The sequence below is a fragment of the Engystomops pustulosus genome, chromosome 4, assembly GCF_040894005.1.
Source record: "Engystomops pustulosus chromosome 4, aEngPut4.maternal, whole genome shotgun sequence".
Taxonomy (NCBI): domain Eukaryota; kingdom Metazoa; phylum Chordata; class Amphibia; order Anura; family Leptodactylidae; genus Engystomops; species Engystomops pustulosus.
The window spans coordinates 170,181,853-170,326,031 of NC_092414.1; the positions used below are offsets into that span (position 1 = coordinate 170,181,853).

Here is a 144,179-nt window from a genome sequence, read left to right on the forward strand (position 1 = left end):
GTTTGTTCATCAGACTTTTATGATATTTCCATTAAAAGTTATATTTTAGTTGATCTACCAGTTGTACTCTCTCTCTCTAGTTTTACTAGGTGGATGTGGCAGGGAACATATGTTACCCTCCTGTTTGTACTGTTGTTCTAAGTAGCTATACCACACACAGCTATGGCACTAATTCAAATGGTGAGGGCCCATCCACTATTACCTCATCGGAAATATACCCTAGCAACCTATCTTCCACTAATTAGGATGGATGATGGTGCTGGACCCCCACCATTCTGATTATCTCTCCCTGGTGTGCGAGGTACTAGGTTTGCTATTTGCTTTGGATTAGAAAATGCCTCAGTCTCACTGTTGGAGTTTGAACACAGGTGACAGAGATGCAATTGTTCTCCTGTTTGCAGTATGGACCTCCGGAATATGTCTCGGCAGGTCGTAATTCTGGTGGGCATTTCAGATCACCCACATTATAATTCCCCATTGGCCCTATAGCCGTATAGATATACAGTATGAACTCTTGGCATTTATGTGCTGTGGTGCAAGGCATGATTGGGGACTTTTTTTTTGTTTCTGCCTTGCTAATCCCACTTATTTATGAAGTCTGCACCACAATATTTCCTACCCTCATCTCATTTTTTTTGGGTGCACAATTTGGAAGTACGCACACTTTTCCTACGCTTCTAGTATGCCATCACTTTTCTTGCACAATTTTTGTTGCACTCTTAAAGCTGCTAAAAGCTGGTCTACATATCTATCTATCTATCTATCTATCTATCTATCTATCTATCTATCTATCTATCTATCTATCTATCTATCTATCTACTTAAAGAAAGTCCAAGCAGCACATATGAAGAAAATGATGAAGGGGTGCACGCCTATTAGGGCCGGGCGTCAGGTCCTTTAAAGGTATCCAAATAGAAAAAAGGCAGCACTCCAAATGGAAAGTGAAAAAACGTGAGTTCCTCTTTATTGCATATCCCAAAACAGCAGCAACGTTTCGGCTCAGTGCAAGCCTTTTTCAAGTGGCACTTGCCACTTAGCTTGATAAAGGCTTGCACTGAGCCGAAACGTTGCTGCTGTTTTGGGATATGCAATAAAGAGGAACTCACGTTTTTTCACTTTCCATTTGGAGTGCTGCCTTTTTTCTATTTGGATATCTATCTATCTATCTATGTCGTTCACTATCTACCTGCTTATATTATTCTAATCTTTATACATATTTTATGTTTCCATCTATCTCTATATCAATATAGCTAGATTTTGGTCCACCAATCTATATATCCATCATCTTTCTATCTAGAAAAAAAAGAGAAAATAGAAAGTCCAGAGAAGCACAACTACAAAAATATAGAAAGTGGCAGCATTCCAAGGCTCCAAATTCAAAAAAAGTTGATCTTTATTGAACAAGTGGCGACATTTCGGTGACAAAAAGCTGTCTATTATCTATCTGTTCATTTATCTATCTATTATTTATCTGTTCATTTATCTATCCATTATCTATCTATCTATCTATCTATCTATCTATCTATCTATCTATCTATCTATCTATCTATGTCTCTCTCTACCTACCTATATTATTCTAATCTATACATATATTTTATGATTCCATCTATCTCTATATCAGTATAGCTATATTTTGGTCCACCAATCTCTGTATCTATATATCCATTTCATCGTCAGTCTATCTATTCATCTATGTCTCCACTGTATCTGACTAAGCCTCTCGGCTGTTCTCCTCCGCTCATTTCCTCTCCTCTGCTGCTTCCTTTAATCTGTCGAGCTCCTTTCTCTCGGTGTGGAGGCGGTGATGCTATAGGCTGACATATGGTCCTGTTCTGTTTTTGCAGGGCTCCCCTCCAGTACATCATTAGCATGCTTTACTAGGCAGGTCTGCATCACTGGAAAGGAAGGAGATTCTGGATGAAGACACAGCTCTGTGAGAAGCGCTCATACAGCTCTGTTACAACTCCAGGTGACAGGTAAGGCAGACTTATTTATAGGCTTCGCCTCATTGCTATTACTAGGCAGTCAGCTCTTGGACTTGATGGCACATTCAGATTGGCTCATTAGTCGCTCATCACATAAGTCGGCACATGTCTGAATGCTCCTTCATTACCCGTTTCTTCTCCTGTGCAGTTAGAGTAAATCCAATATTGTGGATACAACTCAAGGTGACATCAAGGGCATTAGAGTTTCACTTCTTGGGTATAAATCATTGATACACAAGGATAACGGATATCAGAATAGTTTGGATCTGGTAGAATCTGTGCAAGCGACCTTATGTGTTGTAGTGTTGAGTTCCTATTCAGATCAATCTACTGTTTTGTGTAATGAGGAATAGAAACATATAGCGCTACTTGTGGCACTAGTTGTTTATTGGCGTTAATCCCTCAAGTTATTGTTAAAAGTTATATCTATGGTTGTTCTAATGGAGTATTTAGAAATCTCCCAAATTAAAAGTAAACCGGATAATTTATGGAGTATACAGAAGTATTCTGCAAATCTGGAGTGATAGATGTATAGATGCAACTCCTGCCAGACGTATGATCCTCATCTGTTGCTGATCAGGGAAATGGAAGAGAGTACAGCACAGAGAAGATTAGTGTTAAATTTGACTCGAGACATGGTACCACTCACTGGTATGATGGAAGGTATGAATCAGCAATTCTAATTTGTGTGGAATGTATCTTTAGTAGTATTAGGTATCTACCATTAGCTTTACCAAGATCCCCAGAACCATTTCACTAACCGGTAATGGGTCGAGGTTAGCGAGTTAACTTTTGGACTGTAAAACCCAGGTGTATAAAGCCACACTGTTTGGTAGTCCCAAAAACTTTCACAGTTTGCAGTTAATAAATTTAACAGAAAATGGGGCTCATTTACTAAGGGTCCGAATGCCGCACTTTAGTGGGGTTTCCTGAATATTTCCATTTTGCGCGAATTGCCCTGGGTTTTTTGGGCACGCGATCGGATTTTGGTGCCGGCTTGCACGAGACAGAAATCGGGGGCTTGGCCGTCGGACAACCCAACGGATTCGGATAAACCACAGAATTTAAAAAAGGTTTTGTGTTGCAAGATCAGCACTCACATGCACCAGGAAGAAGCAGGTGAACTCCGGCAGACCTCGGCGCAGCAGCTACACAGGAAGGAACTCAAACGCACAATCTTAGTGACCCGAATCCGGACAACGCACCCATGGATCGCTGCGGGACCGGGTAAGTAAATCTGCCCTAATGTTTTTTGAAATAGTGATTTTGTATTAAACTGTCTTGCATTTATATACAACAAAAATACTCTTGCATCTAAATATTGCTGTTACATATACTTTTTACAGAACCGCCTCCTGTTGTCTTGATAAAAAGAAGATGCTTTGTTTATTCTCATTCTAATTGACTGGCCTGAACAATAATAAGAGTCATTAAACTGTGTATGTAGTGAGTCTGAGATACTGAGCATGTGCGACCACCAGCACTACACAAAATGGGGGATATGCATTGATGTGTTGATGTATTGATGTGACTCATGAAATGTGGCGCACATTCTTTAAGAATTTGGCGCTCTCTGCACTTCTCCGACACAGTGCGCCAACTTATTTTGGCGCAACTTTAACATAGAGCATGCAATACAATTCTGTCAAGTCATAATAATAAATATGGATGACGTTCTGACTGTGGACTGCAACGCCCCTTTATGTACAGAATTTGTGTTGTGTCTGCACTGTGCAGCCGCGGCACAAATGTGTCACATGCGTTCATAAATTCATGTACAAGCAGTTTTCATGTTCTTTCTCATGCAAAGTCAGAAAACTGGCGCAAACACTTTAATAAATGTGGCCCACTATGTCAGATGCTGTATTATTAATCCGGCGCAGTATAATACTGGTGACTCGTACTTTGAACCTTTGAATTAGTTGGTCTAGTTTGTTGTACCGGAATATTGAATTTCCTGGCACACAGGCTATTTCCACATCCCTTTTAAACCCTTTTTGGAAAACTGCAGCAAAATGATATAAAATCTTCATAAAAGTGTCACACTGCATTTCTGATGCAAATGATTGCAGCTTTGTGGTGTAGATAGATTGATACATCTCCCCCTATGGGTGGGCAGTCTGAAATGAAATGAATAATAAATATTCTATTTTATTATTTGACATCTAACATTACCCTGAAAAGAGCAGATGTGTTACTGGCTAATTATATTGTTCTTCTGGCTTAAGGGTGAGGGGTGTTTCTAGTGACAGGCCAACTTTATACTCTCTTGTTGAATGCCAGCTGTGTGCCCCAGAAATAGGTGATACTGCTGCTTTGTGTGGCGTAGGGCTTTGCCCAAGGGTTGTTTTTTTCTGTTTTAGTCTCTCTCCGTGTCATTGTGAAGTGGTAGATGATTTGGTTTCTTTGCAGATGTACTAGAAGCAGCTAGGCCACGGTTGTTAGATTTACTGTACATTATATATGACTATATGTAGCACAATATAATACTATCCTAAATCCCACCTAATGTGACTAGAGAACATTGGTAGAGAATTATTAAGATAGGGGATTCCTATGCAGGTTTTGAAGTCCCCAGCACTAGAGTAAGATTTGTGAATGCCTCTTTATGAATTAGTTTCATCTTCTCTGACAGAAACACAAATCTATGCTAGATAGAAGGTGATAGGCCATGTGAGGCCACACCCTCCTGCTAAGCCCTGCCTCATGTGAGGCCACACCCTCCTGCTAAGCCCTTCCTCATGAGAGGCCACACCCTCATGCTAAGCCCTGTCTCATGAGAGGCCACACCCTCCTGCTAAGCCCTGACTGATGTGAGGCCATTCCCTCATGATACGCCCTTCCTCATGAGAGGCCACACCCTCCTGCCAAGCCCAGCCTCATGTGAGGCCATACCCTCCTGCTAAGCCTTGCCTCATGTGAGGCCACACTCTCCCACTAAGCCCTGCCTCATGAGAGGCCACACCCTCCTGCTAAGCCTTGCCTCATGTGAGGCCACACTCTCCCACTAAGCCCTGCCTCATGAGAGGCCACACCCTCCTGCTAAGCCTTGCCTCATGTGAAGCCACACTCTCCTGCTAAGCCTTGCCTCATGTGAGGCCACACTCTCCCACTAAGCCCTGCCTCATGAGAGGCCACACCCTCCTGCTAAGCCTTGCCTCATGTGAGGCCACACTCTCCCACTAAGCCCTGCCTCATGAGAGGCCACACCCTCCTGCTAAGCCTTGCCTCATGTGAGGCCACACTCTCCTGCTAAGCCTTGCCTCATGTGAGGCCACACTCTCCCACTAAGCCCTGCCTCATGAGAGGCAACATCCTCCTGCTAAGCCTCAAGTGGCAAATATAGTGGAGCGCCAAAATTTGTGACTTTAATCATATATTTAATGTTAGTAACTATAATAGATACATTATACGTGAAGAAGCAAATCAGTGAAATCATAGGGGTTAAATATGTTTATACAGCAAACATAAAGGTTTCCTGGCACAGGCGGTAATGTGTAATAAATTACAGGCTACTGGCTCTGCCCGCACGCTACTAAAGTTCAATACAGGACAGGAAGCAAAAAATCTATGAACCAAACACCAAATGCAAACAGAGGGAAACCAGACATTATTTTTCCAGCTACTGGAATATTGCTCCAGCAATAAAAGGTTTAGGTACCTAAGTACTAGCGACAGCTTCAATCTATACAAATAAAGTAACAGACATCTATTTCCAGATATTCTCAAATCTAATAGGATTCAACATTAACAATGGGGGTATTATAAGCCCTGAAATGATCACAAATGCCAGCATATTGCTAGGACTTGCGTCCCCCCCCCTTTCTGCTACCTCCCATGCTAGGAGGGCATGGATGGACGTGAAGGAAAAGGGTGGCTGCCGGAAAGAAAATAGGCGTGGACAGCGGGGAAGTGGAAGTGGGAGGGGTTTGAGCGATACACGCACTTACTGCAGCCAGTGACTTCTCAAATGGGAGGAGGCGCCAGCTGTGCTTATTTCTACGCCAGGCAGGCAGGGGTCATTGGGGTGGAGGTCTACATCTACTCCCTTAAACATATAGGAACCATGCACACAACTTATGCTTTCCCTTTATATGATCCTGACCACTCTTGCTATATCGAAGATCCCTACACTTAGCATATACCTATGTCTATATAGAGCTTCCCTGGCTTTAGTTCATGTAAGCTAACAGTAGAGTAAGTCATATTACTTATAAATGTTGCTTATAGGGGACGCTAAGAAAGCTTTTCTGCACAGTTGCTTCACAGACTGTTACACTGTGAAGAAGCACTTGCCCCCTCTGACTGTGCAATTACAGCAGGCGGAGGAATGGGGCGAGGTGCTGAATGAGAAAGGAGGAGGGTAGAGAGTGTAGCAGCCTGTGAAGCTATAGCTCCCCCAGAGCCCTTCTGGCTCATTAGCATAATATAAATGTTGATTTAAAAGGAAGGAGGGCATGGATAATAAATATAAGCAGATTACAACAGACACAATGGGGGATATTTATCAGGACCTCTGCGCACCGCCAGTGGCGCAGAGGCCCTGAAATAATCGCAAGTGCTAGCTTATTGCTAGCTTTTGCGATTATTTTTCACAATCCGCCACCTTCACGCCAGTGGGGCGTGAAGGGGGGGGCGTGGCCGGCCGAGCGGAGGGCGTGGCCGGACTGGAGTGGGCCGGCGTGGGGCGTTACTGTCCCCGCGTCTGTGCACTCGCTGCTGCCGGCGACTTTTCATACGTGAAAAGTCGCCGGTTGCGTCTTTTTCTACACCAGGCCCTGCCTGGCGTAGGAAAAACGCTGCGCAGCTGGCAGCCCGATACATCAAGAGGCAGAAGCCTCTTGATGTATCGGGCTGCGAATTTGCAGCGGCGGGGCTATCATACGCTGGCGCACGAGCGCCAGTGTATGATAAATATCCCCCAGTGCCTGGATCTATGAGTAAGTGTCCATGGTTATCATGATGGATTTTGATAGTAGGTTTACTTCAATAATAAGAAATGAGGATCTCAATCCTTAATTTATAATCTAAATTTCTAGACATCTATCTGAGGGATAAGATTTTATTGGCCAATATCTCACTTATTTAAATGTAGCCTGTGTGTATGTTTATATGCTTCTTATCCAACATAAGACTTTCCATCACTGGAAATCTAGCAATATATTATTCCTAAGATTGGGAGGATTCAAAACCTAGTTACAATGGGAACTCATTTCCTATGTATTAGACTGCTGTGTCTCCTATGTTGGCATACTATGGAAAAATCGGCCAGCATAAGAGCAACGGAAAAAGAAACACATGACATAAGATTATACAATAATTTTGACATATGGCAATATCTTCTGTACACAAATGTTTCTATATATTCACTGTCCTAGTTTATAAAATGATGTAGCAGTTTCATTATGTTCTCATTTGTTTATATACTGAATGGGGGTTATTTATTATGGGTTTTTGACACTTTTCACAGCTAAAAAGTCTCACAGGACTACTTCCATCTCTTCCTCAATCTAGAGTAAACATACAACTACTGCTTGTGCAACGCCGTGCAAAGCCAGATTCATGACTTGAGACTTTTCCAAAAAGTCCCAAAAAAAGTCTCTTAGTTACTCCAGTCCCCTGGTGTATGTGATTGGATATTTTATGCATTTTGAGACTTTTTGGGGACTTCTAGAGAAAAAATCCCAGGCAGAAAGTAGACTATAAGAACATTTATTAACTCCTTACCGAATTGCGCCGTAATAGTACAGCGCGCGTCAGGTGCAGGTACATGGAGCGGGCTCACGGGCTGAGCCCTCTCCATAGCTGGTAAGCTGGTAAATATTTCAGCAAAGGCTTACTGGTAACACCCTCGGTTGGTGTTAACCCCAGCTATTGCCGCCAGCAAAGCTGCTGGTGGCTTCAGTAAGATGGCGGCGCATGGGGAGCGGCGATCGGTCGCCATTACAGCCTTGAGTCTTCCGTCTCATTTTAACCCATTCATTACAACAATTTGCTCATTTTAATGATTGAGGTAGAAAATCCCCATATACTGCCATACTGTAGTATGGCAGTATATGGTACACTCGATCAGACAACCTAGGGTTAAAGTACCCTCGGGAGTCCGAAAAATAGTAAAAAAAGTAAAAAAAAAAAAATTATAAAAAATCACCTAAACACATTAGGTATCGCCACGTCTAAAAATGCCCATTGTAACAAAATATAATAACGGTTTTCACTATGTTTAACCCCGTAACGGAAAATCGTGCCCAAAGTCGAAAATGGCACTTTTTTGATATTTTGAAAAATATAAAAAATTCAATAAAAAGTGTTCAAAAGGTCGTACAGTCCCAAAAATGGTAGCATTGAAAACGGCATCAAAAGTTGCACAAAATAACACCACCCACAGCTCCATACACTGAAGTATGAAAAATTTATTAGCGCCAGAAGATGGCAAAATAAAAAAAAAAAATTGTACAGGAGGTTTTAATTTTTGTAAATGTATGAAAACATTATAAAACTTATACAAATTTGGTATCCCCGTGATCGTACGGACCCGAAGAATAATGTAGACATGTCATTTGGGGCACACAGTGAAAGCCGTAAAATCCAAGCCCACAAGAATACGGCGCAAATGCTTTTTTTCATCATTTTCACTGCATTTGGATTTTTTCCCTGCTTCCCAGTAAACGTCATGGAATATTCAATACCATTACTGTGAAGTGCAATTTGTTCCACAGAAAACAAGCCATCACAGAGCTCTTTATGTGTAAAAATAAAAAAGTTATACGTTTTTGAAGGTGAGGAGTGAAAAATGTACCGTATACACTCGTGTATAAGCCGAGTTTTTCAGCACAAAAAATGTGCTGAAAAACCTCACTTCGGCTTATACACGAGTCAATTAAAAAAAAAATTTTAATACTCACCCTCCGGTGCCCGGATCCACCGGCGGCGGCTCCCGATACCCGGCGGCGGCTCCCGAAGTTCAGCACATTAAATAAATAAACTTAGTTCTCACCTTCCGGCGATACTCACCCCCGATCCACGGCGCCGGCTTCCGATCCTCGTCGGTGGCTCTCGATCCCCGGCTGCGGATGTCTTCTTTCTTCTTTTGCCGGCGGAGTCGCGTCCATGCGATCTCCCCGCCGGCGCTTACTATGATGCAGCGGTGTGATGTCATCAGCCGCATCATAGTGAACGCCGCCGGGGAGATCGCATGGACGCGCCTCCGCCGGCAAGAGAAGACAGAAGACGCTGCCGGGGATCGAGAGCCACCGCAGAGGATCGGGGGTGAGTATCGCCGGAAGGTGAGAATTAAGTTTATTTTTTTAAATGTGCTCAACATATATGGGGGCAGGCTGTATACATGAGGGGGCAGGCTGGCAGGCTGTATACATGAGGGGGCAGGCTGGCAGGCTGTATACATGAGGGGGCAGGCTGTATACATGAGGGGGCAGGCTGGCAGGCTGTATACATGAGGGGGCAGGCTGTATACATGAGGGGGCAGGCTGGCAGGCTGTATACATGAGGGGGCAGGCTGGCAGGCTGTATACATGAGGGGGCAGGCTGGCTGTATACATGAGGGGGCAGGCTGGCTGTCTACATTAGGGGGGCACGCTGTATACCACTTGGGGCTGGCTGTATACTACAACCTCGGCTTATACTCGAGTCTATAGGTTTTCCGAGTTTTTGGTGGTAAAATTAGGGGTCTCGGCTTATACTCGGATCGGCTTATACTCGAGTATATACGGTAAATGAAAAAACAAAAAAGGGCCAGGTCGTTAAAGGGTTAAAAGGCCAAAGCCACTTTAAAGAAACTGATGTGCAGCGATGCTCCAATTATAGACATAGAACTGTCCCTAAGGATCCGCCTAATTATAAATGACCCCCTATATATCTATAGTCTGTGATAGATTCAGTGTGGATGGTACCAGCAGAAGGTATATTGCCTTGTACATGTCAATCAAGAACGTATGTGACTCTATGGCATATGTAGTTTTGCATTTACATTGTTGAGGATAGTTTTCAGAAAATACTGTAGTAAAGGCACAACCAATTTCTACCATGGGGTGAAATCTGCCATAAAACTCATGACATTTTAGTGTTTACCCATCTCCATGACCAGCTCTGGTATGAGACACCTGGGGCCTGCCTCGGCCATGGCACGCGGGGATGGTTTATCCGCAGACATTGCCAGACTCCCTCGGCCACGAGAGGCTACAGAGGAGGAGGATAATCACATTTTCTTATTTGCTTCTGCTGAATAACGTCATTAGGCTGAGTGCTGTTTGTTGATCTTTTATCTTTCAGGTCTGAAAACACAATTATTTCAGACTGAATGTGTAGGGGAGTTTCCATTAAAGATATAGTTCATACAGTTTGTATTGTCAATGACTTTCCAAACTATGAGTGTAATAATCAACACGTTGAGATGTTTTTTCTCAAAAATCTTTTTTTCTCAAGGCATTTTTTTTCCAAAGTGGGATGTGTTGCCTAGATGAACGTGTTTTAGGGCTGTGTGGTAGCCTTTTTTGCAGCAGCTAAAACATGTCCCCAAAAACTTGCATGTCAATTTTCCAGTGTGTCAAGGCTCGGGGTCAGTGAACCCCCTGGACCATCGTGGATGATGACACAAGCCGACACAAGCCGACTGGAATCTAAGTGGCACCCAGTCTTCACCATAGCCCTCCGCAAAGAAGGTTGGTCTTACTGCTGCGTGGAACCACCAGGTCGTTCCACAGGCGCGACTTGTCCGCTGTGGCAGCCAAGGTGGAGGTACACAATCAGCAGACAATCTTGTGGTCGGGGACAGGCAAAAGGTTGATGCAGGAGGCAGAGGTTCAAGGTCAGAGATGAAGCAAGAGGTCAGGGCAGGCAGCGGAGGATCGTAATCAGTAACAGATCCGAGATCACAATGGGAGGTCAATACACGGAAATAACTTGCAGGAAACAGCTTTCTCTTAGGCATTGAGCACAAAGATCTGACAGGGTGTGCAGGGAGAGGCAGGTTGTAATAGATTTCTGGGAAATGGGCAGCGCCAATTAACGGTGCCCTTTAAAGTTCCTGAAGCTGGGCCGCGGACAAGAATCAGGAGCAGGGAGAGGTGAGCAGCGTGAGCCCGTGACCCGCTATATGGATTGCGAGAGCACCCGCAACCCCCGTGACACTATCGTTTCTGACAGGTGTGCTGCTGTTAAATCCACCAAGTTGCAGCTTTCCCTGGTGGAAATTTGGCAACCTGTCTAATATTTGTAACCCCATCCCTAAACTTTATCTATTTTAGACCCAGGGTAATTAAGGGTTAGCAATAGGGGCACTATTGGGGGGGGGAGGCACGTAGAAAGTATCAGATTTGATTACAAAAGGAGGGATGGAGGCATGTGTGAGGACATTACTGGGGGCAACTGTGTGGGGGACATTACTGGGGGGCTGTGTGAGGGACATTACAGGGGGACTGTGTAGGGGACACTATTGGGGGCTGTGTGGGGGACACTACTGGTGGGCATGTGTGTGAATATTACTGTGGGCATGTGTGAGGACATTACTGGGTGCTGTGTGGGGCACATTACTGGGGGCTGTGTGGGATACATTATTGGGAGGCTGTGTGAGTACAACACAGGGGGTATGTGTGAGGACATTACCGGGGGGGGGGGGGGCATGTGGGGGACATTATTGGGAGGCTGTATGAGCACAATACTGGGGGAGCTGTGATAGGACATTACTGGGGACTGTGTGGGGACATTGCTGGGGGACTGTGTGGGGGACATTACTGTGGTGCTGTGATAGGACATTACTGGGGACTGTGTGGGGGAATCTACTGGGGGCTATGTGAGGACATTACTGGGGGACTGTGTGGGGCACATTACTGGGGGCTGTGTGGGGGACATTATTGGGAGGCTGTGTGAGCACAATACTGGAGGGATGTGTGAGGACATTACCGGGGAGCTGTGTGGGGGACATTATTGGGAGGCTGTATGAGCACAATACTGTGGGAGCTGTGTGAGGACATTACTGGGGGACTGTGTGGGGGACATTACTGGGGGGCTGTGTGGGTTAATTACTGGGGGGCTGTGTAGGCACATTACCGGGGGGCTGTGTGTGGGACATTACTGGGGGAGGGCTGTGTGAGGACATTACTGGGGGGCTGTATGAGGACATTACTGGAGGGCTGTGTGGGGGACATTACTGGGGGGCTGTTTGAGGACATCACTGGAGGGCTGTGTGGGGGACATTACTGGGGGGCTGTGTGAGGACATTACTGGGGGGCTGTGTGAGGACATTACTGGGGGGCTGTGTGAGGACATTACTGGGGCGCTGTGTGGGGCACATTACTGGGGGCTGTGTGGGGGACATTACTGGGGGCTGTGTGAGGACATTACTGGGACGCTGTGTGGGGCACAATCCTGCGGGCTGTGGATGGACATTACAGGATAACACTGTCAGAGAACCAAGATTTCAGGCCAATGCCAGACCCTTCTATATGATACCCAGCAGCCAGCCCCCCTTCTATATGATATCCAGCAGCCTGCCCCCCTCCATATGATATCCAGAAGCCACTCCCTTCAATATGATGTCCAGAAGCCAGCCCCCCTTTCTATATGATTTCCAGCAGCCAGACCCCTTCTATATGATGTCCAGCAGCCAGCCCCCTTCTATATGATGTACAGCAGCCAGCCCCCCTTCTATATGATATCCAGCAGCCTGCCCCCCTCCATATGATATCCAGAAGCCACCCCCTTCAATATGATGTCCGGAAGCCAATCCCCCTTTCTATATGATGTCCAGCAGTCAGTCTCTCCTTCTATATGATGTCCAGCAGCCAGCCCCCCTCCTATATGATGTCCAGCAGCTAGCCCCCCTTCTATATGATGTCCAGAAGCTAGCCCCCCCTTCTATATGATGTCCAGCAGCCACCCCCCTTCTATATGTTATCCAGCAGCCAGACCCACTTCTATATGATGTCCAGCAGCTAGCCCCCCTTCTATATGATGTCCAGAAGCTAGCCCCCCCTTCTATATGATGTCCAGCAGCCACCCCCCTTCTATATGTTATCCAGCAGCCAGACCCCCTTCTATATGATGTCCAGCAGCCAGCCCCCCTTCTATAAAATGCCCAGCAGCATCCCCTTCTATATAATGTCCAGCAGCCAGCCCCCCTTCTATTTGATATCCATCAGCCAGCCCCGATTCTATATAATGTCCAGCAGCTAGCCTCTACTGCTATATGATGTCCACCAGCCAGACCCCCTTCTATATGATATCCAGCAGCCAGACCCCATTCTATATGATGTCCAGCAGCCATCCCCACATTTAATAAATGTTGCCCATTATGATGAGGGGGCCCTATAAATGCTGGTGAAAGGAAACGGCCATTTCACAATGTGGGGCCACTAAATGGGGCAATATACTTTGTGAGCACCCGAATTTTATTTGTTAGTCGAGGTGGCTGGTGAATTCACTCATCACAACTTACGTTTGTATTATGAATAAAAGTAGGTATTTTTAACCAGATCACCTCAAAAATTAAGATTCCAAAAACTTCATGTGAACCTGGTCTTATAGGGATTTTTTTAAGAAGGGGAACATTTGTTTTTTTTTGGACTTTCTTGAGAAGCCTATACTTTGTAAATGGTTATACTTTTTCTTATTTTATTTCTTATATTAGGTTTGGATACATATATTCTAGTTTCTCTGGGTTACTCCTGATTTGTAATAATGTATTTTATGTCCTTTAAAGAACATATCCAATCATCGTAGTAGAGACACTATCGACACCTGTGCTTATACGTGGCATTAAGCCAAGTCTAATCTATCCTGTCATTATGCTAGAATGGGGAGCACCTAGTGAATGGCTGTCTGGAGACACAAAACCTGTGTGATGGGTGATGATGATCACAGAGATCTGGATAAACACAAAGAAGAGGTAGTCTATATTTAGGCTATGGCCGGGCTCCAGGGACTAATCCTCTTTCACTGAATTATCCATCCTACAGATTACACTGTTGTTACTCCTCCCATAGCAGGAAGCCGAGCAATGCTCAAGTGGACCAGCTGTTCAAATATTAAAGGAAAAACGTGAAAAGCTAAAGCTCGGCTAATACCTTCTAGATTGTATACTATTTGTAAAATATGCAACAATTCATAGAAAACACTTGTTACTACATCCTGTTTTGATTAAACACCATGTGTGGACTATCCAACCCAGTGCCGGTAGTAAGTAGTGGTGTAAAGTTTTAATAATAGAAAAAGACAAGCTGCTTTTATCTATTCATAGTAAGGTACTAAAGAGGGTGGGCAGATCATCATCAGTGCACTGGCCCAACACATATACTCTGTAATGCTTCTTCATTCACCCTTCAATGGTGTCAATAGCATTTTATGCCTTTTTTACTGCTTTGATGGCAGGAAAAAATAGAGCAAAGAGAGATTTACTTTCCATAAATATAAGAAACTGTAATGACCTTTTCTAATACCACTAAATAAATAACTTCTGCTGTGAGGTCGGATGGCTTTATGACCATCAGTAGTTCATATCTAGATAACATCTTAATACTTAGGGCACTTGACTATCTTGTTGCAAACTTGCAATGTAGGCAATTGCTATATCTCTGACTTGTGTAATGTTAGCTATTAGAAATAAAATCACTAACTTTAGTACAAGTGAAATCTTTTAATATATCTTACAAAGAAGAAATCGGTGCTCAAATTCCATTAAATCAATGACAAGGCAAAAAAACAGCAAAGCATAGATCTGCCACGGGTGGTCCCGCAATCCATGTTGTGGATCACGGGTACACACGTGCTCCGCTGCATGCCTATCCCCGCCCCCCTGCCCGCACTTACCTCTCCTGGCTCTTGGCTGTGCTCCGGGTGTAGGCGTGTAGACTTCTCAAGATTTAAAGGGCCAGCGTCCTCCTGATTGGCGCTGGCTGATCCGGCTCACCCCTTATAATCCAGCACCTTCCTTCCTTCCTGGCTGGATCTTCAGCATTCTAATGGAACTTCCAAGGTTTCCACACCTCGCTTCCCACAGCGGTTTCTGTTGAAATGATTGCCCACCAATTTCATGAGACTTACTGTACATTAGAAAACCTTTTCACTTCTTTGTCAAGTCCTTGCTTCTTCTTGCTACCTTTTTTTAGTCATTGGGGCACATTTACTTACCTGTCCCATTGGCGCCGCCGATCCGGAATGTCCGACGAGGATTCGGAGCAATTTACTAAGATTGTGCATCCTATTTCCTGCATGTGTCGCTTCCCCGCTGAGGTCCACCAGAGTTCACCTTCTTCTTCCCGGTGCATGTGAGTGCTGATCTTGTGACACAATTTGATTTTTAAATTCGTTGTCTGATGGCCACCCCCCCGATTTGCGCCGCATGAAGGCCGGCGCCGATGCACCACAATCCGATCGCGTGTGCCATAAACCCATGGCAATTCAGCGCAAAACAAAAAAATTTTACAGAAATGCGTCTGACGGACCCTTAGTAAATGTGCCACATTGTTTTCCAAAATTGTTAAGAAAAACTGTTCTGCCCGGAAGTATCCCCAAGTTCATGTAAGCTCTCCTCTCCTGTAAGCAAATCTCTGCAGGTAATGGGCACATTTGTGGATGAACTGCTTCCAGACACTGTAAAATGACCACTGGGTATGAGAAAATCCATTTAGACAGTAAGTGTAAGTGATCAGATAATGGAATATATGCCTGAAATTGCTGCATGTCAGGAGGAAGCATCTGTCAGTTGTGATATTATTTTTCAAGGGTGATTCAGTTTCTAGAAGAGCCCAGTGAATCCTGAGAGACATGTTGATAATGTTTGCTGTACACGATGTAATATATAATGTTTCATAATTGTCACGGCTTCATTGTCACTCATTCCCTGTGATTGCCCCTGGCTCTAATACTGAACCATCTGTAACCATAAAAAACTTCTTCACTTTTGATGATTCCCACGAACTGTATTAACATAGGGGGAGATTTATCCGCACTTCTATGCCATTTTCTGGCACAATCACAATCCATTAATCACCAGCAACCATTCAAGCTTGGACATTCGCAGGTTATAGTGAGCGCCCACTTAGTGTGTAGGTGAAATGATAATAATTATTTCAGGGCCTGTACACCAGAAAACTGGCGTTTACGCCCTACTAAGTGTCCCCCATTGAGTTGGTTGTCTATCCTTCAGTCCCTGCACTAGGCATAACAATGTGCACATTTTTATTAGTCTTTTTACATTTATGACTTTATAATGTTCAATCTTGCGTAAAAAAACAACAATTTTTTCAGTCTTGTTAAAGTGAAATGGAAAAAGCACAGAGCATTCAGCAGGCAGCTCCATGATTGATCACACCGACTACATATGCATTCATGCTTTAATTATACAACACTTCCTTATTGACTGTCCACCCATTGCCTCATTGATCCCATTTACACTATTTGCCTCATCATTATCCCGACATACCCCCAATGTAACCATATACATATCTTACACTGTGGCTATTATATACAAGGGTCACACGTTCTCCGATTCTTACCAGTTTTTCCTATGGTTTTCTCATAGTGTTTCTTGGATTTACAGTAACATTGTTATGCTCATCTTCAAAACGATTCTCCCTTCAGATCTCTTAGTCTTATTTCTGTCTTGCTGCTTTAATCTGAGTTAGAACATAAATTGTAACCTTCTATTTCTATACACGGCTCATTCCCCTGCCAGATATAACAATAACTTTAGATAATACTACTGTTTCCACGATTCCCCATGGTCAATGCTAAGCAGTTTGTCTTTTATTTCTAGCTTGTTGTTTATTAGTTATTGTACTGCCTATTGCTTTATGTCATATCTGGGCTCCTAAATATTACTGCAACATAGTAAGTAATGCATTAATGTCGAGTTAAGCTTTGCCACATCTGTACATCAATATAAACTAACAGTAGGATTACTTTAGTATATAATGTATAGTTACAAGTATCAGTGAGCCAACCTCAGCTTTTATAAGGGAGTTATAAGGAAGAAGCAAATCCCATCTTTCGTTATTTTTGCCTAATAATCCTTGCAGGTTCCTATAACATTTACATGTAATTTATTGCTTTAATTTGTCACAGTGACACCGCACCCATTACGCTGTGATCAATGACAGCCTGTTTTGGGTAATGGTACTGCAATTGGTGGCAGTGATTTATATGCAGTAAACTATCTTTGAGAAACTAACCTGAAAATAGGTCAAGGATGATATTATCAAGAATGTTACTAGGTTTCATTATATACTGTATCGTGGATGTGAAAATCTGCCAAATTCATGAGGTCTTTTGAAGAGATTTTACTTTATGTTGGCAGGATGAAAGGGTTAATAGATGGATAAAATTATTTTATTTATTGCTTAATTTGAGAGTTGACCTTGTGCATTATGGTGTCGGAAAGATAAGTCCTCATGCACAAGGATTTATTTTTGTTCTATGTTTTGTATACCATGAGTGTAATACAGAGGTGCCATAATAAGGGAGTAATATAGCCTGTGATATCTCCTAAAATCGGGAGAACCCCCTTATAGAGGTTTATGGTACAATAGATAGGAAGTGTTATTATGTAATCTTACTGTTATAGTCAACCACTGAAGGGCAATTGTGCAGCTCCTAATGAGTGTTAATAATAATAATAATAGTAATAATCTTTATTTATATATGGCGTCATCAAATTCTGTGGCGCTTTATAAATCATAGGGGACACATACAAAGTAATATATTATTATAATAATACAAACATTCATATAAAACAATAGGAGTGAGGGCCCTGCTCACAAGAGCTTACAGTCTATGAGGATGAGGGGGTGACACAAGAGCTTACAGTCTATGAGGATAAGGGGGTGACACAAGAGCTTACAGTCTATGAGGATGAGGGGGTGACACAAGAGCTTACAGTCTATGAGGATGAGGGGGAAACACAAGAGCTTACAGTCTATGAGGATGAGGGGGTGACACAAGAGCTTACAGTCTATGAGGATGAGGGGGTGACACAAGAGCTTACAGTCTATGAGGATGAGGGGCTGACACAAGAGCTTACAGTCTATGAGGATGAGGGGGTGACACAAGAGCTTACAGTCTATGAGGATGAGGGGGAAACACAAGAGCTTACAGTCTATGAGGATGAGGGGGTGACACAAGAGCTTACAGTCTATGAGGATGAGGGGGTGACACAAGAGCTTACAGTCTATGAGGATGAGGGGGTGACACAAGAGGTAAAAGAGGTTGTATAATGGTCCAGTCAATTTTTATAAGGGAACAATCAAAAAATAATTTAATAATAATAAATAATTTAAAAAATAAAAATTATGCTGCTTGAACCAGCCATCAGCCGCCATCTTATTTAAGGTCAAATGTGAATGTGACTGCAGAGAAGCCTGGAAATTTGTATATATCTGGTGTTTGCCGGATAACAGACAGAAGATAGGACATAGGATGGATTAGTAAGGGGAAAGTTGACATTTCATGCAGTTAGCGAGTATGATAAGCCTGCCTAAAGAGATGGTCTTTAAGAGTATGTTTGAAGCTTTGGAGGGTGGGTATTAGGGTCTGAGGGTCCAGGAAGGGCATTCCAGAGAATTGGTGCAACATGAGAGAAGACATGCATGAGAGGTTCAAATTAAGGTAAAGATTAATCTAAATTACTGTCAGATCGAAGAGCATAAGAAGTGCGAGAGACTGAGATGAGAGAAGAGAGTTAGGGATGTGCAGCATTATGCAGAGATTTGTGGATGAGGGTTATTATTTTAAAGTGAATACGGAAAGAGACAGGCAGCCAGTGCAATGATTGGCACAAACTGGAGGCATCCGTGTAGTGGTTGGTCTGAAAGACCAGCCTGGCTGCTGCATTAAGAATAGACTGTAGAGGAGAGAGTTTAGTGAGTAGAAGACCGATTAGTAGGGAGTTATAGTAGTCTAGTCCAGAGTAAATAATCGCAACAATTAGCATTTTAGAAGTTTCAATTGTCAGAAATGGGCGGATTCTGGAGATGTTTCTGAGATGCATACGGCAAGATCCAGCAAGAGATTGAATATATGGTGAAAAGGAGAGGTCAGAGTCCAGCACAGCCCCTAGAAAGCGGGCCTGCTGCCTCGGTGCTATAGTTATCCCACAGACCAAGATGGAGAAATCATGGTTGGGTCGGTTAGTAGATGGTGGAAAGACAAGAAGTTCAGTCTTAGAAAGATTAAGTTTCAAGAAGAATAGTGGCATATGCCAGAGACTGTGAGGCCAAGGACTGTGTCTCAGACGTTGACTGAGAACTTTAGAGAGTGAAGAAAAGAGCAAGTTAAGTACAGAGAAGTTACTGCCAGTCCATTGCTCCCAAGCAGAGGGGACGAGACAAGCATTACCGGACACTGTTATGACTGACCTGCATTGGGGTGGTTTTCAAGAGCAAATGCCATTACTGTGATGCAAATGCCAGTGTTGCCAATGTTGGCCAAATGTCACTAGTTATTGTTGTTTTTCTGAAAGCAGCATTATAGATTGTTGGCTCTTCCTATTCTGTCTTAAAGGACATCTATAGAGATGAGCGAACATACGCGTCCGAGCTTGATGCTCGTTCGAGCATTAGCGTACTCGAAACTGCTCGTTGCTCTGACGAGTATTTCGCCAGCTCGAGAAAATGGCATCTCCCGCCGTTGTGATTTTTGGCAGTGGTTGGCTGGCCTGATCAGGTGACCCTGGAATAGACTAGCCCCTGCCTGCGCTGCTCGCATCATTCTCTGTCTGGATGCCGCTAGGGAGAGAGCTGCTGCTGGTCAGGGAAAGCGTTAGGCTGTTCTATTAGAATAGTGTTAGGCAGAAGTGATTCTACAAGAACCCAACAGCCCTTCTTAGGGCTACAATAACGTTATATTTTACTTTTTTTTGGTTTGCTTGTGGCTGGGCTTGCTGCCACTAGTAGTGCAGCTAGTACCATATTGTGAGGAATTTGCTGGGAGACTTGCGACCATTATGTTTAGCTCTTAGGGACACACATATCCACCTTAAACACCGAAGTGGGACAATTTATTAGGGGTTTGATTTGAATTAGGCACAGTCTGCTGATTTATTTTTTTTTTACGGTTATTTCTTTTTATAACTCAAAGTAATCTGGCAAAGCAGTGTGCTTTCAGTGTAGGCTAGAAAATAGCCATAGGAGAACCCCAACGGCTTATTTAGGCCTACAATAGCGTTATATTTTACTATTTTTTGGTGTGCTTGTGGCTGGGCTTGCTGCCACTAGTAGTGCAGCTAATACCATATTGTGAGGAATTTGCTGGGAGACTTGCGACCGTTGTGTTTATCTCTTAGTGACACACATATCCACCTCAAACACCGAAGTGGGACAATTTATTAGGGGTTTGATTTGAATTAGGCACAGTCTGCTGATTTATTTTTTTTTACGTTTATTTCTTTTTATAACTCAAAGTCTTCAGGCACAGCACAAAATCCAGTTGTGTGCTGTCAGTGTAGGTTAGAAACTAGCCATAGCAATAGGATAGCATCGTTTTGTTTAAAAAAAAATAAAAATTTAAGTTTACAATTTAATTTTGAAAATGTTTAACCCGAGGGCTAGGGGTAGAGGACGAGGGCGTGGACGTGGGCGTCCAACTACTGCAGGGGTCAGAGGCCGTGGTCCTGGGCGGGGTGAGATACCACCTGCTGATGAGGGAGCAGGGGAACGCCACAGAGCTACACTCCCTAGGTTCATCATGTCTCAAGTTAGTGGGACTCGTGGTAGAGCACTGTTGAGGCCAGAACAGTGCGAAGAGGTGATGTCGTGGATTGCGGACAATGCTTCTAGCCATTTGTCCACCAGTCAGTCTTCCACGCAGTCCACCCATGTCACCGACATACTCTGAGGAACTGTTTTTTGGACCCTTCCCACAGTCACAAACCACTTGTCCGGTTGCTGCTGAGCTATTTTCCGATGCCCAGGTTTTCTACCGGTCGCAGTCTGTGGGTGATGATGACATTATTGACGTAGTGAAAGAAGTGTGTAAAGAGGTGTCGGACGATGAGGAGAAACGGTTGTCAGACAGTTGTGAAGTTGTTGTCAGGGCAGGAAGTCCGAGGGGGGAGCAGACAGAGGGATCGGAGTATGATGAGGTGACAGACCCAATCTGGGTTGATAGGCCGGGTGAACACAGTGCTTCTGAGACGGAGGCGAGTCCTATACCAGAACAGGTTGGAAGAGGCAGTGGTGGGGCCAGACGGAGAGGCAGGGCCGCAGAGTTGGTGCATCAGCGCCAAATGTTTCACGTAGTCAAGCTCCCGTGGCGAGGGCTAGATTTTCAGAAGTCTGGAGGTTCTTTAAAGAAACACCGGATGACCGACGGACTGTGGTGTGCAACCTGTGCCAAACCAGGATCAGCAGGGGTTCCACCACTACTAGCTTAACTACCACCAGTATGCGCAGGCATATGAATGCTAAACACCCCACTCAATGGCACCAAGCCCGTTCACCTCTGGCCGGGCGCACCACTGCTCCTTCCCCTGTGTCATCTGCTAGTCAGCCCCCTGCCCAGGACCCCGGCCCAAACACCTCCCGTGCGAAAACCCTATCTTCGCCTCCACGATCCTCCACAGCATCCACCAGCGTTCAGCTCTCCATACCCCAGACGCTGGAGCGCAAAAGGAAGTATAGTGCAACCCACCCACACGCCCAAGCCCTCAACATCCACATCTCCAAACTGCTTAGCCTGGAGATGCTGCCCTATAGGCTGGTAGAGACCGAGGCCTTTCGAAACCTCATGGCGGCGGCCGCCCCTTGGTATTCGGTCCCCAGCCGCCACTACTTTTCCCAATGTGCCGTCTCAGACAACATCATCCGTGCCCTGAACAACGCCGTTTCTGACAAGGTCCACCTGACCACGGACACGTGGACGAGTGCTGCCTGGCAGGGCCACTATATCTCGCTGACGGCACATTGGGTTAACTTGGTGGAGGCTGGGACCGAGTCTGACCCTGGGGCTCGTCATATACTGCCGACGCCGAGGATTGCGGGGCCTACCTCGGTCCAGGTCTCAAAGGCCTACTATGCCTCCTCCTCCTCCCACCCATCCTCCACCTCCTCCTCCGAATTACCATCCGTGGGCATGGGGCCATCAGTCGGTAGCTCTAGGCACAGAAGCAGTGCCATCGCTTAGCGACAGCAGGCGTTGCTCAAACTGCTGAGCCTAGGCGATAAAAGGCACACCGCCCAAGAGCTATTACAGGGCATCACGGCGCAGACTGATCTGTGGCTGGCACCGCTGAACCTGAAGCCAGGCATGGTTGTGTGTGACAACGGCCGTAACCTGGTGGCGGCTCTGCAACTTGGCAGACTGACACATGTGCCATGCCTGGCCCATGTGTTAAATCTCATAGTTTAGCGTTTCCTCAAGACATACCCCAATCTGTCTGATTTGTTCACGAAGGTGCACCGCATCTGTGCGCAATTTAGGAAGTCCAGCACAGATGCTGCCACTCTCAGGGCAGCGCAGCGCCGCCTCCAACTGCCCGCTCACCGACTGTTGTGCGACGTACCCACGAGGTGGAATTCAACATTAACCATGTTATCCAGAGTTTACCAGCAGCGCAGAGCGATTGTAGACTGCCAGATGTCAACTTCCACCAGAACTGGTAGTCAGGTCAGTCAGCTTCCTCAAGTCTTCAATGAGGAGTGGACGTGGATGTCTGATATCTGTCAGGTGCTGAGTAACTTGAGGAGTCAACACAGATGGTCAGTGGCGATGCCACCATCTTCAGCCTCACCATCCCGCTTCTTGGCCTGTTGAAAGACTCTCTGGTCAGCATGAAGTCGGAAGCTTTGCGCTCGTCACAAGAGACGGGGGAAGAAGATTTCCTTGTTGATAGCCAAAGCACCCTCAGGTCTATTTCTCAGCGCATATCGGAGGAGGTGGAGGAGGATGAGGAGGAAGAGGAGGAGAATGTTGGCGAGACAGAAGAGGGGACCATTGTTCAGTCCTTCACTGTTCAGCGTGTATGGGCAGAAGAAGAGGAGTTGGAGGAGGAGGAAATGGACAGTCAGGCCAGTGAGGGGAGTGAATTCTTGCGCGTTGGGACTCTGGCGCATATGGCAGATTTCATGCTACGCTGCCTATCCCGTGACCCTCGCGTTCAAAGAATTTATTCCAGCACCAATTACTGGGTATTCACTCTCCTGGACCCACGGTAGAAGCAAAATCTTTCCACTCTCATCCCTGGAGAGGAAAGCAGTGTGAGAATGCATGAATACCAGCAGGCCCTGGTGCACAAGCTGAAACAGTATTTCCCTTCTGACAGCGCTAGCGGCAGAGGGCGTACTTGTGCGGGACAAGTAGCGAGGGAGAGTAGGCGAGCAGGCAGCTTGTCCAGCACTGGCAGGGATACGCTTTACAAGGCCTTTGCCAGTTTTATGTCACCCCAGCAAGACACTGTCACCTGTCCCCAGTCTCGGCAGAGTAGGGCTGATCTTTACAGAAAGATGGTGAGGGAGTACGTAGCTGACCATACCATCGTCCTAAATGATCACACAGCTCCCTACAACTACTGGGTTTCAAAGCTGGACATGTGGCACGAACTGGCGCTGTACGCCTTGGAGGTTCTTGCCTGCCCTGCCGCTAGCGTGTTGTCCGAGCGGGTTTTCAGTGCAGCTGGTGGCATCATCACCGATAAGCCTACAAGCTTGTCAACTGACAGCGCTGACAGCGCTGACAGGCTGACGCTTATCAAGATGAATAAAGGCTGGATTTCTCAGGATTTTCATACTCCACCAGGTGAAAGAAGCTCAACCTGAATAATATATGCACTCCTCCTCCTCATTGTCCTCCTTCTCCTCCTCTTTGTACACTAAAGCAGAGGAAACTGGCTATTTTATGCCAGGGCCAACTAGCTCTAGCTATAGTACTCTATGTATTTAATTTTTCTGGAGGGCCACCTACCCGGTCCTCTGTTTTAAACATTTTTTTGGACTGCCACATACAGGCACTCAATTTATTTAATTTTTCTGGAGGACCACCAACCTGCTCCTCTGGTTTGAAAACTTTTTTGGACTGCCACATACAGGCTCTCAATCTATTTAATTTTTCTGGTGGACCACCTACCTGCTCCTCTGGTTTGAAAACTTTTTTGGACTGCCACATACAGGGCACTATCCAAATTAAATTGTCTCCATAGCAACCTCCACACGTCGTCTTTTTAGCTGCCTCCACACGTTGTCTCAATTACTACCTCCACACGTCATCGCCATAGCTGCCTCCAAAAGTTGTCCATATAGCTGCCTCCATACATGGTCCCCTTATCAAACGAGCTGTGTCAGGCAGAATTTTGGGTTGTTATCATGGCTTCCACATCAGACTTGTTAACTTTGTCGCCACCCTACTGTGTAATCCACAAAATATACTGGCAAACTTTTACCGATATTATTTCAGCGCTTCTTGCGCATCTGTTTACATTCCCTTCACCCGCCATAACCCAAACTTATAAGAACACTACTACACTTGATCTTATACAAAAGGTTCTTAGAAGTGCTGTTTGGGGCGTAGCCGAGAGACAGGGGCTTGGATTGGCGAAAGCTCGCCTGGCAGCGGAGCGCCAGCTCCATCCCAAGATCCAACTAACATAGTTTTAACTGCAGCACCTTTAATCTACTACTAGTTCACTGCCTCCATACATGGTCCCCTTATCAAACGAGCTGTGTCAGGCAGAATTTTGGGTTGTTTTCATGGCTTCCACATCAAACTTGTTAACTTTGTCGCCACCCTGCTGTGTAATCCACAAAATATACTGGCAAACTTTTATCATTTACCAATATTATTTCAGCGCTTCTTGCGCATCTGTTTACATTCCCCTCACCCGCCATAACCCAAACTTATAAGAACATTACTACACTTGATCTTATACAAAATGTTCTTAGAAGTGCTGTTTGGGAAGTAGCCGAGAGACAGGGGCTTGGATAGGCGAAAGCTCGTCTGGCTGCAGAGCGCCAGCTCCATCCCAAGATCCAACTAACATAGTTTTAACTGCAGCACCTTTAATCTACTACTACTTCACTGCCTCCATACATCGTCCCCTTATCAAACGAGCTGTGTGAGGCAGAATTTTCAGGTGTTTCACCAGATACATAGTGGAACTCGGCCCATCTGTCGCCGCCATGCTGGAGACCTGAAGTTGCAATCATAGCAGCGCAATATGGATGCCCCATACCGTCGCTCTTAATCATGGAACCATTTCCGAAAAAACAATTAAAAATAGAACCACTATGCTATTCCATTATTTCTAGGTGAAATATTCAAACGACCCGGCCTGCTTTGAAAATTATAATTTTTTCAAAGTAAACGCTTCTGGCCCCAGGCCCATTTTGGGTGGGGAAGAGCCGAGAGACAGGGGCTTCGACAAGCGAAAGCTCGCCTGGCAGCGGACCGCCAGCTCCATCCCAAGATTAGGCAGCCTCAGAGGCATCCATGCAAACTGCCCCTGCTGTTTTCTGTCCATTTTGCCTCCATGATCCTCCACAGCGTACACCAATGTCTCTATGTGCAACTTTCAACTCTCTATACCCCAAACGCTGGAGCACGAGAGGATATGCAGCACATCATCCCCTTATCAAACGAGCTGTGTCAGGCAGAATTTTCAGGTGTTTCACCAGATACATAGTGGAACTCGGCCCATCTGTCGCCGTCATGCTGGAGACCTGAAGTTGCAATCATAGCAGCGCAATATGAATGCTCCATACTGTCGCTCTTAATCATGGAAGTCGTCTCCATGGCTGCCTCCACATGTCATCCCCTTATCAAAAGAGCTGTGTCAGGCTCATTTTTCGGGTGTTTCACCAGATACGTTATGGAACTTGGTCACTATGTCGCCACCATGCTGTGTTATCGACTAAATATACCGTCAACCTTTTGTTCACATAGGAAATCATTTCAGCGCTTCTTGCTCACCTCCTTTGGTGAAGCCTGAGTCCATTTAGGGTATGTCGCCATGACACTGTCTAGCCTGCCACTGCTGCCGCTGCCTCTGCATGCCATCCCCTATAGTGTCAGGGTCAATTATTGCATGTTTTAGATGCTATCTAGCCTCATTCGGTCACTCTGTCATGGCCATGCTGCTGCCCATAATTTTGGCATAATGGTGCGATTAAGCAGCCTCAGAGGCATCCATGCATGCTGCCCCTGCTGTTTTCTGTCCATTTCCGTGGTGTTTCCATCCTTTTCTGAGGTTCCCAGGTGTTTGGCCAAGGTTCCCTGTGCAGAGCCTTGGTACCCTTGAAAAATGCTCGAGTCTCCCATTGACTTCAATGGGGCTCGTTATTCGAGACGAGCACTCGAGCATCGGGAAAAGTTTGTCTCGAATAACGAGTACCCGAGCATTTTAGTGCTCGCTCATCTCTAGACATCTACCACCAGATTACTGGTGGTAGAGTGTCCTAAATTGGCTGCTCATTACATCTAAGGGATGGGGGAGCGTGCTTTACATGTATTTCGGCTTCTTTATTCCCGAATAAATAAGTTTGTAAAAGTGGCGGAGGTGCGCAGGCTGACAACGCCTGAGTGCCTCTTGGCTTCCACTGACTTTCATTAATGCACGCCCCCGCTGTAAGCCTCTTCCTACTGCCCGACGGGGAACTAGCATCCGGCCGTGATGTCAGAGCCGGGGAATGAAGAGAGTGGGGCATGTGCTCTCTCCTAGTTCCGTGGCCAACAGCAGCAGGAGGAGGCTTGCAGCGGGGTAGGGGGGTGAATATATTAAAGTCTGTGGAAGCTGAGAGGTGCTCGGGCACCTTCAGCCTCAGTGCTTCCCCCATGCCCTGGATGTAATGAGCAGCTTATTTCTGGTGGTAAGTTGAGTTTGTATGTAAGCCAGAACTATATTTTACAATTGTAGCTCCAGACAATTTTTTTTGTCCCAGTGACAATTGGGTTTTCAAAGTTTATGCTGTCATGGGAACAAGGCTTATCATGTTTTCTGAGTAAAATTAGACTGTTTTTCAGTTACACCTGTGTCTAACTGAGATGGGAGACCACTTCAAAGCCCAAGACTCTTAGATCCCATGGGATCATTTATAAGGACTTAAATAATGCCAGGACCCTATTATTTTTTAACTTTACACCACCTCCATGGCAATTGAGCATGAAGGGGTGTAAAAGGGGCGCGGCCGGTGACGGAGTGGGGCAGCACTGAGTGTTCCTGTCCCACGGATGTGCACTTGCTATAGCCAGCGACTGTTAGCACAATTCAACGCTTGGCAGGGTGTTGAAGGGAACTTCAGTGCACCAAGGTGCTGGAGTCTCTGCATGTGTTTGGCAGCACCCAGGGCTTTCACCAAACGGTGGTGTACAATAAATTTCCTCCCTTATTAAATTGGTAACAGTACCCCATTGGCCCAACAGCATGGCCCCATCTCATATGGGAGTGTTTCTACGTCAGTTTATTCTCAAAGGCAATAGCTAGAAAACAGTTTCGGCAGACCACCATATAATTGGGGCACATTTACTTACCCTTCTGAGGAGTTTACCAAAAGTACATTGTTTGACGAGAATGCACCCGATATCGTGCATATGTCGCTTCCCCGCTTAGGTCCGCCGAAGTTCACCTTCTTCTCCGTGGTGTATGGCATTTGAATTTGACTGTTTAATCCCACGTTCAGTCCGAATCAGTCGGATCATCCGATGCAGCTGCTCCAAAATTCGATCACGTGCGACACAATCTCCTACTAAATACCTGTCACAGCCGTGCAACCCCCGAAATTGTCGGAAAATCTGACTAAAGTTCGGCCACGGACCTTTAGTAGATAAGCCCCATTATGTCTATGGTGGTTTTTTATTACAGTTAATAACCAGAAAATGTATTCTTCATTCCTGGACGACATCGCTGTATATTGATTTCATTGCACTACTTAATTATCATTAAGCCTTTATCTATCATGTGATTCTAAATGTCTATTACCTATATGACTGCCAGACTATCAATACATACAATAAAGTCAATTTAGTATACACAATCTTTAACAGGGATTGTTAATTTTCCCCGTAACTCGCATGACCGTGTCCTGCCTAGTGTACTGTACATTATCAGTTCTCTCTTTAACTTAAAAGTCATCACATCTGTCATGTTAGCAATCCTCCTCCCCCTCCCTCCATCTGCTGCTCCAGTCCCTGCCTCCCCTGAGCCTCACTGCTTGTTTTATGTGTGTGTGTGCTATCCAGGCTGATGGACTCTTCCATTGCTCGTATCCCGGTGATGCTTGGATATGCTATTACACTGGGATGATCGGCTTGCTTCTCAAGAGCTGTACACTTAATCTTATGTGTGAGATTCGCCCGGGGCACAGCAGCCTCTGAAGGACCTCTCTCAATGCTACCTCTACAAGAAAAAGGTGGATTTTCCTGAATTGTGGAATTCATTATTCCTTAGATCCGGTAGGAATCACACCCTCTCTCTATCATATTTCTCTATTCATTCAGGTAATTTTTCTAAATAGGCTTGGCCTGGCTGAATAATCCTCCTTTGCTGTTCCAGGTAGTTTGGTGATTTGTTTGTCAGTCTTCTATAGATGATACATTGTTCTGATAGTAGAAGGATGGATAAGTAGCTGCAATGTTTTATGATGCGGAGAAGAATGTTTCATGTATTACTGTACTTTAACCTTGTGAGAACCCACCATGCCTTGCCTATTTATCATCACCTATAACATAAAGTTAGTGCTAATATAAAACCCGATCTGTTATGATAGGTGTATATATACAAAATCTGGTAGTTTTATTTTTAGGTCACTGGTATAAAATATTAAAATCAATTCTCTGTTATAATGTGTGGGATGCTGAACTGTGTCTAGGATACATTGTACATTCACTTTAAAGGTCATTGGTGTTGACTGGTACAGGATATAGAACATAATAGAATAAAGAACATAATAGAATATAAAATATAAAACATTTTTTATGTTTGTAATATATGTGGGGGTGGTCTTCTGAAATAGAACTGACATTATTATATTCATGAATTATATTAATTAGATCTGGATAAAAAGAAAGGGTCTCAAATGGATGTCTCCTGGATGGATATATATGTGTATAAGGATGTATTTAGTATACATTAAACATAAGTCAGTTTATACGAGAAGATAGATTTTATTTTAAACCTATAGTTATATTTCGTCCACCTGCATTGTGAAATGACCCCCCTCTCCTGTTCCAGCAACTAGAATATCCAAGACTCACAATATCCTATAGATTGTATCTTCCCGCAGCTTTGGTTTACTAATATTACCTGGCATTCACTTATCTCAGAGATTCTGCCTGTTCATAATCTGATATTGAAATGCTGTCTGGCTGTGCTATTGACTAGACCGATGAGAATCACTTCTTTTTTTTGCCCTTTGTGGATCAAACTTTAACCCCCTTCGAAACAGATTTGAATTAAATCTTTGTATCTTGTTAAATAAATGAACTAATGGCTCATAGTACAGTGTTTAGGAAGCAGTATGATTGTGCGAGTAATCATGTCATTATTAATACTGTTTATACCCATTTTCTCTCTATGTGATCTGATACATAGCCTTATATTATATTACATTTAAATATTTGCTTGGTAAGGGAACCACGGTGACGTAAAAATGATGACCTATGGAAAACCTTTGTTTGTCTCTTTTCTAATGTGTTCTACTTTTTAGTAGCATCTTGATCATTATCAGATGGAGTAACGCAGCAGCATACTTTGTGCCCGTTGTAATTGAATGGGGCAGTGACGTTTAAGTCTTGCTATTTATACATCGGCCCACATTTACTAAAAACAGTGCAGTCTGTACTATGTGCAGTTTGCCCGTGTAGTGTGCAGAGGGCGCTAGATTCAGGATTTCTGACGCATGTTATTCATGAATCTGGCGTGCTCTACACTGCCCCGACAGAATGCACCACTTTATTTCGGTGCCCCTTTAACGTAGAGCGTACGACAATTCTGTCGTACTTTGCATTAGGCGCACGGTCCGACTGAGCACCGGATCACCCCTAATTGGTGTTGCATGATGCCTATTGCAGCTGTCCCACAAAAGGGTTGCGTGCAACACAAAAGTGGTACAGTCACTTATTAAATACATGTGTGAGCAGTGTCACTAATTGATCCAACTTTTAGATTAATATAGTGGGGCACATTTACTTACCCATCCAACGGAGTTCACCAAAGGTGCATGGTCCGACGATAATGCACTCTGCTGCGATTCACTAAGATCGCCCAATATCGTGCATGTGTCGCTTCCCCGCTCAGGTCTGACAGAGTTCACCTTATTTTAAGTGGTGCATGTAAGTACTTGGGCTTGTGACACATTTTAAAAGTAAAATTCCGTGCTCAGTCCGAATGAGTCGGATCGCCCGATGACACCCCCAATTAGTGTTGCATGAAAGCCAGCACCGCTGCACCAAAAACCAATCACTTGCGACACAATCCCAGTCCAGACACCTGTTAAATACCTGTCCAAGCCGTGCATTCCCCGAAAAAGCTGAACAGTCTGACGAAAGTGCGATCCGCGACCCTTAGTATATAATCCCCAATAAGTGTCCAATCACATTTTATTTATTATTATTACTTTTGGTTTGCTGTTTATATAGGGATTCATAACATTCTCATCATAGATCATGCCATAAATTTTGGAGGTCAGACAATGCAGCGCCCTGGTTGTACAACAAAATATTGAAAAGAATATCTGCACTTTACTAGGGCTGTGGCCACCTTAGAGGCTTTCATATAGCGAAATTGATTTTGGTTCATATTCTGCTGCAGTCGCGCAACTTGCGTCCCATTGATTTTAACAGGATTGATATGCGGTGGTTGCATTTTTCTTCTGAATGTTTCAAATTCATGTTACAAAAAAGGCGTGATAAGTCACTTCTTGCTACTGACTTTGTGTGGAGACTAAGTCAGCTGGCCACACATGGATTAGCGTCATTGGACAGGACTGTAGAAATCTACGGCAAAAGTATCAGTCTCAGATTTGCGCTGTAAATTCCCATGGTGTGAACATGCCCTAGATATTACTGAGCAACCTTTATCTGATTTCCCACAATATTTGCTTTTTAGTAACAGAGGAACAGAATCTATTTAAAAGGTAGGGGTCTGATATTGCTGTTCGTTGAAAGGGGCTACAAGTTCAATGTTTACCTTGTACACTGTCCCTATATCTTCAACTTACACTTCTGTACAGTATTTAAATAAGGAGAAAGTATCCTAGGGCCCTGCTGTCTGTCATGATGTCATAATCATTGGGGCTCATTTACTTACCTGGTCCTGTCGTGATCCAGCGGCGCGTTCTCCGATGAGGATTCGGAGCTTGCCGGGATTCACTAAGGTCGTGCGCCCGATATCCACTAGGTGTCACTACCGCGCCGAGGTCCTCCGGAGTTCACCATCCTGGTGCATGTAAGTGCGTGTCAAGCGACACTTTTTTTTTCTTAAATAGCTAAATTTTTCCGAATCCGTCGGGTTTTCCGACAGCCACGCCCCCGGTTTTTCGTTGCACGCAAGCCGGCGCCAATGCGACACAATCCGATTGCGTGCGCCAAAAACCTGGGGCATTTCGTCGCAAAACGGCAAAATTTGGAAAACCCAACGGAAAAACGTGATTTGAAACCTTAGTAAATGTGCCCCATTGTGAGTGTTATATCTGTCCCAACCTATTGCCTTAAATATGACTTCTGAGAGGAGGGATTATCCCAGACTAAAGATGTGACATCATCATAGTGGGCCTGTCGGGAGTGGACTCACTGGGGAGCCCATGGTTCCTACAAGAGCCAGGGATGACCTCCTGAGGGGTTAAAATATCTTTTTATTTAATTTCCTCCCAATTCTTCACTGTATCAGGTTTTCTGTACAATTGGAAAACCCCTTCAAGTGATTTGAACAAATATGAAAATGACTACCTATCCTAAGCATTGATCATTGACATCTTGATCTCTCGAAAAAAGCTTAAAGGACACCTGTCATCAGGTCTGTGTCACTTGTCCTGTCACCTCTACCTGTTGGAGCAGCTCACAAGGATCCCATTTCAGCCTTTATCTAGTTATTTCATACATTAATCATTGTAAAATCATCTATTTTTTATCATGTAAATGAGGCTGGTCACATGGTCAGAGGCAGTGATGTCACCCCTGTTACCCCTCCTCCCCCTGCTCATGTCTGTGTGTAATGTATAGTAAAGTATTGCTGGTATCTGTGCTGCATCTGCTGACATGCTGCATCCTCCTAATATACAGGTGAGAGACACAGACATCAGCTACACATGAATCTGACATGTTCTGCTGTAACATGGCTGCATGGAGCTGCTGTATCTCTCCTATACACACACACAGGCTGCAGGGGGCGTGGCCACCAGCACCAGGAAGCACATCATTATACAGCCTCACATCATTATACAGGCTGTCAGTCAAGCACTAGGGGTGTGGCTGTGCCTCCCACTCATGAATAGAGTGGACAGCTTGAATATGCTAATGCTTCATTGGACATTTCACAGGTCATTTGCATACAGCTTTAGGACCTCATTGCTTAGGTTTACAGGCATGTAGAGGGACAATAAAGGCATAGAGGCAATGCTCTCTAATGGCAATTTATGAAAATATATTTAGTTTAGGGGGGTTATTTTGCATGACGGGTTCTCTTTAATGCAAAAAGTAAAATGCAACAAAATTTTGGTGTAAACTAAAATGTAAGTTTCAAAAATCTGTACTATGCTATGGATTAATGGCCACCGATAAGGGTTGTATACAATAAATGACAGAATAATCCCTATTCAGCCATAGTCAATGTTGACACATCATGTGACCACAGTATAATATAATATCATCGGGAGCATTGGTGACCTCAGTGGTGCCCACTCATCACTGTTACTGATTTTCTGTAGTAGTCACATGTATAAACACCATTCACAGCGGTCTAGTAATATGCAGTACTTTGTATTCTCCATGGGGGTCCACCAAGGACTTCACACCCTCCAGAAGGAAATTACAAGGCATTTCCACTATTCTTCCATTGTTTACTTACAACCTAAAAAATTCTGAGCATGCATCAATTAAGGGTTGAAATTTACGAACATGACAGACCAGTAGAACTTTCTACATTGACTAAAAGAAAATGTAATAATATAGTTTTGTGTAGAATGAGGGAAAATAGAACATGGGGTTGTCCAGGATTAGAAAATCATTGCAATTCCAGAAACAGCACCGATCATTTCCCATTCACTTAAAGGGGTTGGCCACTTTACCTCATGTTTTTTTTATAATGTGTGTGTAAGTGTGGGGGGCAGTGAAGTGAAAATGTGAAGTGAAGCCTCCTCTCTTTTACCCCATCAGCCAGACATTCCTGACCATAAAATGTCCGCAGGTGGAGGGTCATGTGATCTCCTTGAACAATTAGAGATCAGATGACAGTTAGCGATCACATGACCTCAATTAAAGGAGTTGGCAACTTTACCTCATGTTGTTTGTAATTTGTGTGTAAGTGTGTGTGTGTGTGGGGGGGGCAGGATATTTGGTAATTCAGCAATATACATCTAGTAATAGTTCTGCTCTGCTTTCTTGATATGTAAAATGGCCGCAGATGGAGGGTCATGTGATCTCAAACTGTAATCTGATCTCTAATTGTTCATGGAGATCACATGACCCTCCATCTGCAGAGCAGAACTATGAATAGATGTATATTGGTAATTACTAGAGATGAGCGAGTATACTCGTCCGAGCTTGATGCTCGTTCGAGTATTAAGGTACTCGAAACGGCTCGTTGCTCGGACGAGTATTTCCCCTGCTCGAGATCGAGCATTTAATTAAAAAAACACAGTGAAGAACAATGAAGAATAGAATAAAAACAGTGAACACAGGATCATTTAAGTGAAAAACACAGTGAAAAACACAGTGAAGAATAGATTACAGATGTTCGGCACATCTGCTTACTTGTCGGAAGATATGCGCGGAACAAAATAGTATGTGAAGAACAATATATATGTGTGAAGAACACATTAAAGAACACGGGGAGCAGGACAGAGACAACGGGGAGCAGCACGGAGACACCGGGGAGCAGCACAGAGACACCGGGGAGCAGCACGGAGACATGGGGCAGCGGCAGCACGGAGACTTGGGGGAGCGGCAGCACGGAGACATGGGGCAGCAGCAACACGGAGACATGGGGCAGCGGCAGCACGGAGACATGGGGCAGCGGCAGCACGGAGACATCGGGCAGCGGCACGGAGCGGCACGGAGACATCGGGGAGCGGCACAGAGACATCGGGGCACGGAGACATCGGGGAGCGGCACGGAGACATCGGGGAGCGGCACGGAGACATTGGGGCACGGAGACATCGGGGAGCGGCACGGAGACATCGGGGCACGGAGACATCGGGGAGCGGCACGGAGACATCGGGGAGCGGCACGGAGACATCGGGGAGCGGCACGGAGACATCGGGCAGCGGCACGGAGACATCGGGCAGCGGCACGGAGCGGCACAGAGACATCGGGGAGCGGCACGGAGACATCGGGGCACGGAGACATCGGGGAGCGGCACGGAGACATCGGGCAGCAGCACGGAGACATCTGGGAGACTTCAGTGGAAGAAGAGCAGCGGATCCCGGGACAGCGTATCTCCCGACAAGTAAGCAGATGTGCCGAACATCTGCAATCTATTCTTCACTGTGTTTTTCACTTAAATGATCCTGTGTTCACTGTTTTTATTCTATTCTTCACTGTTCTTCACATCTGCTAACTTGTCGGGAGATAATATACGCGCGGAACAGTGAAGAATAGATTGCAGATGTTAGTATACATCTGCTAACTTATCAGAAGACATTCTTTTTCAATTAAATAACACATTTTATTCCCGAACCATGGTCCCTTTGAAAAATGCTCGAGTCTCCCATCGACTTCAATGGGGCTCGTTATTCGAGACGAGCACTCGAGCATCAGGAAAAGTTCGTCTCGAATAACGAGCACTCGAGCATTTTAGTGCTCGCTCATCTCTAGTAATTACCTAATATCCTGCTGCCCCACGCTTACACACACATTAAAAAAAACATGGAGGTAAAGATGTCAACCCCTTTAATTGGAACTGAGCTGCAGTGCTAGACATGACCTCAGGACAGGCTTGGTGCTGTTTTTGGACAGTAATGTATCAGTCCTACATATGCCATGATGTGACACTTCCTATGATAATTCAGACACTATTTAGTAACGTATCAATGAAAATGATGATCTTACATCTGCTTCTAAAAATGCGACTATAAGATGAGATTCCCTCATTTCTGTGCGGCTCATTGTGAAGTCAACTCTCACTGATGGATGTTTCAAATTATATTACAACATTATGCAACAACTGTGAAAAACACAGGGTCAGAATACAGATGAGGATGCTAATTAAAACGATAAAATACCCAAGAATAGATTATACTGTCTAACCTGTTTTTCATCTGCAGTATTGTGGTGAAACGTCTTGCATACCATATTATCTCCTGTACATGCACCTACATCACTGGTTTATTTAAGTTCCAAATTATGGCAGGGTATACAATGGGGGGAATTCAATGATGTGTTGCAGTCCAGTGCTGCACCAGATTCATCATTGGAATAATAAATTTGTCGCAATATAGGACTGTCATGTTCTACTTTTAGACTTGCTTTTAGCAGGTCTAAACAGTGCGCCACAATTTGGCGTACCTTACTTAATTTTGTGGCACACGGATTAAATAAAATATTTCCACACCTCCTATCACGAGGCCATGCTTCCTTTGTCAGACGAGTCGAAAAATGGCCAAAAGATGGGCTCAAACCCTTTATAAATGTGTCAGAAGCCATTTTAGTCTGTTTCTTGGCACAAATCTGTCATTTTCTGGTGCAGCAGCGATAATGAACTCCCCCAATGCATTTTGGAAATTATAGATTTTTCCCGTAGAAGTACTATGGGGGTCATTTATGTTATTTCCCCCTTCTCTGAGCTCTTATTGCGCCTTTTGTGAGTCTATTTTTTACACCTCATTTGTATTTGTCTTTGTCAAATAAAGCTTTTTTGTGCCTCATTAGGCAGAATTTTTTTAAAAAGGTGCAATTCTGTTTCGCAAATCATGCCATTGCCTTTTCTAAGCATGGTCAGGACTGGCATGTCATTGCCCAATTATTTGTGCTCATACAGGCAATGTCAAATAAGGCGCAAACATCTGTAAAAAGGCGCAACGTAATGACAAATAGGGCACAACAACACACAATGGTTACACGGCGAACTAAGGCGAAACATTCCAAAAAAACATTTTGTTTGTTTAAAAAAAGAAATATTCCTTAGTTACAAGGGGATGCTGACTTGGTAAACACTTGGTTAGTTGCTTACAACCCCTAAGATAGCAGAAAGATGCAACAAACAATGAAGGTGAACTGCAGCTCCCAGGCTCCACAAGACCAGTCACCTCAAAAGAGGGGCTGGTAAAATTTAGTAAAAACAGGGGTATATGGGCACTAGAGGGGCGCTATTTACACCTAATGGGAGTATCAACATCTGATGGTAAACAGATTCAACTACAAGTGACTATTAACAATTAATTCCAAATAAGCCATTAAAAAGAAATGATCAGCAGATATAGAAAAATATAAGTATAGATTGTCCGCCGTGACACGTTTAGGTCCTTCCGACCCTTCCTCAGATAGTAGACAGAGGCAAACGAAACGTCCTATAGCACAAGTATATAAAGATTTATGGGCACACATAATAGCCAATTGATTTGTCATTGCACTGATTGGCTATTATGTTGTAATGTGTGTGCCTGTAAATATTTATTTTTTAATGTTTCATTTGCCTTTGTCCATTATCTGAGCATTATATAGGACAATCTATATGTAGATTTTTATATATATGCCGATTATTTATTTTTAACGCCCCTCTAGTGCCCATATACCTTTGTAACAGGTCATTCATCCATTGGCTGATGGATAGTATCCCATATGTGGGTCTAATACTTTAAACCATTATGTACCCTATGTTTATGTGCCAGAAGGCATCATGTACTACACCAATTGTACTCTGCATGTGCCCCCTTGCTTTATTAAATTATTCCAAACCTTATTATAACCAATAGTGATAGTATCATAGTCTCAGTAATTCATTCAAAATGCTTTGTTATCACTTTCCTGAAATAAGACTTTTGCCAATACAGCACATTAATGTAAGCCGATAGACAGGCCAGGCATTGCATTTGCACAAGAGCAATCAATGGCGTCCTAAACATTGCATCATAATGCAGCTCCGCTATACTGAATTATTCATCCAGCCTGAGACAAATAGGTCGCTACTTCTCTTGTGGTTGTACAAGTACATCTAGGTCAGATGAGTAGAAGAGCAATCATATGGCAGGGCTTCACCCAGAGATATCTTATTGGGTATAACAAACCATTGTCCTGATTCCTGAATTAACAATAGTTAATATATTTATTGGTTTGCACAGAGGATGTGATGAAAAAATCAATGATTTTAGTGCTAAAAAATAAAAAGCCATTACTAAGCAGTAAGTTCTGCAGTTTGTCCTTGAGCAGAGGAGAGGCTGATGGATACTCTCGGACACAAGGGAATTTACAAAAACATTTCCGGACAATAAAGGTCAAGTAGAAAAAGTAGTGTTGTGTAAAGTTCTAGAACATAAAAAAGGGAGGTGCAAATTTGGTTAAAGGTAACGTTACAGACTTTATTAAAATTCCTTTAGAAAATGGCACTTGTCTCGTATTTATTCAACTTTACATTCTTCTATATTCTATTTATTTTTATGGTATAGGGAAAACTCGATTGCTCTCGATACATTTTTCAAATTCCCCAAAAATAAAAAAATTAGGCACGTAAGTAGCCAAGTACTGCAAAAAAATGTATCATAAGCACCAGTATCCACCACTTTGCTGCTGTACTGTAAATTTTTCATGATGAAACTACACTTACCAAAAAACCTTGCACTGCTTTTCATTACTGGCATTAAAGTCCAAATATTGAGCCCGCTTTATATGTGCTGGATGAGATTTCAGCATTGAGTACTTGTACATGTTCCTCATTCAGAATAGCATAACTTAAATACAGGAAGTCATACGAGTTGTTCTCTGTACTAGACTATGACTTATCAGCTACTAATCCATGCAATTGTACATGACATTGATTGTGCCAGAGGAAGCAGGAAGGGCATAGGTTACACAGCATTACACAAAAAACAGGCGCAGTTTTTGCCTGGGCTCATACCTTTTTTTTTTTCCATATGTTGTCCAGTGCCTCCTCCTCTCCTTGAGTGTGGGAAGAGGAGTGAACAATTGCAACAGCCAGTTATTGTCTGTTGCTGATGTTTGGGGGGGCTCTGAGTGAAGTCACTGACATTTTATGGACAGTGACATTACTGGGGTCCTCCCACTTGCTGAGTGATGTGTGCGCTTAGCGGAGGCCGAGATGTGATGCAGCACTGCATCCGTTCCCGCAAAGACTTCAATGACCTCTGCTGAACATACAGGTCGCTGAGCAGGTGACAGCATGATAGATAGATGCTACGTCTTTCCATCCTGCTTTTTGCACATTATACAACATATATTGGCCAGATGTAAGAAAAAATATCCTGTCATATATGCCGAGCGTACACATTAAACAAGATGGGAAGCTAGTCTAATAGTTATCAGATAATTCTGTTATAAATAACAAAGGTTTTGTGTCAGAACCCTCTGAAGCCTTCGGTGCTTGAAAACCACTTCCAGAGCTACTAGGATCTGTTCCTTGGGAAAGCTGGTTGTGTCAATTTCAGTTCAGTTTCTGTTCAGCTGTGGATTGAGTGATGAACAGCCAAATCAGTCTGCTGCTGGGGGAGGCATCCAGGAACTCCTTTATATATCTACCCAGTTCTAATTACGGGTTTCTGGTTATTTCAGTCCTCTGACACTTGTTGTCCATTTCCCTTCCTACTGCTATTCTGTGTATCTGACTTCTGCTGCATTTACTTAGCCATTTCTTGCCTTTACATTTTGCATCTTGCTGACATCTGTTTTCGACCTGATTCTGCCTAACTTTCCTTGTCTGTCTTTTCTGTTGTTTGTCCCTCTATGTTTTTCTATTTCTCCTGTGTAATTCAGTGTAGTGATTCATAACCAGAAGTCCCTGACCATTAGGGTTTGTAAAGTTTTTTAGGCAGGTAAAAGGGGTTGTTGATAAGGTTAGTGCCTGCACCTTATTTTCTACCATTACATCTTGACTTAATAGCTCATCATATTCTCATAAATTTGTTTCCCTCTAAATATCTGGCACATACTGCTATGAAGTCTGCTACCAGCTGTGACTTGTCTCTACAGAGTTCAGTGCCCAGACATGCCCAGACAATGCCACTGTCAATGCTGTACCTGTTGTTGATCGATTTCAACAGACCTTGCATTAGAATTAAATAAGAAATCCCACATTCACACACGGATCCTTACTCATCTTAATAATACAGTACAATCATTTATTTTCTAACCAATAAAGACCCATGTCCACATAGTGTACATGTAATCCACCTGTACAATACCCTGATGACACACCTATATTATTCTCCGTAAGTCCCATCATGCATTTCACTATACAATGTTCACACAATATAATTATACTCTTCTGAAATACTAACGTAATACAGTTCTTACATAATGCTTTAATAATACATTACAGTTAACATATCCTCCTCTTCCAGGAAAAACAATAACAGCTAAAATAGTATGACCAAGCATTACGGACAGAATCATTATATTCACTGAATAAAATTCATTAATACTTCCAGTTAGTACAGTGATTGATGGCTCTTTGTGAATTTTAATCCTATGTCAGTAAAATTGATGATTTTATCCCTATTTTCCGTTCAGCAATACAACATTGACTGAATAATATTGTCTCAACTGAAAAATACTGGAGTAGTAATATTGAAAATATGACAAAAGGAAAGGCCAATAAATAAATAATAAATGGCCATAAAAATATATATTAACTTCAAATCAAAACATGAATTTAACCCCTTAAGGACGGAGGGTTTTTCGGCTAATTTCTCGCTCTCCAACTTCAAAAATCCATAACTTTTTCATTTTTACGTGCACAGACCTGTGTGAGGGCTTATTTTGTGCGTAACAAATTCTACTTTCCCGTAATGTTATTTATTTTAACATGCCGTGTACTGCGAAGCTGAAAAAAAATTCCAAATGTGGAAAAATTTAAAAAAAACCGCACGTGCGTCACGTTCTTGTGGGCTCAGTTTTTACGACTTTCACTCTTCGCTCCAAATAACATGCCTACTTTATTCTCTGGTTCGGTGCGATCGCGGTGATACCAAATTTATATAGGTTTTATTGTGTTTTAATACATTTTCAAAAATTAAACGAATGTGTACAAAAAAGAAAAAATTTTTTTTGCCATCTTCTGACGCTAATAACTTTTTCATACTTTAGCGCACGGAGCTGTGTGCAGTGTTATTTTTTGCGAAATGAGGCGAAGTTTTCATTGCTACCATTTTGAGGTCTGTGCGACATTTTGATCATTTTTTATTTCATTTTTTATGTTATGTAAAAAGGTGTAAAAGTCGCATTTCGGACATTTGGGCGCCATTTCCCGCCTCGGAGGTCACCGCCGGCCGTAACCGTTTTTATATTTTGATAGATCGGGCATTTTGGGACGCGGCGATACCTAATATGTCTGTGATTTTTACTGTTTGTTATGTTTTATATCCGTTCTAGGGAAAGGGGGGTGATTTGAACTTTTAATATTTTATTAATTTTTTTTATTTTTTAAACTTTTTTTTTTCTTTTTTTTTTCACTATTTTTTAGACCATCTAGGGTACATTAACCCTAGATGGTCAGATCGCTCCTACCATATACTGCAATACTACAGTATTGCAATATATGGCATTTTTGCAGGTCATACATTACAATGAGCCACTGGCTCATTGTAACGAACCTGCATAAACCATGTAGCCTCGTGTCAAAAGAAGACCCGAGGCTACCATGGTAACCGATCGCCGCCCCCCGATGACGTTCGGGGGCGTGGCGATCGAAAAAAAGATGGCGGCGCCCGCGCGCCGCCGTCTTTTAAACGCCGCCCGCGACTTTGCGGGCGGCGTTTAGAGGGTTAATAGCCGCGATCGGTGCAAGCACCGACCGCGGTTATTAGCGGTGGGGGTTTTGTGCAAAATGCAAAAACCCCCACCTCTGTATGAAGAGGACTCAGCCCGTGAGCCCTCTTCATACATCCCTTATACCTCTGCGCCGTAGAGCTACGGCGCAGAGCGTTAAGGGGTTAAACAAGATGCTGCTTGCTATGCATACATTCATTTCATTAAAATCATTTGTTTCCATGTGTAACTAATTAATTATTCTATGAATAATATATTATACTAATCTAACAAGAAGAAGTGTAAATTGAAGAAAAGTACCCTTCAGAGAAACCACGAGGTACCCTGCTCAAAACTACCCCAGCTAGCAGTTGGTATAGTTTTAGCTGCCAATGCAGCCACCCATTGGATATATCAGGAGGCTTAAGCCTTTTGATGTATCTGATGGTGCCGGGGGAAGAGGACTTCCATCATACTCTAGTGCATGAGCATATATATATAATATATATATATATATATATACACACACACATTTATGTACTTACATATACAGCATAAACATACATACAGTATATACTCACCATACATACATACAGCATATACACATGTACATACACTACCATATACACCCATGCAGCTTATACACATCAAATATGCACACATAGAGAACATATACACATTGCATATACACACACATGCATACAATGCCATACTCAGACGTACAGTATATACACTCCACACATAGAGCATACACACACCCAATTCCCCAGATGCCTGGGTCCCCTGATACTGTGGGCCCCAAAGCAGCTGCTATGTCTGAAACCCCAATAGTTAATCCCCTGTTTGCAGTCCTGGCTCAAAATCTCTTACAATCAGGAAAGGTGTAATTGATGTACTATGGGTTTTAGTCACAATATATTAATGGGATTTGTTTCCAGCTAGAGCAACTTGGCAATTCTGGTTAGGACTCAAGTAACGTGACCACAGATCGCTGTTGCTCTAATGTACAGTATTTTCAACCTAGTCAATCTGCCAATTTTTTACAAATGAAACCTCTAAAATGCTAATTGTTGTTCACTCTCATCTAGACTACTGTAACTCCCTGCTAATTGATCAAACGATGCAAAGATGCTTCCAGTTTGTGTCGATCACTGCACTGGTTGTGTGTTTCAGTCCGAATAAAGTTTAAAATAATCAAAGCTATGTGTAACGCTGCACCTCCCTACCTCTCCTCCCTTATCTCAGCCTACAGCCTAACCCATGTTCTTCTATCTGCCAGTGACCTTAGATTGATCTATAGCTTAATTCAAACTTTTCACTTCTCCCGAGGTGCACCAAGTATCTGGAATGCGCTGCCACGGACTCTCAGACTAATACCCAACCTCCAAAGTTCCTAAGTGCTCTTAAAACCCATCTCTTTAGGCAAGCCTGTCACACTGCATGAAACTTCAACTCTCTTTGCTGTCCTTCCGTTCGGTATCTGGCAAACATCTGATACCAAGCTCCAGGCTTCTCTACTGTCACATTGTACTTGGACTTTGTTTATAAGATGGCGGCTGATGACTGGTTCAAGCAGCAGCATTTTTTTTTATTACATTATTTTATTCTGTTCCCTTATAAAGAATGGCTGGACCATTATACAAGCTCTTATACCTCATTCTTATAAACTGTAAGCTCTTGTGTCAACCCCTCATCCTCATAGACTGTAAGCTCTTGTGTCACCCCCTCATCCTCATAGACTGTAAGCTCTTGTGTCACCCCCTCATCCTCATAGACTGTAAGCTCTTGTGTCACCCCCTCATTCTCATAAACTGTAAGCTCTTGTGTCACCCCCTCATCCTCATAGACTGTAAGCTCTTGTGTCACACCCTCATCCTCATAGACTGTAAGCTCTTGTGTCACCCCCTCATCCTCATAGACTGTAAGCTCTTGTGTCACCCCCTCATCCTCATAGACTGTAAGCTCTTGTGTCACCCCTCATCCTCATAGACTGTAAGCTCTTGTGTCACCCCCTCATCCTCATAGACTGTAAGCTCTTGTGTCACACCCTCATCCTCATAGACTGTAAGCTCTTGTGTCACCCCCTCATTCTCATAAACTGTAAGCTCTTGTGTCACCCCCTCATTCTCATAGACTGTAAGCTCTTGTGTCACCCCCTCATCGTCATAGACTGTAAGCTCTTGTGTCACCCCCTCATCCTCATAGACTGTAAGCTCTTGTGTCACCCCCTCATCCTCATAGACTGTAAGCTCTTGTGTCACCCCCTCATCCTCATAGACTGTAAGCTCTTGTGTCACCCCCTCATCCTCATAGACTAAGCTCTTGTGTCACCCCCTCATCCTCATAGACTGTAAGCTCTTGTGTCACCCCCTCATCCTCATAGACTGTAAGCTCTTGTGTCACCCCCTCATCCTCATAGACTGTAAGCTCTTGTGTCACCCCCTCATCCTCATAGACTAAGCTCTTGTGTCACCCCCTCATCCTCATAGACTGTAAGCTCTTGTGTCACCCCCTCATCCTCATAGACTGTAAGCTCTTGTGTCACCCCCTCATCCTCATAGACTGTAAGCTCTTGTGTCACCCCCTCATCCTCATAGACTGTAAGCTCTTGTCAGCAGGGCTCTCACTCCTATTGTTCCATATGTACGGGTTGTATTATTCAATGTCAGTTATAAGGCCACGGCAAGACAACAACAGATGTCACATTGTAAAACATTACATTACCATGCTGCCTTTGTGGCAAGTTATAATAGTAAATGCAGTTACCTTGCAATGAGTAGATTTCTTGGAAATGAAACATGACATTGGAAGGAAACCAAGTTTGCATTTATTGTGACATTTGTCTTATAACTATGGTGAATTGTGAGTTGAAATTAGCCCCCTGTGGCATGGATTGCTGATTGTCCATCCATCAACTTTGACACTATCTGGAATAAGTAAATACTAGTTTAATTCAGACATAATACTGAGACTGTCATCCACCCTTGTTATTGAGTCAGAAGAGCAGCAGTATGATCTTTGTAGACCTTTGTAGACCTATCCCAAATCTGTAAGCAGCAGTGTCTAGCCAGTGCGAGATGCAGCCAAACAGAATTTTATCATTTATATGTTAGAATAAGCAGGAGGTTTGAGACTCTACAACAGATATACAGAGCTCAGAAATGTTATACCTTGATTATATTAATGCTATATCCATAAGATAACATCAATATCAGATCTTGGAGATCCACACCGGCGCTTGAATAAACATATACACTCACCGGCCACTTTATTAGGTACACCTGTCCAACTGCTCGTTAACACTTAATTTCTAATCAGCCAATCACATGGCGGCAACTCAGTGCATTTAGGCATGTAGACATGGTCAAGACAATCTCCTGCAGTTCAAACCGAGCATCAGTATGGGGAAGAAAGGTGATTTGAGTGCCTTTGAACGTGGCATGGTTGTTGGTGCCAGAAGGGCTGGTCTGAGTATTTCAGAAACTGCTGATCTACTGGGACTTACCCCTTAAAAAATATACATATTTATATGCTCACAAATGTGAGTTACAGTTGCACGGTATACACAGTACATATATAGAGCATAATGCAGTATATATGCACATCATACATTGTGTAGACATACAATATATACACATCACAGATACAGCATATATACATCACAGATATAGCTTATATACATCACATATATGTTATAAACATATTGGGGGTCATTTACTAAGGGCCCGAATCGCGTTTTTCCGGCGGGTTACGCGTTTTTTTCCGTTTTGCGCCGATTTTCCCTGTACTTCCCTGGGATTTTGGCGCACGCCATCGTATTGTGGCGCATAGGCGCCGGTGTGCACGGAAATGGGGGGGGGGCATGGCCGTGCGAAAACCTGACGGATTCGGAAAAACCGACGCATTTAAAAAAAGGGTCACTGGACACGCGCTTACCTGCACCCAGCCCGGTTTGGTGAAGTTCAGTGCATTTCAAGGAACTTCAGCGCAGCAGCGACAACTGGTGGACGTCGTGGGAACTACCTTAGTGAATCTCCGGAAGACCCGAATCCTCCGCACAGAACGTGCTGCTGGATAACGAATGGACCGGGTAAGTAAATCTGCCCCATTATGTTGTACAATCCATATGTATATAATGGTGTACATAATGGTGTCCATTCTTTTGTCAGGTTGAATGATGGGGCCCCCTAACACTGTGGGCCCCATAGCAGCTGCTATGGCTGCTACCACTGTAGTTACGCCCCTGTATAATTGTTATAACCTGTTCCAATCCCTGTGTATGATCTGTCTTCATGTTTGCAACTCCCTTTCAAATTAATGGGTGCTGAGCTGCAGAATCATAGCTCAGACGTGTACAGGGTTATGGAAACATGGCTGATTTAATTATTTTATAATAAAATGGCTACAATACTACACCAAACCTGTGATTCAATGAATCCAAACTTCTATTTTAGATACAACCTATAGATAGTTTGGTGCTGTCTGGACGAAAGAAGCCAAGTCTTATAATCCTGTATAAAGCCTATAAATATCTTTGACGTCATAGCTTAATACCTCATGCAACATTTCCAAGTCAGGTATAAACCAAATTTAATGGGTAAGAAATACACAGAGGACATGAAATATTTATGTCGAAGAGAACGAAGATGGACCCTAATTCTCTACTGCTCCCATTTTAGACTCATTACTGCTGACAAATCACCTTCTGCTTAAATTATCTTCCCAGGCTCCGGCCACATGTAACATTTAATTTGCCAAATGTTTCTGATCTTACAAGTCATTAATCACTTTCAGATCATGAAAGCTACACATATTATACATTCAGGCAGGCGCCTTGACTGTCATAGACTATTCAGAGGTGTTATTCTCAGCTCTAGGTCTTGGATATACATAGATATGCCATGTACATACATTGCAACCATTAGTCACTGGTTAGGGGGTGGGTGGAAATCTCTTATGAATAAAGCGGATTATTGAGATGCTGCAGATTTTTAGTCCTGTTTTTACAACAGATTCTTGCTCATATTAGGTGATTGCCAATATTTTCATTGTTTAAATTAGGACACTTTGGTCTCTCCAACTGTACTGCCTCAAACTATCCAGGAACTTTGGGGTGAGGTTATAAAACCAGTTCCTTTACAGGACAAACATGAGTAGATAATGACTGCCAAGGGTCCACTGCTGTATAAAAATTAGGGGGCAAACAGACCATATTGTGGATGATTTGATACTAACCTTCTACAGGGGGGGATGAGGTAGGAGGAACCGTTCTATTGGGCTTTATTCATTTTTTTCTTTTTTTGTGACTTTTTTTGTATTATTAATTTTTTTGTGTATTTTAAACTTTTCTGTTCATGATACAACAGCAAAGTCAAAAGGAAATAGTTGCTCCTGATAACGTCTTTCAGGAGCGATGATTCTCCCCAAAATTGCGGCACCCTGCGTTGCCGGCATGCTAGTGCTGGTGCACGTGGTTTAGCCATTTAAATGCCACAGCCGAACCTGCAAAATGTGGTAGGATGTATTATTATTAAGCAGAACCAGTGATTGTGTGGTAGAGGGTATCCACATTGTATCTTAGTTATTGGGCAGCTCGCCTGTATGTATACAACTGGTGGAGGAGAATTGTAGCCTTGAGCTGTGATTGTAAGGATGTGTAATCCTCCTTCCTTTAAGATGAAAGATTGTTCCCTCTTGTAGCTCAGAGAAAGCTGTGTCACATAGTGAATAGAAAATATCATTGCCTTTGAAATCTGCCACCAGGTAGTTGGGGTGTCATCAGAAAATAGACTGAGTCATCAAGTGGAGAGCAGGTTCATTATAAATCAGGCTCGGAGCTTGTGTTCAGCATCTGGCGCCAGCACTCTGCTCTGTTCATTAATATTTTACTGAATAAATATTTTTTCTTGCTGATTCCTCCTTCATCTCCAGATGCAGCGGAAGGTGAAGTATTTATGATCTCCTAATCCTTATGATCTAGACATGGATACAAGCATCCTACAAAACTACAAAAATGCTCAACAAAAACCTTTTACCTTCTTTATTTTTGAAGACTGTTTCCAAAACTCATGTCCCGGATCACAGCAGGGGGGGGGGTGGGGCTGGTTTACAAATGGCTTAGATGAGGGGTTCTAACATAGAGAGTGGAACATACCTTCTCCATTCCATTTGCTGTAGCAGATAACTCATTTCAAGAACAAAAAATGCATTATAAGTATTGTCATGTCAAAAGATTTTTATTAAGAACTATGCAAATTCCTTATTAAAATATCTACCTTGAAGGTGTTGTGCCCAATGCAAAATCTGTACTATGATGAATCCTGACTGCCCTACGGGGATGTCTGGAATTTTTTCTTCTATGGGATAATTGACATGAATTTTGTAGGGTTTTTGCCTGCCTCTAAATCAGCACCATAGGATTACAGATTGGACTTTTCTTTTTTCAAACAGTAATGGCCTCTTCACAAGATATTCTGTATGGGAACCTACGTCTTCTGGAGCCGGGTCCAACTACAGCCTCTTTACTTCCACGTTGCGCCCCTGTCCTTATCCATATCTACTACTTCCTCAGAGTTAATGCAAATAGCTTCTCCCTGCTAATAGAAGCTCCATAAAGCTGAGGACACCGGGGGAGATATGCTAACTGAGTGCCTAGTACAGTAAATCCTGCACCACTAATTGAAAATTGCAGTACCCCTACAGTGACTGTACACAAAACTTCCAAAATAGTGTGTTTTTTGTGTGGTCAACCTAAAAGAAGGCTTGTACCTCTGAATACCTTTGGGTTCCTCTGGAAGACTTTTGTTAGGGGAATTTATCAAAGTTTGTGAACTTGTATTCTGGCACAGAAAAGTTGCAAAAGTTTCTTGCACAAAAATGAGATGTTTTACCCTTTTCATTACTTTTTTAAATGCTAGCGGGGATAAGTGCGAGGAATAGGGGTCACCAGAGACAGATTATGGCTAGAGCTTCAAGGGCAGTTGACCAAGGGCCCCTACCACTTTATTGCCCATGCAGCTCATATCTCATTCTGCATGCAGTGTACTTTTTGGGAGCAGCACTTCATGCAGAATGACACCTACCTAACCCCTTCCTCCTCTGGTTGGTGGGACTGGTTGCCAGCCAAATCCTAGCCAATCAGTATTGAGAGTAGGAGAGAGAACTCTCACAGAACCAGTTGCATGTGGGACTGGTGTGGCAGCTGGGACTAGTAGTCAGTACTGTTGCCACTGTGCCGGCCTGGCCAGCAGCTAAGCCAACACCACTGCCACTTTGCCAGCAGCTAGGCTAACATGTAAGAAGGAGAAAAAGTTTATTATATTTCTGATAATTTAGAAATGTAATGTGTACCACTGTCTGGGCCCCCACCAGATTTTGTGCCTCCACAAACCTTCATCTGGCCCTAAGGGTCACTGCCAGGCCCCCAGAAAAATGGCATAAAGTGCAAATCTGTGCCAATTCACAGCTAAGAAATACCAAACCTGGGTATTTCAGCTATTTTGTGTACTTCTAAGATAGTAAACCTCCATTTTAAGGTACAGTACAAAGTGTTAGGACCTCTGTGTGCCCCCGCAAGGTTCTCTGCCTTATATATAACCCTCAATATTATTTGTCTGTGGTTTAGCATTCGAAAGGCAAACACATCCAGGTCATTTAGCCTGAGGCTTGTTTTGTCCAAATCTTTTGGATTATTTGTATTGCGCTCCAGATTGGTCTCTATGTGACGCATGAAGTCTCTCCAGGATGAGTCACAATCGTTCACTAAAGAGCACATAAAATCTGATGTTTATCAGTGCACTAGGCTGCATCTGGTGCAAATGTGAATCTAATTGCTTAATGGCCCAGCAATATCTCAGCAGCAATATTGTGAATCTTTGAGGCCTCATTGACTGCCAGAGACAAAAATTAATTTCAGCTCTAGATGAGCCATAGTATCTTAATATCTATCATTATAGTAGATTTACTACACTTAGGAGTCTCAGCTTTCTGTAAATTAAAGCGATTGGGACCTATTTATCATCGCATTTAAAATGCCCACCTGTGGTAAGGTCCAACCACATGTGCCTAAGCACTACTTGTACTTCCTATTTATTTCAGATAGCAAGTACATGTGTGGTTTTGTGCTTTTACAGTATATACCAATAAATATGAAAACATGAGCTCACTCTTCTCACTTCTCTGGGACTGTGGAAGGCGGACATCCTGGAAGTCCCATATATTGAATGGAGTGCTGGCCACTCGACTTGGTGAATTGTGAATTTCAGTGGAATCGTTTGATGCCCATTGTGCATTGTACTAATTTGATATTAGTTTGTGACAAATGTGACAGATTTTTGTCATGTCGGTGAATACATTCAACAAAAATTGTAGCTTCCTCTCTTTATTAATTCTGTATAACCACTCTGCACTGTGTATATGAATACTTGCAGTCATTACTCTGTTCTGTGTTCAGTCTACAAAATTTTGGAAACTCTTTTGGCGATGAATGTGCCAAATAAACCCATACACATAAGGGGGGTTATTTATCATTAGGAGGCTCCTTCGGAAAGTTCTGTATCTATTTTTGGAGTTCCACTGCCCATCAGATTTATTAAAGTGGCTTTGGCCCTTTAATAAAACTTCTTATGGTCTATTTTCTGTCTGATTTTTAAAGTCCCAAAAAAGTCTCAAAATTTAAAAAAATGTCTCAGAACTTACACCAGCAGGGGACTGGAGTAACTATGAGACTTTTTATGAGACTTTTTGCAAAAGTCCCAAGTCATGAATCTGGCTTTGCACGGTATTGCACTAGCAGTAATTCTATGTTTACGCCCGATTAATGAAGAGGTGTAAATAGCCCTGTGAGATTTGATGGCAGTGAAAAAAAAAAAGCCCATGAAAACCAATGATAAACATCCCCCATAAAGTCCATTAAATTAAGGCTACAAAAAAATCTTGAGCGAAACTATAGACTATAGACGCCTAAGTGTGTACACAAAAGGTTTTCAAATGGTTATAGGTAAGAGAAAGTTTCAGCGTCTTCCCCAGTCTGGCTAGGTACACAATAGAATTGATACAATTGATTAGGTGAAAAATGGGGTAAGCAGATAGACTGGCTACATCTGTAATAGAGACAGCCAGATAGAGATAAGCTCCTTAAATTATATGATATTAATTCCATCCCCTAAAGTTATTAATAATATCCCCTCAATATGAATCAAGAAGTATTTTAGGGGAGTTCACACTAGGTTAGGTCGGACTACTTATCAATATACAATTTTGTTACTAAATATCACATATTGGTCTTGTTCTGCGCTCTCATTACCATTAGTAAATAATACATCAGATTTATCAGTACAACCAATCAACACTTTAGTATGGCAGGACAGAGGAGTAATTAGTAGGCGCTGGCTGGAATGATTATGGTAACCGTTACGGCAATCACTGCTTACCCCGCTCATCTCTGGAGCATGGGAGCGGAGAGTGGGTTGTATTCTTCAATTAACTCACATCAAATGGATTCAACCAAATGTATTCGCTAATGATGATTATTGGGATAAGAGAACAGCTGCTCTAATTAGCTGACAATGCCAGTTCCAGACTAGAAGATCTCTCTTCAGGAACACCATGTAGCACTAATTAAAATGAAACACTTGCTCGAGGCATTCTCCAAGACTGAGCACCATTATCACAAACATCACATTGATCTGGATCCTACCTTCTTATGGCCTTAATTCGTGGAAAAACCTTTTATTTCCTCTTCAGTGCCTGTTATACTGTAGTTCTACAATTTGGCAGATCTTGATGTTAAATAATTTACCGCTACCCGGAGCCTTTGTATTTGACAGCTCATATTCCTGTCTGCAGATGGATGTATAACTCATCGTAGAGTTCTTCACTTAATTAAAGGCAAGAAGTCTATATACATCCACCTTCTTCACTTTCTGAACTCATTTAGTGCTATTATTGTTATTTAGTCAGAAGCCAGCAGAGAGACGCCTACCTAAAGATACACATTTTTATCAATGTTGGCTGTAACATTCATTCAGAGTGGTCTTACATTGTTTAATGATATCTGGTGAAAGAAAAAAATCCTTCAAGGAAGGGTTCCTCAAGGAAAAATAATGAAATAAATTATATATTCATATGAGAAACAATATTTTTTTCAGACTATGCTGATTTATTATTGATCAGCTGTAACAATTCTTAAATTTCATTTTGGTCGAAGTAGTCAATTTTCATAATTTACATGGAACTTGTCTACAGGATATACTATAAATGACTGATAGATTAGGCTCCTACATTTGAGACCTAGATCTAGATCTAGCCCTAACCCCCAGAATGAATCTTTCTGTTTCCTATCCCAGTCTCACATTATGGAAAAAGCTAAATGTAAGTAGCTACTGTATGCTGTGTCCATAGGAACCCTCCTTCTCAATTTGAGAGCAGCATGACAGGATTTGGTGTAGGCGGGGTTCCTTTTAGGTCTCGAGAATCTCTGAGTTTCCTCAGAGTTTGATCATTTAAAAACTGACATTTTCCATCAAGTCTCAATCTTTTTTTTTTTTGTCACAATTTGTTCAGTTTGTCACTTTTTCCATGATCAATTTTACTGTGTTTTTCATATACACGCAACATGTGAAAAGAAACTGATGACTGTGGTCTATCTTTTCTATGACAATGGTTCAGTGAAAAAAGCATTGCCAGTCTGTAAGTCATTTTAAAAGGTGCTGAAAAAAATCTGATTAAATGTGATCAAAAATACATATATAAAGTGAATGACTTTGTATGGAAATGTATCCTTTCAAATGTATCAGTATTGTAAGCTTTAGCTACTTGTGTAATATTTTACTCCTGAAACATTGTTGATAAATAATGTGATAATGAGGCCATTTTAAGACTCCTTCGCTCTTTACTGCGCTCCAGTATTATCGTCTCGGGAGCTGAATATCAAGTGTTTAAGCAGTTGGATGAGTCGTGTTGTATTCTGAGCACGTAACTTGCAAGAGTGTACAAATCCAAATTTGCTTAGAGAATTCCCAATTCCCATTAAGTACCTGGGTATAAAGTCGGAGTTTGCCGCTTCATTTCATCATTGCATCCAACAGGATTTTATTATTTATGTAGTCTTGGCGATCTGTGAGCTCATTCCTTGCCTTAAGAATCATAGATCACTGTAATGAGAGCTGTGAAACTCATAGATAACTGTATACTTCTTCTTTATATACTACATCGTTGGACTATGTGCTTGTAGATGATTCTTGTAAGGTAATGAAAGCTATACATGACAAATAATGGTGGAAGAAAGATGAATAGTAATTGTAACTTCTATTACAACTGAAAAATTGTATGTTTTTGTATGAAATTTAATGTAAGGGCGCATACTCATAAAGTCTTCTAATGTGTATATACCTACAAGGTTATAGAAACACTTATCGAAAGGATGTCCTTAAAGTGACTCTATGGGGGGCATTTATTATCGACTTTCAAACTGAATATTGGCATAATTTTTTTCCCTTTCTGTGCCTCTTGCACCTTATTAATGAAGAGGCAGGGCCACAATATTAGTGCTTTCCGATACTCACAACTTGTACTGGTCTAGGGAGTTCTAAACCTTTCAGTCTGTGAGCCAATTCATTACTCCCTTGCGCCACAAACTTACACCCACTGAAAAATATAGCAAGGTTCTAGAGACAAAATGTTGCTGCTAATATGGAATAATCCACCTAAATTCTTTTCCAATTGATTTTTGGAGTGCTATTTTTCCTTCTTGGATACTATTATTGGAGGGACATATACCTGGCGAATGGCACCCGCCATTATCCATTGTGCTACTTGAATTTTTGTTATCTATTAGAGATGAGCGAGCACTAAAATGCTCGGGTACTCGTTATTCGAGACGAACTTTTCCCGATGCTCGAGTGCTCGTTTCGAGTAACGAGCCCCATTGAAGTCAATGGGAGACTCGAGCATTTTTCAAGGGGACCAAGGCTCTGCACAGGGAAGCTTGGCCAAACACCTGGGAACCTCAGAAAAGGATGGAAACACCACGGAAATGGACAGGAAACAGCAGGGGCAGCATGCATGGATGCCTCTGAGGCTGCTTAATCGCACCATTATGCCAAAATTATGGGCAACAGCATGGCCATGACAGAGTGACCGAATGAGGCTAGATAGCATCTAAAACATCCAATAATTGACCCTGACACTATAGGGGACGGCATGCAGAGGCAGCGGCAGCAGCGGCAGGCTAGAGAGTGGCATGGCAACATACCCTAAATGGACTCAGGCTTCAAACCAATGGGTGGCAGAGAGGAACCAAAGGAGGTGAGCAAGAAGCGCTCAAATAATACCGGTACATGATAAAAGTTTGCCAGTATATTTTGTGGATTACACAGCAGGGTGGCGACAAAGTTAACATGGAAGCCATGAAAACAATCCAAAATTCTGCCTGACACAGCTCGTTTGATAAGGGGACCATGTATGGAGGCAGTGAACTAGTAGTAGATTAAAGGTGCTGCAGTTAAAACTATGTTAGTTGGATCTTGGCATGGAGCTGGCGCTCCGCTGCCAGGCGAGCTTTTGCCAATCCAAGCCCCTGTCTCTAGGCTACTCCCCAAACAGCACTTCTAAGAACCTTTTGTATAAGATCAAGTGTAGTAGCGTTCTTATAAGTTTGGGATATGGCGGGTGAGGGGAATGTAAACATCTGCGCAAGAAGCGCTGAAATAATATCCGTAAATGAAAAAAGTTTTCCAGTATATTTTGTGGCTTACACAGCACGGTGGCGACAAAGTTAACAAGTTTGATGCGGAATGCCCTGTAATAGCTCTTGGGCGGTGTGCCTTTTATCACCTAGGCTCAGCAGTTTGAGCACCGCCTGCTGTCGCTTAGCGACGGCACTGCTGCTGTGCCTAGAGCTACCGACTGATGGCGCCATGCCCACGGATGGTAATTCGGAGGAGGAGGAGGAGGTGGAGGAGGGGTGGGAGGAGGAGGAGGCATAGTAGGCCTGAAACACCTGGACCGAGGTAGGCCCCGCAATCCTCTGCGTCGGCAGTATATGACCAGCCCCAGGGTCAGACTCGGTCCCAGCCTGCACCAAGTTAAGTGTAGTAGCGTTCTTATAAGTTTGGAATATGGCGGGTGAGGGGAATGTAAACTGATGCGCAAGAAGCGCTGAAATAATATCCGTAAATGGTAAAAGTTTGCCAGTATATTTTGAGGATTACACAGCAGGGTGGCGACAAAGTTAACAAGTTTGTTGTGGAAGCCATGAAAACAACCCAAAATTCTGCCTGACACAGCACGTTTGATAAGGCGGCCATGTATGGAGGCAGTGAACTAGTAGTAGATTAAAGGTGCTGCAGTTAAAACTATGTTAGTTGGTTCTTGGCATGGAGCTGGCGCTCCGCTGCCAGACGAGCTTTCGCCAATCCAAGCCCCTGTCTCTAGGCTACTCCCCAAACAGCACTTCTAAGAACCTTTTGTATAAGATTGAGGATTACACAGCAGGGTGGCGACAAAGTTAACAACTTTGATGTGGAATCCATGAAAACAACCCAAATTTCGGCCTGACACACCTCGTTTGATAAAGGGACGATGTATGGAGGCAGCAATATGGACGACTTTTGGAGGTAGCAATGGAGACAACGTGTGGAGGCTGCTATGGAGACAATTCAATTTGGATAGTGCCTGTATGTGGCAGTCCAAAAAAGTTTTCAAACCAGAGGAGCCGGTAGGTGGCCCTCCAGAAAAATGGAATAGATTGAGTGCCTGTATGTGGCAGTCCAAAAAAGTTTTCAAACCAGAGGAGCAGGTAGGTGGCCCTCCATAAAAATGGAATAGATTGAGTGCCTGTATGTGGCAGTCCAAAAAAGTTTTCAAACCAGAGGAGCAGGTAGGTGGCCCTCCATAAAAATGGAATAGATTGAGTGCCTGTATGTGGCAGTCCAAAAAAGTTTTCAAGCCAGAGGAGCAGGTAGGTGGCCCTCCATAAAAATGGAATAGATTGAGTGCCTGTATGTGGCAGTCCAAAAAAGTTTTAAAACCAGAGGAGCAGGTAGGTGGCCCTCCATAAAAATGGAATAGATTGAGTGCCTGTATGTGGCAGTCCAAAAAAGTTTTCAAACCAGAGGAGCAGGTAGGTGGCCCTCCATAAAAATGGAATAGATTGAGTGCCTGTATGTGGCAGTCCAAAAAAGTTTTCAAACCAGAGGAGCAGGTAGGTGGCCCTCCATAAAAATGGAATAGAGTGCCTGTATGTGGCAGTCCAAAAAAGTTTTCAAACCAGAGGAGCAGGTAGGTGGCCCTCCAGAAAAATGGAATAGATTGAGTGCCTGTATGTGGCAGTCCAAAAAAGTTTTCAAACCAGAGGAGCAGGTAGGTGGCCCTCCAGTAAAATGGAATAGATTGAGTGCCTGTATGTGGCACTCCCAAAAATTGTTTAAAACAGAGGACCGGGTCGGTGGCCCTCCATAAAAATTAAATGCATAAAGTACTATAGCTAGAGCCAGTGGGCCCTGTCAAAAAATAGCCAGTTTCCTCTGCTTTACTGTACAAAGAGGAGGAGAAGGAGGAAAATGAGGAGGAGGAGGAGTGGATAAATTATTCAGGTTGAGCTTCCTTCACCTGGTGGAGATTGGAAATTAGGAGAAATCCAGGCTTTATTCATCTTGATAAGCGTCAGCCTGTCAGCGCTGTCAGTCGACAGGCATGTACGCTTATCGGTGATGATGCCACCAGCTGCACTGAAAACCCGCTCGGACAAGACGCTAGCGGCAGGGCAGGCAAGAACCTCCAAGGCGTACAGCGCCAGTTCGTGCCACATGTCCAGCTTTGAAACCCAGTAGTTGTAGGGAGCTGTGTGATCATTTAGGACGATGGTATGGTCAGCTACGTACTCCCTCACCATCTTTCTGTAAAGATCAGCCCTACTCTGCCGAGACTGGGGACAGGTGACAGTGTCTTGCTGGGGTGACATAAAGCTGGCAAAAGCCTTGTAAAGCGTACCCTTGCCAGTGCTGGACAAGCTGCCTGCTCGCCTACTCTCCCTCGCTACTTGTCCCGCAGAACTACGCACTCTGCCGCTAGCGCTGTCAGAAGGGAAATACTGTTTCAGCTTTTGCACCAGGGCCTGCTGGTATTCATGCATTCTCACACTCCTTTCCTCTCCAGGGATGAGAGTGGAAAGATTTTGCTTGTACCGTGGGTCCAGGAGAGTGAACACCCAGTAATCGGTGCTGGAATAAATTCTTTGAACGCGAGGGTCACGGGATAGGCAGCCTAGCATGAAATCTGCCATATGCGCCAGAGTACCAACGCGTAAGAATTCACTCCCCTCACTGGCCTGACTGTCCATTTCCTCCTCCTCCAACTCCTCCAACTCCTCTTCTTCTGCCCATACACGCTGAACAGTGAAGGACTCAACAATGGTCCCCTCTTGTGTCTCGCCAACATTCTCCTCCTCTTCCTCCTCATCCTCCTCCACCTCCTCCGATATGCGCTGAGAAACAGACCTAAGGGTGCTTTGGCTATCAACAAGGGAATCTTCTTCCCCCGTCTCTTGTGAGGAGCGCAAAGCTTCCGACTTCATGCTGACCAGAGAGTTTTTCAACAGGCCAAGCAGCGGGATGGTGAGGCTGATGATGGCGGCATCGCCACTGACCATCTGTGTTGACTCCTCAAAGTTACTCAGCACCTGACAGATATCAGACATCCACGTCCACTCCTCATTGTAGACTTGAGGAAGCTGACTGACCTGACTACCAGTTCTGGTGGAAGTTGACATCTGGCAGTCTACAATCGCTCGGCGCTGCTGGTAAACTCTGGATAACATGGTCAGTGTTGAATTCCACCTCGTGGGCACGTCGCACAACAGTCGGTGAGCGGGCAGTTGGAGGCGGCGCTGCGCTGCCCTGAGAGTGGCAGCATCTGTGCTGGACTTCCTGAAATGCGCACAGATGCGGCGCACCTTCGTGAGCAAATCAGACAGATTGGGGTATGTCTTGAGGAAACGCTGAACTATCAGATTTAACACATGGGCCAGGCATGGCACATGTGTCAGTCTGCCGAGTTGCAGAGCCGCCACCAGGTTACGGCCGTTGTCACACACAACCATGCCTGGCTTCAGGTTCAGCGGTGCCAGCCACAGATCAGTCTGCGCCGTGATGCCCTGTAATAGTTCTTGGGCGGTGTGCCTTTTATCGCCTAGGCTCAGCAGTTTCAGCACCGCCTGCTGTCGCTTAGCGACGGCACTGCTGCTGTGCCTAGAGCTACCGACTGATGGCGCCATGCCCACGGATGGTCGTTCGGAGGAGGAGGTGGAGGAGGGGTGGGAGAAGGAGGAGGCATAGTAGGCCTGAAACACCTGGACCAAGGTAGGCCCCGCAATCCTCGGCGTCGGCAGTATATGACCAGCCGCAGGGTCATACTCGGTCCCAGCCTCCACCAAGTTAACCCAATGTGCCGTCAGCGATATATAGTGGCCCTGCCCGGCAGCACTCGTCCACGTGTCCGTGGTCAGGTGCACCTTGTCAGAAACGGCGTTGGTCAGGGCACGGATTATGTTGTCTGACACGTGCTGGTGCAGGGCTGGGACGGCACATCGGGAAAAGTAGTGGCGGCTGGGGACCGAATACCGAGGGGCAGCCGCTGCCATGAGGCTGCGAAAGGCCTCGGTCTCTACTAGCCTATAGGGCAGCATCTCCAGGCTTAGCAATCTGGAGATGTGCACATTAAGGGCTTGGGCCTGCGGGTGGGTTGCACTATATTTGCGTTTCCGCTCCAGCGTCTGGGGTATGGAGAGCTGAACGCTGGTGGATGCTGTGGAGGATCGTGGAGGTGACGATGGGGTTTTTGTGGCAGGGTCCTGGGCAGGGGGCTGACTATCAGCTGACACAGGGGAAGGAGCAGTGGTGTGCACGGCCGGAGGTGAACGCGCTTGTTGCCACTGAGTGGGGTGTTTAGCATTCATATGCCTGCGCATACTGGTGGTAGTTAAGCTAGTAGTGGTGGAACCCCTGCTGATCCTGGTTTGGCAAATGTGGCACACCACAGTCCGTCGGTCATCCGGTGTTTCCTTAAAGAACCTCCAGACTTCTGAAAATCTAGCCCTCGCCGCAGGAGCCCTCGCCACGGGAGCTTCACTAGTTGACACATTTGGCGCTGATGCACCAGCTCTGGCCCTGCCTCTCCGTCTGGCCCCACCACTGCCTCTTCCAACCTGTTCTGGTCGAGGACTCTCCTCCGTCTCAGAAGCACTGTGTTCACCCGGCCTCTCAACCCAGCTTGGGTCTGTCACCTCATCATCCTCCGATCCCTCAGTCTGCTCCCCCCTCGGACTTCCTGCCCTGACAACAACTTCCCCACTGTCTGACAACCGTGTCTCCTCATCGTCGGACACCTCTTTACACACTTCTTCCACTACGTCAACAAGGTCATCATCACCCACAGACTGCGACTGGTGGAAAACCTGGGCATCGGAAAATTGCTCATCAGCAACCGGACAAGTGGTTTGTGACTGTGGGAAGGGTCCAGAAAACAGTTCCTCAGAGTATGCCGGTTCAAATGGCAAATTTTGCTGGGAGGGGGCAGACTGGGGGGGAGGAGGCTGAGGTGCAGGAGCTGGAGGAGTGCCGATTTCGGTGACATGGGTGGACTGCGTGGAAGACTGACTGGTGGACAAATTGCTCGAAGCATTGTCGGCAATCCACGACATCACCTGTTCGCACTGTTCTGGCCTCAACAGTGCTCTACCACGAGTCCCAGTAACTTCAGACATGAACCTAGGGAGTGTAGCTCTGCGGCGTTCCCCTGCTCCCTCATCAGCAGGTGGTGTCTCACCCCGCCCAGGACCATGGCCTCTGACCCCTGCAGTAGTTGGACGCCCACGTCCCCGCCCTCGTCCTCTACCCCTAGCCCTCGGGTTAAACATTTTGAAAATGAGAGTTATAACTTTAATTTTTTTTTACCTTTTTTTTTGTGTTTTTTTTTTTTGTGTGTTTTTTAGTTTTTAGAACCAAACGATGCTATCCTATTGCTATGGCTATTTTCTAGCCAAGTATGAAAGCACACTGCTATGCCAGATGAGATGACGCTGAGTTATGAAAAAAATAAACGTAAAATAAAAAAGGAAATGGCAGACTGTGCCTAATTGAAATCCAACCCCGGGCCCTAATAAATTTTCCCACTTCGGTCTTTGCGATGGATATGTGCGTCACTAAGCGCAAAACACAGTGGTCGCAAGTCTCACTCCAAATTGCTCACAATTTGCTAGTAGATGCACTGCAACAATTACAGCCACCAGCAGATCAACCAGAAATCAAATATATATAACGCTACTGTAGGCGTAAGTAAGCCGTTTGGATTCTCCTATGGCTATTTTCTAGCCAAGTATTAAAGCACACTACTGTGCCAGATGAGATGACGCTGAGTTATGAAAAAAATAAACGTAAAATAAAAAAGGAAATGGCAGACTGTGCCTAATTGAAATCCAACCCCGGGCCCTAATAAATTTTCCCACTTCGGTCTTTGCGATGGATATGTGCGTCACTAAGCGCAAAACACAGTGGTCGCAAGTCTCACTCCAAATTGCTCACAATTTGCTAGTAGATGCACTGCAACAACTACAGCCACCAGCAGATCAACCAGAAATCAAATATATATAACGCTACTGTAGGCGTAAGTAAGCCGTTTGGATTCTCCTATGGCTATTTTCTAGCCAAGTATTAAAGCACACTACTATGCCAGATGAGATGACGCTGAGTTATGAAAAAAATAAACGTAAAATAAAAAAGGAAATGGCAGACTGTGCCTAATTGAAATCCAACCCCGGGCCCTAATAAATTTTCCCACTTCGGTCTTTGCGATGGATATGTGCGTCACTAAGCGCAAAACACAGTGGTCGCAAGTCTCACTCCAAATTGCTCACAATTTGCTAGTAGATGCACTGCAACAACTACAGCCACCAGCAGATCAACCAGAAATCAAATATATATAACGCTACTGTAGGCGTAAGTAAGCCGTTTGGATTCTCCTATGGCTATTTTCTAGCCAAGTATTAAAGCACACTACTATGCAAGATGAGATGACACTGAGTTATTAAAAAAATAAACGTAAAATAAAAAGAAACTGGCAGACTGTGCCTAATTGAAATCAAACCCCTAATAAATTTTCCCACTTTGGTGTTTGAGGTGGATATGTGTGTCACTAAGAGCTAAACACAACGGTAGCAAGTCCCCCTGCTAATTCCTCACAATATGGTACTAGCTGCACTACTAGTGCCAGCAAGCCCAGCCACAAGCAAATAAAAAAAAAAAGGATAACGTTATTGTAGCCCTAAGAAGGGCTGTTGTAGAATCACTCCTTCCTAACAGTAAGCTAATAGAACACCCTAACGCTTTCCCTGACCAGCAGCAGCTCTCTCCCTAGCGGCATCCAGACAGAGAATGATCCGAGCAGCGCGGGCAGCGGCTAGTCTATCCCAGGGTCACCTGATCTGGCCAGCCAACCACTGCTATCGACGTGTAAGGGTACCACGTCATGCTGGGTGGAGTGCAGAGTCTCCTGGCTTGTGATTGGCTCTGTTTCTGGCCGCCAAAAAGCAAAACGGCGGGAGCTGCCATTTTCTCGAGCGGGCGAAATACTCGTCCGAGCAACGAGCAGTTACGAGTACGCTAATGCTCGATCGAGCATCAAGCTCGGACGAGTATGTTCGCTCATCTCTATTATCTATCTATCGTCTGAATGGAGGTCATTTATATTTGGTCTGGGACTTTGCGCCTGTTTAATTATTTATCCTTTGGGGTTTTGGGCTCATTTCATTCATAAAAGGTGATATATTTGGCATTGAATTTGATGGTTTTTGCACAAAAGACGCAGAGCCTTGAGCTACCCCATACCATTGTATTGTCCAAGACATTGGGGCAGATTTACTTACCCGGTCCGTTCGCGATCCAGCGGCGCGTTCTCTGCGCTGGATTCGGGTCCGGCCGGGATTCACTAAAGTAAGTTCCTCCGCCGTCCACCAGGTGGCGCTGCTGCGCTGAAGTTCCCCGGAGGCGCGCTGAAATGCCCTGAAATTCACCGGCCTATACCTGGTGAAGGTAAGTGTAATTTTCGCTACACATTTTTTGTCTTAAATGCGGCGGTTTTTCCGAATTCGTCGATTTCTGTCGCGTTCATGCCAGCGCCGATGCGCCACAATCCGATCGCGTGCGCCAAAATCCCGGGGCAATTCAGGTACAATCGGCGCAAATCGGAAATATTCGGGTAACACGTCGGGAAAACGCGAATCGGGCCCTTAGTAAATGACCCCCAATGTTCGTTGAGACGGAACTGGAAATTATTTCCAAAAAATGATTTCCCAACATGCTTCTTTATCAATTCCGTATGGTTTTCTAGATCTCTGCTTGCTGTGCTTCTATAGAAAGCTGCTATGTTTACTTCCAGTGGACAGAAATCTGACCTTGTTATAACATACAGCTCTTATTACTCTCTGTGATATACTGAGCCGTGCACCTCTGTGACCATGGTCAGATTACTATCCACTGGTAGTAAACAATGAAGCTTTCTATAGAAGGATAGCGTACAGTGTACTAGAAAACTTATCAAATAAGAGGTCGGATTACCGTACAGGTCCCCGGGCAGTCGGCCGTATTCATGAGAGGGCCGGCCGACACCCCCCCTTCACGCCCCTGTCAGACAGGGACCTGTAAGAATCGCCAGCAGAGGCGCATGTATTGCACAATCGCTGCCGGCTCTATGCAATGCGGCGCACTGACAGCGGCGCAGAGGGGCTTATTCACAGTGCGGGCCGAACATTCAACCGGCGCTGTGAATAAGCCCCTCTGCGGCGCTGTCAGCACAGTGCTGCATCGCATAGAGCCGGCAGCGATTGAGCAATACATGCGCTGCTGTCGGTGGTTCTTACAGGTCCTTGACTGACAGGAACGTGGAGGGGGTGTGTCGTCCGGCCCTCTCATGAATACGGCCGACTGCTAGGGAACTTGTACGACAATCCAACCTCTTATTTGATAAGAGGTCGGATCGTTTAAAACTAAGTATGCAAACACAAATTTTAATAAAACTTCAATAAATATAAAGAGGCTGGGGACAGGATGAGGGGGAGCTAATTTGGTTGGCGGGGTTTTCGGGGGTGACAGGTCCTCTTTAAGGATATATATGATAAATATGGCCTGGGGAAGGGGGCCTTATACTCATCTGCAGGGGGCTGCAGATGAACTAATAAGTAACACCTTTGCAGTGACTCTGGAAAGGCTTAAGGAGTTCCCCTCAATTTTTTAAACAAGAGACAAAGGGTCATAAAAATCTCAGACCAATATGTTGGTCATGGACAGTTATGGAGTTATGATCCATGTCAGCCCAAGGCCAGATACATTTTTGGAATCGGTATTGCCAGGGGATCATGTAGATATGACTAAAGGGATTCTAGCATACTTAGACACAGAAATATAAATATCTTGGAATGGGAACAAAGCAAATGGGTTAGGTTTGGTATCAATGTGATCCAGGGATACACCCAGATACAGTGAGACCAGAACCCTAACCCTCCTATGCCTTCCCATTGAGGAACTAGAATTCCTCTATGGTCCTGGATCTGATCCCAGGTAGGAGGGGTCCTAGAGCCCTCCTATGGGTGTGGAGGGTTGTGTCTGCACCTAATATGATCAGAGCATCCCTGAGGCCTAGTGTCTTTTTCTGAGAAACCATTTACCATCACTAATCGCAGAGAGGATCATTAAGTGTGGCCTTTCAGTTTCCTGGTGGCGGCTTATTGGGTTGATAAGGTTATGTTTCACTGAGGCTAGCGAAAGTGGTCTTTCAGCCATTCAGGGTTGTGATTTATTGTTGTGCCATAACCGGAAATTGTTTGGACAACTGTAACTCACTTTCTGTGCCTTCAAGAGTCCGTGCTTTATGGGAGTGTCTATAAAAGGATAATTAATTGACCTTGCCTACCCCTCAGGGGTCCGAAACGTCACATTTTTGTCACAATATATTACATGCAAAACTGAAAGAAAAATGTTGTGGTAAACAATGTTAATCTGGTGAAAAAGTTTCAAACTTTTGTGCAAATATTCCAATGCATCAGAAAAATTGCAAAAAGAAGAGATAAGAAAACTCAGATAAATGACCCCCAATGTGTTGTGCTGCCATAAAATCTCTTCTCCTAAAAGAAACAGGTGAATGCCATTGATTGATTTATCTAAACATGCACCAGTCTTGATGAACTTTGCTCTAGTGTGATTTGTGTCTAATTTAAAAGCAAACACTGCTTAATTAATGAAATGCATCTCTGGTCCTCTGTGTACTAGATTGTCAAAGCTAGCAAATATATCAACTCTAATTTATGCCAGTTTCCGCTGTATATTAGAGTGAATTTATTGATTCCATTTCACAAATTTAGCAAGTATGGCATAAAAAAACATACCTCACAACTTTTCTGATGGACAAAGAGAGACAAAAGTTGCAGCATGTAGTGCTCCCGACCAAAAATTTCAAGTTCACAAGCCCTCCCCTTGTCTGCCCATAATCCCACCCCCTAGTTTGCTTCAAAGAATCACAACATCCCCCTTATGTGCACCCACACTAAGCAATGCCACCCACCTTACATGCTTCCTTCCTTTGCCGATCATATTTTTTAATGCCCCCTATTCTGTATTCCTATGCTTCCTATAATTACCCCTTTTGTCTTGGCCTTCATTTAAAATGACCCATTTTCTCTAGTCCCTTTCTAGAATGCTGTCTTTACTGTAGTACCCCACTCGTAATATCTCTGTATCTGTAGCTCCCCCAATTTATGCAATTAGTGAAGTTTCACTGCCATACAGAAAAGCCCCATTTTTGTAGCACTAATTTTCATGATGTGCCCTTTTCTATTAGACCCTTATATCACAAAAGAAAAAGAAAAAAATCAATTACTCACCTCCACCATTTTCCTAAAGCAGTTCTCCTCTGTCCTCTCTGCTGCGGCTTTGCGCTGCTTAGAAGTTACATCTTGACTGCTGGAAGAGAATTAAAGGGAACCTGTCATCAGAATTTGGCCTAATAAACCCCTACTAGTATGTTATCAAGCAGTTAAACAGCTTCTAGACCATGTTTCTTTCATGACCCACCTTGGTGGCATCATCCAGAATGTCAACTTTTAAGTTAGATGTATAAAGTCATGGAAGCAGAGAGCTTAACACGGAAGTCAAGCTCTTCCTGCCTCTGAACACCTCCTCCCATGTAAATGACATCATGCACCAGACTTTGGGAGTTCTGATCAATGATGTCCCTGTACGCAGCACCATCAGTTACAGTGAAGGAGGCATTTTAAGGCTGGGAAAGCTTGACTTCCGTGTAAAAATCTCTGCCCGCTTGACTTCATCAAACCAATTTACATCTCACTTCAAAGTTGATTTTCACAACAGGCCAAAAAAGAAACATCATCTAGAAGCTGCTTAGCTGCTTGACAACATACTTGTCACGGGTGCTCCTGCAACCCATGTCTCGGGTCGCAGACACACCTGTGTACCTCCATGTCGGGGTGCTGTGGTGAGGGGTCTGCAGTCAGACTTACCCTTCCTCGCCAACATCACAGCGTTCCTCGCTGAATTCCGGTCCATCTTCATGGAAACAACATTGGCATCTTCTGCGGAGACTGCCCAGTTGAACTTGCGCGAAGGTGACTTGTCAGTTTATCAGCCTTGACTGCCACCTTTAAGAAAGTACTGTTAAGTCATATCAAAGATGCGCTGTCTGCACGAGATCTGCCGTCATCTCTGAGTGACCTCAGCTCTCAGAGTTCTCAGAGCGTTTGGAGGAGCAGCGCCTAGAACACACGGCAGTTTTTCAAAGACCACCTCAGCCGCCCTCCCTGCCTACTGAGGAGGCCATGCGGGTTGATAAGGCTCGTCTGACACACCAAGAGCACTCCAGATGCCGACATGAGAATCTGTGTCTCTATTGTGCCAGTCCATAGCACTTTGTTGGAACTTGTCCACTCCGCCCACAACCTCCGGGAAGCACATGCACCTAGGGTTTCTGGGACAAGCGTCCCTACGTAAGAGCAAAGCTTCTCCACTTTCGAACATATCTGTCCTACTCAGCTCTGGGACAGGTAGCCGGTTTAAAGTTTCTGCTTTCCTGGATTCACGCTCTGCAGGAAACTTCTTGGATGCTGCTCTGGTCTCCCAGCATCATCTTCCTGTGGTCAGTGGGCAGATTCTCTGCGATCCGGTCCGGTACCATACCGAGCCTCTATGTTTGAAATTTGGGGCGTTGCATAAAGAGAGACTATCATTCTATTTGCTACCCTGGTCTACGTCTTCTGTCCTCCAAACCCCTGGTGGGTTTCCCCACCTCATATATGGACTTTGCTGATGTCGTCTCGGAGAAGAAAGTGTAGACTCTACCACCAGACAGATCCTAAGACTGTCCAGCAGAACTGTTATCAAAAGGTCGTGTGCACCCACTTTCTGTGCTTGAAACTGTGGTTATGTCAGCCTGTGTAAAGGAGAATCTGCAGAAGGAGTTCAAATGCAAGTCCACTTCTCCTTCTGGTGCTGGATTCTTCTTCATGGCCAAGAAGGATGGTTCACTCCCTCTATGCATAGACTATCACAGACTTAATTAAATTACATCAGTGTGTCTCGGGTCGCAGGCGCACCCATGTGCCTCCGTGTTGAGGTGCTGCGGCACTCCCAGGTATCAGCTTATGTCATCGCTCGCGGTGGTTCAGTGGGTCTACCATTACCGACCCTGACAATACTGGTAGTGATTTATTAGGCCAATTTCTGATGACAGGTTCCCAGTAATTGTAATGCAGGGAGTCTATGGCTGCATGCATCACCATTGCACACAACTCTTTCTGTGTCCTGAAGACAAGAAAACAGTTGTAACCCAAGACATACTTCCCACCAACTTAGAATCAGGGAGTGTCTTGCTCAATTTGGGACACCTAGGAACTATGTAAGAAGTCGTTTATTGCACAAAATTGATCCACAATTAACCCCTAGGCGCACCAGGACGTTATAGTACGTCCCCGGGGCTAGATGCTTAGCGCACGGGGACGTTCTATAACGTCCTGCTTCTGGCACCGGCTCACGAACGGAGCCGGTACCAGAAGCAGCGGTTGTCAGCTGTCTAGTACAGCTGACAGCCTGCGCTAACACCCGCGATCGGAGCCGGCTCCGATCGCGGGTGTTAACCCCTTACACGCCGCAGTCAAACATGACCGCGGCGTGTAAGGGTGTTTGCGCTGTGGATCGGATCCCCCGTGCCGCTTACCGGGGGATCCGATCCACTTCTGGGCAGCTCCGAGGACTGGCATGTGCCCCGGAGCTGCCCGGTCTCCATGGCAGCCAGACCCCTTCCGGGTCTGACTGTAAACTGTCTGAGCATGCGCAAGCTTGCTCAGACAGTTTACACTGCTCTACAATAAAATAGTGGGGCAAATTTACTTACCCGGTCCATTCGCGTTCCAGCGGCGGCTTCTCCGCTCTGGATTCGGGTCCGGCCGGGATTTAATAAGGTAGTTCTTCCGCCGTCCACCAGGTGGCGCTGCTGCGCTGAAAGTAAACTCATCGCGCCGGAATGCACCGAGCTGGACCAGGTGAAGGTAAGCGGTCCTTATGCGACACATTTTCGGTTTTTAAATGCGGCGGTTTTTCCGAATACGTCGGGTTTTCGTTCGGCCACGCCCCCCGATTTCCGTCGCGCGCATGCCAGCGCCGATGCGCCACAATCCGATCGCGTGCGCCAAAATCCCGGGGCAATTTAAGTACAAGCGGCGCAAAACGGAAATATTCGGGTAACACGTCGGGAAAACGCGAATCGGGCCCTTAATAAATGACCCCCAGTATTGTAGAGCAGTGTATTGAACTTAAACCAGTGATCAGAGCATCACTGGTTCAAGTTCAAGTATGTATAAGTAAAAATATGCAAAAACACTTAACACTACACATTATAATAAATAAAAAATAAATACATAAAAATATAAGCCCCTAAAATGTCACTTTCCCATAAAAACACTTAATAAAGTATAAAAAACACAAAAACACAAAAAAACCTGCATATTTGGTATTGCCGCGTCCGTAACAATCTGTATAATAAAACAGAATCGTTACTGGACCCGCACGGTACACGCCGTAGAAAAAAAAACGCAAAAACGTTCCGAAAAAAGATAATTTTTAATTAATACCCTATAAAAAAGTGCTCTAAAAAGTAATTTAAAAAATGTTATGCACTCCAAAGCCCACTAAAAAGAACAACTCTTCTCGCAAAAAATAAGTCCCTAACCAGATTTGTCAGCCGAAAAATAAAAAAGTTATGCATATGAAAAGATGGTGATGCTAAAATGAACAAGATTTTCTCCAAATTGGTTTTTATTCAGTACAATTGAATAAAATACACAAAACCCCCACATATTTGGTATCCCTGCGTCCGTAACAATCTGCATAATAAAACAGAATCGTTATTAGATCCACAAAGTGAACCCCGTAAAAAACAAAACAAAAAAAAGCTCCAGAAAAAAGATCATTTTCAATTAATACCCTATAAAAATGCTCTAAAAAGGGATTTAAAAAATGTTATGCACTCTAAAATAAGACCACTAAAAAGAACAATCCTTCTCGCAAAAAATAAGCCCTTAAACAGATTTGTGAGGCGAAAAATAATAAAGTTATGCATATGAAAGACGGTGATGCTAAAATTAACAACATTTTTGCCAAATTACTTTTTATGCAGTAAAAATGGGAAAAAAATAAAAAATCTATATAAATGAGGTCTTTTTGTAATCGTGGCAACCCAAAGAATAAAAATAATATACTATTTTTATGGTATGGTAAACAGCCAAAAAAAAACCCCATAAAAATCTTCCTGAAAAGTGATGATTTTCATTTCCTCCACCAACAAAGAGTTAATAAAATCTCACCAATTAGCCTATAGATTCCCCCAAATTACGTACCAGAAAAGTGCATCTCATGTGGCAAAAGAAATAAGCCCCTATAGGTCCACATTAAAAAAAAAAAAAAAAATTATAGCCTGTACAAAATGACATAGCAAATCTGATCTGGATGGCGCCTCCTTCCCCTCTATGCCCGGCCGTGCGCCCATACAGCAGGTTACCAGCACATGTAGAGTATCCGTGTACTCGGGAGAAATTGGGTAACAAACTTTGTGGAGCCTTTATTCATTTAATCCATTGTAAATGTTTAATTTTCCACCCAAAATGGGTGTATTGTGAAAAAATATTACAATTTGCAGACTGCACCTCCATTTTGTTTTAACCCCTATAAAACACGTAAAGGGTTAACAAACTTCTTAAAAGTGGGTTTTCATACGTTGAGGTGTGTAGTTTCCACAATGGGGTAATTTACGAGTCTCGCTATTATTTAGGCCTCTCAGTGTCAATTAGAAGTTGAGCAGGTCCATCTAAATACAGGTTTTGGTGATTTTACAAAAAATGTGAAAAATGGCACCCAAATTCTGAGCCTCATAACATTCTAGTAAAATATGTGGAATCTTAAAAAACCATGCCAACATAAAGCAGACATTTGGGAAATGTAAGTTATGAATTTATTTGGGTGCTTTGACTATCTGCATCAAAAGTAGAGAATTTAGAACGTTGAAAATAAAGAATTTTTCCAAATTTTTGCCAAATTTTGTTTTTTTTCATAACTAAACACAAAAGATATCATCCAAATTTTTAAACTAATTTGAAGTACAATGTGTCATGAGAAAACAATCTCAAAATCCCCTGGATATCTCATAGCGTTCCAAAACTACAACCACTTATAGTGACACAGGTCAGATTTGAAGAATGGGGCCGCGTCCTTTAGGCCAAAAGAGGCTGAGTCCCGTAGTCCCGTAGCATATAAACACTTCATCACTCTGCACAAAATAGTAATATACACTAATTTGTATATGGATTCGTGTTACCAGAAGAGTGATGCCTGTACATTGCTGAATTCGCTTCTCTGGGAATGTATTCATCCAATTCTCTTCATCTTGAGCAGAAGTGAGGAACATTTTCCAGCGATTACATAAGAATGAATGGAGGATGATTGTGCAATCCAAGATGCAATTGCTGTACTATTCTAGTTATAATGTCTTTCCATTTTAAGAATTGAATTTAAAATATTTAAAGATTCAGTTGAGTTTTTATATAATGCAGATGCTTCATGCTTGAAATGTTCTAGGTTTGCAGAATGTTCACAAATAATGGGAACTTCCAAGCCCCCAGTTCTGTTGTATAATTCATACCACTCTCAAATGAAATGGAAAAATAAATCACCCTATACATGATTGTTTAACACTATACTGCCCTGGTTTTCGAAAGCAGCCACCACCCTTAAGGGGGTGGCCACTCTTTTACATAAGTTGCCTGTGAGCCTTTACTGCCTGAATGGTCATCAGGTGATTCAGCAGTCCTGATACTTACTTTAGTGTTGTCTCCAAACTCTCCATGGATATTTGTTTACATGTCTGAGCTCCGATGAAGAGGAGGGTCTGCAGCAGGAGATTATGTCAGTGAGATGGACTGTGAGAGAAAGAGGCACAGTGGGTGATGCCATTTGGATGGGCTGAAGGAATGAGAAACAGGAAGTTGTGTATATATGCAGAGGGCAGCATGGTCAGAGCAGGGAAAGGCTGAAGCTCTCAAAGAAGGCAAAGACACAGGTAGATGTACATGCAGAGATATGTCTAATGGAAGAGATTTATTAAAAAGTGGCCAACCCCTTTAAACTGTATCTTCATAATTAGAATGTGGTTATAATTGAATATTTGGTGGAAGCAGCAACCCATAGTGAATCTACTGCATCAGCGATGAGATGTTCGAGCCGTGAACAAGTTGCTGCAGTCTTGAAGCAGAAAGTACAACACATTTATGTCACCACGGCTCCCGTACTAAGTTTACCTTATTGTATTTGAACTGCTCTTTGTGGTGACAGGTTTAGGTCAAGTAGAAATGAGGTTTGTATTTTGCATGTGATCTTGCATCACATTCCCTTTAAGTAGCAGACAGACTTGTACGTTGGTGACTTTTATTTGATTTTTCTCAAAGCTGATCAATGGAGACTAATCGCTATGATGTCCCCCACGCACTGCACATAGAGACTAGAAGTGACCAGGCCCATTAAAATTTATTACAAAGTTTCATCTTCTATTAACTTTTGTTTTTGTAAAATTTGTAAAAAGTTGAAAAGTCCTATATTTTACCATTGAAAACTGAGTCACATCGGGAAGAGTGTTTGTTATTGATCTGTTCTCTCCATTCTAATGAGAAATTATAATCATAAATTTATCTTTGTAATGCTTTGTAATGCTTAAGAAAAATAACATATCCATATTCAGTGAAATTCCACTGAATATTGTAATTATCTCTGATCAGTATGAGATTTTATCTTCTATTTTCTCTAATCCAATCCTATTGTTTCTATGTATTTACAGAATGCACCGTATGAAGCAAAATGATAAAGGAAATTCTTTTGGCCTTTGATGGTAATACTTCAAGCCACGACTGCTGATCTTTGCGCGAATCGTCAATTTCATTAGCAAAAACCGAGCTGACACTGGATTTATCGCTCCCATTGTGAACACTGGCACATTCAGTACTATAAAAATGGAAGATGGCTACAGAAATAGCTCAAATTTTTACCAAGGAGCACGAGATATAGCACGAGAAGTGAAGAGGCAAACAAGTAACCAAGCCATGGATTATTACCAAAATAACACATATGGCGGGTACGCAGCCGAAGACGGCTATTACAATAGTGGAGATCCTGTCCATCAGGAGGAAGATGCTCAGAGCGATGCTACAGAGGGACATGACGAGGATGATGAGATATATGAAGGAGAATATCAGGGTATCCCACACCCAGATGATGTCAGGGCTCAGCATAAGGACACCATAAGAGATGAATTTAGAGACCATTCTGATATCCTGGCGGAGCGCATGGAGGACGAGGAGCAGTTGGCTTACCAATATGAGAATATCATTCAGGAATGTGGTCATGGACGATTCCAGTGGACCCTTTTCTTCGTTTTAGGCCTCGCCTTGATGGCAGATGGAGTAGAAGTCTTTGTTGTAGGGTTTGTGCTCCCCAGTGCTGAAAAAGATATGTGTTTATCACGATCAAACAAAGGAATGCTGGGTAAGTAGGTCCAAATATTATCGATTTCAGCACGTCATTTTATCCATATACTTTACAATGAAAGGGGTAGTGCTCTCACTGTATGATGAATCCTGCAGTAGTTCTTGAGCTGTGTTCACTTTATTCTCTGGATCCGTTGGGGTTTGAGCGTTTAGACCATTACTTATTGGATCTTGGGATCACTTATTGGAAATGAGATCTTTATGATGTGTCAATATATTGGATATTTTGGAAATACCCCTTTCAATTTACATATAGGATGATAATTGTAGATCTGCATCTATATTCAACCTCATCAGTTTTGATGCTATGAAGTAATGGCTCTTAGGGGAACCTGTCGCCAGATTTTACCCATTAAAGGGTATGAAATGCTCTTTCTAAAATTCCCACTTTCATATGAAATCTCTCCCATTTACGTATCGAAAAATCTCCTCCAAATTCATGTAAAAATGAGGAGAGAAGAGTCATCTTTGAAAGAAATATGCTTAGAGGCTGCATCACAGATTTCTTTATTTCTCAGATTTCAGATTTCTCTATAGCACCTTAAAACACACCTTTGTGTATCATATAAAAGATAAGAATCTCATCTTTTAGATTATATCAAGCTTGTGGTTCTGCAAACAGAGATGGAGGCAGTTAAAGGACATCTACCACCAGGATGAAGGATTGTAAACCAAGCATACTAACTTACTGGTGTGTGCCCCCTCTATCAGGAACTGCTCTGCTTTTAGCTTCGTATGCCCTAATTTTTAAAGGCTTTTTAAAATTTTGCAATTGAGTCTGAGGGGCTCCGGGCTCCATAAGTGTTATTGGATTCTAGAGCCATGTGGGCTCATTTGCATTTGTTTTTAAACCTTATTTTTCTCAGAGAAGAGCAGGTCCTGCCAGAGGGGGCACACACCAGTATGTCAGTGTGCCTGGTTTACAACCCTTCATCCTGGTGGTAGATGTCCTTTAAAAAAAGGTTTTTTTTATCTGTAGCTCACATTTCCAACTAAGTTTCTAACTGTCTGTATCTCCAGTTTTCTAGAAGACAGACCACAAGTGATCTGAAAGATGAGATTCTCATCATAGAATAGGGGATAATACACTGACCAGTGTGGGTCCAACTTTTGGGACCCTCATCAATCATAAGAATGGAAGCACAGCGCTCAGCTATCTCCAGCACATACATGTATAGCAGAGCGCTGTGCTTGGCAATTTACAACACTGCGAATACAATTAAATGAAGTGAGGAGGACACGTGCACTACACATTTGTAAGTACAGGACTCCCACATACAGTTCCATTTTTGCGATTGTTGGGGGTCCCAGTAATGGAACTCCCCCCCTACATCTCTTTATCTCATATCCTGTAGATGTCCTGGGGATAACTTAAACAGTTATTACAACTCTTTTAAGCACAGGGAGGTCTGAGTTTTCACAATAAAGATCAGTGGCTTATATCAAGCAGGGTTTATACGCTGCATCGGTCATCATTTATCTTTCGTATTTTTTTTATTACTCTGCTGAGGAAATTACAAAGAAACTTTTTAGTATATTAGAGATTATTAGGATGTCCAGAATTTAAAAAAAAACAATGCCACCCCTTTCCATAGGTTGTAATTGGAATTGCTCTTCTGCCTCATTCACAGCAATAGAGGTGCAACACCAGACAGAGACCTAAGGATATGGGTGGCGCTGTTTCTGAAAGATAGCAGCCATGTTTTTCTCATCTTGAAAACCCTTTAACAACCATGAAACATGAAATGTTAGTCTAAATATTAAAACTCCTGCTGTAAACAACAAAACCAATGTAGCAATAACTTGGGCTGATAGAGATATTTCTTCTTACCTTCTAGATAACAGATTATAAAACCCATAGAATGTAAAAGCTCTTATAGAAGGTTCTTGGCCTTTAATCCTCTATAGATTAAAAAGAAGTGTCCTTATGCAAGATTGCATTGTATCTTGTAAGATTCTGGATTATTACATTGTCATCTGTCATGTCTGGCCTTGCCTTGAACCTGGGAAGAAATGACATTTTCAATTTACTATTCCTTTCATTCAGTATTGACAATGGGCTAGTGATCCGGAGATGCTTCATAAGAATAAATACATTGATAGAACCTTGAAATTTTAACTTATCAGAATTTTTTGTTTAATTTTTCCTAGACCTGCATAAATGTTTCACTTATCAGTGTAATGCTAGGAAATACTTCTGCTGAGCGGCTGAAATGTTTTGCAGGAAGGTCAATCCAAGTCAATATATCGAATATATTGTGACTTTGTGAAAATGTTAAGATAAAAGCATATTAAAGATTTTTCAGCATTTCGCATAAGCTATTTGCTAGAAAGAGTCTTAGTCTAATCTGTAAATATAAAATGTGACGTCCACATTTATAAAATAAATGCTCCAAAGTATAGTCTTGATTAAAAATCTCCTACTTTTGAATATGAAAAACCCTGTGCAGGTATATGTCTCCATAGTTACAGACTGCAAAAAACCTGTGTAGTCTGCTCCTGTAGACATTCTGCCTTCCATATGCCCACTATTACATGCCAACCTACATGGAAAATGAGCGTCCTGCTGGCAATGAAATTACTATTACCCGCTCATCCCTCATTATACTGTAAAAGCACAATGGAGGACTTTTTGTCTCATTTTTAATAGAGGAGCTACTGACGGCACCCAGCTACTGAAACCATTATGACAATGAAAGTCTGGTAGATAACTATCCCCCCGGCCCACTAACGTTTTAGCCCCCGTTCCATCTTCTGTAATAAGTATATTCCGTGGAGGTGTTTTAGTTTTTTCTTTGTAGGTTGCAGCATGAATGAAAAATCATATTTTTTTTCTTTTGTAAGAAGCAGTCAGGTAATCACACCTTCTGCAGTCAGGCAACCCCGCCTCCTACAGTCAGACAACCCCACCTCCTGCAGTCAGGTAACTCTGCCTCCTACAGTCAGACAACCCCACCTCCTGCAGTCAGGCAATCCAGATCCCTACAATCAGACAATCCCACCTCCTGTAGTCAGACAACCCCGCCTCCTGTAGTCAGGCAACCCCGCCTCCTGGTTAGTGTGGTGACAGGATTGCTTTAAGTATAGTACATTAAAAGGGCTCTCATCTGAAGACATTCCACTTTATATACCCTATTAGAGTTGTAGGGCAAAAGTTGATGACTTCTGCCTTCGGGCCCCTCCTAACATAAAGGAAATAACAAAATATAAAAAATAAGAAAGGGTTGTATCAAGCTTACAAGTAAGACTGGGTTAACACCATGTTTTTTGTATACTCTAAGTGTATACATCGGGAAAGCACCCGATATATACGCTTACATTAACAAATAGTGGCATATGGAGGCATAGTTGTTGCTTCTGTCTGGCCACTAAAATCTATCAAAAAATGCAGGATAGAAAGACGTAGCAAGCTAAGTCTTTTCATCCTGCAACCTCCGGCTGTGTGACATATACGGCTGAGCAATGCTTCGGCTGAGTGAGGTATACAGCGTATTGCATCCCTCCTCGCAGGAGGTGGGAGGAACCGTTGATGTCACTGTCCATATTAGGACAGAGACATCACTTGGGGAACACCCCGTTCTTTGGCAGCAGCCAGTTGACAGCTGCTGCCGATGTACACTCCACCCCCCGCAATCAGGGGGAAGGGGGGTCCCCGAGCAAGGTATCGTACTGTATAGGCACACAATGTAATACGTTCGTGCCATACATTGTAAGAACATGTCGGAATCGTTCTGATGTGTCCTTGAAACGTAGTAAGTAATTGTAAGGGTGTGTTGGAAATGGCTAAGCAGGATTGGATCACAATGTAGGTAGTTTGGGTGGCCCATGGGTGGTTTGGGTGGACCACCCACAAAATTTTTTACTGAGAAGGACCTTCACCCATGAAATTCTCATTGATCTGTTCCTGATCTCAAGACACATGTACACACAAGCCATTTCAGGACAATAAAGCAGGAATTTGAACATAAGTATTTCGATAATGGGATAATACCATCAGCTATATACTTTATTTCAGATACTGTTGGCCAAGGAAGTGCAGTTACCGTTGTAAGGTTTTCCAAGCACATGATTATCATGAGACAACTTACTCATCAGGGTTAACCAAAAAGCCATCCCCTTGTATATCAGCAAAACATTGCCAATCGTACAATTATAACATGTCTTCAGAAATTCAGTAGCAATTAATTAATATGGAAAAAACTCTGTATATGTCATTTATGTTATACTAGAACTATTTTACTGTGATTCAAAACTGTAAAAGTTTATAATATAGTATTTCATTTTATTCTTTGCTGCCAGAAAATGAGTTTTAGTGATAATAGTGAAACTCCACTCAAATAGTGAGCTCCATTTATAATGAATGTAGAGGAGCATTTACACTTTGCTTAGTGATATATCATGTCTTGACTATGCCTTATTATAACATTGATGTAAGGCAATAATTTCATGCACATATTTTGCACCAGTATTTTTATGCTTAAAGGGGTTAGCCACATTTGTAAATAGGAATTGTAAATAGACATGAAATCACCCTCTTATATGGAATAACTTTTTTGGATGTGCACATTCTATCCAAAAGGATAAGGTACAAGTAATGACTTTAGATGTGATATCCCATAGGATCATTTAAATAATTAAAGAAAAATTACTAAACACCATACAATTTAAACATTTACTGTATATGGTTGAGTTTTTGGCATATTTCTTATACTGGCTGCAGTGATGAAGTGGGTCTGAATATTTACACTCCTGGCCTTGGTGCTTTGTCAAGCAATCCCTAATAAAATTAATGGGTATTTTGGTAAAAAAAAAAGTTACTAATAATGTTTCTAGATGGCTGTCAGATGGGGCTGCAGCACTAAGAGTCCAACCGATCACAAGGTCCTGAGACTGGGCTATCTCCATGAGTCGCTGGATGGAGAGGCAGTATACATACTGCATCACTGTAATACGCTAGTGGGGATCTAAGGAACTATCATGTGATTAGTGGTAGTCGCAGGGGTCAGACTCTGATCAATATTACTGTAAGGTAATGAAGGATACAAGTGAAGAGGTTAAGCCACTACATCTCAGTGCTTGGTAAATGACCTCCATTGTCTCTCACCTCTAAAGTCTAGACATTTAGTCAATGACTCGAAAAGTACTTTAAATTCCTTACTGAAAGAATAAATTAATTTTCGGCCAGATAATCCTACTCAATGTCATAAAATCCTTCTGCCGAGGAAAATTCTATCATCTTCCAGATGGCAATCGTGAAAGTTTTTGTGCAGTCAGGTACACCCTGTCATAACGCATTGCTGTAATGTTAGCCGCGCGCTGGCACCATTCCGCTAACAATGTGTCAGAGCTGAGATTATTCTACAGTCAGACGCTGTGCAGGCTTAGTCAGAGCTCTCCAGAGACTTTCCCTAATGTGCTTTCAGACCACCCCTGCCTGTGTGTGTGTTTGCTTAATAGGGTTACATTCTAATGGAGATAGCTAAAATTAGCCTCTGCCCGCCAAATATTAAAGGGCTCCCTGCCATCTATACATCACCTGCAGCTTGTACTTGGTGTATCCTTCATGATGTAACTTTGTAGTGTAGAGTTCAACAGTCCCAATGATCGCAACCACCAAGCGTGGTGCTGAATAGCTGAAAATAAACCTCATTATAATAACCATATACTATGAATATTTAAAGAAGACAAACCACTTTCAGATGAACATCCAAAGCTGCATACAAATGGATTAAGGATATGTTCCCCAGAGAATGGAATGTTCCAGATTGTTTGAGAATCTTCTCATCCCATGCTCCATCTGTCAGTACCCTGCTCACATATAAACTACGGGCGGTCCCCTACTTAAGAACACCTGACTTACAGGCGACCCCTAGTTACAATCGGACCTCTGGATGTTGGTAAATCACTGTACTTTAGCCCCAGGCTACAATGATCAGTTATTAAAGGTGTCTGCAATGAAGCTTTGTTGTTAATCCTGGTTATGACAATAACCAGGATTATGACAAGCCAACATTTTTAAAATCCAATTGTCACAGAGACTGAAAAAACTTTGTCTGGAGTTACAATTATAAAATATATAGCTCCGACTTACATACAAATTCGACTTAAGAACAAACCTACAGAACTTGTGCGTAACCCGGGGACTGCCTGTAAACATATGGGGGTCCGAACAACACATTTTCGTCAGGTTTCACTTTTTTTTTTTTCCGTTTTGCGCTGAATTGCCCCGAGTTTTTGGCGCACGCGATCGGATTGTGGCGCATCGGCGCTAGCTTGCATGCGACACAAGTCGGGGGGCGTGGACGACGGACAACCCGACTGATTCGGACAAACTGCATAATTTAAAAAGTAAATTGTGTCGCAAGATCAGCCCTTACATGCACCGGGAAGAAGAAGGTGAACTCCAGCGGACCTCAGTGGGGAAGCGACACATGCCGGAAATTGGACGCACAATCTTAGTGAATCGCGACAGACCTGAATCCTCGTCGGACAACGCACAGTGGGGATCGCAACGGGACAGGTAAGTAAATTGCCCCATGGTCTTGTGGTTAAAGTGCAATAGTGGAGTAGAATTTCAATGCTCCATGAGCTTAGCTATATGGTTTAGTATATTCTCTATAACCAAGTCTCATGTCATTCAAAGCTGGTGGGAAACACTGGGCAGTGAAACAGGAAGTTTCTGGGTCTGTGTACGGCCATATCATAAGTTCTTGTAGTTCACAGAACCGCTTCAGCCAATGAGAGGCCTCTTCAGACCACAAATACGTTATTTCCATTTTCCATGAGACTTCTCTTCCTTTGTGCCCTGGACGTAGGAGGCCACTCATTTTCTGAAGCTAGTCGAATAACTTCCAGCCATATACATGCTCGCAAAAACGGAAATACCAGAGCAACGAAGTGATCGGCAGCCACAGCAGAGTAAGTATGTGTTCATTTTTCCCCACCTCTGGTCCACACAGGGGTTTTCCAGATTTCTGGAAAACCCCTTTAGTGCGTGATTGTAAGAGTAGGTAATTAATACAAAATTGATGGGGTCCAACAGCTGTTTAGTTGGGTGACAGGTATTAGACCCTCAAAGGATGTGGTATTGATCCCCACTGATCTGTAATAATAAAAAAACCCTATTAAAATGCACTTTATAAATCCTCTTGCACACATACTGATAATCTGAACAGATATTTGTATTATAATCTCATCCACTTTGCTGTTACTGTAATATACTGCAGATTTGTAGCTTGGAAACTCTGTGCAGATATTCTGCAGTGATTATATCCCAACAACATATCCATAAAGGAATATGGGAAGTTGGTTAGAATATGTAACCTATTCTGATAATAAATCCAGTGTAGATAAAGGGTCTGTAACAGCCTATTAAAGTTGGACCTGTTGCCAAATTTTTCTTACCGGTTCCCATAGACCCCTAACTGACACACTTCTTTTAGCTAAAAATGGTTTCCCTCAGATCCCCATATAATCAACTTTATAATTTTGCCTGGTTTCCATGGACATCTATAGTGAATGAAGGGGGTTTATATAGGAGTAGGGGGCCTACTCAGGTTGAATCCTGTAGCTCCTCCCCATGCTTTCTCAGCATTCAGCAACAATGTCATGTGATCAGGGTGATATCATCTAAGCTCCTTTAGCCTTCCTCCTAACATTAGCAAACTGTACAACATGCATATGTGATGACATGAAGTCACAGCAGCCTCCATGGAGGATGGGGAGGGGTAGAAGTCCATGGAGGCATGCTGTGATTTTATTTATGTTCAGATATATGCACAGATGTATGTACAGTTTGCTAATGTTAGGAGGCTTAATGACCTTAAATGATGCCCCCCTTCCCCCCTGGTGACATGACAGGTCACATATTGCTGAATGCTGAAAAGGCATGGGAAGGAGCTGCGGGATTCAGCCCGAAAATACCCCCTTGATTTGATATAGATATCCCTGGATACCAGGCAAGATTATAAAGTTTATTATATGGATGGGGATCTGAGGGAAAAAAAATTGCTAAAAGAAGTGTGTCAGTTAGTTAATAGGGGAACCTGTCACTAGCAATATTTGTGAAAAATGTGGTGACAGGTTCCCTTTAAGGAATCTATACAAAACAATCTTGATCTGACCTTGAAAATTAGGAATTTTCGTCTCATGTCAATGTTATGTGTAATTGGAAGGAAAGGGGGGATGTCTAGTTCTGCTCTATTTCATGACCTTGCACTTCATATGTCATTAATGTACACTTGGCAGAATTCATTAACTTTGTTCTCACCTATGAAGCAAAGCTGAAAGTAATGAGAAACTGCTGTAGACCTGTATGTTCTTGTCAGACAGAGTGATGAAGGTTAAAGCCATGTTACTGAAGGCTGGAGCCTGTCATTCACAGGTATATAATGTTCACAGTAAAGTACTATAGTACATTGTGCAGACTGACCTGATGCCCTAGATGCCAGATAAACTAAGTTGCACCAACTTTTATATTGTAAAAGATTCATGACACCCTAAAGTTGCAAACCATATCATTTTATGGCAGGCCACATAATTATAACAGAAATGTAATCTAAAGACAAACTATATCAGTAGTCCTATGGATATGGCCTATTGAAAAATACTTTATTACATTTGTGGTTGGTGCCAGATGGTGTTGTCGCACCTATATTTTTAATATCAATTGCTTATCCTGTAGATACAGTGGGTATGGAAAGTATTTAAACCCTTTGAAATTTCCATCTTTGTTTCATTGCAGCCAATTGGTAAGAAAAAAAGTTCTTTTTTCGCTCATTACTGTACACTCTGCTCCCCATCTTGACAGCAAAGAAACAGAAATGTAGATATTTTTGCTAATGTAGTATTCAGGCTCAGTATTGAGCAGAAGCACCTTTTGAGCTAGTACAGCCATGATAATTGATGATGAATCTTGATAATGATGATGCAACAAGTTTTTCACACTTGGATTTGGGGATCCTCTGATATCCTTTCTTGCAGATTCTTTTCAGATCCCTCAGGTTGGATGGTGAATGTTGGTGGAAGCCATTTTCAAGTGTCTCCAGAGATGCTCAATTCGGTTTAGGTCAGGGCTCTGTCTGGGCCAGTCAAGAATGGTCACAGGCTCTGATTCTGCTTTGTTCTGAAGCTGTGTGATTAGGGTCACTGGGGCAGATTTACTTACCGGGTCCATTCGCGATCCAGCGGCGCGTTCTCTGCGGTGGATTCGGGTCTTCCGGCGATTCACTAAGGCAGTTCCTCCGACGTCCACCAGTGCCACTGCTGCACTGAATGCACTGGAGTTCACCAAGCCGGGCCGAGTGAAGGTAAGCGCATGTCCCGCGACACTTTTTTTTAAAAATGTGGCGTTTTTTCCAGAATCCATCAGGTTTGCGTTTGGCCTCGCCACCCGATTTCCGTCGCGTGCATGCCGGCACCGATGCGCCACAATCCGATCGCGTGCGCCAAAATCCCGGGGCAATTTAGGAAAAATCAGTGCAAATCGGAAATATTCAGGTAACACGTCGGGAAAACGCGAATCGGGCCCTTAGTAAATGACTCCCATTGTCTTGTTGGAAGGTGAACCTTCGGCCCTGTATGAGGTCCAGAGCACTCTGGAAGATATTTTCATGCAAGATATCTCTGTACTTGGTTGCATTCAATTTTCCTTCAATTGAATGCAACCAGTCGTCCTGTCCCTGCCCCCATAGCATGATGCTGCCATCACCATGTGTGGTTGGGATTGTATTTTCACTATTGGCACTTTAATATATTCTGCCACCTTATGCCAACTTTTCAGCACCTCTCAGTAGATGTGCAATTTTTACCAAACTCTTAGCTATGTATCAACATTATTATATCAACTATGATCTTTTTGGGCCATAAAAATAAAATGTTATTGGGAGTGGGACAAGGAATCTTATTAATGCTACTTTAAAGGGAATTGTGTTTTACCCTTTCTGCCTTTACCCATCTTTATTTTTCTTTCATTTCCATTTGAACAGAAATATAGGCAAAAAGTGCAATGTTTTTTCTGTAAATAAAATACATTAATTTTAATGTAAAAAAAGATATATTCATATTAGGGAAGTTTCAAGTTATGAGTCACCTGATACGCCTGTGGGCCAGTCACTGGCTAGAGCAGTCACATGTACAAGTATGGTGTATTATCACTGGCTACAGCAGTGTATTATCACTGGTTAGTTAATCCAGTCAACCCGGAAAAAGATCCATTTATATCCAGATTCCATCCAGGAGAAATGGGTTTATAACATAATAGGGCACATTTACTCACCTGTCCTCGTCGCGATCCCTAATCTGGAATGTCCAACGATCCTGCATGTGTCGTTTCCCCCGCTCAGGTCCGCCGGAGTTCACCTGCTTCTTACTGGACCATGTAAGTGCCTTGGTTGTGACACAATTTGAAAAATTAAATCCCACGATCAGTGAGTCAGTCGGATTGTCCAACGGCCCGTCCCACAATTTCAATTTTCTGCATGAAAGCCGGCACAATTGCGCCAAAATCCGATTGTGTGCTACACAATCCCCTTCTAAGTACCTGTCCGAGCTGTGCGAAACCCGAAAATTTCTAAAATCCAACAAAAGTGTGTTCCGTGGGACCCTTAGTAAATAAGCTCCAATGTTGTTGTTAACAATGTTAGATTTGATTTATTTTAATTTTCATGTTTATTTTCTTTTCATGGTGCATTACTTCTTATCTCCTTGACAGGATTGATAGTGTACCTTGGGATGATGCTCGGTGCATTTGTATGGGGAGGATTGGCAGACAAAATAGGGAGGAAGAAATGTCTCATCATATCACTGGCCATCAATGCTGCCTTTTCATTTATATCCTCCTTTGTTCAGGGCTATGGGTTCTTCCTCTTCTGCCGCCTTATTTCTGGATTTGGGTAAGTACAAAGGACACTTATTGGGGCATATTTAAAATGTGCCGTGTGCCAGTTTTCTGGCAGACTTTGCTTGTTCTTTAAGGTGCAAACTGCTGTATTTTAGAAGAGTCTGCACACGATCGTTTTGTGGCGCAGCTGCACTATTCTTCATGCAACACAAATTTCTTCACCAAAAGGGGCGCCACATTTATCACGCAAAGTCCAACAGAATTGTGTTGCATGCCCTATGTTAAAAGGTGCACCCAAAAAATGATGCACTCTGTCAGAGCAGTGCAGGGAGTGCCAGATTCATGAAGAATGGACGCCAGAAATCCTGAATCTGGCGCCCCCTGCACATAGTGCAACTTACCCTGTTCTTAGTAAATGTGCTCCACTGTATTGTGTTAATGGACAGAAAAAGCTATCTGCTCCTTTAGTGTCTGTTGTGCCTTGGATCCTATGTGTAAAGAATACTTACAGTCATATAACTTCTAGCTTCTTATTTATTAATTTAAATATATGAAAGTAATTTACTTTTAATTTTTTCCACTCATCCTTTAGCATTGGGGGATCCCTTCCCATTGTCTTTGCCTATTTCTCTGAATTCCTAGCCCGTGAGAAGAGAGGGGAACACTTGAGCTGGCTTTGTATGTTTTGGATGATTGGAGCGCTCTATGCATCAGTCATGGCTTGGAGCATCATTCCTCACTATGGTGAGATGTAACACAATTTATTCCCTTTGGGGTAAATGTTGATCGAACACCAGAGGCATTTTTATTTGATTGGGTCATACACTGCCTTTAGATGCAAACTTTCAAAATGCAGCTGTCCAAGTGTGTTAAGTGTGATTTCTGTGAGGGAATCCTGAGCTCGCTAGACATGTCCCATAGAGTATCTAATGGTGCATTACACAGGTAGTTCAAGGATAGCTGAGGTTGGCCTCAGAATGGGAGCCATTGCAAAAGAGATCATATAGGGGAGCCCCAATTGGGTGCCCTCGTCTAAGAAGTCCATATTTTCTAGAAACATATGGAAAGGAGTCCACATTTACACAAGTAAATGTTTCACATACCCTGGTATCCCAAAAATGGTGGAGGTTTGTTCTCACCGAGTGCACACATGCAGCTGGCTTTATTCCATAAATGATCCAAAAAGTGAAAAAGACGCGTTTCAGCTTTTCACAGCCTTACTCATGGTAGGGCCTACCATGAATAAGGCTGAGAAAAGCTGAAACGCGTAGGTCTGCTATACCTACTTATACACCATTGTACACTTTTAACGAATGAAGAATAAAGTCTACTGAATTTTATTGGATGTGCTAAGTCTTTTTCACTTTTTCAAGTCCTCATAGAGTTTACCTAAATGCAGTCCTGTGTCTGTTGTTTCTCAGCTGAGCCAAGTGTGACAATGAATGGGGTTGTGTGGCCCGCAGCCTTATTCTACATCCAGCAATAATCATGGGTGAAATGCGTAAAGACCCCTACATCGGCATGACACTAACTGTCATAGGAGTCCCATATTTAAGATTTTGTGGGCATTAGTCTTTAAGGAGATATAATAAAAAGCATTAGTCGTGGCAGTAAACCATTGGATCATACATGTATATACTGTACGAGCGATGTAAACAATGACTTACTTTTCAGGTTGGGGATTCAGTATGGGGACACACTACCATTTCCACAGCTGGAGGGTGTTCGTGGTTGTGTGTGTGCTTCCCTGCATTGCTTCTATCATTGCCCTGAAGTTTATGCCAGAAAGTCCTCGCTTCTTATTGGAGGTAAATATATTGCTCTGATCTCACTGCTTCATGTCATGGCCATTTTTTCATACTTTTAGTAACCTGTACAAAATGAGATATGGGTGCGTGTTTAGGACATGCTAAACATTATTAAAGTTTTCTGGACTGGGGGGCCTTTTTCATACTGATAACAAATTAAATGGGGCTGTAAAACCCCTTTAAAGGGAACCTGTCACTCTTTACCCATTACATTAGAAGCCCCCTATGATACAATACAGAATTTGTAGAATTTCATCTTTTCTATGAAATCTCACCTGTTTACCTTTAACAAATCTCCTCCAAAGTCATGTGCAAATGAGAGGAGAAGCTTCATAGGGCTTGTATTTTAATGTGGAAAAATCTGGTGACAGGTTCCCTTTAAGTGTGAAGAAATACAGTATATGTCAAAAAGACTATTATAATAATATTGGATGATCTACATTGTTACAAGCTGAGGACTCTTCACTTAGGAGATCATGTATGACCTCTTTGTGCAGTCTTTTCAGTTTCAGTTGTTACAGTGAAAACTGAGGTATGAAGGTTTAAAGGGATTTTCCTGGAATCTGGAAAACCTCTAGGGTGCTGGGGCAGGTAAAAGCAAAAAAACAAACCCCACTACAGCTCCCTGGTACCATATTGCTTAAGTACTTTGCCTAAGTTTCCCAACTGTATCCCGCCAGAAGATCTGAAGGGCATCACATGACTCGCTTCTCTTCCTCTGTTTTCCCTTGGTCCGATGAGGCCCGTCATTGGCTAAAGTGAGTTCCGTGACATCCTCCCCTTAGAACTTCTGGCTGGATGCAGGCCTGAAAACCTAAAGTACTGGTATGATACAGGAACAGGGATGGTTAAAGGAAACCTGTCACCAGGGACCTTATTTTCACTAAAGACAGATTGTAATTGTAAAAGCCCATGACACCTGCAGTGCAAAAATGCCTCTCTGCCTTTTCTAAGCATTTTCATTACCATATAATTGTGTGTTATAACTTACTCTTGCATACTGACAAAATCCTGGGGTAGTCACAGTTGATGGGCTTTGGTTTGGATGCACTTCAAAAAACAACATGTGACTTGTCCGAGCTGCAGACTGCCTTCATCTTTGTGCTCTTGTACAGCTTGTCCCTCCCCCACTGATGTCATCTCACCAGCATGTGATCTCTGAGAAGAAGCAGGAGGAGGAGCTGTACATGACCACAAAGGTGGGAGCTAAGCTCCGAGAAGTGAGTAACACAGAAAAGGCACATGTTGTTTTTTGAAATGCATCTAAACCAAAGTCCAGGGTGCAAGGTAAGTTATAACACACAATTATACTTTACTGGTGGCTTTGCCGTCTGCATTTAAATAGAAAATACTCATGATTGGTTCCAGCATTGATTGCAGGTGTTATTGGCGGGGGGGTTGAGTTGAACCCAACTTCTGACTGAAGTCCCGCTCTGGATACAGTAACTCGCAAACTTTGGATACAGGAACTACACTATACTATAAGTATACATTCTTTATTTTCCCCTCTACCATGTATTTATTGCTAGAACCCATTGATGTGGACAGGTTCGGATGACCATTTAATGTATGACTCTCCCCAGACTGTAGATGTCAGGAAAATGAAAGATTTGGCTGTTGGATTTCTGCCTAACAGCAACTTTCTCCCTCTTCCAGCTCAGTACACATGTCCAGCTCAGGGTTCATGTGTACGGGGGACCTGAGGTAGCATCTAAAATGTATGGCCAATGTTAGAGATTTCAAGGTAGTAGTGTTCCTTACAGAGTTTAGGGTAGAGAAATAATGATTAAAGTTGTTTCATAACAGTCTATAAACCATCGATATGTAGGGAAAGTCTCCAGGTACAAATAAGAAAACATTCCAGCTGCTTTATAAATAGGTGGGGAATTTTTGTAATTAGATTGGGTTTAGTCGGTGTTCTAGTAAAACTTCTCATTGCTGATAAATGATTTGGGTTTTCTTACAGACTGGAAAACATGATGAAGCTTGGATGATACTAAAGAAGGTTCACGACACTAACATGAGAGCCAAAGGGGAGCCAGAAAAAGTTTTTACAGTAAGGGACCATCCTGTGTGCAGTCATTTCTAGCATGTTTGTTGATGAGATGATGTTTTTTGTTCTCAATAACAATTTGATGTGACCATTTTAACAAAATTACTTTAGTGGGTCAACATCACTTAAAGGGAAAAGTACTCGGGTCCAGTGTTTAAAAGGGATAAGCATCAAACTTTATTAGTCATAGAGACAAAAGGGTTGTGTGCATTCTTTTGATTCAAATTTTAAACCAAATATGAGTAAAGAAATACATATTTTAACATCAATTTTCGGAACAAATCCCCTTACTGTGCTGGAATCATTGCTTCTCCCATGGAATGGCATATTTACCAGGATGGTGATCTTTGGGCAACCGGTGGAAGATCCACAGAACTAGTCATCTGAATGTTCTCTTTTATCACTTGAAGGGATTGCCCAGCCTTTTGCTACTGACTACCAGCCCTCAGGATAATATCAGATTGGTAGATGATAAAACATGATAACCCATGATCAGATGTTTCTAGCACTCCCTGAAGCAGATCTTCACAGAAATCGATATAACAGCAAGTTTCCATAATGTGGAAATATAACAGCATAAGTGAAAATGGGATGAGTTGATGAAGAAGGAAAGTGAAGGGTGAAATATAGTGTTACATTATAAATTCTATTAAAAATGAGGTATCATATAATGTATGAATGTTACTGTATTAGGCCTTATTCACATGGGCCGTTGTGTGGACGTGTAACCGGCCGCAAGTTTGCCTATGGCATAGCGTGCAATCGCCGCAAAAAATAGAGAAGGCTCTTTCTTTGACCATTAGAATTGCTGTACAGTGCAATATCCAATGGAGAAGGGAGAAGTGAACCGCATTTACTCCTCTTCCTCTCTAGCTCTACCGCCGGGCGAGCACATGTTCGTTTGAATGTACCCTTACATTTATAAGTGCTACTTGCCCTATTACTATACCTTTACAAAGCTTCTATTTCAAAGGTTATGGGCATAAAAGCATCACAAAACTTATTAATACTTGCTCCTGACTGCACTGTGAAGGCCTACCTGGGCCCCCAGAAGAAGCCAAGCCCGTCGGGAAAATGCACTCTGTCAGCTTTCCACCCCCAATATTGTGGTACATCCAGTACTTAATGACCATGATCATTGGGCACACTTCTTGGCACAGTAAGGTTTGGGAATGTCATGATTACCGAACAGTACATCTAGGAGGTATTCACAATACAGGATCTGCACTATTTTATACATATTGGGGCAGATTTACTTACCCGGTCCATTCGCGATCCAGCGGCGCGTTCTCTGCGGTGGATTCGGGTCCGGCCGGGATTCATTAAGGCAGTTCCTCCGACGTCCACCAGGTGGCGCTGCTGCGCTGAAGAGCATCGGAACGCACTCAAGTTCACCGGCCTATTCCTAGTGAAGGTAAGTGCAAGCTCCGCGACACTTTTCTTTTTTTAAATGCGGCGGTTTTTCCGAATCCGTCGGGTTTACGTTCGGCCACGCCCCCGATTTCCGTCGCGTGCATGCCACCGCCGATGCGCCACAATCCGATCGCGTGCGCCAAAATCCCGGGGCAATTCAGGGGAAATCGGCGCAAATCGGAAATATTCGGGTAACACGTCGGTAAAACGCGAATATGCTGTATGTCTGTATATGGTACTGTATGGATGTGTATATGTGATGTATGTACATGCTGTGTGTATGATATATATGCTGTAAGTATGTACATATGTTATAAGTGTTTATATGCTGTATAAGTCTTCCATCTTTTGTATGTTTGTATATGGTGCAGTATGTATGAATAGTTATACTGTATAGGGGAGGTCTATCACGTTGCCTAAGAGTAAGAATGTTCTTAGCTGCCCATGGCAACCAATTACAGCTACACTTTAAAATATTCATGAGCACTGGTAAAATGAAAGCTGAGCTATAATTGATTGCCATGAGCAACTAATCAGATTCTTACTCTTCGGCTGCATTCACACAGGCGTATGGGGGCCTGTATACGGCCGACGTATATATGCCGGCTTTACGTCCCCCATAGACGGCGATGGGCACACGGCACCCAACAGGAGTGGTACGGTGCAGCACAAGTACGCTGTTCCTCTATGGAGAGGGGCAGGCTGAGCAGCGCTCACCCCCTCCTCCTCTCCCCGGTGCCGACATGTGCCTGCTGTGCTACAGTACGGCGGGCACACGTCAATGTGAATGTAGCCTTAGGCAGCTTGATAAATCTCCCCCTATGTGTGTATATGGTGTGTATATATTGAATGTATAATAATATGATGTGTATATACTATATACTGTATGTGTGTATTATATGTGTAGATACTATGTAAATGTGTATAAGATTTGTATACTGTATGTATGTATAATACAGTATGTGTATATACTGTATGTGTATAAGATGTGTATGTACTGTATGTGCATAAGATGTGTATATGCTGTTTGTATTATATCTGTTAGTGCATAAATGTGTGTTTATAGGTGTAGAACTGTATGTGTGTGTATAAATATCTAAATGTGTGTGATTGTATAAACATGTGTGAGTGTACAAGTTTGAATATTTTTGGGGTAAGGGGGCCCATTCTGATATGTGCCCCACCACTCCTGTTTATGCCTCTGTACAGTAATAGTGCAAGCAGCACATGTAAATGTGATACAGTATCATTCATACATTACATGGTATCTCTTTTTATACATTTTTTAATAATTTTTTTTCACCCTCCACATTCCTTTTTCATCCAGTCCTCCCCTTCCCCATTTCCCATAATGTTAAAATTCCAAAATTTTCTATTTAAAGGAAATCTACCATGGGGAATCTACTTTGTGAGCAATTCTCCATGGTATATTCCCTGTCCCGGCAACAGCTGCATCCTGTTTTAAATAATCGAGGGATTCAAATAAAGTTTAATTTGTAAATTTGCACATTAATTTCTAATGCCATCCTTTTTCATTTCTTAAATTGTCTTTTTATGTCTTTTAAGGTTTCTCACATTAAGACTCCAAAACAAATTGATGAATTCATTGAAATTCAAAGTTCCACCGGGACGTGGTTTCAGCGCTGGTTTGTCAGGGTCATGACAATTGTCAAGCAGGTAATTTCAAGATAAAGGTTACTTTCTTCAATGATAAATTGAATGTATTAGAAATAATTATTGTAAAGTCCAATTTGTGCAACTTCCACCACAATAGTTATAGTAAACCACTATCTGGCCAAATGTCTATGAAATCGGGCTGGTTAGCAGCACTTTTTTTTATGTGAATGTGAAATGTGAAAAAAAATGTGAAAAAAAACCCTCAAAACCAGAACTGATCATTTTTTTCCCTCCATACATTCAAGAGTTAATAAATTCAATAAATTCAATAAGCTAAAGACACACTAAAGTGAAGTATTTTTAAAGTGGATCTAATATCACTGAAAATAAGCTCCCAAATGGCCAAATTGCCAAAAAAAAAGTATAGATAGTATTGCTGTTAAAAAGCGACAATGCAAATGTGCTCTGAATGGCGCAGCTTCACTTCGATGCCTTGGTGTGTGCCTATACAGCGGGTTACCAACACACATGGGGTATTGTTATACGCAGGAGGGATTGGGTATCGGACTTTGTAGATCATTTTGATATTTTTTCCAATGATAATGTGTACATTTTTGGAAAAACACATTCATTTAGCCAAACAAAAAAAATGTCAACATTACACCTGGTTTTGTTTTACCCCTGTGAAACAATGAAAGGGTTAGAAAACGTAATAAAATTTTTTTTTACATAAATTGAGTTTTGTAGTTTCTAAAATGGGTTAATTGATGGGGTTTCACTATTATTTAGGCCTCTCAAAGTGACTTGAAAGCTGAGCAGGTCCCTCAAAAGTATGATTCGGCATTTTATATGAAAATGTGAAAAATTGCACCTAAATTTGTAAGCCTTATAATATCCTACAAAAATTAGGAGAAACCTAAAAAACTGTGTCAGCATAAAGCAGATGCTTGGTAAATGTCAGTTATCAAGTTTGGTGTTTTGAATTTTTTTCATGAATAAATGCACAACATACCTCTCACATTTTGCAACTAACATGAAATACAATGGGGGGGATTTACTAATTGTGGCGCAAGCACGTCTGTCGGCATCGGAGATCAGTCTACGCAAAGCACAGCCCGATGTATTTAAGTGGGGCAAGGCTGTTAGTAATTAATGGGTAGACGAAACTGATCAGTCAGGCATCAATGAGATGTGCGCCAAAATCTTACATGGACTGCACCTTAATTTTGCTATCTGGCCAATTTTTTCCTGGTCTATCCTGCGCCAAAAATCGGGCCTAAAAATGCAGACAAAATACACATAAATGTGGAGGATAATGTGGAAACGTTAGGCCACGCCATCTTGCGCCAATAAAAGACGGAGGTGTTGGGATAGTCGGAAACATCTGTTCTTTCTGGTGCAAACTCATTATAAATGATCCGCAACAGTACAGCGCCAAAAAAACATTAAAATCCCGGCATTTTTTTGGCGCAGATGCAATAATACATGTGCCCCAATGGGGGGATTTACTAATTGTGCTGCAAAGATGACTGGTGGCATCGGAGATCAGTCTCCGTAAAGCACAGCCCGATGTATTAAAGTGGTGCACAGCTGTTAGTGATTACTGGGTAGACGGAACTGATCAGTCGTGCGCCGGAAAAATGCCGACAGTAATGAAGTGTGCGCCCAAATGTTACATGCACTACGCCTTAATTTTGCTCTCTGACCATTTTTTCCTGGTCTATTGTGCACGTAAATTTGCACCTAAAAATGCCCTCAAGATACACATAAATGTGGAGGATAATGTGGAAACGTTAGGCCATGTCCACTTGCGCCAAAAAAGCCTGAAGGTGTCGGGATAGTCGGAAACATCTGTTCTTTCTGGCACAAACTTTTTATAAATGATCCGCAACAATTCTGCACCCAAAAAAAGGTAAAATCCCAGCATTTTTTGGGCGCAGATATGATAATACATGTCCCCCAATGTGTCACAAGAAAACAATCTCAAAATCACTTGGATATGTTAAAACGTTGCAAAGTTATAACCACTTATAGTGACACAGGGCAGATTTGAAAATAATCGGCTGTGTCAGGAAGGCGCAAAATGGTCAAGTCATTAAGGGGTTAAAGACTAGAGGATTATGCCCCAGGATATCTGTTTTGCAGTTACACCTTAATGTATTTTGATTTTACAGTGTTTAGTGTGTAATTAACGGAAACTTACTCCCCTCTTTTTTTTGCTAATCTTTATTCAGGGTAATTTGCAAAATTTCTAAAGAGGCTACTGGGGCGTGGCTACACGCGCGGCTACTCCACACCCCAGTAGCCTCTTTGATCCTCCTACCCAGACATCTTCAGCACGCTGCATGCACCCGTTCGCAAAGCCAGAACTCTGGCTTCACGGACAAGTCCTGGGTAGGAAAATTTGAAGTGGTAACTGGGGCGTGGAGTAGCCGTGCGGCGTAGCCTCTTTAGAAAATTTGCATATTACCCTGATTACAGATTAGAAAAGATAGAGTTGAGTAAAGGATTAGCCCTAAAAAGGGCTATCCTTACATACATTAGATGCACCTAACACCGGATCTACCTTAATAGGTATATCCGTAGTGGTAGGTTTCCTTTAAAGTAAGATGTGTCTTATTGTCTAATGTTCAGTATGATCAGAAAAATCCCAAATTTAAATACTTTATTTTATGATTAAAATATCATATTCGTGGCATCAGGAGGCACATTAGCCTGTGGTTATGTCCCCGTATGTGGTAGTAATGTGAATTCAATTATAGACCTTTGTAGTCTCATAAATATCAAGGAGTAACCTCTGTCCTATACACTCTTTGGAACCTATGGATCTGTTCCTGGCCCATGTCCAGTACCTTGTCCCTCTCTCTTGCAGGTGTGGGATAACATGCTGTACTGCTTCGGTGGCCAGTACAGGAAGAACACTGTATTTCTGGCAGTGGTTTGGTTTACAATGTCCTTAAGGTAACGTTCTTCTGGTTTCAGTGTCACTGAACTCTTTTCTTACTCTTTCATTTGTTCATTGTGTGTTCATTATGTTTACTCTTCATCTCCTGCAGCTACTATGGTCTCACGGTCTGGTTCCCCGATACAATCCGCTACTTACAAGAAGAGGAGTATGCAAGCAGAGTCAAAAGATTTGAGGATGAACACGTCAAGAATTTTGTATTCAATTTCACGCTCGAAAATCAAATACACAAAGATGGGACTTATTACAATGACAAGTAAGTTACAAGATAAGGCTCCTACAGATTTTGGCATGTCACATACCTTTTATTAAGGTAAAACACACATTTATTGTAGAGATTGTGGTAGAAAAGTGTCCAGGCTTGTAGTGTTTCTTCTTTTATCAGGCAAAACGTTTTCCTTTACCTTCCACTAGAGGGTGCTCATAACTATTGAGTAGCTGTATAACTCTGTATACACAGTGCTCCCTCTACTGGTGATAGGTAGAGCTTTATCTTATGTAATAACAGACAAAACAATACATTTATACATTTTTTATAAGTACACAGGGTGGGGACTAAACCAAAAAGAGGGAATTTTATAAAGAACATTTAATACCCTACCGGTCGGGGCTGTTAGTTTAGTGGTATAAAAGCGGGTGACAGGTTCTCTTTAAGTGATAAGCATTAAAAAAATCATTTAGTAGAAATATTTTAATTGAATTAAGATGACAACATAACATAATATGACACAAAATAAAAATAAACAACACTTATTAGTTGGGCTAAACCCAAGTCCATTCAGATTTAGCCTTGGAAAATCAACTCCTTAGAAAAACATTGCAAAAAAGTTGGACAAAAAGAAGCGTCGGCAGATTGCTGGTCTTCTGTTTTTTTTTTCAGTTTAAAAGTTTTGTCAATACAAGTTTGTTAAAACTAGCACAGAGGGCAGTAGCTCCCAGCAACTTTGCTGAATTACTGTAGCTCAGCTATCATCAAAGCTATTATTGTGGAAGCAAAGGGCCTTGGGTTTTGCACTATTCCCTCAATAGTCAATTAGCCGTATCTACCAATACTAACATATCTCCAGACTGCTGACCTGCTTCTGTAGTGGTCACTACCCTGCAATCAAAAAAACCTCCCTGAACCTGTCTAGTGCGGATAACTATGCATGGTCTATCCTTAACTAACCTAACTCTCTCCTACACCCCCTGAAATCTGGTTTTGCACTTCACATATCACTGAAACTGCTCTTTTATAAAGGACATTTACCACCAGGATGATGGATTGTAAACCAAGTACATTGACATACTGGGGCAGATTTACTTACCCGGTCAATTCGCGATCCAGTGGCGCATTCTCTGCGGTGGATTCGGGTCTTCCGGTGAAGACCCAAATTTTGAAATGCGGCGGTTTCTCTGAATTTGTCGGGTTTTCGTTCGGCCACCCCCCCCCTCAATTTCAGTCGCATACATGCCGGCGCGGATGCGCCATAATCCGATCACGTGCGCCGAAATCCAGGGAAAATCGGGGCAAAACAGAAAAATTTGCGTAACCCGCCAGTAAAACGCGTTTCTGGCCCTTAGTAAATGACCCCCAATGTGTCCCTATATGACAGGATCTGCTCTTCTTTAAGCTTCCTATGCGCTTGTTTTTAAGAAGAAAAGGGCTTTAAAATTATGCAAATAAACCTGAGGGGCTCCAGGCTCCATTAACACCTATTGAGCCTGTAAGGCTCATTTGCATAATTATAAAAGCCTTTTTTTGTAAAAACCAGGGCATTAGATACTGAACTAAAAACAGATCCTGCCAGAGGGGGCACACACCAACATGCAAGTGTGCTTGGTTTACAATCCTTGATCCTAGTGGTAGATGTTCTTTAAAGAGAACCCGTCCTGAAAAATAACCCCCCTAAACTAAATATATTTTCATAAACTGCCATTAGAAAGCATTGCCTCTATCCCTTCATTGTCCCCCTACATGCCTGTAAACCTAAGCAATGATTGTCTCTCTGCTGTCTCTAGCATCATGTCCTCTCTCTTCCTGAAAGGCAATCTTTCTTAAACTGTACTGTTTTTGTCTTTCCATGCTTTTGTCTTTCCTACTAATCAACCTAGCCCTGACCGCTCTGTCTCCATCGGTGGTATCACAATAACCCTGATGCAGCAGACCCGCTGTCTTGGGGTTATGCTGGACCCTGACCTCTCCTTCGCACTGTACACTCAATCACCTACATGCTCTTGCCGCATACACCCTAAAAAATATTTTCAAATCATTTTCTAATAATGGAAATCTCTAAAACCCTAATTGTTACTCTGATCAACTCTCATCTCGACTACTGTAAATCCATACTAGTCGGTCTAAATTCTTACTAAAGGTTCTCCTCTATAATCTGTTTCTAAAAGTTTCTTATATGTACTCAGCACAACAAAATAACACACATTTTCTAATTCACTGTTATAGCATTTCACAGATATAAGTCCAACCTGTCTGACACAATTTCAGTTGCCCCCAGATCCGACCCTGTAACTTCAGACTTAGGATCGGGTGGCGGCCATCTTTTGTGTGAGATCATGCAGATGAGATTTCTGTGTCTTGTGCCTGTAGCCATGCCCCCTGCAGTCCTAGCACGGAGCTCAGAGACACTAAGTCACTACCTATTATGAGATTGTGAGATTGTGATAAGTGATCTGGGGGAAGGGGGAGGCAGGCACAGATCTATAGGCACAGAGTAAAATTTTAAAGTAAGGAGTTAAAATGATCTTTATTGTGTTAACATCACGAGGGGATCGAAATGTGAGAATTTTCCTTCATGGGATAACCCCTTTAATGCAGTAGCCAGATTTTTCTTTTCAGTCAAGATGCTATGTGGATGCCTCTAGTATGTGCCAGTCACTGCACTGGTTGCCCATATCCTTCCCAGTACAGTTTAAATGAATCCCCCTCAACCACAAAGCTCTGCACAGTGCTGCACCTCTCTGAACTGAGCCTCTCACTTATGTCTCCAGGACTTCTCTTGAGCTGCACCAAATCTCTGGAATTCCCTGTACTATTAGACTAATAACCAACTTCCCAACATGCTCTTTAAACTCTTCTCTTCAGCCAAGCCTATCATATTTCCTAACTGCATGTAACTTCCACTTTCCTTTTTTAACCAACCCTTTGCCTACAAAGCCCTGTGTACTCCTCACCTCTATGTTCTTCTGCAAACACCAGATACCAATATACAGACTACTCTGTAGTCCTTAGATTCTGAATGTAAGATGACAGCTGGTTCAGGCACAGCATTACATATCTGTATAATTTATTTATTCTGATTCCCTACAAGTAATGACTTAACCATTGTACACGTTGTTATTCCTCATGTGTCACCCCTTCTTCTCATAGACTGTAAGCTCTTGTGAGCACTCCTATTGTTTCATTTGATTATGTTAATACTATGTAATGTCTTATTCTGATTGTATATGTTTCTCATGATCTGTAAAGTGCTTGGAAATATGATGACGCTATATATAAAGATTTATTGTTATTATTTTTAGTGCATTGGATTTGGCACACTGTAACAGGACCCCTAAAGCTCAGAATCTTTTTTTTTTACTGTACATGTATAAGATGCACCTGGGGATTCCCTGTAATATAACATCTTTGTATCCATGTACCCTTCTCATATTAACCTCTTTCAAAGCAATAGAATTATTATTTATAGAATTCCCTCATTTGGGTTAATTATTCAGTAATAACATTGGCGCCTTTTCTTCACATCCTAAAAAACTGGATGATCCTCCTTCCAATATGTTTTGCTGGAACTATACTGCCACCTAGTGACACTAAGACAGAATTATCTCTAATGAAATAACATCAATATTATTTACGTACAAGAGGATTTGTCTTACTTAGTATTTTTTTTTTTTTACAGTAGAAGGCTATATTTTTCACTGATGTAATATCTTTTTGTTTCTAAGGTTCTATAAGATGAAGTTAAAATATGTCACATTTGAGGACTGTGTCTTTGATGAATGCTACTTTGAGGATGTTATTTCCACCGGAACCATCTTTAAAAACTGCACCATAAAATCTTCATATTTTCACAACACTGGTAAGATAAAATAACATAAAATAGTTTAAAGATAACTCTGACAAAGAGAGTATTAGGTCAGGGACACACAGGTAGACATTGCTTTGAGCTGCGTTTTAGCTGCAGTGGACAGAAGATGCCTTGTGACAGGGGCATAAGTACAGCGGTAGTAGCCATAGCAGCCGCTATGAGGCCTCCAGTGTCAGGGGGCCCTGTCATCTGACCCGAGACACTAAAGAGTGGAGGATGTGCACCGTTATATATACATTTTATATGTATATAACATATGTATGATGTATATATGCTGTATCTTTTATGTGTACATATGCTGTACATTTGTATATGGCACTGTATGTATGTGTAAATGATCTATATGTGTGCATATGAGTGTATAATTATGTGATTGTAACTTGCATGTGTGAGTATACAAATATGCATGTATTTTAAATGTTGAAGGGGGGCCCTGCATCTCCTAGTTACGCCAATGCCTTGTGACATGACTTGGTGCCATTCAGGATGAGTTGAATGGATTTATACAGCTTCCCTATTTACTGGGGCTGGTTGACTCACATGTATGGAATAATTTTTCTTATTCAGTAAACTGAAAGTCTACATTATATTCAGGTAGTATATGACCCTTAACAATGGTTTGATTTACTTTGTATTTAACATTGTATATTTTTGGATTTCATGGTATAATGGAATAGGTTCTCCCCATACTAGATTTGCACACATAATCAGCACTCCATTCACATCTATGGGACTTCCAGGATGGGGTTTGGCTTCCTTTAACTTTACTAAACATCCTTTTTATATAGTTATTGCCTCTATATCCAGTAAGGGCATCTATGTCCTCAAGACATTTGGACACTATAGCTATGATTATTTTTGTGGAAGGAGTTCTATTTTCATATATATTGTCATTGTCCTGGTTGGTCTACTCTAGTTTCACCTGGTCCTATATGGAGGATAATAGAGCTCTTATGTCAGTCATTCCCATCCTCTAACTTCTATCACTTGCAGCAGTGCTGTAAACTGAGAACTCCTGTCCTATTTGGATCACTGGTACAGCAGGATAATATTTTCTATTTCAATGGCATTTTATAGCTAAAGTATGAAAATAATATTAAGTAACATTCTAGATGATCTGAGGCGCTGAATACAGGGACTGTATGCTTACCTTATCTATATGTTCCCTATACAGATCTCCATGAGCACAGGTTCATCGACTGCACATTAATAAACAACACGTTCTCCAATCATAAAGAAGACTGTGATATTGACTTTGAAGAAGATAACGACTTCCTGATTTATCTGGTCAGTTTTCTTGGTAGCTTGTCCGTTTTACCTGGAAATATCATCTCAGCTCTTCTAATGGACAAAATTGGAAGGATAAGAATGATTGGTAAGTATCCAAGATGGAGCTTGTCTCTCTGTTACATGGAGCAAAGAGCAAGTGGTGTCCCGGCTGAGTAACAAGTGTAAATGTATATTTATAATCCCGTCCAGCAAAGTCACTGTAGTTCTAATCGCTGTTCAGAATAATCTGTGACATTGCTGTGCACATGGTTCTCAGACACTGACATCACTGACATAACTTCTATTACAGATGTGGTCATTATTTCTATTGAATTGCATTATCATAAACTGTGCAGATAAACTGTGATCATAATCATTATTGTGCATCATCCGGGCATTCTGATATCACTATGGCAATTGTTCCTGTACTATTACTTACCTTAGTGTTGGATCTATTAGTAGTCTAATCGTCGAATTAACCTCTGCTGTTAATCCTATAGAAATGAATTGAGCACAGATTAAAAATAAGTCTCATAAAAAGTCTCAAAATCACTCCAGTCTACTGCTAGTCTGAGACTTTTTATGCATTTTGAGACTTTTTTGGGACTTTTTGAAATAAAAAACCCCAGACAGAAATAAAGCATAAGAACATTTATTAAAAGACCAAAGCCGCTTTAATGAATATGATGGGCAGCAGACCTCCAAAAATAGAAATAGAACTGTCTCAAGAAGCTGGTCTAATGATAAATAACTCCCCAAAAATACATCTCAACTTTATTGTGAACTTATGCCAGGGTGTACTATCCAAGCTTCACTTCCAGGTATCAGGAATGGTGGACAAAGGTTCCGTTTTTGTTTTTTAAACTCTAGATAGCACCCGTAAATGGCAATTTAGGGCACTAAACCACAGGTCCATAAGCTGGGTGTGGTTAAGTGTCCTAAGTCTTCTTAAATGACTATTTATTCCTGCATGATATACCTTTCTTCACCTCCTCCCGATTACATTGTGGTACCCTCCTCCTCAGTACATTGTCGCCCCACTGCTCCTCCTTTCATTGTGGCCCCTCTTCTCCCTTTTACATTGTGCTGCCCCTTCCTCCAATGTGGCCCTTTTCTCCTAAAATATGCCCCCCCAAATACACTGTAGCCCATTCCCCTTCTAGTTGCTCTATAAATAATATTTTAAAAAAATCCACGGTTACTCACCTCTCCACGTTCTCCTACAGCAGTCCCACCTTCTCCATTGCTGCCGCTGTGTGCAGCACTAAAACTGGCAGGGGCCAATACATCATCACATTGCAGGGGCCAATACATCATCACATTGCAGGGGCCATGACATCATCACATTGCAGGGGCCATGACATCATCACATTGCAGGGGCCAATACATCATCACATTGCAGGGGCCATGACATCATCACATTGCGTCCGCTGGCCTCTGCTAGGTACGGCAGCAGCAGAGGCTCAATAATGATGCAGGGAGCTGACGTCTCTCTTCATCATCATTGTTTTCAACTATAAATTTGCAGCCTGGAACAAAACTGCCCTGCCTGGGAGTGTGGGATGGAGGCCGAAATACAGGACGATTGGGAGGTACTGTATGTTTGACTGGGTGCTACTGTTACAGAAGATAATGATGACTACCCTTTTAAAGGCACAGCACCACTCTCAATGTCTCACATGCAATAAAAACAAATTTTAAAATAAAAAAACTGTATACTGTATAAAATTTGCACTAAATGTGTCCTCCTAAATTTTTCCTGCCAAATTTGGTTTATCTCTACCTGAAAAGAAACCTGACATCTGAAAACACCACCCAAAAGTTGGTAATCCTATGTGGGTTGAGGCTTCAATCACATGATTTTACCAAGGCAAATCTTGGTTACCATTAGAGTTGAGCGAGTATACTCGCTTGATGCTCGCTCGAGTAGTAGCGTACTCGAAACGGCTCGTCGCTTGGACGAGTATTTCGCCTGCTCAAGAACGAGCTTTCACTTAAGGATAATTTAAGTGAAGAACACAGTGAAGAACACATTGCAGATGTTTCCATACATCTGCTAACTTATCAGAAGACATCCGTGCAGAAAGGTGTTCTTCAATAACAATATATGTGAAGAACACATTGCAGATGTTTAACACGGGTCATTCTCCTTTTTGAAGTTCCACGAATATTCCATTGAATAAAAAAACCGAAGAAACAGGACAGACTTCCATATTTCTCAATAAAATGGCACATTTTATTGGTCCCCTTGGTCCCCTTGAAAAATGCTTGAGTCTCCCATTGACTCCAATGGGGTTTGTTATTTGAAACGAGCACTCGAGCATCGGGAAAAGTTTGACTCGAGTAACGAGCACACAAGCATTTTAGTGCTCACTCATCTCTAGTTACCATGCAAAACCTGTGACTGAATCTCCTCACTAATATGATGTGTTTTTCTGTAATATCTAATACAATCACTTTAACAGTGGAGGAGTAAGAAGCAATATGTGATATGTATAACTTATTTGTGTTCTCTTACAGCTGGGTCCATGCTGATCTCTGCAGTGTGTTGTTTCTTCCTCTTCTTTGGTAACAGTGAATCTGCAATGATTGGCTGGCAGTGCCTATTCTGTGGCACCAGCATAGCGGCATGGAATGCCCTGGATGTTATCACTGTGGAGCTGTACCCTACAAATAAAAGGTGTGTTCAAGATAAAATTAGAGGAGTAACTTTTGCCATATGAGCCCAATTTGCTACATGCAAATCAGGATGCAGAGGTTCAATTGAACCCATTAAAGGAAATTTACCATAACAAAATCAAGCAGGGAGACTTACTCATAAATCCAGGCACGGTGACTGTGGTAATCATCTTACATTTGTTTTCCTTGGCCTCCTTCCTTCTAGAATCAACTTTTTAAATTATGCTAATGAGTCTGAGGGCTCTGTCGGGTGTTTCCTGAGCCCCTCAGTGCTGCAGTGTTCCAGGCTTTTAGAATGAGCAGAACATGTCTCCCCCTCTTTCTGTTATCTCCCTCCTCCCTCTTCCTGTGTAATCTAGCAGAAGGAAGTGCAGAAGGAGGGGAGACCTGCTCTGCTTATTGTAACAACCAGTGAAAAGATGGCCGCTGGTCCCATGTCCACATCACATGTCCTGCACCTATAATATAGTCACATATATAGGGTCAGCTCACTGATCTGTAGCATGCAGGTTGGCCGTGCTGTAGATCCCTCCTGGACTGGAGACAAACCACACTCGAATTTCAAACTTGTTGCGATCCAGCAAACAGGACACTCTGAACCCGATTTTTCAAAGATAAAACTTCATGCTTTTATTTCAGGACCATAGTCACAAATTTTACAGTTCCCACATATAACAGCTTAAAAAAAGGTGAATCAGCAACACGTTTCAAACACACTATGTGTCCTTCCTCATGGCTCAAGAGTGTTCTGTTTGCTGGATCGCAACAAGTTTGAAATTTGAGTGTCCTGCACCTGCCTGGGCAGGTCATGTGACCACCACTATGTTTGGCTGTAGTCGGTTGGTTGCAGTGCGTCCATTATGGCCAGTGTTTTGGTGATGGCAGTTACACATCATTACTATGGTAACAGAGCAAGAAAACCTGTTAGGCCCGTTCCACACTTGTAAGTGTGATGCGCTGAAGAGTGTATGCTGCCTGCATCTCCCGGCCCGAACGCTGCAAACCTGAACTGAAGTGACCTGCTGAGTTCAGTTCCGGTTTGCAGCATTCGGCCTGGGAGATCCAGGCAGCACTCACAAGTGTAGAATGGGCCTTAGATCATCACTGGGAGCAGAGCATACGAGGTAGGAGGAGTTACTGAGAACTAAAGGATCTTGGGACTTGTAGTTTCCAGTGGCGGCCATCTTGGTGATAACTCCTCATACTTTAGAGATGACTGTAAGAATATTGATTATCTCATGTAATATATCATAATTATTAATTAATCTCATACTGAGAATATAAACTGATGCTAATTAAAACCTTTCCTTTCTTAATAACAGGGCGACTGCTTTTGGGATCCTGAATGGCCTGTGCAAGTTGGCTGCCATTTTTGGAAACTCCATTTTTGCCTCTTTTGTTGGCATAACAAAAGTGGTTCCAATTCTCATCGCATCCACTGCCCTTGTTGGTGGAGGCCTTATATCTCTTCGGCTACCTGAGACCCGAGAACTTGTCCTCATGTGAAAACTTACTTAGGCATAAACTGCTGAGCCCCCCTCTCCCCTCCCCACATGAAGGATGCAAAGTGTTGGAAGATACTATATTGATGGTGGACCTCTCTAAGACTTGTGTTGACCTGATTCCAATGATTCACTGAGAACATTCTCCATCACAGTCTTTACAGCTCAAGCAACTTTCACAGTAAAATATTAGCCAACCTAGTTCTGTATTACGTATATTCTAAATTAAGGGGCATTGTATATAAGGATCTGGTAAGAACTTAAGAAGTCATCAACAGTGGGGCTAAAACTTGTAAGAAGTTACAGTACACTGAAGTTTCTTAAGGAATTCCAGAGTTTTCCAGCACATTGTTTATTCTGTGCCATGATGCAAGATCTGGATATAAACGTGTATAACCATATCCATAATGTATATGATTCTCACTATGGGAAATATATAAACATTGTGGCACCTTCACTACAATAGATTACACTAAGTTCTGCCAGTTGTAGCATCTTATATCTTACACACGACCTTTATAATACCAGTTAATTTTCTAGTAATGGATGGATCTAAGTCACACGTAGCCAATTCGTTCTAGAAATTTCTATGAATAACCAGTTCACCTAAATTAGACTTGCAGAAATCCCTGTGCATGCTGCAAAACAAAACCTTGCAGATGTCCTTGTATTTTAAGAAATAAGAATTGCCCCAAACGGCTGAAGATGTAGCTTGAATTTGCCTAAAATTTCTCATTAATCCAATTCAATATTTTTGTGACATTATAGCAAAATCCTTAAAATAATGCAATTTATGTCTACAGTGGTTTTAATAATAAATTTTATCATTTAACTGAAAAGCTAGTCATCTCATGAGACATGAGTCTAAACATCTACAGTCAAGTTCGGAACAGGCCTAAGGTAGTACACATCTTTATGCCATTTTTACCTGATTTAAAAAAAATTCATAATCGGTTGCCTTGGAGTTTTTTTTTAAATAATTTTTTTAATGTATTATTTAAAAAAAATTATGGTAACGCAGAACAGGAGTATAAAGGGAATCATACACATCTACCCTTCCATATCCTTATCTTTACTACAGATCTTGATATTTTAAAAAGAAAACATCTCAAGACAACTCGAATTAAGGTGGGCACATCTTTATGTAATTTTTACCAGATTTTTTTTTTTTTTTTTTTTAAAGTCATAATTGGTTGCCTGGGAGTTTTTTTTTTAAATCAGTTTTAAATGTGTCATTAAAAAAAAAATGAAGCTAATGGTGGTGTACAGGGAAGGGGAGCATATACTCTGTCCTTCCATATCATTCGCTTTGCTGCAGATATCTTGATATTTTAAAAAGAACTCTCAAGATAACTTGAGCTAGAGAAGGATAATGCGTAATATTTTTTACCTAGGTCCATTCCTACGTAAAAAAAAAAAAAAATTTAAATTTAAAGGTTAAATTATTTTTGATTGGAGTATGGCCATCATTAGATTTCATCTATGTAATGTTGGCACTAGATCTATAGCTAGTTAGTATCCTTGCCATACTGAACGAAATCATTGGGTCACCATACATGCAGATAATATCATGGAAAGGATATGATTTGTGTATGAAGGACACTGCAGATGATTGAATATCACTTATTAGTCTTACATGTACACACACACATACATACATACATACATACATATATATATATATATATATATATATATATATATATATATATATATATATAAAGATACAAAGAGGTGAGGCAGCACTCGGGAAAAGTTATGAACTCGGGTGCAATTCCCAGGACCTGAACCAAGGTCCATCAAACCATAGAACAGCAAAAAAAGGCAGCACTCTGAGATTTGTGGAAATCAGAAAAACATACTCATTTATTCACACATGTGTCAAGGCTACGTTTCGGCTCCTTGCATCTGGAGCCTTTCTCAAGCTTGAGTGCTGCCTTTTTTTGCTGTTCTATATATATATATATATTGTAAGGGATTAGCGGGGTAGTCGTCTCCTGGGGTAGACAGCCACTTTTGGAGACACCGCAACAACGCAGTCCATTTGATTTAATTGGCCGCAACCAGTTTTATTCCCCAGGTATATTCCCCAGGTACAGACAGCCCTGGTCTCCTCAAATTAGACCAGGTAATGAGGACAGCCAAAACCCGAACTGTCCGGGTGGAGTTTGGCGAGGCAGCTCCTCATTCTGCTCTGCACCTCTACAACAATAATAAAGAAAGCATTTTTTCATCATTCCGGTGAGTGCCGCATTTCCCTCTTTTGTTTTGCCTCGGGTGGTGTTTGGCACACCCTCACTTCCCCACTCCAGCAACACAGGTCCCTAGTAGGTCTCAGAAAAACCAATGCAGAGACGTCTGCAAAAGAGCGAACACATCCTGGTTGCTTTTTAGTAACAGGTAGAAGTGATATACCTTGGGCAAAAATACCACTTTTCCAGACACTCTGTCACTATATATATATATATATATATATATATATATATATATATATACTTTATAGATATTCATATAATTAGTTCAATATCATGTCACTTAATACCTTATTGAGGAGCTGCCACATGAATACATGATGTACCAGAGCAAAGAAAAATGTAAAAATCTACCGATAGCACAAAGAGATAAGCACAATATACTATTTTTTATCACTGCCAATTAATATCCGTTTTCTCACTGTCAAGGACCAAAAGTTAAAATTGATTTATTTCCTTTTTTCTTTACATGTGTATTTTACACAAACCTTTACCTACATTTTACACACCTTTATAGATCATTTTAAGGAATAAAAAACAAAATAAAAGAAAATAAATGTATTTATTTTTACAGAAATTAGATTAATACCATAACCCCAGATCTACACACAGTTTGGCACATCCCCTAGATGTTCTTGCTTGTTGGATTTCCGATTGCTGGTAATGTGTTGATACATTTTTGGCTATAGGGTTGGCTACATGCACAAAAATGTAAAAATAACATTTTATGGCCATTTTCTGAAAGCCAGTTATTTTTCTCTTCTTGATAAAACATACAACAGGACTATTACCATGACACAGGCTGAAACCGAGGGTGTGAAATGAGCAATACCACACTTTTTCTCTGGAGGGGACACAATTTTACGCTTTCATCTAGATGCTGTTATATTACAAGCACATCATTTAAATATCCTCAGTCTCGCTAAACCTTACATTAATTAATTAGAAGTAAAAGACTGAACAAATTCTAGTTACTGTGCCACCAGTGACCTGGTGTAGACATATCCAGACATTAGGCCCTGACTCATGAGGTCGCCGTGTGACTGAACGTCACAATGAATTTTATGTGAGTTACATATCTGACAGGGAAACTGGACCTTTGCTTAATATGGCACTGCAGGGGTCCCCTCTGAGAGACCGAACAAAGGTAGAAGGATTTCCCCCAATGAGCAATGCTCCAGTCAGCCATGGTGTTACAATTAGCTTGGATAATTAAACCCATGGCTGTCGATAGTACCAAAAGCATCAAGGTTTCCATCCATATTGAGCCCAGGTAGTTAAAAAAATCGATATGTTTTTTATTTATAACGAAGTCGTGATTCCTTTATGGCTCTACTTTTTATGATGGCAAGGATAGCAAAGCAAAAGGCTAAGATAGCATATTTACAACACTCCCGTACTGTGGAAATGGCAGGACACCTTCTGACCGACGGCTCCATGTATTAGGGAAAACGAGGAACCCTCGTTCTCCGGATTTCTGGGAGTCTCGTTCTCATGATTTTTGAGGGTCTTAGTTGTTGAGCACAGGTGGCTTAACGAGTTAATCCACTACTCTGTAGAAACGGAATAACTTGTATTTAGGGACAACCCATTTTTTATAGCTGCAGACAAAAGGAGGTGGAGAATTCCCATAATGAGAGTATATTGGCATTGGACTATAATGCCCATGTAACAAAATACAGTAAATTCCCAGCCAATGGAGTCATACAAACCAAAGGGCCTAATCTGGAAAGGGTTTGAGCATACACATACATTCTGCCAAATACATATAAAGAGATACGTATATATAGATTTCAAGCAAGGATATTGGAGCATGTAAGAAAAATATCTCATTGATTATTATTTATAATATACTATATTAATAGATCAATAGTTTTTATAGGTTTAGAGTCAATAAAAACTTTTTTTTTTCCTTGTAAATGATCGCCGAAATGATTTGCACACTTTTACTAAATTCTCTTTAAATATTAAATCTACAACAGAAGGGAAAAGTTTGAATACTATTTTTGACAACAACTGGAACCAGTGATAAGGGTTCACAGCTTTATCCATAGAAACTGTTTATACGACTTTATATTGGGAAACCAGAACAGTGCCCTGTCCTTACAGAAGAAGATAGCATAAAATGGCACATGGATTACCTCCTCAGTAAAGCGGGATACATTTCTTTGATCTATAAGTTTGAAGAATAGAATGAAAATAAAATGAATTCTGTCAGGTTAAAACGCTATATTGTCCATTTGATGACCATTCATAAACTGGAATATATTTCAGTTAAAAAATTAAACTTTCGGGAAATAAAATAGTGAAATCTACCCCTATATATAGATAACCCACATTAAGACTGATTCTCATATCCAAAATGCTATATAATCATGAACTCATTAGATCTTGGCTCAACTGTAAAAATTTTTTTCACTGCAGGTTGCTGCACCTGCAGTGAAGTAAGTTGAGCCTATCGCCTCAGGACGACAGCACCTCTAGGTACAACTAGCAATGAGTGCAGAAGCTGTTGATCCCTTGGGGCTTCAATAAAGTCTCAGCCTCTTTCACACATTTTGGAGTGCTGCCTCTTCACTGATATATAAATATATATATAGGGTGGGGTGGAATCAGGCACTTTTCTATAGTTTACCTCAGGCAGTAGATAAGCTAAATTCACCCTTGGTTGCAGTTGAAACTACTTATCAAAGGATAATGTCCTAATTTAAAGACATTTACATTCCTTTTAACAAATGATATCTTATAATGCATAAAGGGAAATAGTAAAATAGTTGAGTGAGCTGCTTGTTCTGTGACTCTGTGATTTCTCAAGTTTACAATCAGATTGATGAAAACATTGGATCTTTATTTATCAATATTACCTACAATACGATGTATGTTACTAGAGATGTATGTAACTCCATATGTTTCATGTCATATTGTAAATACAGCTCCATCTCATGCTGGACGGGCAGGCGGAGCATTGCAGCGCAGTAACTCGCCTGCCTGTGGCGCATGCACAGTTGAACATAGTTCTCCCTATATTTTGTTCTATTTTATTCAGATCCTACTACTTGGATGAGGACTGATGTATTTTTAGCTGTGTTTTATTTATTTATTGGTATCACTGATTTATTTATTTGTGAATTAGAGTATTCCATTTTTAATTGTTTAAATATTTGTTCTGTCATTGCAGCTTTTAATGTGGATTCATGTTCATGTATGGACTGTGCTCATTAAAATTGGAAATGATCCATGTTGTCTTGCTGGTTTTAATTGTATTTTGCCATTTACGTTGTGGTAAGCAGTACGGTAATAATAAGTCCAAGTCAATGCTTAACTTAAAGTATACTGACGGTTGCACCGTCCTAAAGCAGTAGGTAATGTTTACAAACACCCACTGTGGTGCAGACAGGGGAGAAATGTAGAGCTCACTATTCTTTATAGAGGGCATATGCTCAAGGCATTTACGACCTATGATTTTACCATAAAATGGGTTGTCCTAAGTATAAAAATTATCTCCTGTGCACAGGATAGAGAAGATCTTACTAATCTGTGAGGGTCTGACTGCTGGATCCCCCCACAATCACGTGAATGGGATCTGGAGATTATCCCATTCTTATTACTGGATGGAGCGGAAGGCCAAGCTTGTTCTTCAGCCCTCCATTCTAGTTAATGAGAGTGCTTTGCCCTCACAAAGTTGATGAATGGTATCGGTAGAGGGCACCCTCTACTTACAGACGACCCCTAGTTACAAATGGACCTTTGGATGTTGGTAAGTTACTGTACTTTAGTCCCAGACTACAATGATCAGCTATAACAGTTATCAATGGTGTCTACAATGAAGCTTTATTGTTATTACTGGTTCTTATGACAATCCAACATTTTTAAAATCCAATTGTCAGAGACACCAAAAAAAAATTGTCTGGGGTTACAATTATAAAATAGACAGTTCCGACCTACATACAAATTCAACTTAAGAACAAACCTACAGAACCGATCTTATACATAACCTAGGGACTGCCTGTACATATATAAAGTGCTTGGGATCTCCTGGGAAACGTATAGAAGTACAAGCTTATCTTGGCCTACTTAAAAGTATTACATATTAGTGTCATAGTATCTCCAGCACTTAAAAATAGCTCATTTAAATAAAGCCTAAGGCATTTTTGTCGAGTTGACAATATGATACCTGGTTTTATTGAGGATGGTGTATACAGTATATTAGTAACACTGCAATTAGTAATCTATAGTATAAAGTATTTTTTTCTAAAATGGAATATAAAATGTAAAATGTTCACACTATTTATTAAATAATCATTTCTGAAAAGTAAATGATATTGTAAGGACTGAAATACCAGATTAATTATTTTGACCATTTTTAATGAAATGACATTTTCTTGTGTCTGGCTGACACTGCTTTATACATGTCACTGTAGGTGTTAGATCTCTCTTTCCTATCCTGCTATAATTATGTTTCCATCTGACGATTTTCCCTAGAATAATAAATTAGCAATGACAACTAAGCTGCTCTCTGATATATATATGTGACACCTAAGCAGGTACAATTCTCCCAGATTCCGATCCTATGTGAAGGTGTAGACAAGGTGTCCCACATAATTAAATAATAATTTAAAGGGACTGTCTAGGAGTTTTCATACTGATGGCCCCTTCATTGATCAGCTGTTTCAGAAAGAATGGATGCAGATGGCTCTGTGCTCTGTTTAGTGGCCAGAAGTTCTAACTGCAGCTGCAACAGGAGCTTGAATAGTATGTACAGGGTGCCACTCATTAACTGGTTTCCCTGGAGGAATCATGGAAACTGCATCTGACATGTGGAGGCTCTTAACTAGTAGTAATGACTGGCATGGTATCAAGGGTGAATAAAGACTGCCATGGGCCCTGGGCTGTATGAATATTATAGCCCCTTCAAGTCTGGAATTCGCTACCTAAATGTTACCTGAATCAGCTTGTGATGGCTCTTGTGTACATGTGTATTGAGAGCAGGAACAGATGTATGAGGATTTCATGGACAAATGTACTTCTAAGTATAAAAATTGATGGATGGTTTGGGTGGCCAAAGGTCCCCTAGTATGCTTGGTCCCTGCGCTACATCCCAAACCCCCTATGTTAAAATCCACTACAGACTGGCACTCAAAATATGGGGGACTAGGGAATCCAAAAGCCTACAACGTGCCTAGTCACTAGTAATGGGAGAGACTGTCCTGTTAAAAAGCTGAGTCACATCCACAAAGTGACCTCAACCCCTTCCTGACGTGTGACTTAATAGTAGGTCACACGTCGGGTGCAGCAAACACTTACCAGTAACACCTAGCCTAGCACCAATCGCGGGGTGATAACCCATCCATAGCCACCGACAAAGCTGACGACAGCTTCAAAAAGATGCCTTGTTGAAGATCTTGTTGAAGACCATCCCTCCCCGTGACATCATCAGGGTGCTGCGATTGGTTGCCACGAAAGCCTCGGGTCTTCTGAAGACCCAAAGAAGTATCATTTTAATGCATTGATTACAATGTGCGATCAGCACATTGTAATGAATGAGGAGGAAAATCCCCATATACTGCCATACAGTAGTATGATGGTATATGGTAGGATTGATCAGACAACTTAGGGTTATAGTACCCTAAAGAATCTGAAAAATAGTAAAAATAAAAACAAAAAAACTGATTAAAAAACCTAAAAATTCATAATAAACAAATTAGGTATCGCCAAGTTCGAAGATGCTCAATCTATCATAATATAATAATGGATTTTCACTGTGCTTAACCCCGTAACAGAAAAGTGCCCAAAGTCAAAAATTGCCATTTTGAAAAATATAAAAAAATTCTATAAAAAGGTTCAAAAAGTCACTCAGTCCTAAAAATGGTAGCATTGAAAACATCATCAAAAGTCACACAAATTGACCAACAGCCACAGCTCTGTGCACCGAAGTATGAAAAACTTATTAACTCCAGAAGATGGCAAAATAATTTTATTTTTTTACAAGAGGTTTTAATTCTTGTAAATGTATGAAAAAATTCTAAAACCTGTACAAATTTGTTAACCCTGTGATCGTACAAAACCAAAGAATGAAGTAGACATGTCATTTGGGGAGTACACTGAAATCTGTAAAGTCCGACCCCACAAGAAAACAAGTTTTTTAACCAGTTTCAGCTGGTGTACAGCCTTCGTCTGGTTGTCATTCCAGGCAGCGACATGTACCAACATGGGTAAGCACTTTCCTTTAGACTATGATGTCTCCATAAAAGATTACTTGTATTGTATCTCTTCCATGTGCACTTACCATATCTTCTATGGCCTTTGATGCCAATATCTCGCTGTCTGCAATAGAACTTTCTCTTATGTCCAACCTGGGACAAGGTCGTTTTAATCAGTGTGTCATTTTCTGTTATTTTTGTGAAATACAGAATTTCCAATTTTTACACTTTTTGTCTATTTTATACTTCATCCTATAGGCTTCTTCATCCTTATCCTTTAGGGATCAACAATAGGTTTTCAGTATGCTTACTACCAGGACCGGTTTTAGACAAAGTGGGGCCTTGGGCAAAACTAAAAGTGGGGCCCCAACATAAAACTATTTTATGAACAGTCAGTAAGAGGCTCCTTTAGCCCTGCACAATAATAACACTTTGTAGTTACATGCAGTAGTAGGGTAAGGTAATCTGTAATGTGGAACTGTAGATAGATGATTGGGAGATTGATGATAGAAAATAAAGATGATGTGTAAGATGTTGGAAATTTCTAGATGCAGAACTATAAAGTAGATGATAGAAGATAGATATGAGAGATAAATACAGTAGAAGAGAGATAGAAGATTGAATGATCGATTGATGACCCTAATGCTGATAGATAGTGACAGAGATTTTTATCTAGGGCTTAAACAAAACTTATCATTTGCAAGGGGACTTTCTAATTTTCATGGCTTTCTAACTTTCATAGCTCCCGGGACAGGAGCACAAACTAAGACACACCAGTCTTTTAGAAGATGCAGAAGCTCTCTAGTTTATTCACACGCAGGTACATATATCAAACACAGAAAAATAAGCATAGGGGGCAAGGAGATAAGATGCTTAGATGCTATTGGCCATAATGAATTTACCAGGAAATTCCCCGAAAAGGTTAATAAATTGGGCACTGTTTTCTCTGAGGCAGAATGTTTATACTAATTGGCCTTGTGCTAGCTCTGTATAAGTCACAACATGGCCTTCAAGCAGAGAGGAGCGAGAACACAGTCATTTCTAAACACTCTCACACTGGATGAAGTCTCCAGTCATTTCAATGGCTGTATACAGGTCAATAGCACCTCCGGCTAAAACTAAAATGTCAGCTTGATCTCCAAAATGGCTTCTGTTTGGTTCGCTTTGTCCAAAATGCCACTGTAGAGGAACATATCACTAACAATAAATAGATAGATTAATACAAAAAGTAGAGTTCAAGCCTGTACAGCTTTATAGAACCTCTAAGGGGGGAGGTGCAAATCCTGCAAAGGTCCTGGCTTGGTCCTTACGTAGATAAAAATTGGAAGAAGTGAGCAGCACTCCAGAGGTAGAATTCAAAAGTTGGTGATCTTTATTGAGGCAAGTGGATTCTTGCCTCAATAAAGATCACCAACTTTTGAATTCTACCTCTGGAGTGCTGCTCGCTTCTTCCAATTTGTAGATGGATAGATAGATAGATAGATAGATAGATAGATAGATAAAAAGCTAGACAGATAAATGGTTGGATAGACAGATATATTGATAAATAGACAAATTATAGGAGTTTGATAACTAGACGAAAGATGATAGAAATTTAGAGGGAGGTGACCCCTCCTCCCACCATGCTCTATCTTTTTGCGGTGTACGGCGCAGATCGGTGCCACACATGGGCCACCCTTGCTATCTATGGGGACGTATATGCAGCCGCAAATTTGTGACCGCATGTACGTCCCCCCAGACGGCCGTGTAAAAGAGCCCTAAGGCTGAGATTTATCCCTGCATCTGAGGTCTCTGGGGAGCCACATATCACCAAATGTCAGCTGGTCATCTCCGTCTTTCGTGTGTGCTACAACATTAGTTTCCGGCTGTAGAAGACATGCACCAGTGGTCTGGACAAGCAGAAACTAGCGGTAAGTGGTTTATTGCTTTAATACATCCTCAAGCCTACTTTTTCTTATTCTAATCCCAGACAACCCTCTTAATAATTGATATTGTTTGTGTAATGAAAAGTTTGACAATTTTCCAATATATTTTCGGAATAAATTCCTCACTGTTTTCTACATCTCTGATTGCTGTCATTCTATAGGAAGCTTTCTTGACGTCACACAGTTCGTTATACCACACAGCTCTGATTACTCCCTGTGTCATAACGAGCCGTGCACTTGTGTGACATCACATGACCGGGCATCGGTGTTTATCCACAGGCAATAAACAATGAAGTTTCCTAGAAGACAGCAAACAGAGAGCTTGAAAACCAAAGGAAATTGATTTAGAAAGTACATTAGAAAATTGTATAACTTTTCATGAAACTAACAATATCAATTATTTGTTGAAAGTGAAAAACCCCTTTAAGACCATCTATATATTTATTATGGGAGCACTTACAGCAACATGAATATCACATGGGATATTTTGTAAAGGAAGGGGGCAAGTTATGCCACCTCTCTTCACCAGCCTCACTTTTTAGTTGTAGGCTTATGAACTTTATAAGGCAATGTAACATACACCGTAATATTTGGTAATTCATTTGTCACCTCATTGTTAAACTTCTTGATCATACAAAGGTCTGTATCCTGACTTCCTACTACTAAAACTGTGAAAATGTTGAAGTAAACATCAAATACCCCAATACAACCAGCAGAGGGCATGTAGAGCATGTACATGCAGCTTTAATAAAACCAAAATTCATACACTGGAATAAAAGCAGGAGCATCCATAATATCCAATTGTCCTATATGTGAAGGGGCATTAAAAAATGATGGCAAATGAACTAAAAAAAACAAGGAAACCTGATATTTTCTCATTTATAATTTTAGTAGGATAATGCATTTCTCAGTGTAGTTTCTGATGATTTATATAACAGCACTATTCTAGGTAGAAAATGGGATGCAAAACATTTATCTGTTTTATAACAGGACTATTTACACTCTCTGTGACCCATTTTCCATAGCAGTTCCATTACTGGCACAGAAAACGCCTCTGGACCTATAATAAACAACTTTAAACAATAGAAAGTATACAATAAAAATCACAATTGTCACATATTTCCATAAGCAGATTTTAATTTGCTACATTTAGCATCTACTTACAGTACAATGCACATTTCTTCAGTAACTACTGTAGCTTAGCACCAGCCCAATGCTGTCCAATGAAATCTGAGGACTGTTTGATGCCTGAGTTAAAGTGGTTGTCTTTTCCTATTACCTTTTCCCAAAATATAGTCACACCAGAAATTAACTGATTTATTTCAGTCCAACTTCTGCAATTATTAGCTAAGTGAACAAATGAATGCGTGACTGTCACGAGTGCTCCTGCGACCCAAGTCCCGGTCGCTCTCAGCTCCCCAGTACCCCCGCTGTCTGTCTTACCTTGCTGCGTTCTAGCGATGGCTCCAGCGGCCCGGCACACGCCGGCTTCCGGAGATTTAAAGAGCCAGCGTGCCGATAATTGGCGCTGGTCACCTGCCCTTTCTGTTAAATGTCCGGCCCCTTCCTGTGTCCCATGCCGGATCTTTGTGCTTCTATGCCTCAGAGAGCTGTGTTCCATGCCCTGTGCGGTAGTCTTGATTTCCCATTGTGGCCTCGGTTCTGTTCCTGACCTCACTTCTTCTCTTCCTGCCCTGACCTCCTGCTCTGCCTTTGACGTTGATCGTGTGCTTCCTGTCTTGACCTCTTGCCTATCCCCGACCACGGTTCTGCCTGACCACTCTGTACCTCACCTTGGCCTCCACAATGGACAAAGTCGTGCCTATGGAGCAACCTGGTGGTACCATGCTGCAGCAAGTTTAAATTGCTTTGCGGCAAGCTTTGGTGAAAACCAGGTGCCATCTAGACTCTGCTCCCGGCTTACGTCATCGTCTGCGGTGGTACAGCGGGTCCACTACTCCTGAATCCTGACAGTGACAATGTAATACATTGTCATGTTGCGGCCACCATGGTGATAATGCCCTATGTAGCAGGTTTTAAATAAGGTTAATACTAGGGTTCCCAAGTAGCAAGCCCCTCTATAAGGGTCTCTTATTTATGACAAGTGAAACAATTGTAATGTGTAATAGTTATATGACCTACAAATTGTTTGTTCACTTTTAAAATTTTTAAATGTCTTTATACATTTTCCGCTGATGCCTCTATCCATGAGATTAGAGCCACCGTTCTTCTGAAAAAGACTTTTTTTGATGTCCTCTGTTCCTGTCTTGAAGGCTGGAAGCTACAGTATACAAGCTACCCCACCCATCTCACTGTTTCTGCTAACCTGACTGAAGAGAATTCCTAAGGGAGAGGTGATAAACAAGGTTGATTTATATTTATATAGCCATCATCACTCTTAACCCCCACCTTCCTGAGAGAGTGATTTATGATATCGCAGAGCCAAGTCACACACATCCGCTGTCTCTCTCACCTCTTGCTTACCCCACCCTCAAGAATTATCTTCAGCCTCAGAAAGGTGAGCAGGGGTAAGTAAGGGAAGCTGTACATGTCTGAAGTTGAATATCAGCAAACATTCCTTTATACTCTAGGAGTAAGGGCAATGCTTTTAGAAGTATTTATTTTGGGTGTGTTAATTTGAGTTTCAGGTTCCCTTTAAGAAAGACTCTTTAAACTTCTATCTCTTTTGCATGGTTGGAACATAGTTGTTTGGCACCTAAATTAAAGAGATTGCCACATTGTATCCATACCACACCAGCAGTCTTCTGACTTAAAGGGTTCAGCTTTATTAACAGTTCAGCATTAGGGTCATCAATGTTGGTCAGATGGTGACTGCATAATGCATATTTACACCAAGTCCACCTACTGGATCTTTATCTGCTATGGCTCTCGACTGTAGCTTTTGACCCCTTTGTGACACTGGATGTAGTACTACTGCAAGGGCCACATCGTGATGTAGTACTATGTCCAGCTTCTGCCAGTGCCAGAAGCAGCGATTGTCGACTATATATTTCAGCCAACACTCGCCACTAACACCCACCATCCGAGATTCCTCGGATTGTGGGCGTAAAACCCTTACACGCCGTGGTCACTGGTCTTTTGCACTAGAGCGCTTACAAGGGGCGTCTGCTGCACTGATTGCAGCCCTGAAGTCTGTCAGTTCCCAAGGGCTGCGCAATCCTGTCCGGGAGCCAGGTCCAGCCTCCTAGGAGGACCCGGCTGTAATACACTGAGCATGCACAGTGTGTTACATAACATAGTGTAATACATCTGTGTTATGGGAATAAGAGCTTGAACAAGCGATCAGAGCAGGAATCGTGATGTCAGCCGCTCACTGACATCTTAGTGTGTGCCGAGCAGCTGACGTCTCAATCCCTGCGATGAACAGAGCCGGAACACGAAGCCGATGGTATAGAAGAGGCCCGCTGGGGGACGTCGGAAGATGAGTACAATGTTTGTTTTTTCTCATGACTCGAGTATAAGCCAAGGTGAAGTTTTTCAGCACATTTTGTTTTTTAAATTCCTCTTTTTTCCGAATCCGTTGAGTTGTCCAACGGCCACACCCCCTGATTTTGTGTGAAAGCCGATTGCGCCAAAATCCGATCGCGTGTCCCAAAATCCCGGTGGAATTCAGAATACGGAAAAATTCGGGAAACCCGACGAAAGTGTTGCTGCGGGGCCCTTAGTAAATGAGCCCCAATATGTTATTTTCATGGTACGGTTTACGGCCCCAAAAAGATACAAAAAGAAAATTTACAATTTTTTTTTACTACATACATTAAAGAAACTGCATGAAAGTTGTTTTACATACAATGAGGGGTGTAGTGTCACTTTTATTTAGGCCTCTTAAAAGTGACTTGAAATCTGAGCAGGTCCCTCAATAGCAGGATTTTGTGTCATTTATAAAAATGTAAAAAATCACACCAAAGTTCAAAGCCCAATAACAGCTTCCAAAACTGAGAGGATGCATAAAAAAACATGTCAACATGAACCAGACATTCGGTTAACCCCTACGGGACACAGCATCTTTTGGCCTAAAGGACGCAGCCCCATTTTTCAAATCTGGCCTGTGTCACTATAAGTGGTTATAGCGTGGGAACGCTGTGAGATATCCAGGGGATTTTGAGATTGTTTTCTCGTGACACATTGTACTTCAAATTAGTTTAAAAATTTGGATGAAATCTTTTGCGTTTAGTTATGAAAAAAAACAAAATTTGGCAAAAATTTTGAAAAATTCTTTATTTTCAACGTTCTAAATTCTCTACTTTTGATTCAGAAAGTCATAGCACCCAAATAAATTCATAACTTACATTTCCCAAATGTCTGCTTTATGTTGGCATGGTTTTTTAAGATTCCACATATTTTACTAGAATGTTATGAGGCTCAGAATTTGGGTGCCATTTTTCACATTTTTTGTAAAATCACCAAAACCCGTATTTAGATGGACCTGCTCAACTTCTAATTGACACTGAGAGGCCTAAATAATAGCGAGACTCGTAAATTACCCCATTGTGGAAACTACACCCCTCAACGTATGAAAAACCACTTTTAAGAAGTTTGTTAACCCTTTACGTATTTTATAGGGGTTAAAACAAAATGGAGGTGGAGTCTGCAAATTGTAATATTTTTTCACAATACACTCATTTTGGGTGGAAAATTTTACATTTGTAATGGATAAAATGAAAAAAGGCTCCACAAAGTTTGATACGCAATTTCTCCCGAGTACACCGATACCCTACATGTGGTGGTAACCTGCTGTATGGGCGCACGGCCGGGCATAGAAGGGAAGGAGGCGCCATTCAAATCAGATTTGCTATGTCACATTGTACAGGCTATAATTTTTTTCTTTTTTTATTGAGGACCTATAGGGGCTTATTTCTTTTGCCACATGAGATGCACTTTTCTAATACATAATTTTGGGGCATCTATAGCTAATTGGTGAGATTTAATTAACTCTTTGTTGGTGGAGGAAATGAAAATCATCAATTTTTAGGAAAATTTTTATGTGTTTTTTTTTTTGGCCGTTAACCATACCATGAAAATAGTATATTATTTTTATTCTTTGGGTCGCCACGTTTATGAAAATACTTCATTTATATATATTTTTTTATTTTTTCCCATTTTTACTGAATAAAAAGTAATTTGGCAAAATTGTTGTTAATTTTAGCATCACCGTCTTTCATATGCATAACTTTTTTATTTTTCACCTCAAAAATCTGTTTAAGGGCTTATTTTTTGCAAGAATGATAGCTCTTTTTAGTGGTCTTATTTTAGATTGCGTAACTTTTTAAAATCACTTTTTTAGAGCATTTTTAAAGGGCATTAATAAAAAATCATCTTTAGCAGAGAGAGTTTTTTTAGGTTGTTTTTTACGGGGTTCACTTTGCGGATCTAATAACGATTCTGTTTTATTATGCAGATTGTTACGGACGCAGGGATACCAAATATGTGGGGGTTTTGTGTATTTTATTCAATTGTACTGAATAAAAACTAATTTGGAGAAAATCTTGTTCATTTTAGCATCACCATCTTTTTATATGCATAACTTTTTTATTTTTTGGCAGATAAATCTGGTTAGGGGCTTATTTTTTTCGAGAACAGTTGTTCTTTTTAGTGGGCTTATTTTGGAGTGCATAACATTTTTTAAATCACTTTTTAGAGCATTTTTTATAGGGTATTAATTAAAAATTATCTTTTTTCGGAATGTTTTTTGTGTTTTTTTCCTCCGGCGTTTACCGTGCGGGTCCAGTAACAATTCTGTTTTATTATGCAGATTGTTACGGACGCGGCAATACCAAATATGCAGGGTTTTTTTGTGTTTTTATGTTTTTTATACTTTATTAAGTTTTTTTTATGGGAAAGTGACATTTTAGGGGCTTATATTTTTATGTATTAATTTTTTATTTATTATAATGTGTAGTGTTAACTGTTTTTGCATATTTTTACTTATACATACTTGAACTTAAACCAGTGATCAGACCAGTTCAATACACTGCTCTACAATACTATTTTATTGTAGAGCAGTGTAAACTGTCTGAGCAAGCTTGCGCATGCTCAGACAGTTTACAGCCAGACCCGGAAGGGGTCTGGCTGCCATGGAGACCGGGCAGCTCCGGGGCACATGCCAGTCCTCGGAGCTGCCCGGAAGAGGATCGGATCCCCCGGTAAGCGGCACGGGGGATCCGATCCACAGCGCTAACACCGTTACACGCCGCGGTCATGTTTGACCGCGGCGTGTAAGGGGTTAACACCCGCGATCGGAGCCGTCTCCGATCGCGGGTGTTAGCGCAGGCTGTCAGCTGTACTAGACAGCTGACAGCCGCTGCTTCTGGTACCGGCTCCGTTCATGAGCCGGTGCCAGAAGCAGGACGTTATAGAACGTCCCCGTGCGCTAAGCATCTAGCCCCGGGGACGTACTATAACGTCCAGGTGCGCCTAGGGGTTAATGTTAGTTATGAAGTTTTTTGCTGTTATGATTATGTATGCAAAAAGAAGAACATTTTGAATTTTGAAAATCAAGAATTTTTAAAATTTTCACCAAATATCCGGGTTTTTTTTTCAGAAATAAACGCAAAACATACCAGCAAACTTTTTTGAACTTCCATGAAGTACAAAGTGTCATGAGAAGAAAATTTCAAAATCACTTGGATATGTTAAAGTGTTCCAAAGTTATAACCACTTATAGTGACACAGGGCAGATTTGAAGAAATGGCCTGTATCAGACATGTGACGTATTAGTACGTCGCTCCCGTGACGTCATCGGGGAGCGGCGATCCTTTGCCATGGTAGCGTCGGGTCTCACGAAGACCCAAAGCTACTTCGACTTAACCCATGGATTACAATGTGCTATGAGCACATTGTAATGTATGAGGAGTAAAATCCCCATATACTGCCATACTGTAATATGGCAGTATATGATAGGATCGTACAGATACCCTAGGGTTAAAGTACCCTAGGGAGTCAGAAAAATAGTAAAAATAAAAAAAGTAAAAAAAAAAACATTTCAATTAAAAAACCTAAAAATTCAAATCACCCCCCTTTCCCTAGAACTGATATGATTATAAATAAACAGTAAAAATCATTAGGTATCGCCACGTCCGAAAATGCCCGATCTATCAAAATATGATAAAGGTTTTTCTCTGCGTTTAACCCCGTAACGGAAAATCGCGCCCAAAGTCGAAAATGGCACTTTTTTGCCATTTAAAATTTTTTTTTTAAATTCTATAAAAAGTGATCAAAAGGTTGCACAGTCCTAAAAATGATAACATTGTTAAAGTCATCAAAATCCACAGAAAACTACACCACCCACAGCTCCATACACCAAAGTATAAAAAAGTTATTAGCCCCAGAAGATGGCAAAATCCCCCAAAAATTTTTTGTACAGGAGGTTTTAATTTTTTTTAAATGTATGAAAACATTATAAAACCTATACAAATTTGGTATCCCCGTAATCGTATCGACTCAAAGAATAAAGTAGATATGTCATTTGGGGCGTACAGTGAGATACGTAAAATCCAAGCCCACAAGAATACGGCACAAATGTGTTTTTTTTACCAATTTCACTGCATTTGGAATTTTTTCCTGCTTCCCAGTACACGCCTTGGAATATTAAATACCACCATTTTGAAGTGTAATTCGTTACGCAGAAAATAAGCCATCACACAGCTCTGTACATGGAAAAATAAAAAAGTTACAGATTTTTGAATGTGAGGAGTGAAAAATGAAAACGCAAAAATGAAAAAGGGCTGCGGAGGGAAGGGGTTAATGAACAAAAACTCCCTCTTTCATAAAACAGGAAATTAAAAGTGTCCCTCCAGTTGAGATGGTTTGAGTAATTGATTAAGATCTCCTGATGAAGTCACCTTACAATTTATTAATGCTGGATGTCCCAGCTGAATGAAAAGTATTTTGTGTTGAATAAACTTTCAAAAATATAATGGATAGTTTTAGACCATCTCATACTGGATACAGTACGGCATAAAGGAGATATTTGATCACATTTCATAGGTTGTTTAACCAAGTTATTGCTTGGTTAATGGAGTCTTCTGGGTTAATAAGTTTTCAAAATCAAATAACTGTAAAGTAAGCTCCATTAACATTGCACGTCAACTAACAGAGAAGTGAGCTGTGCATCCGGTGTTAGTTCTTGTACCATCATCTTATGAGCGCAGCTAACTGGTGAGAGCACTTGACCTACGAAAAAACCTTTTAAGAAAACACCTGAAAGGTTACTGTGGAATGTTTGACTGGGGGTGATGCCCTTTAAACACTCCGGTTAACATGGATTACTACAGGGAAAAACAGTTGGGATCGCAAGTATCCTTGGTGCGCATGTGTTGAATACAGCTGAGCTATCATAGCGATCACATGGGCTCTGCTTCATGAGTCCGTGCGATCTCTAAGATGTACATCTGGATGCAGCAACAGATCATATTTCCTAACGTTCAATTACATCTAAAGGCATTAAGGGGTTAAAGCCGGTGCACCTTTTCTTATAAATATACCACACAAAAAAAAAAACTGATAACTATACTTTTTGTTGACCCGATGAAGCCTTGTGATTTTTTTTTCAGCATTGATTCTGCCTCAAATAAGCTGCATCCAATTTTGCCTTTTCTACTCTTTTATCTGAGCTATATTTATTCTACGTACTACACAAAGCTTAGCCGGGCTGGGATTGGCAGAGGAGGCAGGAAACCATCCATGTGCAAAATGTGTTTTGTTAAAATCAGCTGACAAGAAGGACTTGACGCCCAAATGACCTTGTTTTTGCAGACATGGCCACCTTGCATTTTTAGCACTGCAATTATTTGTATACTTGGACAAAAAAGACTTCTAAGTCCAAGCACAAATGCCAGGCCTCTTTTTTCACAGAAATTCATTTGCAAAACTATGATATTTCAAGTTTTATATCATATTCAAATGAAAAACAAACAGTATCCGGATAAAATAAAGAATGGTACAAGTAGAGAAGAAATAATCCCTTAAATTATTGAGCCGTTAGATGGTTGAGCATTACGTACACAGGTCTACAAGTCAATATGGGATATGTAATAAATACAAGACCTTAAAACTCAAAATTATAGTTGTTTTCCAGCACCATCCTGTGCCCAAAAAAATAAATGGTGTACAGACCTTGAAATAATTATAATTTCTTGCACACAGCCAGGAATTGCAATTATTTCCTCACTTACAGCATGGAGGGGCATGAAAAGGGCTGTGCCAGGTAGCAGAGACGCCCAGCCTTGGGTGTACCTGCCTCATGTCTGTGCACCAGGTGAAGCCCACGCCAGTTGTGTAAAGAATAGGGGAGCTAATCCTTTTCTTTTTAATGAAAATATGGGAACTTGTTTCTAAGCAGAGCAGAGTTTGTAAAGTACTTGAGTTCTCTACCATCTACCATCAAAATCAGGCATGATAAACTCATTGGGAGACATTTATCAGACGTGTCTGAGAGCAGAACTGTTTTATTTGCTCATGGCAACCAATCAGAGCTCACGTTTCATTTTCCCACAGCTGTTTATAAAATAAAAGCTAAGTTCTGATTGGTTGCCATGGGCAATCAGAACAATACTGCTTTCAGACACTTCTGATAACTCTCCCCCATAGATCCATGCAGTGTGATTGTGGTAATATTCTTACATGTGTTATCCATGGCTTCCTTATTTCTATAATCAACTTTTAAAATTATGCCAAAGAGCCAGAAGGGTTCTAGAGCCCTTAACCCTCTGTGCTGCAGATTCACAGGTTGTCACAATGTTCAGGGACATGTCATCCCAACCCCTACCTCTGCCTGTTTTAATCTCACACTTTGACAGGCGTGAAGTGCTCCTCTACAGTGTAACAGCCTGTGCAGCCCGAATACAGAGAGGCGCATTAGTATAATTTTAAAAGTTGATTTTAGAGGAACGGAGGCCATTGGTAACAAATATAAGAAGATTATCACAGTCACAGTGCCTGGATCTATAAGTAAGGTAGATTTGATGGTAGATTTCCTTTAATTGGCAGCCTTGTATATCTTTGTAACCTTACTTTAGTGTGTGGTGTCAGAAGCAGCATGGCTGTGAAAAATGCCTTTATCTTCAAGGAATGTAGCTGGACTTGATGTGTGAGGTCTTTTAACTGTATACAGCGCAGCCTCCTTAGTAATTGCTGTAATATTGGAGCAAAATCTGATACAGCAAGGGGCAATAGCTTATAGTAGTACATTGAAGAGATAACACACTAGTGCAGCAGAGTTCTCCAATCTCCAATCTCAAAATATAAATGATTTTGTTTACAGTCCTGCTGCACCCAACAACAAACACAAAGGTCTGGTTACACACATCTCCAGGGCCAATACTTAACATTGTTGAAAAAATATATGAAATTACAAATGATAATTAAATAGGGAATATTGGGACTTCTATGGTTGGATATGCAACAGTTAAGGTTGGCGGCTACTCAAGCAGTTACCCAGAGAAATAAAAATGGTGAGGTTAAAAAGACAAAATTAGGTGTCGATGAGGAATATAAATCAGCAGCAATAGCCCGGGGGTTAATGATAGCACTGGAAAAAAGATTGTTTGAGGCAGGAGCTAAATAGTGAGAGATTTTTTCTTTTACCTCATTAGCTACCAACATAAAATAACATCAGGGTAATTTAAAAAAGCTATTTCTTTTACTAATGGGAGAGAGAATTTTGGACGGAAATCATCTTTTTGTGCATAACCTCATTTGCTGTGCTATAAATTTACACAATTAGTGTTGGAATAAATAAAATTGGCAATTAATTCTTATTTTAACATTTTGACATGAAAAGGATATTATAGGACAAACTAAAAGACTCTTAAATTGTAAAGTAATATCATATCTTAGTGTGGCCTATTCATACAATATTTATCAGGGCTTCTACATCAGAAAACAATTGTTGCAATTATTTGCGATTATTGCGATTATTTCTCCCTTTACATCAGCTCCCTTTCAAAGGAGCCTCTTGATGTATTGGGGCGGCACAAGCGCCGGCGTATGATAAATATAGCACCCAATGTATACCTTTACTACAAGTGTGGCCTATTTATACAATGTATGTCAGAACTCCAAAAATGCTCTGAATGGGATCAGTTTTCAGTGCTTGTACACCAAACCCAGAGCTGCATGTGATCCACAGCCGCTTTTCAAGATTTTTCCTTAGGGTTATGGAGTGATGGACGGCTGAACCAGTCAGTGCTGGGGACAGTGTCCATTACTCCCTTTATATTCTGCCCAGTCCCTTCAGAGGGTGCTGGTTGTTATACTCTTGCTATCTAATGCTATTGCTTTTTTTTTGCTATTCTCAGACTTGTTTGTTTTTGGTTTGACGCTATTCTGTGTACTAATGTGAATACTGGTCTAGCTCTAATTGCTTATTAGCTGTCCGTTGCACCATCCAGCGGCTGCTAGTAAGTTTTTCCGTGTCTCCTTGCAGGGTAACTGGGGGTCAGTCAGTTAAGTTCCTGATAGTGGGTTCCCCCACTTCAGGACGGTTTTATCTGCTGTAGGCAGGACCATAGCCTGCAGGGATGTCGCAGGTTTAGTTTGCCCTCACTTACCCAGTCTGAGAGCTAGAGCCAAGTCTGCTTGTGGTTGCGCTGTTGCTGGACAGGTTCTTGACACTATTCCTTTACTACAAGTGTGGCCTATTTATACAATATATACCTTTAATATATGTGTGGCCTCTTCATACAATGGGGCACATGTATCAAACTTTTGGCTTGCCTTTTTCTTTAATTTTTGAGACTTTTCATGATACTTGTGCTCATTTGCAATTTTTTTTTGCAATATTTCAATGTTTGCCATTGTCTAGTTGTTTGCAGTGTTCCCCGAGTTATCTCCTGAATCCAGATGTGAAAGTTGCTGCTTTTGTTTGGCACAAATGTAAGGCCGCCCCTGACCGGGCATAGAAATCATTTTGGAACTGAGGAACTGATTGCTACTTTTGAAGACTATTTGTGAGTTTTGTTTTAAAAAGTCGCAAATTCACTAAAGAACAAACGCCACATGTATCAATAAGGAAAAACCACTAACACACATCTGACCAGCATAAAAGTCCCAAAAAACAGAAGGACAAAGCCGGACTTATGATACTTGTGCCCCATAGTATAACTTTACTACAAGTGTGGACTATTCATACAATGTAAAAAAATGGCAACTGCTTTTCCAAAAAATGGCACCTTAGCCAGCTCTGTATGTGAAAGGATGAAAAAGTTATGTGTGGGGATACAAGAATATTTTTTATAGGTATTAACATATAAGAAAACTAAATAAATTTACTATCTTTATGACTGTATTGACTGAAACAATGCCAGGTTTGTACAGAGATGTAAATAGACCATATACATGGAATTAAATCTAGATATATACATAATGTTTTACAAATTTGGCATATGTTCCAGGGGTTTTAATTCTCTTTCTATTCATGTACATTTATTACCTAAAGAAACTATGGATTTCACATAAATAAATAGCAAAGTACTATTTATATATACGGAATATGGCATATTCTTTCCTATAATCTTCTAGTGCTTCTATAATAAGTATATTGTCCTTCTCTGCATCAGCTTGTATGTATATTGAAGCAGTACATTGTTTTAATATTACCTAGTTTTGGCTAATTTCCAGAAAAAATAAATAAATTGTTAGCACTGAATCATTTTAAAAGCCTCAGCCCCGCACAATATTACAGTGGGAATGAGTGGGTCAAACAGCAGAGATTATTCCTGCCTGCTGGATGCTCAGCACTGATTCATTATAAAAAGCTAATCACCTCGGAGACACTGAGGGGGTAGGGGGCTATGCATGCTTTCTATATTAATGATGCTTCATAAAAGTGCTGTGAATATGAGCATACGCATTGTCCTAGGTGACTGACTATTTAATTGCTTTTTATATGGGGCTTTGTTCAGACCTGTATGGCTGACATAAAATTTTGATTAACAAATTTTTGTAATAACTCATAAAAGGTAAATTGTGTAGATATAATAAATGTAAAGTACTAAATACTCAGAATTAGATGTATATCTTGTGAACTTTCACTATACATTTACAATATCGTAAATGCTTGATGGAAATTGCTGACTTCTGATATACATTGCCCGGGAGGGAGTCAATATCAGTAGTGGATTACCATGTGGGCAATTTGGGTGGCAGTGGGGGTCCAAGGCTTCTAGGGTCAACCAGACCTTCCACCAAGCTTAAAGGGGTTATCTCACAGAGAAAGTTATACCACATCCACAAGATGTGGGCAATCACAAGATGTGATCGGTGGGCAATTTTAGCAATGGGAACCCCACAGATCACAAGGACAGGGTTCAGATGGGGTCCAATGTACCCCAGTAAGACCTCTCGTTGCTCCCCAATGTGACCGGAGCAGCCATACGCGCAGGGTCGGACTGCCCCGCTCATATTTATGGAACTGACAGAGATTGATCACTTTCAGAAAATAATTGATATTGTTTGTGTCATGAAAAGTTATACAATTTTTGAATATACTTTCTGTATCAGTTCCTCATAGGTTTCTGGACCTCTGCTTGCTGTCCTTCTCTATAAAGCTTCTATATTTACTTCCAGTGGATATAAGTCTGTCCCTGGCCATGTGATGTCCCCAGGATCTTGTATTAGATGTGGAAAGGTTTAAGTTTCAAGAGTAAGTATATTCTTGATATCGCTTTCTTGTATAACATTTTCACTGCTTGCTGCCCATTCCAGTTTGTCGTCAATGTGGACACCTAGATACTTGGTGATACTTGGCCTTAAATTAAAGTGACAAACACTGAGGGGTCGGAGAACTTTTGTAGGTGGGAGAGATGAGTGATGGGTAAAATCTGATGTATACAGGGTGAATATCGGAGCAGGTACAGAACCCTGGGGTGCTATGTTTAATCTCGGATTACCCATTCTCTGAGTTTTTTTCTTCCACCTGTCTATGACAATTTCTTTTATCTTTTCTACATTTAAGATAAGGTTATTGCTTTCACTCTATTGTTGATGACCTCCCTGTAGTTTTTATCTTCTTGAATGCAAGAAACGATCGCTGTCATCTGAGAACTTTTGTAGATGGGAGAGATGAGTGATGTGTAAAATTTGACATATATAGTGTAAATATGAACGGAGCAAGTACAGTACCCTGGGGTGCTATGTTTGATCTTGGATTACCCATGTGAACAAACATGGACCACATTACTAGTGACAGAGCAACCAAGCGCCCCCAGAACTGGTTTAGCAGGGCTTTTTTTGTGACCTGCTGTAATCTTGGCTTATTCTATCTGCTGATAGACTGGGAAATGAACTTACTGATGCCTTTACAGAAATTAAGGAAAACCATTTTCTTAGATCAACGGCTACAAACTAAAGTCTGTGTGTTAAGCGTGGGTGTCCAATGTACAACCCTAGAGTGATAGAAAAAGCTTATATTAGTGAAAAATCAAAAAAACACATGCACGTCCAGAATACACTATAGAGCCCCCTTTATATACTACTGCGAATCCAGTCTCTAGACATTTAAGCATATAACTGTCTGCATGTGATCAAATAACAAGAAAATGACAAGAAAATAAGAAAAATACAAAACAGTATCTCTCTAACATAACGCTGTCAGTCTTCCTCTGGCTTATGCGCCTTATGGTGGACTTTAATATCAGATAACATTTTACATGGATTGGCAACCTGTTCATTCATAGACCACGGGTTAGTTGATCTCATAATTTATCTCATAGCCGAGTAATTGTGGGACATTGCAAAGTACAAAGTTCTATATGTCACGGGTGGTCCCGCCACTCATATCGCGGGCTCACCCGTGCTCCCCGGGGCTCGCTGGCGCAGCGCTGGCGCAGCGCTGGCGCAGCTCACCTCTCCCCGGTCCTGTGTCTCCGTCTGGCTCCGTGCGCACGCAACCCCGTCTCCTAGGGCGCCTGCGCGGCACCTTCAGAATATTTAAAGGGCCAGCGCACCACTGATTGGTGCGCTGGCTGAACACTTCACCTTTAAAAGGCAAGTACCTCCCTTACTACCTGGCCAGATCTTTGTGCCTCACAGCCTTAGAGAAAGCTCTGTTGCGATTTGCCTGCGTTCCAGTGTTTCCTGCGTTCCAGTGTTTCCTGCGTTCCAGTGTTTCCTGCGTTCCTGTGTCTCCTGCGTGCCTGACTCCCTCCGTGTTCCTGTGTTGCCTGACTACCTTTGTGTTCCTGTGTACCAGCGTCCCTCCGTATTGCTGTCGTGAGTTCTGTGTTCCCGTACCCTTCTGCTTGGACCTCCTGTTGCTGACCCCGGTTTGGATTCTGACGTTGCATCTCTGCCGCCTGCCCTGACCCTGTGCCTGGACTGTGACCTCGAGCTTGACTGCTGTTTCTGTACCTCAACCTTGGCCGCCACTGCAGACAAGTCACGCCTGAGGAACGACCTGGTGGTACCACGCCGCAGCTTGTCTAACCCGCTTTGCGGCGGGCTCTGGTGAAAACCGGGTACCACTTAGACTCCGGTCCCAGGTAGTGGCTTGAGTCATCGTCTGCAGTGGTCCAGCGGATCCACATCCCCCAAGCCTGACAGTAAGATCCGGCCATGGATCCCGCCGAGGTTTCACCTCCCAGCAAGCCAGATCTTGCCACTATTGTGATCCACCAATCTCGGAAGATTGCTGCACAGCGTGATCAACTGGAGCAAGTCACCGCCATGCTGCAACAACTGCTAGCTAACCAGCAACAGGTTCCTGAGGCTGCTATTGTGACTACTTCTGCACTGACTGGTCTACCTGCTGTTGAACCAAGAATGTGGCTGTCCATGCCCACCAAGTATGATGGCGATTCCAAGATGTGCAGGAGCTTTATAACTCAGTGCTCTCTGCACATAGAACTTATGCCGAGCCAATTTATCACGGAGCGTGCCAAGGTGGCATTTATAATCAGCCTTCTCTCTGGGAAAGCCCTGGCCTGGGCTACTCCCCTTTGGGACCGGAACGACCCAGTCACGGCTTCCCTTGCGGCCTTTCTGTTTGAATTCTGGTCTGTATTTGAGGAACCGGCTCGGGCCTCCTCCGCTGAAACTGCCTTGCTGAATTTACGTCAGGGGAATTCCTCCATCGGAGAGTACGACGTCCAGTTCCGCACCTTGGCGTCAGAACTCTCCTGGAACGACGCGGCTTTGTCGGCAGCTTTTAAGGATGCACTGGCTGCTCGTGATCTGCCATCCTCTCTGAGTGACCTCATCTCTCTGGCCACCCGAATTGATGTGCAGTTCAGAGAGCGTGCTGAAGAGTCACGTTTTGAGCAACTTCCACTCCGTCCACGACGCCCCCCTCGCCTAGCTCCTACCTTCCAAAGACCATTCCAGCCTCCGGTCGCACTACCTGCAGAGGAGTCTATGGAAGTGGACAGAGCCAAATTGTCACCGCAGGAGCGTACCAGAAGACACCAAGGAAACCTCTGCCTCTACTGCGCTAGTCCTGAGCATTTCCTTGGGGTCTTGTCCCATCCGACCCCAACGTCCGGGAAATGCCAGCACCTAGGGTTCTTGGGAGAAGCGTCCCTAGGTGTGAGCAGTGCTTCTCCACGCTTGTTGATTCCGGTGCTTCTCAGCGTTGGTGCCGGCAACCAGACCCAAGTTTCTGCCTTCCTGGACTCCAGCTCCGCGGGGAACTTCATGGATGCCGCACTGGTTTCCCGGTATCACTTTCCAGTGGTCTTACTTGACAAGCCACTGGTTATTTCCTCAGTTAGCGGACAAGTCCTCTCTGATCCGGTGCAATATCGCACTAAGCCTCTAACTATGCAAGTCGGTTCTCTACACAAGGAGAAGTTGTCCTTCCTGATGCTACCTCGCTCTACTTCGTCTCTTCTGCTAGGTCTTCCATGGTTGCAGAGCCACGCACCAGTCCTTGATTGGAGGACGGGAGAAGTTCTTCGTTGGGGTCCGGACTGTCGGTCTCGTTGCTTAGAAGTTCCTCACCCTGTACCTGTCTTGCCAACTACCTTGGGCGACAAGCCTCTGAAGAACCTTCCAGCGTGCTACCAAGACTATGCCGACATTTTTTCTGAGAAGCAAGCGGAGGTCCTGCCTCCACACCGTTCCTATGACTGTCCCATCGACTTGCTACCGGGTACGTCTCCTCCTCGAAGACGAGTATACCCGTTATCAGTGCCTGAGACCGAAGCCATGTGTGCCTATATAAAGGAAAATTTGGAGAAAGGATTCATCCGGAAGTCTTCTTCCCCCGCTGGAGCTGGTTTCTTCTTTGTATCCGAGAAGGATGGTTCCCTCCGTCCGTGCATAGATTACCGCGGCCTCAATAAAGTCATGATAAAAAAACGCTATCCCTTGCCTCTCATCACCGAACTCTTTGACCGCCTACGGGGTGCCAAGGTTTTCACCAAGCTGGATCTGCAAGGGGCATACAACCTCATTCGTATTCGGGAAGGCGACGAGTGGAAGACAGCTTTCAATACCCGTGACGGCCATTTTGAGTATTTGGTGATGCCCTTTGGACTCTGCAATGCTCCAGCGGTTTTTCAAGAATTTGTTAACAATATTTTCAAAGACTTGCTCTACTGTTGTGTCATAGTCTACTTGGACGACATTTTGGTGTTTTCCCCAGATCTACAGTCTCATCAGACCCACGTCCGACAGGTTCTCCGACGCTTAAGGACCAACCGTTTATATGCCAAACTCGAGAAATGCCTATTTCACCAGAGTAGGCTTCCGTTTCTGGGATACATCATTTCTGATAAAGGACTTCAGATGGACCCTTCCAAGTTGGCAGCCGTACTTCAGTGGCCTCGTCCAGTCGGGTTACGTGCCATACAAATATTTCTGGGCTTCGCCAATTATTATTGACAATTCATTCCTCACTTCTCCTCCCTGGTGGCTCCCATCGTGGCATTGACTAAGGATGCCAACCCGAGACTATGGCCTCCGGCTGCTGAAGAGGCCTTCACTGGGTTGAAGTCTGCCTTTGCTTCTGCGCCAGTACTCACAAGGCCTGACACGGAGAGGTCTTTCCAATTAGAGGTTGACGCCTCATCCGTGGGTGCTGGGGCCGTCCTCACTCAGAAAGGGCCCAAGGGTCGTACCCTCTCCTGCGGCTTTTTCTCAAAGACTTTCACACCTGCCAAAAGAAATTATTCCATTGGTGATCGGGAACTCTTGGCCATAAAGTTAGCTTTGGAGGAATGGCGCTATCTACTGGAGGGAGCTCGTCATCCGGTTCATATTTATACCGACCACAAGAACCTCCTGTATCTCCAGACCGCTGTGCGTCTTAATCCTCGACAGGCTCGTTGGTCTCTCTTCTTCTCCCGATTTGATTATTTAATACATTTCTGTCCTGCAGAGAAGAACGTTAAGGCCGATGCCCTCTCTCGTGCTTCAGATGTGGTTGGAGAAGATCCCGTTCCTAGTCATATTGTTCCTCCGGAACGACTGGTTCAGGCTGCTCCAGTGGATCTCCGGCAGCTTCCACCAGGCAAGACGTATGTCCGACCTGCTCTTCGGAAGAGAATTTTAACTTGGGGACATTGCTCTCGTGTGGCTGGGCACCCTGGAGTGCAGCGTTCTATAGCCCTCATTTCCCGTTACTATTGGTGGCCAGACCTGGCCAAGGATGTGTGGGATTTTGTGGGTTCCTGCATTTCCTGTGCTCGTAATAAGCCATCTCGCCTTAAACCTGCTGGTCTCCTGATGCCGTTGCCGATACCCAGCCACCCGTGGACGCACATGGCCATGGACTTCATCACAGACCTTCCATTGTCCTCTGGGAATACTGTCATCTGGGTGGTAACTGACCAGTTCTCTAAAATGTCCCATTTTATTCCGTTGCCTGGACTGCCATCTGCTCCACGCCTAGCCAGCCTATTCTTCAGTCACATCTTTCGACTGCATGGATTGCCATTAGACATTGTTTCGGATCGAGGGGTTCATTTTGTCTCCCGCTTCTGGCGATCTCTGTGTAGCCAATAACAGGTGAAACTGGACTTTTCCTCTGCATACCATCCACAGTCTAGTGGACAAGTAGAGAGAGTCAACCAAACTCTAGGCTGCTATCTTCGCCATTTTGTCTCGGCGCGCCAGGACGACTGGTCCGCTTTATTGCCATGGGCGGAGTTCTCATACAATTCCTTGAACTCTGAGACTTCTGGTTCTTCTCCATTCTTCATCGTGTATGGACAGCATCCACGTCCTCCTCTTCCTCTACCTGTGCCCACTGATGTTCCTGCTGCTGATGTGTTGATACGAGATCTGAAGACCATCTGGGAGCAGACTCGCCTTTCTTTGCTGCAGGCCTCTGCTCGCATCAAACTTCAGGCCGACAAAAAACGCAGGCCTTCTCCATGTCTTTTCTCCTGGTGACAAGGTCTGGTTATCCGCTAGATACATCCGGTTGAAGATTCCTGGGTACAAGCTTCGTCCTCGATTCTTGGGTCCTTTCGTGGTTCTTTCCAGCATAAATCCAGTCTCCTACAAAGTGCGCCTTCCCTCCACCATGCGCATCCGAAACTCCTTCCATGTCTCCCTACTCAAGCCTGTCATCCTGAACCACTTCTCCCGGCAAGTACCTCCTCCTGCCCCGGTGGCTGACTCCTTGGACGTTTATGAGGTGAAGGAGATCCTCGACATGAAGATGGTGAGAGGGAAGCGGTTCTTCTTGGTTGACTGGAAGGGGTTCGGGCCAGAAGAGAGATCCTGGGAGCCTGAATACAACATCCTGTACCATGACCTCCTACAGAAGTTTCTACAGCCCAAGAGGAGGGGGAGGCCAAAGGGGGGGGGGGTACTGTCACGGGTGGTCCCACGACTCATATCGCGGGTCGCAGGCTCACCCGTGCTCCCCGGGGCTCGCTGGCGCAGCGCCGGCGCAGCTCACCTCTCCCAGTCCTGTGTCTCCGTCTGGCTCCGTGCGCACGTCCCCGTCTCCTAGGGCGCGCGTGCCGCACCTTCAGAAGATTTAAAGGGCTAGCGCACCGCTGATTGGTGCGCTGGCTGAACACTTCAGCTTTAAAAGGCAAGTAACTCCCTTACTACCTGGCCGGATCTTTGTGCCTCACAGCCTTAGAGAAAGCTCTGTTGCGATTTGCCTGCGTTCCAGTGTTTCCTGCGTTCCAGTGTTTCCTGCGTTCCAGTGTTTCCTGCGTTCCTGTGTCTCCTGCATGCCTGACTCCCTCCGTGTTCCTGTGTTGCCTGACTACCTTCGTGTTCCCGTGTACCAGCGTCCCTCCGTATTATGTCGTGAGTTCTGTGTTCCTGTACCCTTCTGCTTGGACCTCCTGTTGCTGACCCCGGTTTGGATTCTGACGTTGCATCTCTGCCGCCTGCCCTGACCCTGTGCCTAGACTGTGACCTCGAGCTTGACTGCTGTTTCTGTACCTCAACCTTGGCCGCCACTGCAGACAAGTAACGCCTGGTGGAGACGAGCAACGACCTGGTGGTACCACGCCGCAGCTTGTCTAACCCGCTTTGCGGCGGGTTCTGGTGAAAACCGGGTACCACTTAGACTCCGGTCCCAGGTAGTGGCTTGAGTCATCGTCTGCAGTGGTCCAGCGGATCCACATCCCGCAAGCCTGACACTATAGTGCAAAGTGGGAAAAACTAAAGATTTATAAAAAAAAAAATTTAAAATGTGGGAGATTAGGGCAAAGTTCTCCCAAAACTGTATTATAGTCAAATATATAGGGTCAGCTCACCGATCTGCAACATGCAGGTTGGTCCGTGCTGTAGATCCCCCCTAGACTGGAGACAAACCACACACAAATTTCAAACTTGTTGCGATCCAGAAAACAGGACACTCGAACACGATTTTTCAAAGATAAAACTTCATGCTTTTATTTCAGGACCATAGTCACAAATTTCCAGTTCCCACATATAACAGCTTAAAAAAACGTGAATCAGCAACGCCATGAGGATGGAAGCATAGTGCGTTTGAAACGCGTTATTGATTCACGTTTTTTTAAGCTATTATATGTAGGAACTGGAAATTTGTAACTTTGGTCCTGAAATAAAAGCATGAAGTTTTAACTTTGAAAAATCGGGTTCACAGTGTCCTGTTTGCTGGACCGCAACAAGTTTGAAATTCGAGTGTGATTTGTCTTCCAAAACTGTACTTCATAACTAATAGTGTCATCCAGATAACCCCACTGAAAATACTATTACTTCACAATCATTTGGCTAAATGATGCAAGATTTGACTATCACTTTGGGTGAGCATCAGGCTTACACTAGACATCGAGAACCATAATCGTCTCCATTTCCGCCCCTATAATTCAGTGCTGTAAAATGAACTCTTATGTTAACATTTGGATAAAAAGGGCCACTTACCAGGGAACATTTAAGACTAAATTGTCCCATTAAGATCGTTCCTTTTAGTGGAAATTGTAGCACTCTAGGTGCTATATGTCATGCAGAACTTTTTCATACGGATGTGAATTATTCATATCCTTTCTGAGGACTCTCAAATATATGATATAGCTATTCCCCCTGTATATAGTGAGTGGTTGATCTCTCTGCTCGAGAGCCGTGAACGTTATCATTGACACTGTCACTCATACAGAAGGCACAACAGCTGTAGTTACTCTGTCATGTGGGTGACATTTTACAAGAACTATGATAAATGTGCCTGGAATGTCAGCATTGGGAAGCTTGACTTATCCCTTTATGCCAGGTAGTGATAATAATTACTGCTTCTTGTGTAGGGCTCTCCAGTTATGAGTTATCATCTAATATATTCAGACTGTGAAAATGTCACTTCAGCCGCTGATTCCAGTCATATTCTACATTACTGAGGAAACAATTGGATACTGTGCTCAGTGGAATTCAATCCTTTTCCATTTCCAGGGAGAAATAAATCGAGGTATTCTGGGTTCAGTAAAGAAAGATTATTCATTTTAACATGAATAGTTGTACAATTTTTATATCCATTTTGTTACTGTTAAGATCTCTGCTTGCTGAAATTAAATGGGTATAGTCATACATCAAGCTGTCTTCAGCTTGAAAATATGGACGGCATAAAATACAGACTTTATTATTATTGGGAGGCAGATTCTGAGAACCTGGTCCCCACACAATATCCAGTGTAGGAAAATGGTGGACATATGGTTCCTATTTCACAGAATGTCTGAAGGAAATCTAGTAGTTCTTTTATGCACACATAGGAGCACAGTTCATTAAAGTCAGCTGAACTGTTTTATCAATAAGCCATGAATCTGTGTATACATCATATTACCAGGACGAGGGCTGCATCTGCCATGAGGTGGGATGTGGTTCCCGCCTCAGGCGGCATATCATGGCCTGCGTGGGGAGTGGCAAAAAGTCTGTACTACTTGATATCCAGTTACAATGCATTGAGGCAGAGTGATGCAGCACAGCTCCATCTGCGTATACCACTCTGCAGGACACAGGCCAGTGTGTGTAATAATGCATGTGCCCCTTCATAGACTAAGTGGCAGCTGGGAGAAAACGACGAGACAGAGTGGCGGGGGACTACTGGGGCTGGAGCTGTAAAATAAATATTATCCTTTTTATTTTTGGGGGGGTTGTGATGGCTGTATAAAATGTCTACAAAGGGTATGTGTATAATGTTACTGGGAAGGGGGCTGTGTATAATGCTACAGGGGATGGAGGGGCTGTGTATAATACTACAGAGGAGTGGGGCTATGTATAATACTACAGGGGAGCGGGGCTGTGTATAATGCTAGAGGGGAGGAGAGGATGTATATAATTCAACAAGGGAGGGGTGCTGTGTATAATGCAACTGAGGAGGGGGGCTGTGTATAATGCAACTGAGGAGGGAGGGTCTGTCTATTATGCTACAGGGGAGGAGGGGCTGTGTATAATGCAACAGGGGTGGCGGCTGTGTATAATGCTACAGGGGAGGGAGAGCTGTCTATAATGCAACTACGCAAGGGGACTGTGTATAATGCTACAGGGAAGGGGTGCTGTGTATAATGCAACAGTGGAGGGGCTGTGTATAATGCTACAGGGGAGGGCTGTGTATAATGCAACAGTGGAGGGGGGCTGTGTATCATGGGTGGTATGGCTCTATATATAATGCCTATGGGGGGTGAAATGGCTCTATATTCTGTCTATGGAGGCTGGCATGGCTCTATATACTGTCTACCAGGGATTTGTAGATAGGGGCTGGATTATAATTAAACTGGGTTGCCTTAAAGGCAGTACTGTATACCATTTTATTTATAAGGGTGCTGTAGTTCAGAGGGTATGGTATTTAATATTTTGTGGGTGCTGTATGTGCTATAATTAATTTGTGGGACTATGTAAAGGATGTTTTATGGGAATAGTGTGCTTAGTTTTGTTGTGAGGATGATATATATTTTTGAACACACTCCGTTATACTATAAGTTACTTTGGTTTTTTTAGGAGCATTGTGTGGTAGTGTGCTACATGGAGCTAAAACATTTGAATTCAGCAGTGATAATCCATGACTGGGAGAAAACACCTATAAGGTAGATACTAGATGTCACTAATGTCTGTGTCATTGACTGACTACTAGTGTGTGAGGTGGGGGAGGGCACCATTTCAATTTTTTTTCTCATGCAGCAAAAAAGCAAGAATCGGTCCTGACTAGGACATATTTGTATCCCCTAGACTCTCAACATCAGCAGCACAGTAAAAATATTGTGGTTTACCTATGATTGATAAACCACTGTAAAAGGGGTTTGCCAATTAAAGAGAGAGTTGTACTGGAGCACAAAGGTCTGGACTGCAAGCTTAGGAGTGCACAGCACAGACAAGTCAAGTGTTGTTTTTTGAAATGCATCCAAACCAAAGCCCAACCCCTGTGACTAAACAGAGGACTCTGTTATAACACACAATTATAGTGTAATGCAAATATAAGCACAAAGGCATATTTGCAATGCAGCTGTTATGGGCTTTTGTGAAAATAAGATTCCTGGTGACAGGTTCCTTTTAAGGTTAGCCAGTATCACTACTTTTTATTTTTGTATCCTGTCCACCCTGATTGTTTATATCTTTATGTATTGTTTATTCTTTCTGTGGGTATAAAACAGTTAGTACAGTTCTATATCATTTTTCTTATTTTGAGATTTTGTTCCATTCTCTCCTGTAGGCAGGTGGAACTAATCATGTCATTAAAATCAGTTTTCAGCTTTTGAGACATTTTCAAGGTATTTTCAAAGCTAAAATATCAAGAGATCCAGAAATGCTGTTTTTTTTCTTTTGTTGAGTTCTTTGCTTTTGATGCTTTTTTTTTTTTAGCAAATCACATTGTTAAACATATGTTTTAAGCCTATTAATGTATATAACCTTCGGTATACATGCAGTACTGTTGGGATATCTTGGGGCAGCAAGGGGCTAACAATGCTGTGGCAAGATTTCCAGCACAGGTTCGGGAGGGGGGAAACAACAATGGAGCAGGTGATTACAAGTTCTTTGGAGGGCATGTATTAGCCAGAGCCCCGGGACCTGGAACGACTCTGATGAGGCTTGTCCAAAGCTCTTGTGCTTCATTGGCATAGAGATAAAAGTTGATTTTAAAAATAATAGTAAAGTACCTAATAAACATATACCTATATTCACACAGCTGGTAACTACCTAGCAGCCTGAATTCTTGGAGTGAACCTGTCACCATATTTTTCAAAAATACAGCTAGTGACTGTTAACTAAATGCCACCCTTCTTTTACCTAAAACTGTTTCCCTTACACCCCCATAAAATCAACTTTATATTATGCTGTATTCCTCCCCATGCCATATACCCATTACCATTCAACACTTCTTGTCATGCAGCCAAGGGGAAGTTATCAAAGGTCCTTTACCCAGTAACATTTGCTTTACCCAGTAACATTAACTGCCACCCATGTATGTATCTAATGACCTGAAATCACAGCATGTCTTCATCCTCTACTCCAGTGATGGCGAACGTTTTAGAGACAGAGTGCCCAACCTACAACCAAAACCTACTTTTATGTTGCAAAGTACCAACATGACAATTTAAGCAGTAACCTATTGATCCCAGCTGTATCACAAGCTTAAATCGTATTGGCGCCCTGAGGACAGCAATACAATAGAAAGCAGATGGAGAAATTTGGATTATAACTTCCTTTCAGTGACCACTGAAGAGGAAGAATCAGGGGACCCAGAGCAGGAGCTCCAACAATAATCCATCTCTGTCCACACCTTCTTGCTTCTTGTGTAGTCCTGGCAGCCAAGGAGGTGTTGCTTTAAAATAGCACTGAGCAAAGCATGTCCATGGCTGTCTTGGACCGCAGGGGGAAGCCTTGAGTCACATCTAGCAAATTCTGTCCTGGGGTAAAGGCTTGGGTGCCCACAGAGAGGGCTCTGAGTGCCACCTCTTTCACCCGTGCCATAGGTTCGCCACCACTGCTCTACCCCATCCTCCATGGAGGCATGCTGTGATTTCATGTCATCAGATACATACATTGGGTAGATGTTAATGTTACTGGATAAAGCACTTTATATGACATCACCCTGGTAACATGACATGAAGTTCTCAATTATATAACAGGACTCTCTCACAATGTTCCAGCAAGGCACTTTAACAAAGCTTTTTTCTACCCCTAATAATAAATAAAAAGGGCAAACGGCCCCTAAGAACTAAGTTCCACAAAGCAGCATGCTCTAGCAGTGAGACCTGTCAATCAGGCACAAGGAAACAGGAGTTTACAAATTGATTTTTTTAACATTGCAGCCATGGAAAGAACCATTTAGGGATAAGGGCAATGCTTTTTAATCATAGTTTTTATTTATATTGGGTAGGTTAATTTAAATGGCAGGTTCCCTTTAAAAAAGTAAGAAGTCTGTGGTAGATTTTCTCTAGGGAGAGGTTGGAAATGGTAACAAGGAGTTATAATTTAGCATATTTCAATAACATGATTGGCACTTGGTTCTAAACTCTTCTTCTTTTATCTTTCTTTTATCCTGCTGACCCTTACCTCTGCAACCCTTAGTAAATAAGACCCAATAATTCTAAGCATGACCCACAGCTAAAATAACAAAGCAGAGGCTTCAGAACAACCAATTGAGCATGTCTGGAGAGACATGGAAATGGCATCCACCAATGTTCACTGTCCAACCTGAGGGAACTGGAGAGGATCTGCAACGAAGAAGCAGAGGATCCCCAAATCCATGAGTGAAAAACTTGTTGCATCATTCCCAGGAAGACTCCTGGCTGTACTAGATCAAAAGCTGCTTCTACTCATTACTGAGCAAAGGGTCTAAATACTTATGACCGTGTGATATTTCAGTTTTTCTTGTTTAATAAATTAGCAAAAATATCTACATTTCTGTTTTTTTTCCTGTCAAAATGGGGAGTAGAGTGTACACCTAGTGAGCAAGTCTTACCAATTGGCTGCAATAAAACAAAGAGAAAAAAAATGTAAGGGGTTGCATGTGCACAGTGTGACCCTGATCTCATCTGTGAAGAGAAAGGGGTGCTATTGTTGAAACAACAGCCATAAAGGAGAAATAGTCTTTTGTCACCACCTACAGAACCACTCCTTGATAGGGGTAGACTTGTTAATTGAATCTCATATCTACCTGTTTGTGCAAAAACAGCTGAAAAAAATATTTCACAATAAGTGTTGATTTATAACTGGACAGGTTGATTTCACAGGTTGACTTACATTGTACAGTTTAAGTGTTCCATTTCATTTTTGATTTATAAACGACTCCCCTTTATTTAATTAAAGCCCTCAATATATAGACCCCCCCCAATTAAATTATGTAAAATTTGAGATATTTATAAAGCACATTTAAATATATTTACCACATCTTTCTGATCTTAGGATATATGATCTTTTTAAGATAGCTCATGAAAGAATTTTTTCGTGGTTCTGTGATTCTGGCGCCTAGAAACCAGGAATCCGCTAACCGCCAGTTTAGCACAATGATAGACTTTAATGAAAATCTACCATTTGCTTTTGTGCATTATGAACCAAAAATACATTGAGAATGCTGTAGCTACACTGATGCAGGAAAATATATTTTTTAATCCCTGAGCTGAGTGGTTTTGCTGAAAAATCAATTATAAAATTATGATAATGAGGCTTCTGTGGCTGCCTTGGGGCACTTCTCCTCTTACTTTAATTATGCACTGCTCCAGAGAACGCTCTATTCACTGTGTTGTGCCTGACAGGCAGAAGTAATCAATTGCTGCACCATCCCCCAGCTGTTGTGTATGAGTCTTCCAGCTCAGGTTGATTAGTCTGTCCTGTTTGGACAAGTCAGGAAGCTCTGTGAATCACAGCAGCCAGTATGTACCCAGCTTTCCCAAGGTCCACAATTTTATATTTTTTTTCAGCAAAACCACATGATATGTTTTTGCTGAAAACAAACAAATGTTAGATTTCCTTTAATACAAAACCACCGCTGAAGTATTTAGCTGATGCATTTAAACAGCATCCAGAAATTTGCTTCTGTCCATGAGCAATCCCAGTATTAAAACTGTCATTCATCAGATATGATTGTTCATTTTACTAGTAAAATCCCAGATATGCCGTGCGGCTAGATGACACTTGAAGGTGAGTTGTAAATTCCAGAAGGCAGAGGAGAAAACTCATTTTTAGTCTTGAGGACATGACATCCTAAAGGAAGAAAAAAACTCTGTCAGATGTCAGAAGGTGTAAACACGAAGGCAAGTGATGGACTTTGCACACTTGAAAGAGCATGTGTACCCAAGACTGATGTGCCAGCAGGAAATCAAGGAGACTGTAGCGGCTTGAGCCTTGGATTTCAATGTGTTCAGCCTTGTGGATATAATAATGTTTAATGTTTAGTAGACATGATCGATTTTCTGCTGCAAGGATTAGTGGAAATTAGAATGGCAAGTACAAGCTGCAAAAATGGCTTGATATAGTTATACTATGGCTGTATTATAGAGCAGTGTTATTTTGGCCCTATGGGGTATTACACATGAGGCATATGGTACTATTATTCTATTCATCTTTTCACTTTCTTTATTGATTATTGAACTCTACCACATTGTGCTTAGGAGTGATTATAGATTTGATCTTACAGTTCAGGTATGTTTCTGCTTTATTCATCACCGGGGCACTGAAGGAGATTGTTGGCATTGTACTTATAGATAAATAGTTGTGAAGTCCCATCCTGCTTCATGCCAGTGTGACTTCCAGGTTCATGGAGTGGGTTGTGGCTCCCCATTCTATGAATTATCAGAGTTTTAAGCAGGCAGAACCCCTATGAACATACATGTATCCCCTATCCTTTTTATGGGGTATAATTGTAAAAATTGAACATACCTTTCATTTATTTCAGGTTCAGCACTTTAGAACATGAGTAAATTCAAAGTTAATCCAGGCCAATGAGTGTTGGGGGATATATAACGTGTTGGGGACCTTGTAACAGATTTTACATTGGGGTCTGTCACAGGTGGTCCTGCGAGCCATATCGCAGGTCGCGGTCTCACCAGTGCCCCGCTCTCCACGTCAGCGGCGCACGCGCAACTCACCGAACCCGGCTCCTGTTTCATCTTCTTTGGCCGTGCGCTGGCATTCCCGACTCCTAGGGCACATGCACTGGCTTCAAGTGGTTTAAAGGGCAGCACGCCACTAATTGGCGCTGGCCATTTTCAGGAAATCTATTTAACCCTGCCTCTTCCTGCAAACCCTGTCAGATCTTTGTGCCTACGCCTTAGAGAAAGCTCCCCAGCGATATTCCTGTGTTCCTGTGTCTCCTGCGTTCCTGTGTCTCCTGCGTTCCCGTGTGTTCCCATGTATTCTGCGATCCTGCTGCTGTGTCCAGCGTTCCTGTGTCTCCAGTGTTCCTGTGTGTTCCCGTGTATCCTGCGTTCCTGCTCCCATGTGTTTCTGCTCCTGAGTTACAGTGTCCTGCGTTTCTGTGTTCCTGCGTTCCTGTTTCCCGTGTGCCTGAATTCCTGTTCCCATCTACGTAGACCTCCCATTGTTGACCCCAGATTGGACTTGACATTGCATCTTTGCCGCCTTCCCTGACCCTGTGCCTGGACCAGACCACAAGACTGTCTTCCGCTAAGGCACCTCGGCCTCGGCAGCCACAGCGGGCTAGTCGCACCTGTGGAACGACCTGGTGGTACCCTGCCTCAGCAAGACCTTCCCGCTTTGAGGCGGACTCTAGTCCCAGGTGTCGGCTAGTACCACCTCCCGCAGTGATCTAGAGGGTCTAGTGTAGCTTTATATTGCACCTTTGAGTATAGTTACACATCAGAAAACAAAGAAGTCCACTATCAATTTAAAAATATATATCACTTTCCTTAGTCAAGATTCTCATTATGTTAAATCTTTTTAAAATTCTTTTTATTACATTTCATATGAACATGAAAATAGAAAATGCACTTTTTGCCTCAGGTGAGTCACTTTTAGAGGTTGCATGGGAAGTTTCACTTTGGATGCCCATATCTTGAGATCAATAGTACCTAGAATGATGTGTTTTGTATCATATTAAAGGTAAGAATAATGGGGAGATTTATCGGAGGTGTCTGAGAGCAAAACTGTTCTAGCTGCTCGTGGAAACCAATAAGAGCTCTGCTTTCATTTTTTAACTGCTGCAGGAAAATATAAGTTGAGCGCTGATTGGTTACCATGAGCATCTGGAACAGTTTTTCTCTCAGAATTTTCTGCTAGATCTCCCCCATTGTATTTCAAACCACTTCTGGGTTGTGGTCTGTGAGTTATAGAACCGGAGCGACAGGTAGTTAAAAACATAGTGGGACAGTGAGTTGCAGATAAATATCTAATTCCCGTTTTTTTTCTTTCACTGTCTCTATGTAAGGAGGTGGCAAGAGGGGGCAGAATGATAGACAGGACACTGAGCCATAAGCTGTGCCCAAGCACATAATATGCCATCTCCGGATAGAAGGATATTTTGGCACGGACGTTACACTCTGTCTCTGGTTCTTAAACCCATAGGTGCTGAGAATCCTGATGATGTCAAAGATGAGGGGTGCATAGCACTGGCATATAGCAAATGCGGTGCCAATATACAAAAAAGGATCAAAAAGCTATAATGGAAACTATAGACATGTGAGTGGTTAGCCCATGAAAGAAAGTTCTCAAATTTTAATACCCTAGTGATGTTTACACAATAAAGATAATTTTTAACTTTACTCAAATCAGTGATGGTCAGTGTAAGATGAGGGTGGAAACTCTCTAAACAGACACATTATGATCCCTCTGTGCTATGGGATGCTGTGTGCTGACAATGTGCTTAGGTTACCAATGTACATATGCCTACACTTATATTTAGCTTCTGAACATTCTACTAGTATCTGACACATAGAAAAAGAGAGGTGAGACAGATCAGAGATGAGAGAGGATGAGGTCCCTGTGATGGATATAAAACACCATGACACTCTCAGCTCTGCTAAATCACCTATGACACACACAGAGCCAGCTCTGCTACATGCCTCGCTCTTGTAGAGTAAACTCTGCACACTGCTGCTTGCTGGCAGGAAGTGCCTGTGTCTGAGCTGGTCTTATAATGCTGGGGGGAGGGGCAGGAGGGAGTTTGCAGACAAGAGAAGAATAGTCTCTTGTCGGCAACCATAGTCGGAAGATTTATGTTCTTTTTTTTAACCAAAAATGTTTATTAAGTACAAATGTAACACACATACATCTGTACATATAATTGTGTAGTTATTCACAGAATTTATCGGTGAATATGGGTTATTGGCTAATAACCCAACCCTTTCCCGAATCCACTTATTTCTTCACAAACGGCAGTGCAGTAGTCAATCCAACTTAATTTAAGAGTCTCTTCTACAATCACTGTGACTGTCATTTGGATTTTATCTGCTTGTCACGGGAAAATACAGACACCAAATTATACATCTGATTGAATTCTACCAGGAAGTAAGTTCTATTCTGGACCTAGGTAAGGCTTTGAATGTTGTATATCTGGACTTTGCCAAGGCATTTGATACAGTGCCCCATAAAAGGTTGGTACATAAAATGAGACTGCTTGGACTAGGGTAAAATTTGTGTATTTGGGTAAGCAATTGGCTTAGTGATAGAAAACAAAGGGTCATCCTGAATGGCACATTCTCAGATTGGGTTGACCTTACCAGTGGAGAGCCACAAGTGTCAGTATTGGAACACTAAGTTCCAATATATTTAGAAAATACTAAGCTCTGTAAAGTAATTTATACCAAGGCTTATAATATAATATTACAGAGGGATATGTGGAAGCTGGAGGATTGGGTGGAGAAATGGCTGATGAGTTTTAATGTAGATAAATGTAAGGTTATGCACTTTGGCCATGAAAACAAAAAGTTCTCAACGGTCAATTACTTTTTAGAACCTCAGCAGAAAAAGACTTGTGGTTATTGGTGGATGATAAACATAATTTTAGTGACCAAAGCCAGGCAGCTGCTAATAAAGCAAATATGGGATGTATCAAGAGAGGATTAGATTTTCATGATAAGGACATAGTTTTGCCCTTATACAAATCACTGATCAGACCACACATGGAATTTTGGGGCACATTTACTAAGGATCCGCGGACCGCATTTCCAATGGGTTTCCCGAAGATTTCCATTTTGCGCAGCATTTAACAGGGATTTTTGTTGCACACTATCGGATTGTGTCACAATCGCGCTGGCTTTCACACGACACAAATTGGGGGGCGGGCCATGGGACGATCTGATGGATTTGGACAAAACGCAGGATTTAACTTTAAAATTGTGCATATAATGCACTTACATGCACCGGGAAGAAAATGGGGAATTCCGGCTGACCTGATCAGGGAAGCGACACATGCAGGATATCGGGCACACGCTGTAAGTGAATCGCGGCAGCTGTGCATTCCCATTGGGGATCGCACCTCAAGGATCGCGGGACAGGTAAGTAAATGTGCCCCATTGTGTACAGTTTTGGGCACCAGTGTATAAAAAGGACATGGTAGAACTAGTACGGGTGTAGAAGAGAGCAACCAAGATTATTAGGTGAATGGGGAGATTAGAATATAATGGTAAATTGGGATTAGTTTAGACAAAACGCTGACTAAGGGGAGACCTCATCACAATGTACAAATACCTGAATGGGCAGTGCAAGGATCTCTCCAAAGATCTTTTTATACCTTGACATGTGACCAGGATATGGGCTCATCCTCTATGCCTAGAGGAGAGGCGATTCTACCATCCACATAGACAGGGATTCTTTACTGTAAGAGCAGTGAGACTATGGAACTCTCTGCCGCAGGAAGTTGCTATGGTGGACTCTATGTACATGAGAAAAAACACTATGGGGCAGATTTACTTACCCGGCCCATTCGCGATCCAGGGGCGCGTTCTCTGTGGTGGATTCGGTGATTCACTAAGGCAGTTCCTCCGACGTCCACCAGTTGTTGCTGCTGCACTGAAGAGCATCGGAACGCACTGGAGTTCACGATCCTATTCCAGGTG

The 144,179-nt window shown here is 42.3% G+C and overlaps 1 protein-coding gene across 4 annotated transcripts; it reads left to right on the plus strand.

Moving 5' to 3' along the window:
• Window positions 1-1,768: 1,768 nt before the first annotated feature.
• Window positions 1,769-106,905, plus strand: SV2B (synaptic vesicle glycoprotein 2B). 4 transcript variants are annotated; one of them, XM_072148550.1, is made up of 14 exons: window positions 1,769-1,976; window positions 28,158-28,415; window positions 70,482-71,185; window positions 81,899-82,079; window positions 82,620-82,771; window positions 83,702-83,835; window positions 85,802-85,891; window positions 88,868-88,978; window positions 91,791-91,879; window positions 91,975-92,139; window positions 95,823-95,956; window positions 97,140-97,340; window positions 99,755-99,914; window positions 101,236-106,905. In XM_072148550.1, exons 3-14 carry the CDS (start codon window positions 70,654-70,656, stop codon window positions 101,417-101,419), a joined length of 2,133 nt encoding a protein of 710 aa, XP_072004651.1. In that variant the 5' UTR covers window positions 1,769-1,976; window positions 28,158-28,415; window positions 70,482-70,653; the 3' UTR covers window positions 101,420-106,905. The 4 variants fall into 4 exon arrangements, with proteins under 4 accessions (XP_072004651.1, XP_072004649.1, XP_072004653.1 ...); XM_072148548.1 differs by having other exon boundaries at window positions 28,158-28,370; XM_072148552.1 differs by having other exon boundaries at window positions 28,158-28,327.
• Window positions 106,906-144,179: the final 37,274 nt, after the last annotated feature.

Coding starts and splice junctions, on each gene's coding strand:
- SV2B (XM_072148550.1), top strand. CDS start 70,654: ATGGAAGATGGCTACAGAAATAGCTCAAATTTTTACCAAGGAGCACGA. Junction 83,836..85,801: donor GTCCTCGCTTCTTATTGGAG/GTAAATATATTG, acceptor GTTTTCTTACAG/ACTGGAAAACATGATGAAGC. Junction 99,915..101,235: donor CTGTACCCTACAAATAAAAG/GTGTGTTCAAGA, acceptor TCTTAATAACAG/GGCGACTGCTTTTGGGATCC.